Source organism: Parasteatoda tepidariorum, chromosome 4 (genome assembly GCF_982258835.1).
Source record: "Parasteatoda tepidariorum strain Cologne lab strain chromosome 4, Ptep-v5.0, whole genome shotgun sequence".
NCBI lineage: Eukaryota > Metazoa > Arthropoda > Arachnida > Araneae > Theridiidae > Parasteatoda > Parasteatoda tepidariorum.
The window spans coordinates 20038947-20183125 of NC_141758.1; the positions used below are offsets into that span (position 1 = coordinate 20038947).

Here is a 144179-nt window from a genome sequence, read left to right on the forward strand (position 1 = left end):
AATGTACCTGGAAAACAAATAACTATTTTAGCATATGAAAAAAAAATATGCTGGACAATAATATTAGAATGTTTCAACCAACAGTAGATTTCTAAAACGAAGCAATACTGACTAGATAAAATACAGAGTTAAATAAAATGTAAAAAAAAAAAAATATTAAAACTGTTTATTATTTTCATGGAATTTCTACTAAATATATATCGATTGAGTACATCCAAATATTTACCCATGCAGCAGAGATAAGTATTAATTACGTGAAAATAACGTTAAAATGCCACAAGGTTTAGAAAAAAAAAACGTTTATTCAAAACGTTTTATTTCCGTTTCGAGTGGTAGTCACGAATTAGGTAAAAAAGCGTTTATATTTGGGGTGTTTTTAACGTAAAAATGACCATAATTTGCCCGATTTTTGACTAAGGTGAATTTCGTAACCAATTTTTCACGTATTTTTCACGTTATTTTTACCAAAATATTATCGTTTATTTTCGGTTATAAACTTCGTTATAACCGAACGAAGGTAAAAAGACGGGTAAAAAGAACGTTCGGTTATTCGTTCTTTTTACCCGGAATATTCACGTATTTTTAACGCTTATTTTTACTATAGGGAATTTCGTAGCAGACTTTTAACGTATTTTTCACGTTATTTTTACCAAAATATTATCGTTTATATATATTCGTTCTTTTTACCCGGAATATTCACGTATTTTTAACGCTTATTTTTACTATAGGGAATTTCGTAGCAGACTTTTAACGTATTTTTCACGTTATTTTTACCAAAATATTATCGTTTATATATATTCGTTCTTTTTACCCGGAATATTCACGTATTTTTAACGCTTATTTTTACTATAGGGAATTTCGTAGCAGACTTTTAACGTAAATTTTACTTTATATGAACCAAAATATTAACGTTAATTTTCGGTTTTATATATTCGTTTTTTTTTACCCTGAATATTTACGTATTTTTTACGCTTATTTTTACAATAAGGAATTTCGTATCAGACTTTTAATGTAAATTTTTCTTTATTTGAACCAAAATATTAACGTTAATTTTCGGTCGTATATATTTAGTTTCTTTTACCCTGAATATTCACTTATTTTTATTATAAGGAACTTCGTAATCGATTCTTAAGGTAAATTACAATTTACGTTACAATTTTCCGTTATATAATTATTTAACTACAATCTTTCGCTATATAAATTTAGTTTTCCTTACAATGAATATTTAAGCATTTTTCATGTATTTTATTATAAGGAATATTGTAACCGATTCTTAACGTAAATTTAGAGTCATTTCACCCAAATTTATAAAGTTTCTTTTGTATAACCATTTCATTACTGTATGTATTCTTCTATTATAAATCACATTATATATACAGGGTGTCCCAAAAGGTCGTTTACAAACTTAACATGCTGGTCTGTCATATCATGATGAACAAGATTTATATAGGAACTTGTGTCCGAAAAGTAAAACTGCGACCGCTAGAGGGCGATAATTGCATGAAAACGGGAGAGTGGGAAAAACAATCATTTCAGGCGGGGACGTTGAAGCTGAAGGATGAATGAGTTTAGTAACGCAGAAATGGCCGGCATGCATTACGTATACGGCGCCGCTGATGGAAATGGACGAGCCGCGGCACGGACGTACCTTGAGCGCTTCCCAAACAGACGTCAGCCAAGTCATGTTTTGTTTGGACGATTGCACCGTAGATTATGTGAATCAGGTGCTTTCGTAGCACGTAGCCACATCGGTCGAGAACGTGCTACACGCACACCTGTCGTAGTGGAAACCGTTATACAGGAGTATGCCATCAACCAGCAAAGAAGTCTCCGAGAAGACGAACGTGTCTTGGGTGTAGCTCGTTCTACCATAATGCGCATACTGCACGATGACATGCAACGCCCTTACCACTTTCAAAAAGTACAGGCATTGTGCGCTGACGATTACCCCAAACGTATTGCATTCTCACGCTGGTATTTGTAACAGCGGGTCGCACAGCCAGATTTTTCCATCGTGGATTTTGTTTTCTGATGAATCCTGCTTTACACGGGATGGTGACGTGAACCTGCACAACATGCACGTATGGGCGCATGAAAACCCAAGATGTACACGTGCCCATGCACATCAACAACGTTTCAGCGTAAACGCTTGGGCTGGTATTATCGGTGACATGTTGATTGGCCCTTACCTTCTACCTGAACGCCTCGACGGAAATACCTATCGCATTTTTTTAGAAAGAGTTTTGCCGGATCTGATGGGTGACGTTCCAGCCGCTACACGCCGAAACATCTGGTTTCAGCATGATGGAGAGCCTGCCCACTTTAGCTACGCTGTTCGAGAATACCTCGATAGGATTTATCCTAATCACTGGATCGGTAGAGGCGGACCAGTCCCATGGCCGCCGCGATCCCCCGACCTGACTCCCCTGGATTTCTACCTGTGGGGACACATGAAGTCCATAGTGTACGAGACACCTGTAACATCGGACATGGATCTTATCACCAGGATCGCGGAAGCGGCAGCACGTGTCCGTGACACTCCTGGCCAATTTGAACGGGTTCGTGAATCCATGCGCCGACGCTGTGAAACGTGCATTGTGGCGAATGGAAGGAATTTTGAGCATTTGCTGTGATGTAATGATGTTTTATAATAAAAATTATATTAACACCGCTATCGATATCATTTTTTTCTCCTCATCCAAACCTGTACTTATCGCCCTCTAGCGGTCTCAGTTTTAATTTTCGGACACAAGTTCCTATGTAAATCTTGTTCATCATGATATGACAGACCAGCATGTTAAATTTGTAAACGACCTTTTGGGACACCCTGTATTTAACTTACTGCCGCTAACACAAACCATACTTAATGCTTTCAGTTTCTACATTTTGATCAATTTTATATCTAAGATACATCAGAGAATTAAAGTCATTTTCTCACTCTGTCATTGCATAGCTAGCAAAAGTTGATTTCTTTACAAGATTCTTTATTTTCATTGCATAAATTCTAATTTTTGGGAGTGGAATAATTTAGAATTCTTCTTTCACAATTAAAAATATTCAACTAATAGAATGTATTCTCTTCGATAAAGTTCTTAATGGAATTAGGACTAGATTCTGTAGAAAAGAATATACCACCATTCACCCATGTTCAGTTTTCAGATACTATAATAATTTTTTCATTGAAGTCATTAGTCAGTGTAAGATTTACTTAATACTAATGTTCTAAAATATAAACTAATAATTAGACATACCATTAGAATTAGATTAACTTAATTTCAAAACAAAGTTTTAGAATTAGTAAAAGAAGTGAACACTCAATTATTTTTTATACAGAAATTTATTTTTGTACAGATAAATACAGATATTATAAATAAATAAAAAAAATAAAATTTGTTTCTTTATATATAAAGATTAATTCTTTTGCCAGCATTTTGCAGCCTTAAGCCACATTTTAATGGCCTCCTCCACCCTGCTGACAGTGTTGCCATTCTCATTTGAATTATGATGCAGAGCAGCACCTGGAAGAAAAATTTATAATTGTAGAACATGAAAAGAATTTATAATTGTAGAACATGAAAAGCAAAAATTTTGAAAATATAATAAAATTAACCATTACATTTAATATGAATTTGATTGGAATGATACACTATAATTAATAATATAAGAGATTTTTGTTAATAATTTTTCCTTAAATTAGGCCATTAAAATTTGACTAATGTGTATCGACTACCACTTCACAATCACAACATTATAATAGGTCATTTGGTAAGAATACCAACTCTTTGTCTGGAGCCTACATTCCTCTCCTATACACAGACATAGGGGAATATCTACTTTTTATAACATTTTTTAAATTATTCACAATATATTTTAAAACTTAAATAATGCTTAAGCACTATTTTTAATGCAGTTTCAAAACCAATATAATTTTGCAGCAATAAAATTTTAATTAGTTTTTGCTATACACCACCTGTAGAATATTTTGACTAACAATAGTTTCATAAATTTACATAATATATTTTTAAAAAAAACTGCATTCTCAATTTCTGATCCAGAATTGAATGAAGTCTCTACCAATAGATTTATCACAGCTAGGGACATTGATTGGGTTGCGTTATTATTATTAAAGGATTCTCACTTGTCTTGAAAATGGGTAAGTGAAATCTTAATATTGCTTCAGCAATAGCAAAATTATAGAATGTTTTAGCATTCTTTGCCGTAATTAATATACAGTTTGTGGTCTTAAAATTTTTTGTAGTTAGAGAACAACACATTTAAGGTTTTATACTTTTATCATTAAAACTGCTATATACACATGCACACACTCATATATATACCCCATAACATTTGAGAATATTTCTTGAGGATAAATATTATTTTTAAGTAGCAGGGAACTGGAACAAGACGGTTTAAAACAATTAGAATTCATACAAAAAATATTAGAATTGAAGAGATAAACATAAGTCTCCATTAATTGAGGTGGTTTATCAAAATCTGTTTGTCTATCTAGATGAAATGAATTATCAAAGATCCAACTTTTACAGACTAAATTAAAAACAAAACTCTATCCTCCCTAAGACCACTGTTAAAGCTATAATATTGAGTTAACAAACAATATAAGTGCAACTTACTAACTACAACATCCTTAATCGTGAGGGTGGAAAAGGCCATCTTGCTTCCACGCCCAGCCCAATTGAAAGATGGGGCAACATCTTTTGAGAAAATTTGCCCCATTATGTTTCTCGTGGCTTTCTCAATATTCTTCCCTCCTACAAGGGCCAAATAACTTATCTGAAAAAAAATTGAACAAAAAAATTATTACAAAATAGTATTGCAATATTTAAATAAACTATAGTTAGTCTATAGAAAGAATTTCTCTCGCCACTAAGTCTAAGGCCAACTGCTGATATGGAAGAAATAGTTAAATCTCATAACAGTCACTGCTACAGACGGAGAGTGAGGTGAGCTCTTTCTATAGATAAGACTATAAAATATACAAAGCAAAATTTAGGCAGTAGTAAGGCACACAAAATGTTTGCTGTTAAAAATTAGATTAGCTTTTGGAAATTTCAAAATTTCAATTCGGAAGAAAATCAAAAGGATATAAAATTATCCCAGAAAGGGTTGCCACAAAATAGTTGCTTTTAGTAGCCCAGAGCATGAAAATAATTGACGAAAACTATGAAAATAGTTGCCTAAATAAGAACAAATATAAGATTAAAATTTTATTAAATGACTTAATCATCATATACCATGATCCATTTAGTCAAGTTGGTGGAAAATATGATAATTTTTATGTAAAAGTTAGTGTTCTAGCACTAAATTTTTATATTAAAAAAAATTTGTATATTTTCAGAAAATTAAATACTTCTAATTACTAGAATTCATTCAAAAAACACTTTTTCATTAAAAAAAAACACAGTTATTTTAAGAACTTTTCCCTTTTATGAATAATTGATTTAGCAAATATATATAGGGGAGAGGGGGGCACATGTGAACAGGGGGCACATGTGAACATGGTATGTTTTACCAATATGATTTGAAATAAAAAATCTCGAAAAATTTTCAATTGATGGCAGTACTAGTCCTACCTCTCTGAAAAACTTTCAGAACAATGAGACATTTTGTTGGTCTATTCTGACAATTTCTTTGTATCAGCTGGTGTTGCATATATTATAATCACCCGCTTCTTCAAGTGAAAGCATAATATAAATCAACTAATAAACTAAAATTAACTATTGCAGATTATTATATGAACATTCAGGTAAGTTTATGACAATTAATATTTTTTTTTACTCAATTGAAAGTTCTTTATTTTTCAAGTTAGGCTTAAGAAGGATGATGGGGGCACTTGTGAACAAAACATCTGGGGCAGATGTGAACAGTTCACAAGTGCCCCTACATAGTATTAAGATTATTATCCTTATGATATTATCAGTTTAAAAAATATGTATGCATTTAAAATTATCATTATTTAATTTTCCATAATTAATTTATTAATTTTTCCTTTAAAAAAATTTTGTTTTTATTAAATGGTTGATCGCGCATCACGCATATTAACTGATACACCTGAGAAAATAGAATTGCTAAAGCTACAAATGAAAAGATAGAAAAAATGAAAAAAAAAGCATGAAAGAGTATTAGAGAAGAAAGAAAAAGGCCCATTACAACACCCGTGGTACATGAAGTTGCGAAAAACCCAATTATGGAAAAATTATTGTACAGCTGAAAAATTATTTTCTTATTGACAGTACTGTTGTACAATTTAAACTCACATAGTAAGCTACAACCCCCTCAGTATAATGCGTATCTATATCTGTTATATTAAAGATTTTTTTCTTTGAAATATGATGATTGCTTTGTGTTTTTAATCTTGTTCATATGTGCCCCAGGCCTGTTCACATGTGCCCCCAATAGGGGCACATGTGAACAATTGAAGTCATTTTTCTAAAATATTATAAAGTAAAGAAATATTTTATTGAAAAATCTCAAAAAATTCCACATGACAAAGAAAAGACTATTTAAACATATGGACTTTTTTACTATGAAAAATTGATGATATTTTTCGAAAAGTGAAGAAATAAAAAAATTTGTTCACATGTGCCCCCCTCTCCCCTACTATATATACAGTGAAAAGTGATTACTGAAATTCAAAATTCATGCATCGTAATATCGAATTAAAAATTTGGTTTTTTAAAATCATGCAACATTTCGAAGCGAAAACCGTTGAAAAGGCGATCGAGAAACGAAATAGACTTACGATAGAATCTGTTCAAATTGAACGCAATAAAAAATGATGACTTAAATTTGCAATCGAAATTTTTTTAATTATTTATTAATTTTTTTAAAGTTTATTATTTTTATTTTAGTTTTTTTTTAAGATAAGAAATTCAGTAAGTTCAGAGGATTTCGCGGGTCGCAAGTTTTCAACCCAATTTATGCAAAAATCATTGCTAGGAGTACAGAAAAGTCTACTTTTCTTGAGAGTAGTTGCTTTTTTAAGCCTTTTCGGGCAAAATAAGTTGCCACAGTCGCCCTTTTATGTTTCAATAATAGTTCAGTTGTTCCCTTTTTCCTTAATCTGAAAAGAAAAAATCTGCAAAAGTCATCAATTGAAGCACTTGCTACCATGATGTTAATTTTCAGCTTTAATAAAACCAACTAATATTTAAAAAACAACAACATGGATTTCAATTCGCAGATTAAGTCAGCAGAAAATAACGACAAATATCTATAATAATTACAAGTGAAAGTGTAAGGTAAATTAATTACTTACAAGTGAATGCTTATTTGCTTTATCCAAAAGCCACTGCTCAAGCTGCTGTACCTCAACCTCAGCTTTTAATGGTAGCTGAGGTGCTCCCTCCGGCAGTGGCTCCCTTGAAGGAGCACCGGTGGATCTTTTGAGATCCACCAACATCTCTTCCATGTTGTGTTGCATGACAAGTATCTTGCTCAACATGGAGAAGTGCTCCTTCTTATAAGCTGAAATAAAATAATTTGTTATAATTAAAATTCGTGATTATGACAAATCTCATCTCTATATACATCGTAATTCTACAGTCCCTGGCCTAATTATTAGACACACTACGAAATTCTATGTAAAATCTCAATTATCAGGTGATACTGTACAGCCTTATTGTTTTTACGCAGCTTCAACCAGTTTAATATTGTTTATGTTTGTGTATCAATTAGTTAACATTACAGTGCAACACAATCAAAATAAATACAAATAGGAAGCACACAAAAAAAATCTCCTGAATAAAAACTCATTACATATATGTTTAAATATAAAAGTATTGCTTATAAGCTCCTGCAAAACTAGCAATTATTAAAACCCTAAAGTGTGTCTAATAATTTGGTCCAAGTATTATAATATACTAATGCAATACATGATAATAAATATTCTATATTTATATAATATATGGTATAATTTATTCAAACTTTGAATCAACATTATATATCGTCTAATGTAACTTAATACATGAACATAAACAAGAGCAAATCGGTTTTAGTCACGTAGAAACAATAAAGCTGTATAACATCTAGGTTTTTCTGAGAGGTACCTATTTTGTGAAAAATTAAAAATTATATTAAAAAATTAACACAATATGAAGACTACAAAAAAAGGCCGTCCTAAAATGGGAAAAACAGGAGATGAACAAAGTTTGGCGCAATTCTCCTGGAAAAAACATGCTAAAAGCATGATCAGCAGCCCTTCTGCAAAAATTGCTTCCGAAATCCTTAGGCCCCCAAGATTGAAGATTCAAACAATTGTAGGCTTCATCACTGGGCACTACCATTTCAGGAAACATCTACATAGAATGGGACTTTTCGAACAAGAACCAATATGTTGGAAATGCCGTGAAGCGGTAGAACCAACACTCACATCCTATACAAGTGTGATGCCCTCGCCCTTACGCGACTCACTACCTTAGGCAATCCATATCCTAAAGAGCTTCACCTTAATTCCATTAAGGGACTGTAAGACTATATAAACAAAGTAGGGGAAAGACAATGGAACTAGGAAAAATTGGGCTTGGAGCATGGTACAAAATGCAACATATGCAGAGGTGCTATATATCTGACAAGCTCAAGCAAGAAGAAGCAGTTTAGCGGAAGGTTGCATTAAAAAAATATTAAACATATTGAACAAGAAAAAATAAAGAAAATATTTCAAAATAACTCTAAGCAACTTTGACTTGCTTACCTTCAAATTCATGTTTAGTGACCCATGCATCGAATGGGGCGGCACTGGTCTCCGGAATAAGGTTGACAACACTGGCACCAGGGAAGGAAGTGGTGGCAGGGGGTGATGAAATCACCACCTGCTGGTCATCTTCAAAGAGCCTACTAGGAGGCCGAGGAGACACACACCTGTGTGCAGGCACCTTGCGCCTCCTCTCTCCGATCGGCTGCTCATCATCAGATGACTCAGCAGCGGCCGCTATACATTTTCGTTTAATCCCCCTGCCACCTTCATCACTCGGTATGGCATCAGAGGTATCCACTAGTTTCACCAACATCCTCCGTGCTTCGGAGAAGGTCACTGCAAAAGAAAAAACATTCCTTTAATTACAGAAACATCTTGAAATTAATAAATACCATAGCTTTCAGACTTATTCTCGGAAAGTCAAGATAGTCACGTTTGATATTTGTGTTAAATATTATTATTCTTATTCTAATTAAGATAATACAGAAGATCCTTATGAGCAAACCATGTAATGCAAGCATTTTATGAAATGTTTTATCTAGATCATATCTTTAAACTTACTAAACATGGCAATATTACTCCGGAACAGAATACCAATAGTCATTTATGAATTCAATATTCATAGAAAAAAAGAATTTTTTTAGATAACTAAAACTGATACGAAACAAAATTAACAATTTTGGATTGGATAGCTTTTCAATTTGTAACCAGCAAACAATTTACATGACTTATTACAGATAGTTTTTGCTTTGTAACAAAAATCATTCAATTTGTAACAAAAATCATTCAAAATCAAATTTCATAACTGGAATTTTCCTAGTTCGCAACCACAAAGTTCAATAAGTTTCATAGAATTGAAATATGGATAAGATATTAAAAATTTGTCATGTTTATAATTAAAAATACAAGGTTCAAACTGAACTTGAAAGAGATGGCTTTAGTGTTTTTTTCTTCTCCCATTATCAAAACAATACCTCATTTTATATGGATGTTTGACTGAATGCAAACAACAAGCGTTCAAAAACTTCTTGTGTATCGCTCCGATTTTGTTAATCTCATGAAGCGATGTGTAAACAGGCTTAATATTATAGTATGTCTTACTCTGATTTGCTTTTAAATTTCCCCAAAATTTTAACATTCATAAAAGCACTTTTAATTCATGAATTCTTTTAGAAAGTTAATATCACAACATAAATAAATTATAAGGTTTTTCTATGTTTAGAGTGTTATTCTTCATTTGATTGCATTTAAAAAAATAGTACATCAAAAAATATCATATCGTAGAATAGCACATTTTGTTATTTTTTGGATAGCATACTTACTGAGATTTCCAGATTCATTTGCTTGTTTCATAGAAATTGAAAGAATGTGTTATATTTGCGAACACTACCAGTATAACGATAGTCTGTGGCATGCTTTTTCAAGTTGAGGGGCAAAAATCTTTCGGAATTCGTAACCTAAAAAACTTATGGCAAATTTTAACTCCTAATGCTGTGTTTAACTTTACACGGTCAATCCTCTATATTCACAAAATTCTGAGATTTTAATTAATTTAACTTATGGAGTGTTGGATCATGTTAAATTCTTTGTAATGATGGTACCTTGCAAGCATTGCTTATTAAAAAATGTTCTTAAAATTAGCTTGATTTCATAAAACAAATTTAAATCAGAATATGAAACTATCGATTATTTTTAAGCATCAGACAACATTCAACTCCCTGAACTTCAGAAAGGAATTAAGGGGTTCTTAAAAAGGCAGAAAACAAATGTTTATCGTAAGTGAAAATTTGAAAAATATGAGAATTTCACTCAAAAAATAAAATATATAGCTTAGAAAAAGTATTACTCACTGGCTTGATACAGTATTCGATTTACTTTATGCATGGCCCAATCTTGCCCTGGAGGGCTGTTCCTCCTCTGGTGCGTAGAGGTGCCTTTCTTTGGCCAATAGGTGGTGCTGCCATCACCTATTAGCCAATTCACTCCCACAATGTCCATTGTGGAATCATCAAATTCGACTACTGCGTATTGCATCATCTAGGCACACATAAAACAAAGTTTGTAATTATCTATACAGTGTTTTCTTTTTCAGAAAGCACCAAATAACTTTCTTGGAGCTTAATTCTAATAAAAACTAGAATTAATTAATATATAAGTTATGCCAAAGTCTAACAGTTAAGCCCTGTTTGTTTTGTTGAAAGTTTTAGATATAAAGAATGTGCTACAAGTAAGATATTGGATAGCAATTTTATCTGTGAATCTTATAAAGCATAAAATAAATCAGAAGTACAGTCAGACCTCTATTTAACGAACTTCCCTATTACGAATTTCTCTATTTTGCGAATTTTTTCGAGAAACCAAGAATATTTTGGAAATTTCTTTGTAAAATAACTTTCAAATAGCGAAGTGAATTTTCTATTGAACGAATTTCTCTTTGAGATCCCCTTTCCCTATTTCCGTAAAATTTCAGAGCATTTTAAACTTGTCAACGCATTTTATGGGGGAAATGCCCTTGAATTGATTTTTGAAGCCACTTAACTTTTAGAGAAAGCAGTTAGATCCCTTTCCCTTTTTGTTTGCATTTCAAGCGAAAAACTCAAGACAAATTTAACGGATTTTATCAGAAGCAATTAAATTTAAGAACGCATGTGGTAATGTATGTTTAATATTACTTTTATAATAAATGCAGATATAATTTTATGCATAAATTTAGCTTCTTTTAGTTTAAAATGTATGTAGCATGATAGTGTAACACTATATAATGTTGTGCATTAATTGCTATTTTAATTATGTCTAGTGTTTATGAATTTAAAACCTGTTTTATGTGAAGAACTTATTATCAGGATTTAGCGACTTCGTTAAATGAAGGTCCGACTGTAGTTTCTCAGAAAAGGGAAGGAACTCCGGGAAGGAACTAAGCTTAAATTATTTCCACACCATTATGGGTTAAATTAGAAGCAGCAAATATAACATGAACTGTAAAATACTTAATGAACTGATAAAAATTATTCTTAAGAACTTAGAAATTCTACCATACTGTGATTACAAGCTACATTTGTATTACACTTAAGATATTTAAACAATTTCTTTTTATTTATAATTTAGAATAAGTTTTCACTAAAATATTATATAAAAGATTAATCTAAGATATTATATAAAGATTGTTATGATTTCACTTACCTGAAAATCTACTTTTTAGTTTAATCAGAAGTGCAACTTAACATAGGAGTTACGATGAATTTAAGGAATTTCAAAATAGATATGTATTTAACAGAATTACTCATGCAATGATTGAAGCCGATTAATACAATAATTATCATGACATTAATATGGTTTATACAAGAGAGCAGTTTCTTTTAACAGAAACAGATAATGAAATTTCACTACAAAATATCACTAATTAAATATATACTTTTATTGGATGTTAGTATGCATCTTAAATTTTTATTGAAGAAAAGCTACAAAGGTAAATTTAAGGAAAAAATTAAACAATGGGTAAGTTACAATTATAATGAAATATGCTATTTGTGACCAAAACATGCAATCTAAAATTTTAAAAAAAAAAAAACATCTTATCCCTTTAAACACATTTTACTTAACTAATTTGAAAAAAAAAAAAAGGAGACATTCGTTGGCATTATTTAACCATCCAGAGCGCGGGACGTGAACCCTTCTCCTTATGGCGCTCCATGCTTTTTTTAAAAAGTGGGTTGCGTCCACTCGGCACGCTTTTTAAAGTGGGTCGCATCCACTCAGCACGCTTTTTTAAAGTGGGTCGCATCCAGAGCTGATCTAGTTCCCACACAAGCAACATCTCCATTCGGAGCTCCAAAAAATCGCTAATAAAAGCGTTAAATTTCTATTTGTTCTACCCAATTTAATAAAAACAGCATGTAACACCCCAAGGCATACCTGGTGAGTCTTTTCCGGCCTCTGGGAGGCCCCTTTTTCCGTTTTCAAGTTCTAGATTTCCGATGTTCTATTGATTTAGGCTTAGAGTGACAGATCGCTATTTTAACATGTCATCCACTGCAAGTGGTAATCATTGCTATCTTTGGCTTAAACTTTCATTAATTTATCGACTTTTTTTCAAATTTAAAGCCTTCCATTTCAATCCTCCATGTGATTCTCTATTCAAATATATCAACTTTTTATTTTCCGGTGATCTGGTACTCTAATTATCAGTATCTTTAAATTTTTTGACGCTCCTAGGTATAGGCTATCGCTATGTTAAAATTAGTATTTTGTAAACTCTGACTTCGGACACTCAAATTCTTATCTTAACATTTTTATATGTTGTTTCCCCAAATGTTTTCAATTGTCCGCCACCCTGTTTTTAATTTTTCACCCATCCTTTGACTTTATATTAAATTTCAAAGAGACATCACTTTCCCATGTTAATGGAGTTCTATTCTCCATAACAAAATATAAACAATCTCTATGATCGCAAACACAGTTAAGTGCTTTAAATCACGCCATATCCATAATTCTTTAATCAATTAAATTTATAATCGACATTATTCATTTTCATAGCTTTTCCTATTCCATGCTGTTTTTAAGTTAATACCCGAGTCATTGTTTACAAACCTTTATTATATTGATTCTATCATACATTTGCTGTCTTATTTTCATTTTTATTTCTTTTTACATAGATTAGGGCCCTTTTATTTATCTCTAAGTGTTTTTTTAATTATGTATCATTATATTACAGTCAATATTGTCTCCGAGTGCTTTATTTTGATTTTTCTTTGCATTTTTACAATGTTTTTTCTCAAATAACAAAGCTCAAGTTAGATTTACATACTCATATATAGCTTAAGGCCATCTAGCAATATTTTGCATCAGCCTACCAGAAGATGTTTGGATACTAACAGCCAATGGAATACCCAGGTAAACTCATCAACAGCAGTACTTATTAATACTTCGGTTTGTTTACTCTCACCATTTTTAAGCACTTAGAAATTGCTTGTTAACATAGCGATGGCCTATCCTCTCTTTATTAGTACATTTATTGATAAAACTTTTCCCGGCCTAGTACCAGTTGTATCTACTGTTGCATCTTATTTATTTAGCACTAAATTTGATAAATAGTTAACTGTCTTAAATTATCATATATGTTTCTAGTTAAATTTTCATTAGGCAACTTTTAGTACTTGTATGCCATCGCCAGTGTATCCATTAATGACTGATCATTCTGCTTCAACCAATTAAGTTGCCTCACTCTGCCTAGCTCCGCCATCATTGTTTCCTGCATTCTATTAGGTTTTCAGCACATCTAATACGCATTCATCCTCCCACACCTCTTTTCTCTGTTGGTGATATACCTTATCAATGGAGCATCGGTTCTCAATTAACTTCTACTCTGGGTTTTCTCAAGGGCCAGGCTTTGACTCACCATTGCCACTCTTTTCAATTTGTATTTTTACATTAACTAACGTTTTTAAAGCCCTCTGTTTACCCTTTCTGCTTACATATTGACTACCTTCTTTCATGGCTAATTCACGAGTTACAGACAATTTTCAAAATCCTGCAAGATCAACAAGATCCCAACGTAGAGTTACACAAAGCTTTAAAAGAGTTGACTATAATATCTCACTCACAGAAACTCCTTCCAGATCAAAAAATTCTCATCGAAAAGATAATAAAACCATACAATGTCCTGATACTAATACATCACCTTCAGTAATCGTTGATCTCACTTCTGTCTATGAACATACTTCTCCGGTAACCAACGATTGCATCATCAGTGATACTCCAACTTCTACCAACAAAAATACCTCCATCATGTCACAGACTAAAACGGATATAGAACGCCTTCTACAAATAATAGAGAAAAACATCAACTACAGCAATCATAAGGAAATATTCCTTCCGCAAGAACCACGATCTGCTTGTATCAACGTAATTCAACAAATAAGGAAGATGACTTCGGAACAAAAAACTCATGACTTGATAAACTCTAGAAACTTCCAAACATCTTTGGACAAGAAAACTGACTACATACGAATAAAACTTGATGACTTTTCATTAAATGTTCACTCCTCAAACCCACTAAATCAGATTGAAGAGAATCTAAAGACCATCAACGCAAGACTCGAAAAATTAGAAAATACCACCTCTTTCAATGTTGATGTTTCACGAGTAATAATACCACCAAAACCAATAATAGTAAAACCACAGGAAGACTGTTCCACAACTGATATTGTGGAAAGGCTGATTCAGGAAGAACCTAAACTGTCCGTGAAAAAAGTCCATAGAAACAGCAAGATGCTAGAACTAAAGTTTCATAACAATCAACATAAGGAAACGGTCCTCTCAACCTTACAAAAGACAGGCATCCAATATCACGACAAAGACGTAAAGTTGTTCTCCCTAATTCTTCTTAACACACCTGTCACATTCACAGAAACTGAGATTATTGACTTGATAAAAATCAATGGCGATTTCGACCCTGCCTATGATATCATCAAACTGACCAAAGAAATCCCACATAAAAGAGATAATTCTAAGAGATACATCATCATAAGAGTCAACAGAAAACTCTCCATCAAGCTTTTGAATCTTAATTACTTCTACGCTGGTCTACAACGTTGCACAATTAAAAAAAGACTGGTTTTATTAAGGTGCAGAAAATGCCAGACAATAGGTCATCACCAAAACACACGTATTGAGTCTTACTGTTATTGTGAGAAGTGCGGATACAAAGGTCATAGTATCGAAAATTGCACAGAATTCTGCATAAACTGTACTCATCCAACCAAGACTCCAATTTAAATCTGGACTGTAATCACAGAGCCTCCTCACCTTCCTGCCCTACTTACTTGCACGAACTAAAAGAGCTACGTCAATCCAATCAAGTCTATACACATCCCTACTAAAAAGACATATATATTTTTGTTTATTAAGATTTCTCTATATCTACTAATACTTTCATCTCTATTAGTTTTTTTTAACGCTATATTTTTTTTTCACTTTCTTTCTTATTAATTTATTTTATTCATTTCTTTTTAATAATTTCCCGTTTCACATGTATATTTTTTTTGGTCTTATTTTTTCTTAAATTCCACACTTTCAGTAAAAAAAATTTTTTTTTAAATATGATGTCATATAGGCTGGAGTGGAGCGGGATTAGTGGCCAAGCCTTGGGCTATATGGTAAAGGGTTTTTCATAACCTAGGTTTCGTAACCTGGAGGAAAGAAAAAAAGAAAAAAAAACTGGGTCGCATCCACTACATAAAGATCAGAATAGCAATTACATTTAAATTTACAAATATCAGGTATTCACACTATAAGGTACAGACAAATTTACAAATATCATGCACTACAATAAAATCAAGAGTAAAATTTATATTTAAATTTACAGATATAAAGTACTAACAAATATCAGGCACGCTTTTTATAATGGGTCGCATCCACTACATAATGATCAGAGTAGTAATTATATTTAAATTTACAAATATCAGGTATTCATTTTAATAATTTCAAGAAAATCTTTTTATTAGATCAATTAAATTTTATCAAATATTTTTACTAGTATAAGAAATACACTTTAAAAATTAAATATGAATTAAAGGATAAATAACATAATATTCTGATGCTGATTGTAAGGCAACAGCTTTACACTTAATATCAGAAAGTTTCCACTGAAATAGAAAAATAGAAAGGGAATCTACCTTGAATATATGGAACTTAGAGGAGTTGCAAGGCTCCGTAAAAAAATCTCCTCGATTTAGAAATTTAGAGCCAATAATGTAAATAATGTTATCAATTTCTACAATATTATTAATAAGAACAACAGTTAAATCTTTAAGTACTACACAATTGTTACAATAGTTAGTTGTTACAATGTTCAGTTTATTCGAATTCAAGAGAGACGTAAAAGATTTATCTTTCTTGGGCTCTCACAGGTTCACCCTTTTTGTTTGAAGCATTTTTACCATTAAATTTACGTTTATAATCCCCAAAAATTTACGTAAATATAACTATGCAACAAAACGTCAATTTTTCGTTAATAAAACGTTTTTAAAAAACGGTCAAAAAATGGGTAAAATGTACACGTTAAAATAACGTATTTTTAGTACGTATTTTTAACGAAATATTTAAAGGGAAAATTGATAACGTTAAAATAACGTCATTTTAACGTATACGTTTTAACGAATGAAGAAATGGTGAAAATCACCACGTGAAATTAACGTAATTTTAACGTATACGTTTTAACGAATGAAGAAATGGTGAAAATCATCACGTGAAATTAACGTAATTTTAACGTATACGTTTTAACGAATGAAGAAATGGTGAAAATTATCACGTGAAATTAACGCAATTTTAACGTATACGTTTTAACGAATGAAGAAATGGTGAAAATCATCACGTGAAATTAACGTAATTTTAACGTAAGCCCAAAACCTTATAACGGATAAACGGATTTTTAACGTTTATTTGCCCTTTCATGCTGCATGGGTAGATATAAGAAAATCTATTTTACAAATTTTAGTCACGTATTACACGACAAAATTACATACATATCCAGCACAAATCTGAATTAGAATAGTATTTCATATTTTTTTTTTTTTATCCTAGCTAAATCTTACATTGAAGCCAGCAGTAAGTTATAAACAAAACATAAAATTATTTTTTGTGTGGCTCAGAGAACTCCTCCAGGCTTTTAGTCTGGTGTTGTCGGCTGCCATAGTAACAAGTAAGAGCACATTTCTAATGGGGGAACAATGGAGAAATAAAGGTGTCAATTGGTTTACCCCCGCTGATCTAAAATCAAGACAAAACTATTCACAAAACACCCCTATTTGAAATGACTTTTTCTCATAACCACAGTACTTGCCACGACATGCGCCTGTTGTCAGGTGAAGTTCTCCTAAAAGTTGCCCTATACTTTCTGTTTATTTACTTATCATCAGAATTTTATTTTCCTCTCTCCTTTTTTTCTTGCTCCTTAGCTGCAATTTTCATTCCTGTTCCGAATATTTTGCAAGAACTTTGTAGTTCAGAAACACAATTCCATTTGTTACAGTTACATAATTTTTAATTACTCATTTATTAAAACAGTAAAAATACTATGCCTTTTAACACAAACAGTATCTTTAATATACAAAAGGAGTAATTTTAACAAATTCAGTAATTTATGAAACTACATATTATTTAGTTTAAGTGAAGAATTACATTTTACAATTGCCTCTGTTAAAGCTTTTTTAAACAAAAAATGGTTAATTTGAAAGTTCTTTAATTTCTGGAAAATCACTGCTAAAACTTAACACTTTACTCCAAAATACATTAGAAAGCTGTTTGGAGATTTAGAAATTCATATCCACAATAGAATTCTTGGTAATGGTGGGGCATTAACTTCCAAGGAGGAAAAATAGGTTCTGTGTTCCTTGATCCTAGTGTGTTACTATCAGGTTGCTTGGGGGCAGTAAATACCTTATTTGTTTAAATCACTTTAAAAGGACTGGATAAGAAAAAAAAAACTTTACACACAAAACACAGTTTTTGGAGAAATATTTTAATAAATATTTCTTCGAAAAATGTGATAAAATGAAAGGAACACAATGGTGTTAGTTAATTGTAACAACATGACAGAATGTTTGGAGTAATGCAGTATAGCAATTTTGGACTATAGAAACAATACGGAGGAACAGCTTTAAACTTAAAATTGTTTAACAAAATAATAATTTTATTCTTGGAACTAATTCGAAATTATCGTTCTTAATGCTGCATATATTTATATGAGCAAAACAAAATTACCAACTTTCCACACCCTTGCAAAAAAATAAAATAAAATTTTTTTTGGAACAAGTATAGAGCAGATATATCAAAAAAAGTTTCAACTTATTTAAAGATGTGAAAACAAATATATATTTTTTTGTCAAACTGTAATTCATATAGTTTGTAGTAGTGATAATTTCCATTGCATGAACTACTTAACTTACAAGATATATAAGTTTTCTGCAATATTAGACATTTAACGTAAATTTTACTTAATAGTTTTTGTTAAAATAAAAAGATTGAACATAAGTATGCTAAATGTATACAGTAAAATGCAAGAAAATATAATAAATTAATGAAAACTAGTCAGCCTAACTCTTTTAGAAAAAAGTAAGCATTTTTTGCAACCTTGACATACACAATGAATCGTGTTTTAAAACATTTTAATCATTAATACTTTAACACCAAATAATAAACACAAAAACATTCCCTTGGTAAAAATAAGATATTTAGATAAAAGATGTTTTCAAACAGTATGAAATCAAAATTTTTTTCATTTAATGTAAGCATTATAATATAGTGCAGAAGTTATTGAAAAAAAAAACTTAATAAAAATAAAAGTGATAATATCATAGACAGATATATCATATAAATAGAAAATATCATAGGTATAGTTATAGATATAAAATCATTGATTAAAATTAACAATATTGAAAGTTCAATTTCTCATATGTGGAATTGTAGAAAACTGCAGATGTACGCAAATAAATAAATAAATTTAAACATATATACAATTTGCTTTTTTTTAAAATAAAAACAAGGATAATTTGAAATCTTGTGGCAGAATGTTTTTGAGCTATCTGCGACTAAACTCTAGCACTAATATCTAATACTAATTGCAAAATACATTTAAAACAAACAAAGACACATGTTGCTAATTTAAAATGGCTAATACGCTGCGTTAACAAAAAAAAATAATATTGATTTTCTTAATTTAACATGAAATATTTTTTTTTTAATATTATGGGTGATATTCTCCTATTTTGTTGGTGGGAAAACACACACTTTATTTGCTTCTTCGCATTTTGTAAATAATCATCACAATAAAAAAATATTAAATATCATGAAATCCATAGTAGTAATTGCCCCCCTCCCCCCCCCAAAAAAAATATATGATGTAATTACGTAAATTGGACTGCTCAAAAGCGTGTTACACTTTGAAATTAGGTTGTAATAAATAATATTGAATAAAAAATATTAGATTTAAAAACTAAGGAGAAATCAACATCTATAACTTCCAAAAATTAGATAGAATTTCAAAAAAATAAATAGATAGCCTTAAAAAATAGATACTCAAATGCACGATTCGAGTTTTCCATATTGTTTAAATATATCAAGATGGTTAAGAACCAAATGAAAATCAATATCAATAACTGCCGAAAATATCATCGAAACGTTACGTCGATTTATGATACTATCGGTGAAAATTGAGCGTGCCAAAAACTGATTATCTAAATGCATGATTCAAATATTGCATGTTCAAATATTTCTGTAAAAAAGAAATGTAATATTTTCTTCTTTTCACGAGAAAAATCCATAGCTGCCAACATCTAGTTATAAAAATGCAGATGATAGACAAGAAAAATGCAGAAGGTTCGCAACTGCATACTAATAAATTTATTTTTAAAATAATACTCTCCTTTTTTTTAAAACAAGAAAAGGTAAAAAAAAAATTTAAAAATTTTGACCAGCTACTTGAGGGTACTATATTCATTTATTAATTCTTGATTAAAGGGAAATATATAAAATTTTAAGACTTATATTAAAATTAGTTTAATTACATTATAATAGTATGCACTATATATAAACTCAATGGAAATTATGGAGAAAGAATTACATCAAAAAAAATTTTTTTTTGCAAAGATCCTTTAGTAGCACCTTTTGCTTTTACTAAAAATTCCTTCAAAACAATGTATTTCTTCTTTAGACTTAATTATTAAAAGTTTTTCGAGCAGACTGCTCATCAGACATTGATGAGCAGATATGAGTCCTAGTTTTTTTACCACAGAAAACACCCTTTCGCATTCAGCATTGCTGTGGGGTATAGTCAATACAGTCTGACTTAAAGAAAATACTAGCTATCGGGCGACCGGGTAAAATGCAGAAGATCTTATCTTCGGAGCGTAAAAGCAGTAGCTAAAATAAGTAAATATGCGGATAGCTTCTGCAAAATGCAGAAGGGTTGGCAGCTATGAAAATCTCTCTGCAATAACTATGTAAAATTCTGCAACAATGTCGCCTTGTCGCTGCGATTCTGCCACGGAGATTTGAAATACTGAGCAATTTTTATAAATCTTAATTCCCCGAGAATTTCCAATTGATGTTGTTTATTCCTTTTATAATTCATTTGAATGTTTGCCAAATGTTTGGTTTGAGTAGCCTCAGCCTTTAAGTGACTCATCATGTATGATCGCTGAAGAATTCATAAAAGCAAAATAGAAGTTTCAGAATATGCTTAAACTTATCGAGGACTATGAATAAAAAGACTAATTTAATGCAGATAAAACACATATTTTTTAAGTGCTAGTGAAATAAAACATTGGAACAGCAAATATAGTGGAGGTTAAAACAGTAACAGTTTACCATTCTACTTGATACTAACGGGGAATCTTACACCAGAAACTTTTATTATAAATTAGTTGAATAGTGCAAATGCTGATGATTGTGCATCAAATCATTATTTACATATATTTACAATATATGATAATTCATTTTAAGAGACAAGTTTTTGAGTACTTTTATTTGTTGTTATTGAAGCATGGGCAGCCTATGTAAACAATTTTTCATTACTATTTTTAATATCAGTAAAAGTTATTTGAAATAATTTTTTACAGTTGATTTGTTCATGTTAATAATTTCAAGAAATTTTTTTTACCCATTTTTAAGTACAAGAAAAAGGAAACAATTCAAATACAGTTATTTCTTTAGACATACTTAATTCAGGAACCTTCAAATGAGACTTGATGGAGCTTCATACTCAAAGCCAGATCCTTTCCAAAGATCTTCCTCAGAAGTACATCAATAGATTATGAAAAAGAAAATTCATTCAGTTAATACGTTTAAAAACATAGAAATTATTCAAACATATTTTGTTTCGTTTATACGGGCACATTTATTATTCAGAACTAGAGAGGTAATAAGTAATGGTTTGGCAGAATGTTAGCTAAAAAAATGGTGAAATGCAGAATATATTTTTATAGCAATATTTTTTTTAAAAAAAATTCATTAATAAATATTTTTTACGAATAAATAAGTTTATTTATAATTGGAAATTACTCCATGCTTATCTATATTAGTAGAATGGGCTAAAGGGAAAACAAAAAATTAAACAAGAAATACTTATAAAAAAACTAAAGTTATAAAGTAAAATAGAAAGAAAAAAAAATATCATAATTGTTACAACAAAGCTTCTATGCTAAGAATAATATTTTCTGCAAAGCAGTATCCATAAAGCAACATTACCTAAAATATAATCTATTAGAAATATGTTATTAAAATGCTGTGTTACTAACAAAAACAAAAGATTATATCCAAATGTAAAACAGAAAAATCTATTTTAATTCTCAAAATAAAATTTTAAAGCTTTGCATCTCAGCTTTCCAATTATCATATTTTCCAGATAAGAATAAAGTCAATAGAAACGTTCTTAATTACTGTGTCATACACTTAATAAAAACAAAGTTTTTTAGAAATGTAAAAAGCTAGGTAAAAACCAAGACAAAAATTGTTTAAAAGAAAAATCTAGCAATAAAAATTTCAATTGAACTTTTTCACCTACAAGGAGTCTGTCTACGTTTTTCTGAGAGGTACCTATTTTGTGAAAATTTAGATATAATTTATGAAAAATTAAAAACTATATTAAAAAATCAACACAAAAATATGGATTTATCGTTTCTTAAGGAATACAAAAATAAAATTATAAGAAAAAGTACTTTGTGAAACTACTGTTTTTCCTAAAGTTGATTTTGTGAAGGTACCGCTAAACGGTAGTAAATTCGGCCTAGACAGACCCCTGCCTAGGCATGTTTTTAGAATACAGAACTATAAAAGAATTGAAAAAGTTTTAAACAGCAATGTAAATTTAAATAAAAGCTTGAATAAGAATAATTCTAAAGATAATTTAATATTGAAAATTAGTGCAATTATTTTCCTTATCGTGTTAGCTGATAAATTTCAAAAACTGTTTAAAAAATAAGAAGAAAAATTTCCAGTAAATGTTCAACTTGGTGTTTTTTTTTTTTTTTTAAAGATATCATGTTGCAAAATAAATAGTCAAATGACTATTTTGTCCATGTGAGATTTTCTCTTGCAATAGCTTGTTAAGACGACACTTCCACGACATTTTGGCTGAAGAACCATCTGTTATAGACTCTTGTAAAATTTACACCAATCAAGCGTGTTTAACCCTCGGTTCTTTAAAAAGGTAAAGTTAAAAGAAACTGCCATGAATCACAACTGCTACTACTCAACTGTTTTAAAAATGCAACAACTAATAGTTTTTATACTTTATAAGACAATAGTAGGTAAGTAGATAAGACAGCTCAAATTAATAACAATATGATAGGACTGTTTCACACATAAAACTTGTCTCGTCTTATTTGCTAATAAAAATGCCATCTCGCACTGAGTAGGCAAAACAGAAAGAAAAATGCCCGTATCATGATCTGCCGGTGAATAATCACTATATCTTCTAAGCAACTTACATGCATCAACCAGGAGGAACTAAAAAAAATTAACTGACGGAGATCAACTTGAAGAGTATAACTCGTAGCTACATTTCGCACACCTTTACATATTCTTTTAAAAAGTTAGCAGTCGGCATAACTGCTCACAATACAGAAGTAACCCTAATAGGGAATTAAAAGTTTAATGAGTATTTCTATGTTGTTACCTATGGCTAAATATTCATAAACTTCCAGCGATCCACGAAAAATTAAATATCTCAGAATGGGAGTAACTCAAAGAATATAAGTTGTAGCAACCCTCAGGAAAACTTCTACTACATACTTCTTTTTAAATTTTTGCAAAGTACAAAATCTTTTTTTTTTCTTTTTGCTTCAACATTATAGTTGGCACAAACTAGTTCAAATAGGGAAACATCCCCTTTTATTTGATTCATTAAATCAGGGGATAAATGAACAACGGCAGAATAATCAGCACGTGTTGGCAACTTCTGGCATCGGAGAAACTGAAAGAAAGAAAAAAAATAACAAAAAAGGACCAACTCGAAAGATATAACTTGTAACCATCTGGCAAACATTTATGCTTTTTTTTTTTTTTTAAATTTAAAGTTTACATCTATTTGGTAGCTTGGCTATTGTAGTTAGTGCGACAGATTAAGATACAGAAATATCCCCTAAAATTAGTGAAACAGAAAAATTTACATTATAAATCTAGCTAAAATTCTTTTCTACTCCGGAAAATTTGTTTATCATCACCTGTGGCAGAATAATCAACAAGTCTTGGTAACTTCCAGGGGCTATCATTAGGGTTGCAAGTTTGTCGCGGCGCGAATTTTCGCGACCGTTTCCGCGAAATTTCAAGTTTTTTTTCAAAAATTCGCGAATTTTTTAAAATTGTGTGATTTGAACGAAAGTTATTCAATTCGAGCGATTTAAATGAAAATTATTCACAATTTGAAGTTATTATTTAATACCATTTCATCTTTCGTCACTGACAATGCGTCTTACATGAACAAAGCATGGGAAAAAAGTTTGAAAGCAGTTTTCTTGAATGCTGTTCATGTGACTTGCAATGCACATCTTTTAAATCTCGTAGGAGAAATATGGCAAAATCAATTTGAAAAAGTGAATTCTTTTATTGTGCATTTAAAGCGTGCATTCACAGCATGTCCTTCACGCAAGGGTCGATTTCGAGCCTTTTTAGTTGAAAAGGGTAAAAACGCCGCTCTACCACCGGTTCCTGTACAAACCAGAGGGAATAGCTGGTTTAAGGCAGCTTTGTTTCACGTAAATTACTTAGCTGAATATGCAGAGTTCTTCGATAAAGAGCAACAAAATAGCAGTAGTTCTTTGATCAGCACGATTTCCGAAGAATGTTGTAGCGCAGAATTGAGTGAAGATTCAAGAGAGATTGAAAAATATACATCTTTAATTTTGAATCTATTAAATTTATATGAAAAACAAAGAATAAGTTTGCATGTTATTTTTAATGAAATGTCTGATCTTGCTGAAGATTTAAAAAGCAAATCTATAACCTGTCAGCACTTGAAATCTAAAAAAAGCTTTAAAATTATGCCAGGAAAAAATTCAGGCATACTTTTTTGAAGGCAATATTACAACACACAGATTTCGTCAACCAGCATCAAGCTCTTTTAAAGCATGCAGAGCTTTTGATCCTAGTCAATTCAAATACTTAGATGTTTTCCAGGAAGATGATAGTTCTTTTATTTTTAACTCTATCCCCATGCTTGAGGATGAAGAAGAGTTGAAGAACGAATTTAATGCTTACAAAGCGACAGTTAGTGAACTAACTACACGTTCAAAGTAGACAATTAATTCAGTTTTGGAAATCGAAGATGGAACGCTATCCAAAACTGTCTAAAGTGGCAATTCGATGTTTGTCAGTACCAACTACTAGCGTGGATGCCGAACGATCTTTTTCAAAATACAAAAATGTATTGAGTGATGAAAGGAGAAGCATTAGCGAGAATAACCTAACCATGTATAATATTTTGTATCAAAATTCTGTACATTTAAGTAACGGCATTAATATTGCTTAAAAATAAAATTTTGTAACTTTTTTATGTTTTTTATTATTTTTAAATTGATTTTCGGTGTAAATATCAGTGCATATGTTATCCGCGAAAATTTCGCGAATTTTTAAAACTTTTGCGCGAATCACCCGCGAATTTATGTCTTTTTTTCCCGCGACAAACTTGCAACCCTAGCTATCATCACACTGAAAACAAAACATGGGTAGAAACTCAAAGGGTATATCTTGTAGCCACTATCCCCTGGCAAACCTCTACAGGTTTTCTTTTTTAAATGTATGCAAGTTTGAAATCCACAATAGTAGGTGCAACAAATTACAGATGGAAAATATCCCCTCTACTCATATTTTGGTGTGTGAAGTCAACCATGATTAATAACATTTAAGTATTATCTTCAGAATAATGCTTATAATTGTTACTTTTTGTTAATTGTTATTTATTATAGCAACAAAATTTGCCAGGTGAATAAAATAATGCAGCATTAATTTAATAATTTTAATAATTAAAGCTTTAAAACGGAAATTTTCTTTACATAAGATCGCAACTAGTTTCACTTATTTCAGATTAATATTCCTTCATTAAGCTTAGGTGCCATCCGAATACTTTTAAAATATTCATGATTTTATTAAAAATATCTCAACTGCATAACAATCGTATATAAGGGTCTGTATTTCATCTCTTTACATTTTATGCTCAGTAAATGAGAATCAACAAATTCTCTTGCTCTTTTCCAAAATCGTTACGTTTTGTCATAGTTTGTTAAACTTCGCAAATGATAGGCTTAGATATTTGTGTTTAGTTCAAGCAGAATTAACTACGATAATTATTTACTTTCTTTGATAGTGAAGCATTATAATGAATTAACATTCTAAATAGTAATAATTAAAGTAAGGAATAAAAGAACTTACCATTGAATTCGGCGTATGTAAATACACTATATCACATGTGCAACAAATGTAAATAAGCGTCGTCTAGTGTAGGAGTAGCAGTCCTTGTGTAGAAATTGTGCCCACGGAAAAGGAGTGAAAAGTTGAAACTCAGTATCATTTAATGCATTTGTAAAACAAAAACTCAAATAACTGGAAGCAATGTGGAACATAACTTTTGAACCTATATTGTGAATCAATTTTTTTTCTCATCTATTTTTGATTTTTCATCTTATTTTTCTTATTATTATTCTAATTAAACCTGGAAAAAACTGCTACATTGTAGAATAACTATCATATAATATTTTTAATAAAGTTAAATAAAACTGTCCAGCATTTTTAAAAAATTATTACTATTTTACATTTTTAAAAAATTATTACTATTTGTTATGTAGTGTTATTTTCATTCCAGAGATATAATAGTATTTTATTTTAACTAGTATAATATTATTTGAATAGCTTGTACATAAAAAAAAACCGATTTTAATGCTTTTTATAATTTTTATGAATTCATAAAAATTGCTGTTTTATGCTCTGGAAATGTAAAATTTTTATAACAATAATTTATTATTAAAAGAAAAACATGAATAAATATTATAAATTAAGATAACTGCTCCGGAAGACATACAAGATTATTTAAAATACGTAGATATTGTAGAATACATTCTACGTTAGGTCTTCCATCAAATCAAAAAGATTTAATCTAACTACATCCACCAATATAAAAGTTTTATCGAATAACATAATATGGTTTCAACCTGGTTAATTTTAATTATTATATCGTGATTACACGTTATTTCTCAAATTTCGTGCTTATTTTTTGTTTTTCTCGTCTGCGTGGGTAAAGATTTTACATACATTAATTGGCATGCATAAATGCATGGTCTCATGATTTAGGTATCATTTTTAGTTGTTGGTGATGACCGTGTTAAAAATAATAGTTTGAAAAAACTCCTAAAATATTTATTACATAAAAAAATACACATTTAAATAAAAAGCACATTTTAAATCACGATTTCAATTGAATAAAAGAAAAAAAAGAGGTAACCCTTATGAAAAAATCGAGGTATAAATGAGGTATAAACGAGGTATATTTTAAAGGTATAAAGGAGGTTGTTGTTTAAATACGTCGTAAAGGTTGAAAAGGGTGCAAATGAATACCTCAAAATCAACCTCAAATATACCTTAAATATACCTCAAGAGGTATATATGTTTCAGCCTGAAGTATATTTTTTTACACTTGTGGAAGTATTTTTTCAACAACCTAAGGTGTGTCATTTTACACTTCAAGTTATTATAAATCAACCTCAGGTGTATTTTGTTCGACTTCAGGTAATTATTTTTCAACCTCAGGTATTTAATTTTATGCTTGTAGAGGTAGATATTTTTCAACCTATGGTGTGTCATTTTACACTTCAGCTTATTATAAATCTACCTCAGGTGTATTTTGTTAGACATCAGGTAATTGTTTTTCAACCTCAGGTATATAATTTTATGCTTGTAGGGGTATATATTTATCAACCTGTGGTGTGTCGTTTTACACTTCTGATTGTTATAAATCAACCTCAAATGTATTTTGTTCTACCTCATGTAATTATTCTTCAACCTCAGGTATATAATTTTATGCTTGTAGAGGTATTTTTCAACCTAAGGTGGGCCATTTTACACTTCTGGTTGTTATAAATCAACCTGAAGTGTATTTTCAACGGTTCATTGGAAAGGTTATTTTTAATTAGCGCCATGTGTTCCATGTTCTACCTAAGTTATTATTTCGTAACCTCAAGTATATATTTTTGTATTTTTAGAAGTATTAATTTATCAACCAAAGACGTTTTTTTTTAGCAGTTACGAAAGTGAGGTGTTATACGGACCACCTAGTTTATTAATTTTTAGACTCACTATACAAAAAATATATAATATATATATAAAGATATTATATATATTATATGAAGAATAATGTACATTACATTTTTTTCACTAGTAGAGATCATTTATCAACCTGAAATTTTTAATATTAAACCTTCGGCAGTAATTGCTTCTTTTGTTAAGCTATAAAAGAAAGTTTCAAATGCATAATTCTTCTATAATTTTAATAGATTGATTTAAATCATCTTAAAATAACACTTATCCAAACTCTACAGTTAGTAAAAATTATTTATGGGAGCTCATACTCGTATTTTTAGAAGATAATTGTCTAAGGTGCTTGAATTTTTAAAGCTATAAAACTACAAATTTAAATAATTAGTCGGCTGAAATTCAAAGGACTTTTATTTAAAACTAAAATTTCACTTTTTTCACAAACCAACAAAATTATTTTAATACTGTTTCCGTCTACATGTTGAAACTTGTAATTATTGGAACCTAAAAGGAAAAAATATATAAATTAGTAAGAAAGTCATATTTACAATAATAGTGGCAGGTCTTAAAATATTAGAAAGTATTTTTTTTATCATTTAAATTAACTGGATAAAATTAATTTTCCTTTTCAGATAAATATCTTCTGTCATTTCTATTCAATCTTCGTAGCTGAAAAGTATGACAAGTATCACAGCCACAAAATAAAATACACTGAAGACAGTATTACCATTAACAACATTTACAGAAATTCAAATATACAGGGTGTTTATAAAGTCTCGGACCCATTTTGATGTTTAATAACTCATAAAATAATAAAGATAGATTAAAACTAATAACATAAATGGTTAGATAGACTCAAAAACTTTCATGAACCTTGTCAATGAACTTGCACGTGTGCCCCCTTCGTCGCACGGAGAATATCAAGTCGATAGTCAATTTCACGCCAGGTAGCGGCAAGCATGTCGGCATCCACTGAGGCTATTGCGGTTGTAATTTTGGTTTTTAGGCCATCAATGTTCGACACGATCCTCCTGTAAACATTGTCCTTTATAAATCCCCAAAGAAAAAAGTCCAGCGGCGTTATATCAGGTGATCTGGGTGGCCAAGGAATTGGACCTCCTCGCCCAATCCATCTTCCTGTAAAATGGTCATTCAAAAAACTACGAACGATGATACCCCAATGAGGTGGTGCACCATCTTGTTGCAAAAAGACATGTGGCTGAAACTCTTCTAGTTGTGGAAATACGAAGTTTTCCAACATGTCTAATTATACGACTGATGAGATTGTCTTTTCTGTAAAAAAGAAAACTACCTCTCGTGAAATTGACTATCGACTTGATATTCTCCGTGCGACGAAGGGGGCACACGTGGAAGTTCATTGACAAGGGTCATGAAACTTTTTGAGTCTATCTAACCATTAATGTTATTAATTTTAATCTATCTTTATTATTTTATGAGTTATTAAACATCAAAATGGGTCCGGGACTTTATAAACACTCTGTATAATTCCAATCTTATTATGCAATTTTAACACTTTTTATTTTTCTATACATCTGTAACATTATGGTTTTTGTAAGTTTAATAATTAGATTTCCTTCCCTTTCTTTTTTAAAAATCTTTAAACTCAATAAACCTAGTCTATATTTTTCAACTTTTTGTCAGACTTCATGAAACTAGCAGCTTCTTTTTAAATTTTTGACGCTGATTCTGAAAAGGACTTATGTTATTGTCAATCACATCAGAGTTTCTTAAAAAATAGTTATTTTAATAATTTTTAATCAATGTAATCAAGAATCTACAATCGTTTAATAAATTAAAATTTTAAAGTTATGTACCAATTTCTATTCTTTTTTTACACTCAATCGAATAGAACAAATTACAAGCTGATAAGGAGCATTTATTTTAAAGTTGTGAGTAATTTTATGTGAGGAAAATGTCTAAGAGAGAATGATTTGAAATAATACTTTTAAAATAAGTTGAGTATAATATCTCCTATATAACTTATAATACCGAGCAGAATGAAACTAATAGCTAGTTGTTACAAATACTTGTTTAAATATAAATAAATACACATCCCATAGGATGAACTCTAAATAATGCATATTACTTTCAACAATAAATGTTTTTATTTGCAATTTATTTTATTCAATTCAGGATTAAAATTGCATACCATACTGACTTATTTCTAAAATATTTAAGATTTCCGAAATTCGCACATTTTTGAAGTAGTGAACCATACACAGCTGCATGAAAAAGCTCATAACCTTGAAACAAATTGTCATATAAACTTGAAATCGGATTTAATTTCATTCTGCCCAATATTCTAATAAGTAATAACAATCTGCTTAGTAAATAATTAACGTGGGTAAAATGCGAGAAAATAACATGTAGTGAAAATAGCAGTTTTGTGATCAAACATGAAGAAGTGAGCTAGTACAGTTACTAGTTTTCAATTATCAAATATCTAGCAAACTATTGTTATCAACAATTACATAAATTCTATAGTTTATTAGGAGAGATTACTTTTTCTTTTAGGTATAAATTCAGAACTATATCCTAGGGGAAGGCTGAGCAGTAGCTTGCTTGTCTCTTCTTCTGCGCCGCCGCGCATGTGCTATTTACAGCCTAGGCCATCTCAGTAATATCAGGGAACTGTGGATAAGCTCTGTAAATATATATATATATATATATATATATATATATATATATATATATATATATATATATATATATATATATATATATATATATATATATATATATATATATATATATATATATATATATATATATATATATATATATATATATATATATATATATATATATATATATATATATATATATATATATATATATATATATAAACAATAATATAAACTTTGCAACAAATATCCAAACGATAAGCATATAGCTATAGTAGAATTTCAAAGCAAAATTGCTATTTTAAAAATCTTTCAATTTTCAATGATTTATTTATAAGAAAAATTGTGAACATTTTTCTCAATTAATCAGCGTGCATACTGCTACGTTAAAACATATACATTTAAGCACAATAAAAAGAATAGTTCTATTTGACTGAACTACAAACAATAAAATATACTGTGCATAACCTGCTGTAACGATTCACCAGTAATGTTACCCAAAACAGTGACGAGAAATATTTCGGTTATTCTCTCTTATTGCTAAGCCTACAACGATAGCCTCTAAGAATATCCTCCAACTTAAATTATTTAAGATCAGGACGCGTCGTTAAAACAAAAATAATAAAATTTGAGTTTCAAAATTGAAGCATATTTGATTAAAAGTAATAAAACTAAATTAATAAATGTCAAGCACACTTACCGAATTTCGAATAGACTTTCGATTGTCAACACACACGCCATTTGCCGGCTCGCATGGAACTCTGGGAAGTGAGTTAGTTTTTATGAAGTGTACTTTAAGCAACCTTAAAACAAGCTTAGGTATAAATAAAATGACTTCAACACCTCAATAAATACCTTACTCTCTTTAGTTGAAATAAGGTATATTTTTTTATACCTCATAAATACCTCAATATCGTTAGTAGAAAAAAGGTATATTTTTTATACCTCGTAATTACCTCACTCTCGTTAGTTGAAATAAGGTTGATTTTTTTATACCTCATAAATACTTCTTTTGTTACAAGTGTAAGAGAAACAACCTGGTATGTCTTAAAAATCAACTTATCAGTCTGGATGATTTGAAGTGAATTTAAAACAACCTCAAAATAAGCTTAGGTATAAATAAAATGACTTCATATACCTCAATAAATACCTTTTTATCGTTAGTTGAAATAAGGTAAAAATTTTTATACCTCAAAAATACCTCTTTTGTTACAAGTGTAAGAAAATAAACCTGGTATACCTTAAAAATCTCCTTATCAGTCTGGTTGATTTGAAGTGAATTTTAAACAACCTCAAAACAAGCTGAAGTATATATAAATCAACCTCGTACACCTTAATTACAACCTTTACGAGGTATAATTTTAATTGCTGTTTTCTCTGCAACCTTAAATATACTTCAAATATACCTCAAAGCAACTTTAATACCTCAAAAATACCTCAAATCAACCTTAAATATACCTTAAATTTTCATAAGGGAATATAATGGATTTGAAAACTTTATTATAACAAAAAGGGTAAAAAAGGGCGTCGAGTTGTTAACATTCCCCGTGGATCAAGTTATTTTCATGTAATATATTAAAAGTTTTATATTTAATTTTAGCTGGAAGGATCCATTTTCGTTGAACGTTCCGTTTCCCCTCTTCAGTGTTTCAGATAAAAAAAAAAAGTAAATTTTTATGAATCTGTTTTTTCGCTTGCTGATATTTGCCTTCCTTTTAAAAGCAATGTATGTATATATTAAAAAGATTTTGTTGAAATTGTATTCCCAGATAACACAGTGTAAACAGATAATTTGTCAACGAACTAATGAAGGTAGGAGTTTTAGTTGCGTCGCACTAGAGCTGTACATTAGGCTTATCATCCATTTAGACTTAAATCTGAAGGGGTAGGAAATTTTCTCCAGATCCCTGAACATTTGGCACAGCAATGCGACCGACCACAGGCCTCTCGATTCCACAGATTTTAATAGCACATATATCGCATGTACTCGGTGGTGTCGAGGATCGAGCACCGCCCCCGTCAAGGACTAGAATGGCCCTTAAAACCCCTATTAAGTCGGAACTAAGTTTAAATGAAAAAATCTTGGTCAAAGAACATAGAAAAAAATTTGTCGCACTAATGCTAAAATGCAAAAAGACAAATATTTAAATCCCTTTTTTTTTTTTTTTTTTTTTTTTTAAAAAAAAAAGGTGGGTTTGTTTTTTTAGGGTCTATGTATTAGCATTGCAAAATTTAGGTCTCAACTACAATTTTTGAGGAACTTTCTCTTTCCCTAACTTAATTTTTTTCCTTTTTTCTTTATATGATCTAAATAATTAAAAACAATTTATTTAACTGCATTAACTATTTGAAACCCTCCAAGCATTGTGTCCCTAGGTAAATTCCCTGTTATGTAACATTATTGCCCGATATGGAAAAAAAAAAAAAAAAAGAACAGGCTATTCAATGCAAGAAAGCCTAAAACTGACAGTTTGGAAAAAGAAACCGAACTAACGCTCAAACTATTTTTAAAAGTACTTTAATTTCACATACACAAAAACTCACTCATAAATAATATTTTGCGAAGAAATAAAGAATTATTACTTGCTCCGATAAAAAAAATTATTTTTCTGACATTACAACAAAACTTACAATTATTATTTATATTTTATGCTACTTTATATTATTTTTTATATTTTATAAATTTATATTATTTTTTACTATATATGATTTTCATAAATAATTTATTCATTGCAATTGAGATTTTATATTTAAATAATTTCTAGATTATAAAATTCAAGATTCAAAGCAAAATTCAATAAATTTGTAAAAAAGTTGTTGCGTATAAAAACGTTTTTTAATAACAACAAATATTTTAAAACTTCCTACACTAAATTTTATTACGAAAACTAATTATGAGAATACCTTTTTATCTGTCTTTTGATACGTATGTTTTTTTTCTCTTTCAGTAATGAATATATATACTACTTTAAGGAAACAAGATTGATACATTTTTCAAAATACTTTAATTTTATTATTTTTATTTATGAAGTTTTTGTAAGAAAAAAACATTAAATCATTATTTTAAAATAAAGTAAATGCTTCTTTCATAGCAATAAGAACATGGAATTTAAAAGTAGACAAATTTTTTTGTAATTTTTTTTATTATTTTTTAAAACTCATATGGAGAGCGATAATTTCAACATAAAAAAATGAGTTAATTTTTACATAATTAAAAAAATATATAGTTTTTTAATTTATGATCTTTGAATAAAAAAATTGCACGATCCGGAACTCAACATTCCACCGAAGTTCCGAGTAGGACCGAACCTAGGACAACGTACCTTTGAGGCGAACGCTCTAACCACTACACCACGCCTCTTGTACCTGACAAAGAAGATTTAAATTTAAATCATGTGTTTTTACGTTATTATGTTCGTTACATGACAAGTTGTAACAAATTTTTACTTTATTCAGTATTTTGGAAATTCTTTAATTTCACATCTTAGTTTAGTTTCATAAGAATTAAAACTCATAGTTTCCTTGTCAGTTATTGACAATGAGCAAACTCAATATTATCAACAAACAAATCTCCAGTTTAAATAAACAAAAATAATTATAAGTATTTAAAAATAGAATACAAATTGTAATAAAAATCTACACTGTTCAGTTTATTCAAATTTAAGAGAGACGTAAAATAATATCCTTCTTGGGCACTCACATCCTTTTTTAGAAACATTTTTACCATTGAATTTACGTTTATAAACCCAAAAAATTAACGTAAACATAACTAAACAAAGCGTCAAACAAGCAACAAAGCGTCACTTTTTCGTTAATAAAACGTTTTTAAAAATCGGTAAAAAAATGGGTAAAATGTACACGTTAATATAACGTATTTTTAGTACTCATTTTTAACGAAATATTTAAAGGGAAAATTGATAGAGTTAAAATACCGTCATTTTAACGCATACGTTTTAACGAATGAAGAAACGGTGAAAATTATCACGTGAAATTGACGTAATTTTAACGTTAAGTCCAAAACCTTATACCGAACGAACGTATTTTTAACGTTTATTTGCCCCTTCATGCTGCATGGGGTATTCTTCTAAAAAAATTACATCTTTATTCACAAACACATTCAAAATAAAACATATTCTCACCTAATACGTAATTTTAATTAAGTGAAAGCTAATGTGACGCTTATCGTCACTTAATTCAGAATCACAATAAAACATTTAAAATAGATTTATCGTAAATTGCAAAATAATTGATTATATTTAAAATACTGTGGAAACTTCCATTAGTACATAGAACTTAAGCAAATACAAATAAACACTCTTGATTAAAGTTAAGAAATACGTGTCGGAAAGGGTTAATCAGAAGTCTATAGTCCAAGTTTGATCTCTTATGTGACCTTTCCAGAATTTAGCAATAGTTTTATCGAGCAAAAAGTTTAGTATAAAAGATCAAAAAAAAGACAACAAAAAGAGCAGTAGTAGAAAGAGTAGAACCGAGTCATTAGAGGTTCACCAATTTCCACTATGAACATCAGTATGGGTAAGTTCTCTCCATGCCAATTAGTTTATTTGTTACTAATCAAAGCCTTTTAATTAGTTTAATTGGTTATTTAAATTTGTATTTGATTAAAACATTGTTAATCTAAGTATTTTAAATAGTTGAGGTATGTATATTAATTCGACAATATATGCATAAAATAAACGATCACTGGTTAAAAAATAATAGTAGTAGTTTGTGTCTTTAAACCACCGTAACACTAATATAAAGTAATTTTCAACTTTTTTATTTCAGAATAAACACTATTTTTTATTTATTTTTCTTTTTTTTTGGAATTAAAGGATTATTTTTATTATTATCATTATGTAATCGTGTTATCGTAAATCCTATTTATAATTTCATTTTAACCCTTCATAGTCCCGCAGTGGAGTGATCATTAAGACACGGTTCCCAGCAGATCACCGAAGTCAAGCATCACTGGCTACGGTCATTGTGCCGGTGGATGAGCACTTGGATCAGTCTGCATAGGGACCGAGGGTGTGCGGTATGGGTCCTCGTTAAACTGTTCTACCGTAAAGTGCTCGACTTCGCGTGCAGGTCGCTGGGCTACCGAAGCAGGGGTGCCATCCCCTCTGCAGGGGATCAAAATTGAGAGTTCCCAGACCGTCGCCAATACCCCATTGTGCAGCTCTAGTTCGACGTAAATAAACTACAACTACAACTAACCCTTCATAGCAATGTCTAAGTTACAAATTTGACGAATTGATTTGCCTACCATTTAACCATATCCTCAAACTACTACGGAATTTTCGCAAAATCACAAAATTTTTTTCACAAATGTTTTAGATAGCGAATTTCATTATTAATTTTGAATAATAACTACACAATCCGTGTAGTTGATTTAGTTTTTACTCCCACAACTTAGACCGAGATTCGATTCTCCATGCTTAAAGCTGGTTGTCTGGTCAAACCTCGTTTTCTCCGATCGAAATTCTCTATAGCAGTGTTTCTTAACCTTTTTGATACAATGGACCCCTTTTAAAGTTTTTTAAGAAGTCACGGACGACATTCGATAACGATGTTTTGTTTTTAGTATCACAACTGTGGAAAGTCCGGTTTCGTTAAGATACACTGTAGCTAATGGAATTATAGCAGAAATAGCTCGCTTTACAAGCAATGGGTAGGCTTCTTTCACAGAAGACCAGAACTCTCCGAGTGTTTTTGAATCGAAATCCATTTTTAGCAAGGACTTTGTTCTAAGATCAATAAGCTCTTTTTTGCAAGGTTCATATCATCGATACAGTCAATATTACAAAGAAAAGGATGACGAATCCACAACTCATCTTTTATCTTTATCTCATCTAAATTAAAATATTTTTTCAATGAAACTTGAAGTACTTCCATGTGTTCACAGATTTCATTTTTTAAGTTATTCAGTAACAAATTATCTTGCCAAGATGCATTTTCAGAAAGCACTTTGTCCAACATTTAAAAGTTTGAATATATCTCATTTTGAATTCTATTTTTTTTCAAAGTGGCATCTTCAATTAGAATGCTTGTAATTTCTCAGTTGCATCCATAATAGTGATATCGGGTCCTTGAATTAAAAGACTTATATTGTTTACGTGGTTAAAATATTTAAATATTCGAAGAATGAGTTATCTTTTTCTTCTAGAACAAGTGATAATTCGATCTTCAACATGATGAATTGTTTCAAAACCTGCCCTCGTGACAGCCAGCGCAATTACCTGTGGTACAGAAGTACCTCATGTTCTGCGTCCATTTCTTGACACAGCGTTTTAAAGAGACGATGATTAAGAGTTCTACGTTTAATAAAATTTAAAGTTTTAATAACTTTTGATAATGCTTCTTTTAAGCTGGTTGGAAGAGTTTTTTTAACCAGCGCATGTTTATGTAAGAAACAATGAGTAACTAGAACATTAGGAGACTTTTTTTTACCAACAGGGCAAAACCAGACTTATTGCCAAGCATCACAGGTGCTCCATCTGTACGAACTGAATGAAGTTTTTCTTTCCAGCCGAAGTCTTGTTTGGTAAAGAAAACATTTAACATTGCTAAAACATCAACTGCCTTTGTAGTTTACAAAAGAGACTCACAAAATAAAAATTCTTCTTTGATAGTTTTAAGAGACACGTAACGAACAAAAAAAAGAAGTTGACTATAATGCGAGATATCTGTAGTTTCATCCAGTTGCATACTAAAGGGAAATGGCGATACTTTCAATTCATCGATGATCTTTTTCAAGATATTGCAAGAAATTTCAACTATTCTTGAATGTGTCACACCATTTGAAAATGGAATTGCCTCAAGTTTTTTTTCTCTGTTCCAATCTAGTTACTACAATCTAGTTACATCTAGTTACTTCCAATCTAGTTACATCGTTAATTACATCGTTAATGACGTTAATTAAGAGCACATGGCTTAATAAACGTCTCTCCAATAGTATGTGGTTTCTTGCTTTTAGCAATATGATATGCAACTTTGAGAGATGCCTCAACCAGAGGTTTTTGTGGATTACCAAATCCAAGTTTGTGTAATGTTCCAGATTTCAAAAACTGGGCTTTCTTCTTAGTAAAAAATTCTAGATCTAGTAACCTGAACAAGGTGTCAAGTGTAGTCCGCAAAAAAAAAAACGAATCACCCTGAATAACTTTCGTTCTAATGATCGGATTTTCACGAACTAAGTGTCAATCTTAATGGTTCCTGGGGGTGACCTCAAATATGCTAATTAATTAGTGCTAACTAGTAATTAAGTTACGAAGTCGGACACAAAAACGTACTTTCTCTGAATTAACATACATTTTTTTTACATATTTGGATTCTTAACCTTCAAAATACAGGGGGTAGCCGCAATCTGGGAAATATGGTCACCATAGTTTGGTCAGGAGAGCGATCCAAAGTTCGTACCCCTTAATGTTAATTTCCCTTTTTACGTTTTTAGTCATATTTTTAAAACTAATAAAGCAATTTAAAGAAAATTGCACCCACTCATAAAACTCATTTACCCAAAGATAATTTCATGAAAAAAATAATTTTTAATAATTATTAATTATTTTTTATTATTTAATTAAATTGAGGATTAAAATTAATTATTTTAAGAAAAATAATTTGGCGACAATAAAGAAATTATTAAATAGGGCGATTAATATTAAAATGTGATAAACTTGCGAGGAACTTGACTTCGCACGCGTAGTGTAAAATTTCATTCATATTTTTTTCGCTAATAATCGTTTGCTAATCTTTTTATTTTTATTTCTTTCAAACTATAAAATACAATGTTTCCTTTTTAGTCGCTTAATAATTTATTTGCTATTTACTAAAGAAATTTGAATAAAACATTTTGAAAAAAAAAAAAACACTTTATTCAAGGAATGTCTAGTTTTATAAAATAGGATATGATATGATCTTCTGATATAATATGATTATACACCAGGTTGTGCTTATTTAATGTGACTATTTTTTATTTTGTTTTTCAATAACTGATACAATTTCAATAATCTACATACGTATGCATAGATTTGGAATAATATATTTATCAATTTCTTGAATATATATTTTATAAATAATAATAAAAATACGTAGTCAACATTTTTTAGCATCTCTCACAACATCGCAAATTTCTCAACTTATAGGGTAAATTAACGAATGAAGAAACACTTAAGCTTAGCTTGCCTTTAAGAAAAAATCATAAAAATTTCAAAATTTGTAATTTTAGCTAAATGATGGTGTCGACATATTTGTTATTAATTACAATTTATGTAAAAAAAAATTTAAATAACTTACATAATATTGTTTTAAGCTTTTGGTGGTTCAAATAATAAGTAGCAAGATAACCAAGTGAAGGAACAGTTCTTACCAGTGAATAAACAATTAATTTAGAGAATGTTTGATGCTCGTTAGGAATCCATAGGCCACACAAATGTGTAAAAGCAAGATTTTTTTTGGAATTACAACATATTTTCACACTTAACGTGGAAAATGTTTGTTTTTTTCAGTCATGGAATGGAAAGTAAAATATGTTTGAATACATAATTTAAAAAAAAATGTTTTTCATTTTTTTTTCTCACAGTTTAATAGTTAGTTCTAAATCATGAATATTTATCATTGCGTAATCCGATGATGTTTTTATTATTACAGTCAAACCCCGCTATAGTGAACCTTTAAGGGAACGAAATTTTGGTTCACTATAACCGAGAGTTCACTATATTCGTTATGAGGGCAATTTAACTAATGGTTCCCAAATTCCTCCCTTTTATTACACGTCATTCAAATAAATGACTGAAAAATATAATGTAGTAGCAAAAAATTTGTTACTTTTTATTACTCTTCGTCCTGCGTACAAAAAAAATGTAATCTTTAGCTGTTGAACAGTCTTCAACATCAGATATGGAAACATTTCCCGACTCTCTGATAATTTTTCCTGAATTTCTGTTAGTCCACTTTTTAAACTTGTCTAACCTGCCATTCGAGCACATAAAAGTAATCTCGTAAAATCGCTTAGCAAATTCATCGACATTTGTCCAGATACTGGAAGATACGGCTTCTTTGAATGCTGAACCACTTCAGCAATGCTTCTTCAATATCCTTGTGGTCTGCTTTTCTCAACTTTTTTCTGCCATTTAAATTTTTTTCATGAGCAGAAATTGTTAATTGCCTATTTTTCCATATGTTACAAACTGTAGATTTGGATAGTTTATATTCCCTGCAAATATCAGCTTGATTACATCCATTTTAAATTATTCTAATTATGCCCATTTTATCATCAATGTAGAACATTTTGCTGCTCGCACAGTTAAATTTGAGACACTTGTTGGCAGGCTTTTTTTAACTGCACAGAGAGCAAAAAGTAGTTGAAATAAGGACCTTATCAACACATATTAGTGTCCAACTCTTTGACCAATAATGAATTCTGGTCAAATTCAGTCATAGTAGCAGTATTTGGTGGTAAATGTAGCTTATCGTAATTGAAGAATACGCTGTGCGACATTGTATGGTGAATTTGCGAACGTAAGTTTCAGAATGCATCGAAACACGAAGATGCAATTTGCTAATCATCTTTATCCAAAGAAAACCATGTAACCTAAATATCTAGCAGAATGACGCGATTTTATAAACAACAAATCACACAATATGCAACATATTATTTCAATATCTTATTCTTAAACATAACATATTTCAATGTCTTTAAAATGCCCCTACACATTCAGCAATTCCTTGAGTTATAGAAAAAAAAAATATCGTAAATTACAGAAAACCTTGTGAATGTGCATTAGAATTACTATACAGTCTACATTTATTTTTTCAAGCACTTTTTTTTTCTTCAAAATTTTTTGCCTCGAAGACTCGATTAACCCTTTCGCTCCGACTGTCACAAATACGTGACAGCATAAAACAGTAACAACCAGGGTAAAAAGATAAAACTGGTAATCAAAGTAATTCTTTAGCAGTTTATTTGTGGGCGGGGTTATAATTGTTTGATTTACTTAATTCACCATTACTTAGTTCAAAATAAAATTATTTAGTTATACTTTGAACTAACATTGATTATATACATGATTAAACTAACAATAATTAAATTCAAGGCAAAGTAAGTCTGTGAAATTAGCAACGCCTGCATTTAAGCTACCGTTATTTATTTATTTACATTCTGATTCTGATTTTGTACGAATGCTTTCATGAATCACCCGTCCCCTAGGGGTTAAAGCTGTAAAAATGATTATCCCTAAAATTTTGTATATAGCTGTAATAAGTTATGTTAATTTGATTTTAGTATGAAATCGTCGAATAAATTTAGCAAAAACAGCAAAATCTAAACAATATCAGATAAAAAGTTCATGTATTTAAATTCTAAAGACTTAGAAAATCATAAATAATTTATAAATCGATTCAAATTTTCTTTTCAAAGGACATTAAAAAATATTTTTTTTTACTTTTTAGACAGAAATCAGCTTAAAAATTATCTATTGCCCAGAAACTTCGAGATATTTTCTATTAAGAATGAATTAAACCTCTCTGAGCAATCAGACAACATTATTTCAATTTTTTACAATCATAGCATGGTTGCCTAGCAACCTAGTAAAATTAAGCGTTCCTCTTTCGAATTAGTCATTGGGTTATCTTAAAATATTCATTTGCGCAGGCGACTTTTTTTGGCGGTTTTCTGGACTATCGCCAAATATATAAACCTTTATTGCGACCCATTTTACGATCCAATTTTTTCAAAATTTTGTCTACCACCCCTAATTCAAGTGTCTAGATTCCAAATATGTAAAAAAAAATATATGTTTATTCAGAGAAAGTACTTTTTTGTGTCTGATTTAGTATATTAATTAATAGTTAGCACTAATTAATTAGCATATTTGAGGTCACCCCCAGGAACCATTAAGATTGACACTTAGTTCGTGAAAATCCGATCATTAGAACGAAAGTTATTCAGGGTGATTCGTTTTTTTTTTTGCGGACTGTACGTAGCTTGATAGGGGATAATAAAAATAGTACAGCGAACGTCATCAGGGGGTTGCCCCTGATGGTGCAAAACAGAAAGCCGGTTAGTGGAGGATGTTAAAAATATGACAGGGATATTAGAGGGCTGTATGCAGTCCGTACTGAATTTGGGGTATCTCGATCACCTAGTTTCAAATATGTATGTATTTTCACCTTTTAGAAAGAAAAAAAAAATCAATGTTATTTAAATATTATTTATCCAAACGTTTTAAAAATTAGGAGCAGTCGGTGGACCCCCAAAATATGACCCATGGACCCCTAAGGGGTCCTTGAACCACATGTTAAGAAACCCTGCTCTATAGTGTAATTGGTTGGTGGTTATAGAACCGTAAAAGTTCGAGTGTTTGGAGAACGTAGTAGGTAGACGGAGATATTTATTGGCTTATGGAACTGGTATCCTCAATTCCATAAGTACAGCTTATAAACCTCTGCCAAGTAGAAAAGCAGCACGAAGATACAACGGAAATAAAAAATACCGCATAAATTACGCCAATTGGAAAGTATAGTGATAGAGTAGGCAAATCCGTACGTAATCTTCGTCGTTTCAGAAACTATTTTCCACAAATCACATCCTAACGAGAATAACATTACAACTTAGAAATTAGCCGTCCGGTTTTAGTTTTTGGTGGTTTCAGTTTTTTCTACTACTACTTCGGCTGAGATTCGATTCTCCAAGTAATGCTGAAGGATTGGTATCTGAACGGATTACACTTTATCCAATCGAGTCGTTTGGAATTCAGGAGGCTTTAAGGCCGTAAAAGTTCAAGCATGGTTGAGCGAGCAGAGTGGTGTGGGAAGATTGCTACCACTAACTTATTTTATTTATTTACTGCCACACATGCAAACAGGCTTGTGTGTGCTTTATTACATAAGTACGGCTTACAAGCTTTTACCAGTAGAAAGACCAGAGCCATTCAGAGAAGGATAGCATGAAGATAATTCCAGGGATATGATGGGATTCGAACCCACTACCTCTTCGCCATACCACTAACTGACATCCGATCTTAATTGTAGTAGGTTTGTGTTGCCTCGTCGAAATATCATTAAGGATTTATTCCAAATCGGTGATAATAGCTAAGTATACTCCCACAGATCTTAAAGACACGGTTCCAAGTAGACCACCGAAGTTCACGGAGGGCCTTAGCTCTCCGTGAATTGTCAAGCCTCAGAATTTAGTGATGTATTGGTCTGGCCCATTTTACAATATTGGAAATTTTTTGTTTTATATTAAGACTTTGTATTATAATATTTTGTAAGTATCTAGTTTCCCTTAAATGAAATAGTAAGAACTATGATTTTCAATGATGTTCATATTCATGCATTTGTTGGGCTGAATTTTTAGCATACAAGCAGATTCGAAATTGTTTTCACGTCGGAGCAATTTTAAAAAAAATTCTCGGCGTGCAAACTATTATCGATAATATTTTGAGTAGACTGATTTGTAGTTCGTAAAAAGCAGTATCCTGTAATATTTAATTAGACTGAAAGAGTTTGAATTATTCCAAACTAGTTCTGACAGTATCTATTTAAAAAAAAACTTGATTGATTTCTCCCATATGTGGCTCATGTAAAGGTTACACACAAGCTTTGCAGTGTTTCATAAAGTGTAATTTATTGCCTGTAGTTACTTGTAATCATTACAGGATACACTATGATAAATAATTATTATCAGTAATTATACACATTTTTGAATAAAACTGATCCTAATAAACTGATCCCTTTATAAATAATAATTAATAAAACTGATCCCTTTATAACTTCAAAGTGATTTAAGTAATCCTGAACTTATAAAATTGATTACTTGTATATAAATAAATTATACCAGTGCCTAATTTTTTGCTGATATTTTAATATTGATAAGTTTTGCAATATTTAGTGCATGACAAGTAATCAGTTTCTTGTGATAAGGAATGCATTTAAACAATCATGGATTACAGGCTTAACCTAGATTAGAAATAATCATTATTTGATGATTATGTATAATTTTGAATAAAACTTATCTACATGTTATTATGCAATCATGAATACGTATAATTGGTAGCTTGCAAATGAATTTTACCCTACTCTATTGTATGGCTAATGTTAAGATACTGTAGAGTTTGTAAAATTTGTTGCATATCCAATATTTAGATACAGCAGAGTTTGGAAAAACAGTACACACTGTAATTAATCATGTACTACAATACTAACTACAATTAAATTATCTACCACTACAGGTTAAATAGGATAAAAATTAAACATTATCAACGATTACACACATAACTAATGATAAAATTTAGCTCAGTTGCATCTGAAGATATAATTATTGTAACATTATTAGCAATTAAATTTTCACTCAAATCTGCTCTGTAACTGAGGTTTTGATATTTTGAAATTTGGCAAAGTGTTACGCATTACAAGCAATCAGTTACTTGTAATCACTTGTCATTTCCGAGAATTTCAGTTACTTGTAATCGGAACAACAATTAAACAGTGAAAAATAAACATCAACAAATACATATAATTTTGATTTAAATTGTATGTTATGATGATTACGAGTAGACGTAATTTTGAATACAGATAATTGATTTCCTTTAATCCAATTTTCCCCAACTCTAAGTTTTAGGCTTTAGACAAAGAAATAAAAAAATGCAAGTTTGAATATTTAATTATAAAAAAAAGATACAATTCATATACAATTCATATTCAAAGCGTAAAACATATTATAAGAATGCTAGAAAGCAATATTTAGCTTTCAATAAAATAAAAAAAACTGGAGAAAAAAAATTAAAATAGCATAGTTTAAAATAAATTTAGATAATCAGATATATTGGATTTATCATTCGTCCTACAATTATACAACATTATCGCTTTTACTTGTGAATAAAAAATTTGTTTTTCATACTGCTCTATTTCTTTTTTCGGGGCTTTGATTTTCGACAAAAATGTCTCGTGACGCTTATCAATTCAGGCAAGTGTTTACACATATCAAAATCAGAGATCAGAGTAAAATAAGTAAGGACTGTTTGTATTATGTCTGCAGCTACGAGCAACACAGTGTCAGTTTCATATACTTCTAAAAACAACAATGATACTCCTATCAACATAGCACAATATCCCAAACAATGTCCAGGAGTATAGCCTTCGGGAAAATATGCAGGTACCGCGTCAAGAGCTCTGAATGCAAACTCTGTCTCCAGTTCCAGGATCGTGTCGTCCAGTTCTTCATAACAATTATAAATAACATTGCCATTTTGACCCAAAATAAGATAAACAGCTTCGCCGATGCACTTATCAAAATCAGAATCACTTGTCACTTTCTTGTAATGGTTCACCGTTTTATTATTATAGAGACATTCGAACTCCACAATATGTTATACTAATTCGTGAGCAAATAAACCAATTTTAAATGTTTCTCTCGACATATCTATTGAGTTTTTATAGTGGGTTTTAGCAGAAAAACTAATACAACACTTACTTCACTTTTTTCTTATGTGAAACAAAATAAGTGACTAAGAATTTTACTTATAGAGTGTAGGTTATAGAATAATGTGACAAGCTCTTTGCATGAGCTTGTAACTCTGTGTTTCTCTGAACGAGGTTTTAGGTTGAGGCTATTCAGTGGCACCATCTAGAGCCAAGAATACTAAATTTGCCGCACATATTCAGACAGCCCGTTTTACAGAGAGGACGCATTCACACACCATCTGCAGATTGTAATTTTGACCTGAACCAAAGAATTGTCAATCTCCAATCCAGTGCCCCCAGATATTGATTTGTCATGGGAACTTGAAGGACTTTGTTACCCAGACAGATTAACGTCCACCAGTTCCTATTTTGTACTCGAGGAGTCTCCGGCAGTTGGAAACTCATGACCTCTCAGACATGTGTCCAACGCTTTGGGAGCCACGTTATCCCTGTCTCTTACACTGTTGTTTTATATAGTTTTTATTGCTGCACATACAATTGCAGGCTTGTGTACTAAATTACATTAGTATGACTTCTAAGATTTTGTCAAATCGATGAACAAAATTTAGGGAAAGACAGCACGGAGATACATGCTGCCTTACGGTGAGATTCGAATCCGCTACCTCTATGCAACAGAGAGAACTTGATGGGAGATACCACACGGAAACAGTGGTTAACAAAATTTAGAGAAAGACAGCACGCAGATACATGCAGCTTTACGGTGGATTCGAACCCGCTACCTCTACGCAACAGAGAGCGCTTGATGAGAGTTACCACACGGAAACAGTTTTTAAAAAAATTAAGAGAAAAACAACAACAAGATACAGACAGCTTTATGGCGGGGTTCAAACCCGCTACCTCTACGCAACATAGAGTGCTTGATGGTAGATACCACACGGAAATGGAAGTGGTATCTTGTATATTACTGATGCAACCTGCTGTCCATTTCTGTTTTACGCAATGTAGCGATTCTTTGCGATCATACAGAGTGATCAGTTACTCCGAGGCAGAAAAATATTCTTTTCCCTCTTGCATAGGTTGGATTTTTACAACAACTGGGGATATATCTTTAATTTTTTTTTCAATTTTTAATAATGTATTTCGATGGGAGTTTTCAGATTAGAAGATTATCAACGAATGATAATCATTTAATGCCTGGCATTTATTTAAGAGTAGTAACTAGATCATGACGTGTTTGTTAAACAGAGAGCAGCTAGTAACTGCTTTTCGAGGTAGATCTTTAAAAAACCTTACTGATGAAACCTTATTTAAAAATCAAATAAACACAGTTTTTTTCTCTGAAACATTACATTGTGCAGCTCTGGTGTGACATAAATAAAAATACCTACCACTAACACATTAAACTTTTAGCTCAGAGCTGTGCACTAAAATACCTTGTTTTTCAAAACAGACTACAACTGGTAGTGACTCTTTACAATAAATTAAGTTGGAGGTCCCAGATTGAGCAGCTTACGTGATGCGTAACTTTCAAATGAACTTTGACTTTATCTCAAAGTAAATTTTACGTACACTTTAGACGTTTACGTAAGCTACAGATGTAAACTTTAGATGTAAATTTAGAGAATCCTTAACACCTCATTTCATATTTAAATCATGCATAGTATACAAAATAGAATTGCTTCAAAATAAAGCTGTTTAATTGATTACCGGTGCGCTCTAGTCTAGTCATAGTGAATGCAATAATGATGGTACAACGTGCTTAATGTGTTAGCTAAAAGTGAGTTAACAATCAAATGAAATCTATAATTTATGGCTTACAATATTCAATTTTACATGGTCTTATAATATGCTTTAAAGAAGAAAAAAAACTAAGAATTTTTGTTCTCATGAAAAACAAGAGGCCAACTGTGAGTGTTAGTTCGCTGAATACTCCGGAATCTTTAAGTGGAGAGATATTATCTTTTTTCTAAAATTTACGAAGCATTGAGATTTGAAATCCATCGCAATTTAGAATATGCATCGTTTACCAACCTTTCTTTAATTTCTAAGTCCGCAGTGCACTTATCGTAAAACACGGTACCCAGTAGAGCACCAAAAAAATCTCATACAAATAAATTTTTTTTTAATACTGGGATCTAAAATTAGCATACAGGTTAAAATAATCAAAGTTTTGAGAATGATAATTAAGGCCTATCAGAAATAAAGTCCGTTTGAAAATTTCATTTTGTTAAATATCACCTTCCAGCTTCATTATCCTGTTAACTAATTTACCATTTATTTAAACTATTGTTAAATTTTCAGACTTCGATTATAATTCGCTTGGTGCTTGATATCAATTTAATGTCTAAATTATACACTGAAAAAAGTATTTAAGAAACTTGTTGGTTAGATGTTGTTTCGAATGCCACTTGCCAATACCAGCAAGTCTACTAGGTGAAAAGAAGTTAATTTAAGCAAAGTGTGCATTTCTTGATTTTCGGTAGTGCCAACAGTGGCCAAGAAATAAGAGTTTAGTCACACATGGCCAGCGTCATAGCCAGTTTATAGGGCGGACACATTCCATCCATTTATTTATTCACAGATTGTAATTTTGGACCTGACTCAGAGAACGATCAATCTTCAATTCACTACCCCCAGCAGTATGATTTATTAAGGAGGATTTGTGACCCAGCAGATTTAACTTGCACCAATCACCTTCTACTACTCGAGGAGTCTTGGGCCGGTGGGGATAGAACACATGATGTCTTGGACATGTGGCCCAATACCCTACCAACCAGACTATCCCGGCCTTCATTATCTTGTTAACTTAAAATTCACTGTTTAAAATTTTGGCTAAGCTCCGTCTGAGATTATAATTCGCTGGCGCTCGATACCAATGTAATATCTAAACTATGCGTTGAATAAAGTAAATAAGAAATGTTTGGGTACATATAAGTCACACTTGCGACTCCCAAGAGACGAAAAATGTTATTTTCGCGTTTTTTGTGCAGAGCAGTGACACTTTAGCAATGCACGAAAATATGCAAACTCAAAAGTGATATTTTTATGCAACTTATTTGTAATTTTATATTCTTCCAAGATTGCTTTATTTATTTCAATTATTGCTTTATTTATTTAAAAAAATATTCAAACCATTGCGGAATAAGTAGCGATTTAAAAAGCTCTAATAGATCCTTACATTAATTGACTGAAATTCACGACTTGTATAAATAAATAAAGTTTTAAACAACGATACGTCACAAAATAATTAAACAAAATGTAAGTATTTAATTCTTAAAAAAGCATTATTTACAGTAAAATAATACAATCAATGCAAATAAGTTAACATTTCTTAACTCATAGTGTCCAATTCGTATGAATTTAATCATACACCAAAATGAAAACAGATTATTTCACAATACAATCCCCATTTCATAGTCTTAAGTAGTTTTGATCCGCGATCGACTGAGCGTAGAGACACGGTTTCCAGTTGAGCACCGAAGTTAAGCATTACTGGTAGCGGATATTGTAAGCGGGTGGGTGACCATTTTGAACTGCCTGCATAGGAACCAAAATTGCAAGGTATCGGTCTCGTAAGACTGTTCTACTGCAAAGTGTTCAACTTCGCGAGCAGGTGTCATCGGGCTACCGTCCCGCAGTGGACTGATCGTTAAAACACGGTTCCCATCAGATCACCAAAGTCAAGCATCACTGGCTGCGGTCAGTGTGCGGGTGAGTGACCACTTGGATTAGTCTGCGTAGGGACCGATGGTGTGCGGTATTGATCCTCGTTAAACTGTGCTACCGTAAAGTGCTCGACATCGCGTGCAGGTCGTCGGGCTACCAAAGCAGGGGTGCCATACCCTCTGCAGAGTATCAAAATTGTGATGGCATGTCCTCGGATCATCCTCAGGGATGTTTCCCAGACCGTCGCCAATAACCCACTGTGTAGCTCAAGTGTGACGTAAATAAAGTATCTACCTACCTACTGATCAATTATAATCTGATTTTGAATCTGATATTGGGAAATTTATATGGATTTTAATCTCACAATTTTTAAGTTTACCAAAAAGTCATATAATTTTGAGCTTACACGGAGTGATTGAGTTGAAGGAAGGTCGTGCCCTATGCTATATGCTTATAGGGGGCTTTTATGACCGAGCAGCGTCACCGTTCCGCTAGACTCACCATAGCACAGAGGTAGCAGATTCGAATCTCCGTATAGATTATCATTGGATGAATCTAAAAGATTTTTTTAAACTTTTGTCATGTAGTCTTTAACTTGTTCGATTTTACGACTCATAGTTCTTGAGTCATAACTATGCATTCCTAGGGCAGTGCAAAAAAAAAAATCGCTTTTTGTTCATTTTTGTGTTCTTAAGTTTATTCATAACTTTCATTTTCACGAATTTTCTTTTCTTTCATACAATAATCTCTAAATTTAGTTCACTTACAATGTTCGTCTTTGTATGAAGCAGGGATTGAGCAATGGTTATTAAAAAAATGTAAAGGGAGAAATCAACTTTCTTTTTATCTTGATTATTTTATCTTGATTATTTTTTCGTAAATGTGAGAAAACTATAATTCAGAAAAGCGCTGGTGAAGTTTCACGATCAAATTCAATAAAAGTGCCGACCAGTCTGTGTAGGGGGCAGGGAACTGTCGTTGCATCAGAAAGGTTCTGGGTTCGAATCCCGGGCAAGGCATGGATGTTTCTTTCCCTCTATCTGTGTTCTATGTCCTTTCTCCTTTGTGTGAATGTGTGAATGTGACCCTCCCTATAAACGGGTTGTGGTAGTGTGACGTGGGCGACGCTGTTCCACCGCCTGTGGCTTCGCCACAGGTGCCCACTGGGTAACGAAAAGAGAATTAGCAGTTCTGGCACTTTCTGTGGCCAATGGATAATAGCTCCAAGTGCCCGCCATTAAAAAAAAAAAATTCAATAAAAGTTTTTTTTTTTTAATTCCATTCAATAATACAATTTAACATTTATAATCTCCTTTAAATTTTAATATTACAATTCAATTCTTAAAACAATTTGTAATATCGAAAAACACTTTTTCCATTGAGCCCTTCTTTGTAAGACAGAAAAGATAGTATAAGAATCTGTAAGGCATGCATTTCACATCTTTTTAAACTTAAACAATTCTAAATTGGTCATAATACGAAATTCCCCTATTCGACTTAATAATGATATACGAGTAAATCTGATATAAAACTTTCTCAAAATTTATTTATATCAAATTTCTTACCTGAATGATTTTTCATTGACAAAACTCTGACATACAAGAGTAAATCCAATTATATATTTGCTTGGATATTTAATTTGTAATGTTGTCTATTTAAGTCACACTAGAGACACACAAGTGGCTATTGGCGATGGTCTGGAAAACATCTCCAAGGATGATTCGAAGATATGCCATCACAATTTTGATCCTCTGCGGAAGGTTTTGCTCCCCCGCTTTGGTAACCTAATTATCTGCGACAGAAGTTGAGCACTTTACGGTAGAACAGCTTGACGAGGACCGATACCGCGCACCCTCGGTCCAAATGCAAGCAAATAAAAGTAGCCATCCACCCACACACTGACCGCAGCCTATGATGCTCGACTTCGATGACCTATTGGGAACAGTGTCACATACATTTTAGATAAAATTCGTCTTTAAGAATCAGTTTAATCTTTGTTATGTGTCGCACCCTTTTCCATAGCAATTATAGCTTCCGGCCTGAATCCCAGTTATAGCTGTTTTCAAAAGTTACTGGTTTAGCTCCAGCCATTGGTCAATGATCATATCTTCCACAAACCTTCATATTGATGAAAATGCTAGATTTTTTTTTTTACACAACAATCTTTTTCAGAATTTCATTTTTTAATGAGTCATTTATTTAGATTTTAATTTTTCTGAATTTACTTTTTTGTAGGCTAATTTTTATTTCGTATTTTACCAAAAGCTTTGAACTAACGAACCATTTTTTATTTTATTGTTCTTGTTTACGACAATCAATATTCAACTAAATTTTCAATTCAGATTTATCGAGAAATTATTTGAAAGCAATCACGATACTTTAACACTAAGTGGACTAAATTAAAAACAGTTAACAGTAAACCTAAAAAGCTGCATGCTGATAGATTTCGCTCATGATATGCATTTACGAAATTGATAGATTTCGTAATTGCATATCAACATGCTTGATAAAGATCTTTAAGCAATTTGTAAAACATATAAGTTACCTTTCAAAAAAGCTTTTTCGCGTTCACATTTTTAATTGGATTTACAGAAATTGGGTTTTCAGAATATAAAATATACAGTTTGCATGGATATTAAAACTTTTATTTATGCCTGTAATTATTATGCCATTAAATTTGTACAGTTCAGCTTTAACAACAATTACAAAACATAATATATGTCGATATTAAAATGTTAATTTCTACCTAATAACTTTTCTGCATCGACTTTGCATCACATTAGGTTTTTATAAACACACTTAAGAATAAATAAACAAACAAATATAACTATAAAAATAATAAACATGATTAAAAAATTGGCACACCACCAATTCACTTGTTAATCGAAGATCAACAAATCTAAAAAAAATTAAATATAGCATAGAGTATAATAAACGTTGATAGAACTTCGTATAAAAGCACTTAAATATTTATAAGCAAGGTAAAATCGAAGATTACATTTATTAAAAAATAAGAAAATTATTTGTTACATTGTTTCTATTATAAACAATTTAAAACGAGCAATTATTTAAAATTTGTTGGTTAAATTGAGACCGGTATATTAATTTAATGGGTTTAAACTTACATAAAGTAAGCCTTTAGTAAGAAAATAAAAGGTATAAATCTCTAATTAAACCAACTTTGGTCAAAAAGCACTTTTTAAAAGATTTGTCAATAACATGAATGGTAAAAGTTAAAAGATTTATTAAACAATGTTTAGCATTTATTTTAAGTTTAAAAAGTTATGCATAAAAACGTTAAAATTTCATATAAATAGATAATTTCTAAAATAAATTGCTTTTTATGAGATTTGCTTATGAAAATGATAAATTATCTGAGAATATATAATCTACCAACTTATACATACAAACTTTTTTTGGTATAAGATATTTATACCAACTTTATCAATGAAAGCTTATGATTTGACTATATCAATGATAGATTTTTTAGGAACACACTATCACTGATTATTTAAATAAGACTAGATTATATCAATGATAGATTAGAAGAATGATAGATTTTGGCTAAATTGTATCAATGATAGATTATATAAGACAAGATTATATCAATGATAGATTATAAAAGACTAGATTATATCAATGATAGATTATAAAAGACTAGATTTTATCAATGATAGATTATATAAGACTAGATTTTATCAATGATAGATTAAGCCATATTCTAGTACATCAAAGTGGGTTTTCTGTACCTGAATACACAGACTTAGATGATTCAACTGGCAAAACAAATCTAATTTTGCGATCTTGAATTTCATTTCTCAGTTCTTGAGCTGCCAAGTGAAGATTAAACCAATCGTTACCCGGATAAAACCAGAGCTGATAAATATAGTAATTCAGAATATAGGTCAGTACTTGAGCCGAAGCATCTGCAATTTTTTTAATTCCATTTGCAAAATAAAAAGTTGAAAGACCTGCAAGCTGAGCTGCATAAATTAAAAAGTTACGGTGGCTGTAACCATTGCAAAAGAAAAATGTTGCTGTAATACAAACTTCTTTCCTGAAAGTATCAACTTTGCGCACATCTTTTTCAACCAGCTGTTTGTATAATTCAGCTATATTTCCAATGTAGCTGTCAATAATTGCAATCGTGGTTTCTCCAATCACCCTTGAGAATCTCGGTGTAACACTTCCAATAGGAAAATTCCTGGCACCTTCCTGACATGACCCAGCTTGTTCAAAACATATTCAATGAGCTGCTCACTAAATAGCATTGCGTTGAATGGATTATCCATGCCTGGATACGAGGGATGGTTTCACCGTGAGCAGCACGATTTTCATTAGCACCCAAAAATTTTTCTTTGGGTTGCACGGAATTTTTCTCAGATGGATTCTTTGTTAATTTTCCGTTAATTAAATCAGACTTTTCATTGGATTGCTCATATTTTTCCCAAACCTGATTAACTACTTCATTGGTGTTTCTAGACTTTCCTTTGGGCGGCACTGACTTATCCACAGTTCGTTTCGATCCAAAATGTATTTTTGACTTTTCTTTGGAAATTAATATTTTTCCAATTGCCAGTTCATGTTCTTTAGGTCGCACAGATTTTTCCTTGGCCAAATCAGATTGTTCTTTATTTCTTTCTGCAGCCAATGAAACAATAATAGAAGATGATGAAGAGCAAGAAATTTTTTCTTTTGTTTTCAATATTTCACTAGCATTGCAGTCCTTTATGCAGTTTTGTTCATTTTTATCAGTAGCTTCCTTGACTTTCATGGTAACTCCTTTCGTCTTAACATTTTTAATCACAGCACATAGAGGTTTTTTAAAAATAACAACAACTATAGTTTGTCCAACATTTTCTCAGAACTGACACAATTTTCAAGTAATAGCTGGTATAACACGAAATTTTTTTTAAAAATATTAAAACTTTAAATATTAAACTTTTAAAATTTTTAATTTAAGGTATTTTTAAATTTTTAATAAACGCACGGAATTTTAAATGCACGAAATTTTAAATTTTTTGATATAATTAAAGAATCAAAACTTTGATTTATTTTTTCAAGAAAATAAAAAGTTGCTATCTTTATTTGATTGTTGGTGTAATGAGTTATTAGCATATAATGCTGCTCACCATCAGTAAGAACGTATTTCTTTGGATAAAGAAATCGTTCTCCTGCATGATCAAGCATAGCTAAACCTATCGTAAGATTTTCAAAATAAACTGTTTCATTGTAATTAAAATCATAGATGCTGTGCTTTATTCGATGAGTTATGGCCGAAAAACGCGTTTTATACTTAGGCCAGCATCTTAAATATGTAGAAGAAGCATAAAGGTTATCAAGATCATTATTACTGCTAAGAAATTGATTGGCGAGTACATTTGATAACTCTGTCCTTTTTAAAATATCCATTATAACTTCGTCATTGTTACCCACTTGTTTCAGGTTTTTTTCAAGAATGGATATTTTAATGACAGAGTATCCGATGTACTCGAAATAATGTCTTGATAACAATTTTGTCTTAAAATTAGCTTCAAGTTTAAATTTCTTTAAAGTTAAATCACAACAATTTAATACTGCACCAACAATCAATTTCGGATTATTGCAACTTATGTTATCAAAATCTTTAATAAGGTGTTTTCTCGTTTTAGTGAAAGTAGCATACTTCGCACAATTTGTGCGAACTATTTTACTTAATATCATATTTAAAAAAATTAAAAAAATTTTGAAAAATAAATTTTAAAAAATAAAATTTCAACTTACACCAACCAGCACATGAAAATTGTATTGAGCATTGTAAAGTGCTACGAGCTCTCTGATTCCGCTTAGCTCTGTATTTCAATAGGTAAGGTTTAAGATTGGGGCTGAGTAGATAGCTCAAGGTTGGAGCGAACTGCTAGAATCGGTTAGTAGCTTGGAAGAACTTTAAGAGGGATTGAATTTTGGTCCGGGGGTTGAGAGACTAGTTAACCAGATCAGTGAAAGCTGGGCTCTGCAGGGATAAGATTTTATAGAGGTCTTTACGAGCATTTTGATAAAAGGAGCACTCCAGGAGATAGTGTTCGTTCGTGTCTATATGTCCACTGTTGGGGCACTTAGGACTTTCTACTAACTTACACTTATGTAGAATCGCGTTAGTTGGAAGCGTTTTCGTCCTGAGTCTGACTATTAACACATCTAATTTTCGGGACTAGATAAGTACGCGGTAATCTTGAGGTTCGTCAAGGTGTGGAAAGAAATGGAATTATTTGCACTCTTTCCATTCTCTGTGTTCTTTATTGAGCTCTTCTATCCAAAACACTTGACTAAGATCTTGGGGTGATGAAAGGTGCGAAATAAAATCTTGATTTCGTGCCTGTTTAGCGAGTTGGTCAGCTTGTTCGTTTTCTATAATACCAGTATGGGATGGGACCCAGATAAATGAGAGTGAATTCACGATTTGGTTAGATTTGGCTATTTGGTCTAGGAGAAGTAATGAGATTCTTGGAGATTTTCTAGTGTCTTTGGAGAGGGACTGAAGTATTGAGTGGCTGTCCGTTAGCAAGGTATAATGTTCGTAGCTGGTAACACAATGTTGAAGGGCGAGGAAGATCGCAAATCCTTCAACGGTAAAGACTGATGTTTGTGACGGAATTCGGCCTGAGACCGTATAACCTTTAGAGGAATATATACCCACGCTGATTCTGTAAGATTAACAATAACAATGCTCCTCCCATCCTCCCAGGATGTCTCCCATCCCGGATGTCTCCCATCCCTGACATGTAAATCATGAATAGGAATGGGGAAAGCACAGAACCTTGCGGAGCGTCTCTATTCATAGGAAAGTTGACTGAAAGCGCTTTCCTCCATCGCACAGCTATTTTTCTTTGGTTGACAAAGTTGTGGATGAATTTGGCTGCGCGACCGGTAATTACGGACTTTAAGAGTTTGAGGATTAAAGATTCCTGGTTTATACTGTCATACGCAGCGTGAATGTCAAGGGAGCAGCATATTACATACTTTTTTCGAATCGAGCTTGGAGAACTTCGTGGTGAAGAATGGTGAGGATCGAGGAATCCACAGTGATAGGGATGGAAAATTCCAGTTTTGAGTGAAAATCGACGAGTCTCTTTAAGATCATGCGTTCGAGGTTGCTCAAGGTTGATGAAAACGATATGGGTCTGTATGACGATACTAGGTCAGGTGGTTTCCCTTTCTTATGGATAGGGATGATATGGGCTAACTTCCAGGATTCTGGGATCTGTCCTGAGACCCAGATATAGTTTAACTCGTCGAGTAGCTTCTGAATAGCTGCTTTCGAAAGGGAGCGAAGAATTTTTAAAGGAATGCCATCTGGTCCGGGGGACTTGCATTTTGAAGCTGTGAAGGCATCGTTAAGTTCTTGTAAGGAGAATGGTTTGTTGTATTCTTGGTCATCTCCGCTGAAACCCAGGGGGGGTGGGGGGTGGTTGTTTGGTGGTTTGGAATAGAAAGCTGCAAATGCATTTGCTTGAGGCAAGGGGTTGTGAAGTTCAATGTTGTTAATCATGATTAGGTTCGACGATATATTTTGGTTTTCTGGGCGGTTAATAATTGATCGGAGTATTTTTCCAATGGATTTAGTTTGGCCTGCGTTGACGCAAACGTCATTCCAATATTGTCTTCGGGCTGAGTGTATTGTTTTTCGTAGCTCAGCTGCTGTTTTTTTGTATGTACTCCACTTATCTGGATTGAGGGATCTACGCGCGATTCTTAGATATTTACGTTTCTTGCCTAATAAATAGGAGCACTGACTGTTCCAGAAGGGTGGGAAGAGTGAATTGATCGCTGGTCTGAAAGAGGTATGTTTCTTTATTTTTTGCTGGAAAATAGTTTGAAACTTTTGAGTTGAGAGGGTATTTTCGGCTAGAATAGTTTCTTCAAGGTCACGGGTTAGGTTCTTCCAGTGCACCCGAGTTTGTATGTTCGAAGCGGGGTTGCTGTTTGGGGTATTAAGGGACATGCTCACAGGGGCATAATCGCTATCAAATGTGTCTGGGGTAAATCATTTTGGGATAAAAGTCAGCTTATGTGATTGTGAGGTCTAGAAGGGAGGGTTGGCACCCTGGTTTGAAGCATGTGGGGACCTTCGTGTTTAGTAGAGAGAATTGTGCATCTAGGATCCACTCGAGGAGCCTATCCGCGTCTCTAGATGTTGTCTGAGATCCTAACGCACCATGGTGTGCGTTAAAATAAAAGGGTTTGTTAACGTTCGTCTTAGGGATTGCAGCCAGTCTGTTGAAAATTGACCTTTAGGGGAACAAATATTTACTAGTAAAAATGAGAAATCTGTCGTTGTGATCTGCTCCGCTAAGATTTCATTATTTGTAGATTTGGCGTTGGAATGATTTTCGATGAAATGTTGCGGTCAACCGCGATGACGAGTCCACCTCCTCGACCTCTCGTTTGGTCCTGACGGAAAATTGTTTCGGACGGAACATAAAGTGAGTCTGCTGATATTAGAAACGTTTCCTGAAGAGCGATTATATGTGATTGAGAAAAAGGTTTTATTTTAAGCCAGTGAAGTTTGTTTTTAATACTTCGGCAATTCCAGGAAGTGATGTTAATTGGCATTTTGTAGACTGTACAAAAGGTATCTAGAAAGTTGTATTGTCAATTTTAGTTAGAAAGTAGATATTAGCTTGTGGTTTTATTAGTCGACGATTTTGTTTGAACTTGGGAGACTTTTTGATTTAGACCTTTATTTTGTGATCTTGAGGTTATGCCTCTAACTGGTGTGCCTAGGCCCTGCACTTGAGTTTCTGAAGAATCTGGTCGAGATTCTGTTTCGATGTAGGTGGGTATGTTCACTGTGGCTGACTCAGTGTCGGCCACGAAGGAGAATTCGGTTTTAGGACCGTGATCTAGAACTTCTGTGTCGATTGTCAGACAAAATTTCTTACGTGAAAGATTTTGGTGAGATTGTTCGATGTCTTGTGGAGAAGTCAGAATTTCTAAGACTTTAAATATTTTGTTGAAGAGGGCGTGCTGGCGTTGCGCTAATGCCAAGAGTTTTGAGTCAAACACTGTAGCTACTTCTGCTACAGCTGTTTTAATTATTTCTTTGATATCCGCAATTTGTTCTGAACGGTTGGACTTCACAATTGATGCAGAAGTTGGCGTATGTTTTTGTAATTTATATTGTCTGCGAGCTTCTGGGGCCCTATTACGGAATCTGATTCCGATCGAAATGAAGCTCTCGTGACGTCATAAATCCGTGAAAGTCAGTTAGGCCGTATTACGAGCTCTTGATTCCGCTCGGAACTAAATTCCGATGTGAAATAATTACGAATCCGATTCCGGCAGGTTTAGAGCAAGCGAAATCTAAATTCTGACAGGAGTTTGTTTATTTTAGTGATCAAAATGGCGCTGCTTTCTGTCATTACTACCGATTAAAGCCAATCTGAAAAACATTTTTGCATTTTTTCTTAGCGTGTAACACAAAATTTGATAATTTTAATTTTATTTTATTTAAAATAAGATATTTTTATAGCTTTCATAAATATAATTGTATTTTGATACTTAAATTGCGGCTTATTTTTTTACGGATTGAGTTAAAGAGAAGAGCTTTTCGTTATATTCAGAAGGATGACAACTTATCTATTTCATAATTTTATAACCGCCGTCGAACAGCCGACCTAATTTTGTGTTTACGACTACTGATGTTCAACTCTGTAGTCTTTTAATTTTAAATCCAACCCAGAAGACAAGGAGACTCCTGTATCAAGTATTGAGTGAAATTTTCCTCCGTGGAGGACTTTCTGATGGAACTAACCCTCATTTCCGCTACATGGAGCGGAAAACCACGAAAACCTCCCACGGTTAGCCTGACCTCAAGGATACTCCAGATCTGAGCCACTTTTCATTACGAATCCTGAACATTAAGCTGGAACTCTTTAAGAATATTTTCTCTGAATATTTTCGTGGTTTCCCCTTTCGTGTAACGTAAAATATGATTGTTTTCTTTAAAAAATAAAAAATAAATAAAAATTAAAAAAAAAAGTTTAAAGGTAGCAATGTTTAAATATTTACATAAATTATGAGTTATTTTATCTTTCTTCTTTACTAAAACAAAGCAAAGTGAAGAACATTTGATTGAGGACAATTCATTAGCAGGGTAGATAGTCTTTAGTGGACGTTAAGAAATGATTTGGCAGATTTCATCATAATAAATGATACAAATAATTATTTTCATGAAAAAGATTTTTATTTTTAATTCTCATAGGAAAATTTAGCAAATTTACAGTTGCATTATAATAGAACCAGACGCTTCAAACTAGTAATTATGGTTAAGAATAAGCAAATATCCTTCCTTCGGTTTTAATTAACCTAAGGTTTTAAGTAATCCCAAATTGCTTGCAATGAAAATAATTATAGACAACCTTGATTTTCCTTCTGGAATTTTATTGCAATTGCATTCAGTGGTGGATATTGCTGACGAATATTGATTTTTGTATGGGAAGCCATTTTTTAAAGTAAAACATATGAATTTCTAAGCTTTCAGTTCGAAGTTAATGCGATTTTAGCTCACATAGAAGAAGAGAAAGCAAAAATATCGTTGCCAGATTAATAAATTAGAATTATAGTAATTTTCTAATTGGTCAAAGTTAGTCCCGCCTACAAACTCCAATTTCACCGGAATCGTGCCGAATGGCAATTTCGATCCCGGATTCCGATATGCTCATGTTGCGGCACAGTGGGTTTTACGAAATTAGCAATCCGATGAAAGCTAGTTTCCGATCGGAATCGTTTCCGAGCGGAATAAATTTCGATGAGTTGGTAATAGGGCCCCTAGAATCGTTAAGTGAGATTCGTTTCTGAAGCGCAAAAATCGAGCTTCCTCTAGTCGTGCTTGGCTATCAGGGTAGTCAGAAGCGTGATTCCCTGTACAATTGCTACAGATCGTTGTGGTGCTGTTGCATGCAGATTTGTGATGACTTCCACTGCACTGGCTACAAATTTGAGTAGGAGCGGGGCAATTCTTTTCCAGGTGTGTGAATTTGTAACAATAATGGCACTGTCTAGGGCGGTCATAAAATGGTATGGGTCGGACGCTATCGTAGAAGAGTCTAAGTTTCTTCGTCGTGCGTGTTCCGTAACAGGTTACTAAGCAGGTTTCAGATGGGACGGTATCACCCCTTTTTTGGAATCGTCGAATACCATTTACTTGGACGTTGCTGTGCTCTAATTCAGATTTTAAATCCCTTATGAAAATTTAAGGTATATTTAAGGTTGATTTGAGGTATTTTTGAGGTATTAAGGTTGTTTTGAGGTATATTTAAGGTATATTTAAGGTTGCAGAGAAAACAGCAATAAAAATTATACCTCGTAAAGGTTGTAATTAAGGTGTACGAGGTTGATTTATATATACTTCAGCTTGTTTTGAGGTTGTTTAAAATTCACTTCAAATCAACCAGACTGATAAGGAGATTTTTAAGGTATACCAGGTTTATTTTCTTACACTTGTAACAAAAGAGGTATTTTTGAGGTATGAAAATTTTTACTTTATTTCAACTAACGATAAAAAGGTATTTATTGAGGTATATGAAGTCATTTTATTTATACCTAAGCTTATTTTGAGGTTGTTTTAAATTCACTTCAAATCATCCAGACTGATAAGATGATTTTTAAGGTATACGAGGTTGTTTCTCTTACACTTGTAACAAAAGAGGTATTTATGAGGTATAAAAAAATCAACCTTATTTCAACTAACGAGAGTGAGGTAATTACGAGGTATAAAAAATATACCTTTTCTCTACTAACGATATTGAGGTATTTATGAGGTATAAAAAAATATACCTTATTTCAACTAAAGAGAGTGAGGTATTTATTGAGGTGTTGAAGTCATTTTATTTATACCTAAGCTTGTTTTAAGGTTGCTTAAAGTACATTTCATATTAACTAACTCACTTCCCAGAGTTCCATGTGAGCCGGCAAATGGCGTGTGTGTTGACAATCGAAAGTCTATTCGAAATTCGGTAAGTGTGCTTGACATTTATTAATTTAGTTTTATCACTTTTAATCAAATATGCTTCAATTTTGAAATTTAAATTTTATTATTTTTGTTTTAACGACGCGTCCTGATCTTAAATAATTTAAGTTGGAGGATATTCTTAGAAGCTATCGCTGTAGGCTTAACAATAAGAGAGAATAACCGAAATATTTCTCGTCACTGTTTTGGGTAACATTACTGGTGAATCGTTACAGCAGGTTATGCACAGTATATTTTATTGTTTGTAGTTCAGTCAAATAGAACTATTCTTTTTATTTTGCTTACATGTATATGTTTTAACGTAGCAATATGCACGCTGATTAATTGAGAAAAATGTTCACAATTTCTCTTATAAATAAATCTTTGAAAATTGAAAGATTTTTAAAATAGCAATTTTGCTTTGAAATTCTACTATAGTTGTATGCTTATCGTTTGGATATTTGTTGCAAAGTTTATATTATTGTTTATATATATATATATATATATATATATATATATATATATATATATATATATATATATATATATATATATATATATATATATATATATATATATATATATATATATATATATATATATAATAAATAAATAAATACAAGAAAACTATGTGCTATATATTTTCTATGTGCTAATCCATATTGTGCAAATCCGCGGCTAAAATTATTTGCAAAGCAGGCAATTTATGTTTCTCTTTTCTATTTTATATTTTTTCTTAAATAAACATCTATCTTCTAAAACTATTTATGATCAATTTTTAAAATTATCCAGTATAATATTACCTTGCGCACATCCATTTCGGGCCCATCCTTGGTAACTAACAAATCAAAACCCAGAATAACAAATCACTTCAGCAGTGCAGTAAGAACGACACTTTAAAACCCTCTTGTTACACTCAACTTGCGCTTTTGTTTTCATATTTTGTAATCTGGCAATCTCTCTGCGAAAACATTTTTAAATCATTCTTGAAAAATAACAGTCCATGTAAGTTGTTATGATTTTGCTACTCGCTTTATAGTCCCCCCTTTTTAATGTTTTTTCTTTTTATTTTATGATCTGTTTTTACATGTTATTTTTACTTTTTATGATCTTTTTTTATGTAGTTATTTTATAAAAAAAAAATTTTTGAGTGCTCCTCACACTATTGTATTAATAAATTTTGCTTTGGCTTTATTGATACAATATCAGAAAGCACTCTGTTTTGCGGAATTAATCGTGTGGGCTGAAGAAAAGATTATATCTTTTTTTTCCGTTTTTTTTTATTATCAATTCATTTTTTTTTTTTTTTAAATAAAATGTTGTTTGTTATTTTTTTACTTATTATTTCTCACCCCCTTTTTTTCATATGTCTATTATTTTTCTTTGTTTTATTCTTCATTTTGAACCTTATATATATATATATATATATATATATATATATATATATATATATATATATATATATATATATATATATATATATATATATATATATATATATATATATATATTTACAGAGCTTATCCACAGTTCCCTGATATTACTGAGATGGCCTAGGCTGTAAATAGCACATGCGTGGCGGCGCAGAAGAAGAGACAGGCAAGCTACTGCTCTGCCTTCCCCTAGGATATAGTTCTGAATTTATACCTAAAAGAAAAAGTAATCTCTCCTAATAAACTACAGAATTTATGTAATTGTTGATAACAATAGTTTGCTAGATATTTGATAATTGAAAACTAGTAACTGTACTAACTCACTTCTTCATGTTTGATCACCAAACTGCTATTTTCACTACATGTTATTTTCTCGCATTTTACCCACGTTAATTATTTACTAAGCAGATTGTTATTACTTATTAGAATATTGGGCAGAATGAAATTAAATCTGATTTCAAGTTTATATGACAATTTGTTTCAAGGTTATGAGCTTTTTCATGCAACTGTTTATGGTTCACTACTTCAAAAATGTGCGAATTTCGGAAATCTTAAATATTTTAGAAATAAGTCAGCATAGTATGCAATTTTAATCCTGAATTGAATAAAATCAATTGCAAATAAAAACATTTATTGTTGAAAGTAATATGCATTATTTAGAGTTTCATCCAATGGGATGTGTATTTATATTTAAACAAGTGTTCGTAACAACTAACTATTAGTTTTATTCTGCTCGGTATTATAAGTTATATAGGAGATATTATACTCAACTTATTTTAAAAGTATTATTTCAAATCATTCTCTCTTAGACATTTTCCTCACATAAAATTACTCACAACTTTAAAATAAATGCTCCTTATCAGCTTGTAATTTGTTCTATTCGATTGAGTGTGAAAAAAGAATACTTTAAAATTTTACATAACTTTAAAATTTTAATTTATTAAACGATTGTAGACTCTTGATTACATTGATTAAAAATTATTAAAATAACTATTTTTTAAGAAACTCTGATGTGATTGACAATAACATAAGTCCTTTTCAGTATCAGCGTCAAAAATTTAAAAAAAAAGCTGCTAGTTTCATGAAGTCTGACAAAAAGTTGAAAAATATAGACTAGGTTTATTGAGTTTAAAGATTTTTAAAAAAGAAAGGGAAGGAAATCTAATTATTAAACTTACAAGTACCATAATGTTACAGATGTATAGAAAAATAAAAAGTGTTAAAATTGCATAATAAGATTGGAATTATACAGGGTGTTTATAAAGTCCCGGACCCATTTTGATGTTTAATAACTCATAAAATAATAAAGATAGATTAAAATTAATAACATTAATGGTTAGATAGACTCAAAAAGTTTCATGACCCTTGTCAATGAGCTTCCACGTGTGCCCCCTTCGTCGCACGGAGAATATCAAGTCGATAGTCAATTTCACGAGAGGTAGCTTTCTTTTTTACAGAAAAGACAATCTCATCAATCGTATACTTAGACATGTTGGAAAACTTCGTATTTCCACAACTAGAAGAGCTTCAGCCACATGTCTTTTTGCAACAAGATGGTGCACCACCTCATTGGGGTATCATCGTTCGTAGTTCTTTGAATGACCATTTTACAGGAAGATGGATTGGGCGAGGAGGTCCAATTCCTTGGCCACCCAGATCACCTGATATAACGCCGCTGGACATTTTTCTTTGGAGATTTATAAAGGACAATGTTTACAGGAGGATCGTGTCGAACATTGATGGCCTAAAAGCCAAAATTACAACCGCAATAGCCTCTGTGGATGCCGACATGCTTGCCGCTACCTGGCTTGAAATTGACTATCGACTTGATATTCTCCGTGCGACGAAGGGGGCACACGTGGAAGTTCATTGACAAGGTTCATGAAAGTGTTTGAGTCTATCTAACCATTTATGTTATTAATTTTAATCTATCATTATTATTTTATGAGTTATTAAACATCAAAATGGGTCCGAGACTTTATAAACACCCTGTATATTTGAATTTCTGTAAATGTTGTTAATGGTAATACTGTCTTCAGTGTATTTTATTTTGTGGCTGTGATACATGTCATGCTTTTTAGCTACGAGGATTGAATAGAAATGGCAGAAGATATTTATCTGAAAAGGAAAATTAATTTCATCCAGTTAATTTAAATGATAAAAAAAAATACTTTCTAATATTTTAAGACCTGCCACTATTATTGTAAATATGACTTTCTTACTAATTTATATTTTTTTTTCCTTTTAGGTTTCAATAATTACAAGTTTCAACATGTAGACGGAAACAGTATTTAAAATAATTTTGTTGGTTTGCAAAAAAAGTGAAATTTCAGTTTTAAATAAAAGTACTTTGAATTTCAGCTGACTAATTATTTAAATTTGTAGTTTTATAGCTTTAAAAATTCAAGCACCTTAGACAACTATCTTCTAAAAATACGAGTATGAGTTCCCATAAATAATTTTTACTAACTGTAGAATTTGGATAAGTGTTATTTTAAGATGATTTAAATCAATCTATTAAAATTATAGAAGAATTATGCATTTGAAACTTTCTTTTATAGCTTAACAAAAGAAGCAATTACTGCCGAAGGTTTAATATTAAAAATTTCAGGTTGATAAATGATCTCTACTAGTGAAAAAAAATGTAATGTACATTATTCTTCATATACTATATATAATATCTTTATATATATATTATATTTTTTATATAGTGAGTCTAAAAATTAATAAACTAGGTGGTCCGTATAACACCTCACCTTCGTAAGTGCTAAAAAAAAACGTCTTTGGTTGATAAATTAATACTTCTAAAAATACAAAAATATATACTTGAGGTTACGAAATAATAACTTAAGGTAGAACATGGAACACATTGCGCTAATTAAAAATAACCTTTCCAATTGTTGAAAATACACTTCAGGTTGATTTATAACAACCAGAAGTGCAAAATGGCCCACCTTAGGTTGAGAAATATATACCTCTACAAGCATAAAATTATATACCAGAGGTAGAAGAATAATTACCTGAGGTAGAACAAAATACATTTGAGGTTGATTTATAACAACCAGAAGTGTAAAACGACACACCACAGGTTGATAAATATATACCTCTACAAGCATAAAATTAGATACCTGAGGTTGAAAAATAATTACCTGAAGTCGAACAAAATACACCTTAGGTTGATTTATAATAACCTGAAGTGTAAAATGACACACCTTAGGTTGTTGAATAAATACTTCCACAAGTGTAAAAAAATATACTTCAGGCTGAAACATATATACCTCTGGAGGTATATTTAAGGTATAATTGAGGCTGATTTTGAGGTATTCATTTGCACCCTTTTCAACCTTTACGAGGTATTTAAACAACAGCCTCCTTTATACCTTTAAAATATACCTCGTTTATACCTCATTTATACCTCGATTTTTTCATAAGGGATCACACAGATTTAAGCAGAAGGAAGTAAGATGTAACGTTTTCTTGTGTCACTTCTGGTTTGGTAGGTATATCAAATAGAGAGTTCAGGTTGCTAAGTTCCAATGCTGTAGCTAAATCAGAGGTTTGAATGAGTAGTTTGCCTTGTCTTGTATGTGTACATAGACTATTTTTCTTGGGTCGCTAACCGCGTTAGTTAGAGTTGCTTTTAGTTGCAACGGTTTTTTGGGAAATGAGTTAACTCCAGTTGGCGAGAAAAATAATGCGTATGAATTTAGACCATTGTCCGTTGCGTATGTCAGTTTGTCTTGGATCGTGTCGTCATATTCTAAGAGGATGTTAGTATTCGTTTTCACAAGACGACTGCTATATTCTGCAGCAGTTTCATTCATTAATTTATTCTGATCCATAATTTACATTTCCAAATTGTACAGAAAATTGTAACTTACTGTTTTCCTGAGACGAAACAGAAGCGTCTGTCGGTAAAGGGGCCAGTTCCTTTCCCGACGAGCGAAAACTCCCAACTCGGGAGAAAACAAAATTTACGAAGTTCTTATCAGTAACCGAGGTGAAGAATCCGTTACTAGAAATATAAAGAAACTACTTTATCACAATTTGTTAATGTCGATTCACATTGTTACAACATCAAAAGATTTTTTCACTAACACACAACCTACTTCGTCAACCTCACATCACAGATCTGAAAATTGTATTTTTTTCTTTTGAGTAGTAATGATGATGATGATGATTATCGACGATCTGCTTTTTGCGATTTGCAGCTTATAGCTCGCTTATGTCCAAGATAGCGAAAGTAAGTGAATGGTGATTATACAGTCAGTCGAAAAAATAGCTAGGCACCGTGACCCTTGCAAAATAAAATTGAAAACGCAAAACGACACAAGGAAATACAGAATGTCTCCAGTCTCGATTCTCACTGCTCTGTCGAAAAGCAATTGTTTTTGAAATGTTCTCACTGCTCTGTCGTGACGCAGTATTTGTGTTGAGCTGAATTGTGTGTGACGCGACCCAACAGTGGCCAGTGACAAAAAAACCCAGAGAGCCTCCGCAGAAGCCATTTCAAATGAAAATTGATTTCAATGTGCTCAAGACGTCTACGCCACAATACCCAATGTTGGCCTCGTGTATATTTAAAAAAAATTGCTTTTGACATAAAGTTAGATGGTTCCCTTATGAAAAAATCGAGGTATAAATGAGGTATAAACGAGGTATATTTTAAAGGTATAAAGGAGGTTGTTGTTTAAATACGTCGTAAAGGTTGAAAAGGGTGCAAATGAATACCTCAAAATCAACCTCAAATATACCTTAAAAATACCTCCAGAGGTATATTTGTTTCAGCCTGAAGTATATTTTTTTACACTTGTGGAAGTATTTATTCAACAACCTAAGGTGTGTCATTTTGCACTTCAGGTTATTATAAATCAACCTCAGGAGTATTTTGTTCGACATCAGGTAATTGTTTTTCAACCTCAGGTATATAATTTTATGCTTGTAGAGGTATATATTTATCAACCTGTGGTGTGTCGTTTTACACTTCTGGTTGTTATAAATCAACCTCAAATGTATTTTGTTCTACCTCAGGTAATTATTCTTCAACCTCAGGTATATAATTTTATGCTTGTAGAGGTATATAATTTTCAATCTAAGGTGGGCCATTTTACACTTCTGGTTGTTATAAATCAACCTGAAGTGTATTTTCAACAATTGGAAAGGTTATTTTTAATTAGCTCCATGTGTTCCATGTTCTACCTTAAGTTATTATTTCGTAACCTCAAGTATATATTTTTGTATTTCTAGAAGTATTAATTTATCAACCAAAGATGTTTTTTTAGCACTTACGAAGGTGAGGTGTTATACGGACCACCTAGTTTATTAATTTTTAGACTCCCTTTATAAAAAATATAATATATATATAAAGATATTATATATATTATATGAAGAATAATGTACATTACATTTTTTTCACTAGTAGAGATCATTTATCAACCTGAAATTTTTAATATTAAACCTTCGGCAGTAATTGCCTCTTTTGTTAAGCTATAAAAGAAAGTTTCAAATGCATAATTCTTCTATAATTTCAATAGATTAATTTAAATCATCTTAAAATAACACTTATCCAAATTCTACAGTTAGTAAAAATTATTTATGGGAACTCATACTCGTATTTTTAGAAGATAGTTGTCTAAGGTGCTTGAATTTTTAAAGCTATAAAACTACAAATTTAAATAATTAGTCAGCTGAAATTCAAAGTACTTTTATTTAAAACTAAAATTTCACTTTTTTTACAAACCAACAAAACTATTTTAAATACTGTTTCCGTCTACATGTTGAAACTTGTAATTATTGGAACCTAAAAGGAAAAAATATATAAATTAGTAAAATATTAGAAATTTAGGTCTTAAAATATTAGAAAGTATTTTTTTTATCATTTAAATTAACTGGATGAAATTAATTTTCCTTTTCAGATAAATATCTTCTGCCATTTCTATTCAATCCTCGTAGCTAAAAAGCATGTCATGAACACAGCCACAAAATAAAATACACTGAAGACAGTATTACCATTAACAACATTTACAGAAATTCAAATATACAGGGTGTTTATAAAGTCTCGGACCCATTTTGATGTTTAATAACTCAAAAAATAATAAAGATAGATTAAAATTAATAACATAAATGGTTAGATAGACTCAAAAACTTTCATGGACCTAGTCAATGAACTTCCACGTGTGCCCCCTTCGTCGCACGGAGAATATCAAGTCGATAGTCAATTTCACGCCAGGGAGCGGCAAGCATGTCACAGAGGCTATTGCGGTTGTAATTCTGACTTTTAGGCCATCAATGTTCGACACGATCCTCCTGTAAACATTGTCCTTTATAAATCCCCAAAGAAAAAAGACCAGCGACGTTATATCAGGTGATCTGGGTGGCCAAGGAATTGGACCTCCTCGCCCAATCCATCTTCCTGTAAAATGGTCATTCAAAGAACTACGAACGATGATACCCCAATGAGGTGGTGCACCATCTTGTTGCAAAAAGACATGTGGCTGAAGCTCTTCTAGTTGTGGAAATACGAAGTTTTCCAACATGTCTAAGTATACGACTGATGAGATTGTCTTTTCTGTAAAAAAGAAAGCTACCTCTCTTGAAATTGACTATCGACTTGATATTCTCCGTGCGACGAAGAAGGTACACGTGGAAGTTCATTGACAAGGGTCATGAAACTTTTTGAGTCTATCTAACCATTAATGTTATTAATTTTAATCTATCTTTATTATTTTATGAGTTATTAAACATCAAAATGGGTCCGAGACTTTATAAACACCCTGTATAATTCCAATCTTATTATGCAATTTTAACACTTTTTATTTTTCTATACATCTGTAACATTATGGTACTTGTAAGTTTAATAATTAGATTTCCTTCCCTTTCTTTTTTAAAAATCTTTAAACTCAATAAACCTAGTCTATATTTTTCAACTTTTTGTCAGACTTCATGAAACTAGCAGCTTTTTTTTAAATTTTTGACGCTGATTCTGAAAAGGACTTATGTTATTGTCAATCACATCAGAGTTTCTTAAAAAATAGTTATTTTAATAATTTTTAATCAATGTAATCAAGAATCTACAATCGTTTAATAAATTAAAATTTTAAAGTTATGTACCAATTTTTATTCTTTTTTTACACTCAATCGAATAGAACAAATTACAAGCTGATAAGGAGCATTTATTTTAAAGTTGTGAGTAATTTTATGTGAGGAAAATGTCTAAGAGAGAATGATTTGAAATAATACTTTTAAAATAAGTTGAGTATAATATCTCCTATATAACTTATAATACCGAGCAGAATAAAACTAATAGTTAGTTGTTACGAACACTTGTTTAAATATAAATACACATCCCATAGGATGAAACTCAAAATAATGCATATTACTTTCAACAATTAATGTTTTTATTTGCAATTGATTTTATTCAATTCAGGATTAAAATTGCATACTATACTGACTTATTTCTAAAATATTTAAGATTTCCGAAAGTCGCAAATTTTTGAAGTAGTGAACCATAAACAGCTGCATGAAAAAGCTCATAACCTTGAAACAAATTGTCATATAAACTTGAAATCGGATTTAATTTCATTCTGCCCAATATTCTAATAAGTAATAACAATCTGCTTAGTAAATAATTAACGTGGGTAAAATGCGAGAAAATAACATGTAGTGAAAATAGCAGTTTTGTGATCAAACATGAAGAAGTGAGCTAGTACAGTTACTAGTTTTCAATTATCAAATATCTAGCAAACTATTGTTATCAACAATTACATAAATTCTGTAGTTTATTAGGAGAGATTACTTTTTCTTTTAGGTATAAATTCAGAACTATATCCTAGGGGAAGGCTGAGCAGTAGCTTGCTTGTCTCTTCTTCTGCGCCGCCACGCATGTGCTATTTACAGCCTAGGCCATCTCAGTAATATCAGGGAACTGTGGATAAGCTCTGTAAATATAAATAAATATATATATATATATATATATATATATATATATATATATATATATATATATATATATATATATATATATATATATATATATATATATATATATATATATATATAAACAATAATATAAACTTTGCAACAAATATCCAAACAATAAGCATACAGCTATAGTAGAATTTCAAAGCAAAATTGCTATTTTAAAAATATTTCAATTTTCAATGATTTATTTATAAGAGAAATTGTGAACATTTTTCTCAATTAGTCAGCGTGCATACTGCTACGTTAAAACATATACATTTAAGCAAAATAAAAAGAATAGTTCTATTTGATTGAACTACAAACAATAAAATATACTGTGCATAACCTGCTGTAACGATTCACCAGTAATGTTACCCAAAACAGTGACGAGAAATATTTCGGTTATTCTCTCTTATTGCTAAGCCTACAACGATAGCCGCTAAGAATATCCTCCAACTTAAATTATTTAAGATCAGGACGCGTCGTTAAAACAAAAATAATAAAATTTAAGTTTCAAAATTGAAGCATATTTGATTAAAAGTGATAAAACTAAATTAATAAATGTCAAGCACACTTACCGAATTTCGAATAGACTTTCGATTGTCAACACACACGCCATTTGCCGGCTCGCATGGAACTCTGGGAAGCGAGTTAGTTAATATGAAGTGTACTTTAAGCAACCTTAAAACAAGCTTAGGTATAAATAAAATGACTTCAACACCTCAATAAATACCTCACTCTCCTTAGTTGAAATAAGGTATATTTTTTTACCTCCTAAATACCTCAATATCGTTAGTAGAAAAAAGGTATATTTTTTATACCTCGTAATTACCTCACTCTCGTTAGTTGAAATAAGGTTGATTTTTTTCTACCTCATAAATACCTCTTTTGTTACAAGTGTAAGAGAAACAACCTCGTATACCTTAAAAATCATTTTATCAGTCTGGATGATTTGAAGTGAATTTAAAACAACCTCAAAATAAGCTTAGCTATAAATAAAATGACTTCATATACCTCAATAAATACCTTTTTATCGTTAGTTGAAATAAGGTAAAAAATTTTATACCTCAAAAGTACCTCTTTTGTTACAAGTGTAAGAAAATAAACCTGGTATACCTTAAAAATCTCCTTATCAGTCTGGTTGATTTGAAGTGAATTTTAAACAACCTCAAAACAAGCTGAAATATATATAAATCAACCTCGTACACCTTAATTACAACCTTTACGAGGTATAATTTTTATTGCTGTTTTCTCTGCAACCTTAAATATACCTCAAATATACCTCAAAACAACCTTAATACCTCAAAAATACCTGAAATCAACCTTAAATATACCTTAAATTTTCATAAGGGTTTGTCGGCAAAGGGGGCAAGTCTTTTGTAGACTGGTGTGCATCCAATCGACCAGACATTACTCGTGAAACACATGCTGGCAAAGAGTGCGATGAGGAATCTCCACCATCTCTTCCAAGCAAATCGGGCAGGTCTGGGGTAGGGTATAATACCACTCTTCAAAGGGTAACGAAAACAGACAATTGCGAATTTCGCTGGCTAGGCGGATCCGCAAAGCATCCGTCATGTTATACCCTTCACAAAACCAGTGGTCGATAATGAATCCGATCCTTCGGATACCAAAGGAATTGAAAGTCAGGAAAGCTGGGCTTCCATAATTCCTCTTCCACTGGTGACGCAACTCTCGATCAATAAATCGCTTCAACACACCCCTCACCCGGCTCACATCAGAGTAACCTTCCGGGTCGAGAAATTGAAACACTGGATGCGCCTTGTCCCCTAATTCCACGACCTCTGGCTCCTCTATCAACAGTACCTCCCGAGAAAGAGTAAGGATTGGATACTCCTGATCTGGGATCACAGGAACAAGATTGCTGACAATAAAATAATTTGCCATTTGGAATCGACTCTATGTCAAAATATAACGGCTCCTCGGAGTGCAAAGCCTTTTTATAGACACACAGAGGGCGCTCCAGTCGTCATGACACCATGAAATGTTTTAGAAAACGCCACGTGGCCTGAAAAGAATCACCTGATGCATTTCCAGGATGTCATGTGACAGGACTTTAGAATTTCATCACCAGATGCATTTCCAAGAACTCGTGCGAAAGCATCCGCCAGATGCATTTCTAGGATGTCATGCGACAAGCCACATCACCAGATGCATTTCCAGGATGTGGTGTCACAGGCTATTTGATAATCGTCACCGGATGCGCTTCCAGGATGTGGTGTATCAAAATACATCCGCCAGCTACACTTTTGGAATATCACGTCACAAGACATTTGTTTGAAACAACATCATCACCGGATCCAGAGGATGTGACCCTATCACCCAGGATATCAGATTGCTCTCGAAACATTCCGAGGATGGGGTTCCACTGAAATGGTTCAAGGGTCCCCACTCTGAGTGAAGAGTAGCGTAATCATTTGAAGGTGTGGACAGTATCCCTGAACCTGGCTTGGACATTGTGGGAGCGACTCTGTGGCATTGCGTCACGTGGCTCTGGGATCTGGGGGTTGTGAAATGAATTGATTTCCCAATGACATTGGGTTGGCCCAAGGACATTTGGATGATGTGTTGAGAGTGTGTGTCTTGACTCGAGGCTCGGCTCAAACGCTCAGCTGCAAAAAATTGATTGACAGGAAGTGGGTGTGGCCAAACGACAACGCTTGCGCAAGACAACACCACCAAAAAGTTGCGTCTCGAAAAATTCAAATTTCGTCTCGACAAAAATTTGACTCGAGACCCAAATTTCCAGACGAGTGGGAAAAAAAATCATAACGCCAATGATGCCGCCAAGGAATTAAACGCTAAGCAAACACACACGAAGACCATCAAACAGTTGCGTCTCGAAAATTTCAAATTAAGTCTCGACACAAATCTATGGACGAGTGAAGAAAAAAAAAGTATTTGACCTTGGTGTTAAAAGTGGCTCGAATAGTCTTACCCGATTTTAGACCGAATCTAGACCTTTTCAAAAATGTCATTGTTTACAAAAACGTCATTGTTTTTACAAAAAAAAATTTTTTTTTAATGCTCTATATAAGTGAGCGTCAAGTGTTGTTGGACTCTGTTTGAAGTTGTTTTTCAAGCCACGAGAATGAATTTGACAGCTTTGAAAAAGAGATTCAGTTCTTCTTACAAGTACTGGAAAAATAGAGATATCGTATGTCCACTTTGCTCTGATAAAGTAACGTTGGAAGAGTACATAAACACTCATTCAATCTCCGAACATGGTCTCAATGAAAAAACCGATTGCATTTTTTGCGGAGAACACACATTTTGCTCGAGTCTCGAAGCAAACAACAGCCACATTGAAAAATGCCTTACCCTTCTCAAAAAAAAAAAAAAAAAAGAATCGAAAAAACAAAAAAGTGTGCCTTATCCAAACTGACGACACTCCCATGGCTGAAACCAATGGTGCTTCTGAAATCTATGCTCCCTAAAGCCCCACCGCTCCCAGATAATGTGACTGTATTCCATTTGATCGCTCATTACTTTATCGTTGACTCAATCAGCGAGACATGGAGGATGATTCGCAACTGGCTGGATTTTATGAAAACTACCCGGGCGACTTTCAAGAGTTGACAGACACGGGATCGTTTGCCGAGTTTGATGAAGAGAGCAATTTCGATCGTGAGCCCTTGACCTTGTTTCGAGTGTTTTTTTCCGACGCTTGGACGCTCTATCATGTTTTTATTCGATCGTATGCCTTTTCTAGTTTCAAGACTCACATGTCTACTGTCGTGGAGGCCGGTGCACTTGTCGTGTCGTCCTTTTGGTGTTTGTTCGACGGTTGCTCGACCGTCCACTCCCAGGCCATGGCGTGCCATAAACTCCATCGCCACATGATTGTGGCAGTGCGAGATCGAGCCGCCTACTTCAATTCTTGGAAACGCATCCACGTGACTTTTGAATCCGAGCGCTATTGCAAAGGTCAGAAAGAGATAATTTTGCCCATGCATTTGGCCAATACCATCCACCCGTATCTTGCGAAAAATCTCAATGTTCCGGATCCCAGCAGCCGGGCGTGTGTGGGGGGGCGAAAAGGACACTTTTACATCAATCGCCCGTTGCACAAGCATGCCGTCGCTTCCATGGTCCTGCTGTGGCCGACGGGCTCCATGGAATACATCCAGCAAAAGCTTCGCAATCAAGTCGTCATCGATTGGAAAACGGAAACCTACTGGTTGTCCCCGCGAGAAAAAATATCGGGTTCGCGCCTTGCCGGAGCTTCGAGATTGTCCCGCTTCATTGCGATGGGATTACGTACCGCATTCCGCTGGAACACAAACTAAACTGGACAGAGAATGATATCATGCACGCCCGACCCACGCAGGCAAGCTTCGGGAGTCACGTCGCGGCGATGACTCATCAGATTGGATTGTGCAATTCTTGGCGTCAACGCTTGAAGGACGTCTACTACACGAACAATAAACACCAAGTCTTTCAAATGCATATTTTTGAGCACGCGCTCCAGAAACAAGGAGCAGAGATGGATAAGCTCTATGTAATAATCGACGCACTGAAGCGTAAAATTGCAGAGTTGGACTTGATTCCCTGTCGGGCAGAGTCTGGCGCCATTCTTTACAAGCTTTTATGAAAATTATTGTACTATGTTGGAAAAAAGCATTAAAAATAAAACAAAATTCATATTTATTCATAAATTATTACCCTAAAAAACTATTAACATTATGTAGTAGCAATAATGCTTGAACTTTGTTGCCTTGAAATAGATGCGCTTGAATGATAGCAATTTCTTTTTAAATCCTTTAAGGATTTTTAAATATTATTTAAATGAAAAATATTATAAGGATTTTTTTATTGAACAGGGTTGCCACAGAAAAAAAATTAGCAAAACAGTTGCTTTTAGTTGCCTAAAGCATGAAAATAGTTGCCTAAATGAGAACAAAATATTTTCAATAATATGACTAAACTTTTACTAAATGACTTAATTCTTTTATACCATGATCCCTTTAGTCAAATTGTGTGGCGAATATATTTTTTTATAATAACCGTTGAAAATGCGATCAAAAAACAAAATAGACTTACAATTGAATCTGTGCAAATTGAGCGCATTAAAAAGTGATCACTCTAATTTGCAGTTCAAAATTTTCAATAGTTTATTTTATTTTTATGAAAAAAATAATAATTTTATTGTGTTTAGAAGCTCCCTGGGCCGCAGGTTGTCAACCCAATTTGTGCTAAAAAACTTCGCTAGGAGTACAGAAAAATCTCCTAATAGTCTCTTTTTCCAGAAAATAGTTGCTTTTCAGGCAAAAAAGTTGCCATAGTTGCCTCAGGTCGAAAATAGTCACCCTAGAAGCCTGTGGCAATCCTGGTTGAAGAATTCAATTACAATGCCAACTCTTTCCAACATTACGCATAGTTTTTGGTCCCTTCTATCTCTTAGCTTCTGACTGTCTTAATTGTGTGTATCTTGATCCTTGATTGAGGGGCAGGGAAGGGAAGTAAGAGAGTCTGTTTTAGAAAACAAGAATAAAATATTTTATTCGAACTTTTTTAAAAGTATAATTCTTAAAATTCAAACAATATTCATAGATAACTAATAATAAAAAAAATTTGCTTAAAATCTGATATAAATGAATTTACATGATTTCTCTCAACAGAACTGAAAACGTTGGTTTAGTCAGGCACATCAAGGTAAACCAGTTGTCCATGATGCATTGTGACGAGAAGGAACTTGAGAAAGAAAAAAAAGGATGATGCTACAACAATTAATTAATTCCTAATATGCAAAAAATTATACAATGTTTGATCATTAATCTCATTAAATAAAATTTATGACACTTATATCGCACTCCTACTTTTAACAATTTACTCAGAATTTTAAATTGTCACATAGAAGCCATAAAGAGTAAAATTCTCAATCACTTTTTTTAACAAAAGACACAAAAAGAATTGTAACCAAATGAAGAGATGCCAACTTTCAGAAAATTTATATCCTTACAGTCTTTTGGTATTAAATGTAAATATATGTGTATATCTTGACAAAAAACTGACATGTGACAACATTTAACAAACTTTAAAATGCACTTGAAAGACTGTGGGAATCGCGAGTCAGTTGATGAAAAGATCGAATTGGGACTTTTCTGAAAGTCCAACTTACACATTATTAAAATTTTCGCAATTCTAGGAACATATTAATTAAATAAAAGTTTTAAAATTTTAATTAACCTTGTGGATAACCAATATTGTGGATAGTCATAGGAGTATGTTAGTTTCTATCTTGATTTTCAAAGCAATTTTTTTTTTTAAATGTGGAACTCAAAACTGCAATAAATAAGTATCGTAAAAATTTAAAAAACAAAACCATTTTTGATAGAACAATAGCAATAAAAGTGTTATGGAATGGAAAAAAATAGTTCATATATTCCCATAACACAACATCTAAGTAGAAAAAGAGAGTAAAAGAAAGTGGTTCAAAGCATGAAACCGGTGTTTTCCCCAAAATTTGAGTTCAGCGAACACGAATAACTTACAGAACTTATTTAACGAACTGGAGTCATGAAAGTTTACTTGACTTAGATATCACAGCTCTGGTGATAATCCACATGCAATTGTTTACCTTGTTTCATCTAGTAGGCCAAGAAAGCTTAAAAATCCAGAAAACCGGTAAAGGGAAGCTTAATCTGGCTAATGGAAATAAGTTTCTGGAATTTCCGCTAGATAACACTAAAACACAGAGAAAAACTTTTTTGTTTAGACGGAAATCATTGTGTTTTCATTAAAATCACTTTCCTGAATAATTTGAAAATATAGTTTAAACATATTGTTCCATCATTTCCTTAATTTCCAATCACAATCAAACATTGCCTTGAAATGATGCTATTTTTACTAATTTTCCTCATAAGAAATACCACAATATAGATTTTATTTTAAGAGTCTTTGTCAGCTTTTTGTTTCCTTAGGTTTATTAGTCTAAATTTGGACAAATTATGAAAAAATTTCCTGAGGTTGACATCCCTTTTTTGATAATTCTATTATGGCAGACTACAGATAATTCACTCTATATTATTATTTCTAAATTTAAAACAATTGTATCCAAATGGATTCTTACATTTATGACAAATAATCAATACAAATACATAAAATCAAGTTCAACTTCAATGAGGGATTAAATTGTTTGGGATGTGGTTTAGCAACTAAATATTTTTAAAATGTATAGAATAATGTCATAATTAATTTGCAAATAATATTTCATCTTAAAATTTTTTTATGATTATGAAATCATAAGCAAAAAAAAATTTATTAATAACCAGCCTCTTTTCTTTTTAAAAATAAAAAACATGCAAATGATGGACAGGTATGACAAAAAAAATTATATGTTTATAGCTATTGCAAAATAGTTTATTATTTAGATAGGATGTATTTGCTGTAAAATCTTCTCAATTCAAGTGGAAAATTTGTATGAAAATCTACAACAAATTTAAAATTATACCAGCCAATAATTATTATTTGAGTAATTTCTTATCTGGATACTAAAACAATAATCTTAAAGACTCTTTTACTTTTTTTAAAAAAAATAATTATAGCGAATGACACACATATTTTCTATCACTTTTTTGATTAAATTATTATCAGATAGTATTTGCAATAGCAATAAAATTATAAATTGATTAAATTATTTTCAAATGGTATTTTGCAGTAGCAGTTTATGACAGAATATGTTATTAATAACATGCATGAACACTATTGAATCTAAAGCAGAGAGAGTTTAGCTTAAATTTTGACTGAAAATGAAATGTTATTTTAGGAAACAAATGGATAACTTTAAACAGAAAACTCCTTATAGAAATCTGATTTTTTTTCCAGTTAAATAATGAATAAATTAAGACAAGAAGTTAATATTAGGAAATTAATCTGTATGAACAAAGTCAAATTTGTCATAAACTTTATCTGTTAAAATAATTTTTTTGGACTTTTTCACTAAACATTAGCAGAGGGGAAAATAATAAATTAATATTTTTAGAAAACTGGTAACTTATTTTTGGTACATCTGCAGGTGAAATTTAATAGATTCAGGAGATTAAATGTTAATAGTGTCATTAAAACACCAGTTAATAACAACAATAAATTTTATTCATAATATGCTGGAGAACAATATAACATTCTAAGTAAAGTTTAGGAGATAACCTTTGTTAAAAAATTTTTATTATTTCTAATGTTAAAAATGATTTTTTTTATTGTATTATATATGTCTTTAAAAAACATCCATTAACAACAATAAACTTTACTCATAACATTAAGAAATAACATACTAACATTAAAAATAAGAAAGGTTAGCAATTTATATTAAACAATAAATTTATATTACTAGTTATAGTGTCTAAAATACAGCTAATGAAAAAAATAAGTTTCATTTATTTAACACACCAGACTAGTACAAAATGCAACTTATTAGTTGCAAATTAAAGTCTGTTACTTATGTTACACATTAATTTTAAGCAGAATTTATACTATTAATTTTTAAAAAACAAACCACTGATTTGATGATGCAGGGGAAAAACAGGGGGAAAATTCTATTAAAAAAAAGAAAAGAAAAACTTGAATATTTTAAGCATTAATTTCTTCATGAACTAAATAATATCAATGCTTTTAAAAAACGGGCCTACCACATCACAACATACTAAAATAGCTGCATAGGAAAAGCAAACAAAACTGTAGGAGTAAGATATAAGCACCGAAAGTTGTTCTGTACACAAAAAACAGCGAGTTTAATCCATGACTAAACATAAATACAACTTGGTAACAATAGCTTTCTGACATGAAAGTTACACAACACACATTATTTTGGGCCAAAAGTGTATTGTACAGTGGTGCGATTGCGACAACATCAGGAGATATGTTTTTTTGGTATTGGAAGTGGGTTGAAGTTTTGGTGGGTTTTTTGTTAAAACATTCATTTTTACAGAAGATTTTCTGCAAAACACATTGTTACATACAAGTATTACATAACAATCAACAATCACAGCAAGACGGGTAATTGTAACATCACTGTTCACAGGGAAAGACCAGTGGCTATTGCTCAAAATACATGTCTTTAAGAAAGAACTTCGGATTATTCCAAGATTGATTTCTTCGAAAAATAACTTCTTTGATTGAATAAAAACAAAATGGCCTGAGCTGCGCAAGATGATCCCAATAGCGGTGAAGATAGAAGTGTATGGTACAGGCGATTGATTGTTGATCAATTTAGATCATAAGCTTCATAAATCAAATCAGTTTGCTGATTCATCATGCAAAAATGATTAAGGATGACAATTACTGAGGTACACGAAGAAAAAAAATCCTTAATAAATTTTGAACCATTTGAGAGATTTAATTAAAATTGAGAGATTAATTAGTGATTGAATGCAGGTTATTTTAGCCAGGCACAGTATTGTTGTTCATTTTTTGGTTAAAATATTGTTCTGGTCATAGAGTTCATAAAGGTCACTGGAATATCAATTGATTGACCACCATTTTCCACAGATCTTAACTTTATTCGATCAAAGGTCAAAATTTTCACTCAGGAAGTTATCAAAAGCATCAATATACTAACATTTTATCAACAAGCCTAGTTTCATAACACTTTAGTTTTTGAAAAGTTTATTTTTTATTTCATATCTATCAATAACTGTCATCCTATACGTAGTAAGAATAGATAATTTTAAATGCAAATATAACCATGAAGATTTAATTTGGAATTTCAAAATTTAATGTGCACCTAGAAGTCATTTTGAAGTAAAAATCAAAATATTAGATTTAATGTTTAGTTTCAACTGTTAAATTTCAATTGTGTATGATAGCAAGAGTTTTAAGTGAATATTTAATATTAAAGAAAAAAAAATTAATTAATAAGTTTTGATGATAAACAGTTGCGATTTCTATAAAAAAAAGTTACATTAAATTTAAAATAAGTTAATAAAAATATATTAATAGATGAATTCTTTGTAAAATTTTATATAACTTCAGTAAATTTCATTATAAATTTGAATTCTTATAAATAAATTTTGTTTCACTTTTCCCTTCTTTTCTTTTGTTATTCAATGTAGAAGCTATGGTCAGCAGGGCAATTTTCATAAAAATTTGCACAAGTAGCTCAAAGTGGATAAAAATTATTTAAACAATAGATCTAGCAACAAAAAAAAAATATCAACTCTCATAAAAAGCATTATGTGACTAGATATCTGTTTAGAGAGAAAGCATTTCATTACATATTTATATGATTAATTGATATTTTACATATTTTTTGATACATATTAACTGATCCAAATTAAGAACACGAATTGGTGTCTTTTTTTCAAAAAATCAAATGCCTTTTTTTGTGTGCATAAGATAACTTTAATTTTAAAATATAATTTGAAGAAGATTTTTAATAAAGCATCAGATTTAGAAAGACTCAACTTTTTAAAGTCAAACTAAATAATAATAATCCGATTTGATGATAATAGAGATGCACTGAGTACTAATTTGCGATTAAGTCGTGTACATGCTGAGCATAAGGTCTGTATGTTTAGTCATAAGACTATCTGCCTTAGTTTACCCTGAATAATATCATTAATTGAAATTAAATTTTCTAAAATTAAATATATAGTCAAGTAATAAAAAGTAATAAAGTTTTATAAGCATTTTAAAGCGAAATTACTTAAATATCACACAGATATTTATTGCAAAGCAATTCATTTCACAAAAATTTATTTAAAATATAATTTGAAGTTCATTCCAGATTATGAAATTTTATTTGATTGAGCATTTACTATGCCAACTATAGGTTACTATGGTATAAGAATATCTAATTTTAATGGGAATTTAAGAGATTTTTATAATTAATGAAATATGAAAATCATATTACATTAACACGTGCAAATTTATAATTGACATTAAATGAATTTATACCTAAAGCATTTTAATAATGTTTACTATGAATATTTAACTCATTTTAGATAGTTCTCACATTCTTTAATTAAGGGTTGAGAGCTTTGAATATGAAAACATTAGAATTTTTAAAAAGTAAAAGCTTGAAACTTATTTCCATAGATAAGGCTTTATAATATAACGTAAAATTTACTTAAACACTCAATCAAGCAATGTTTGATGTATATAATATATATTACAATTTTAATTTTTCAAAGTTAGGAAATTTTCTTAAACATATGAAAAACCAGTAATTTTTTTATTAACCGTTAAATCATTTTATTTAACCGTTAAAACCTGAAAATATTTAGTTGTATATTCAAAAATTCAGTAACGTCAGCAAATATGCAATATTTAGTACAGTACTGGTATTAGGATTGATAAATGACTGAATATTGGTTACTCAACACATCTCTGAACAAATATAAATATACCACAATGAAGCTAAAAAAATAAGATCCTGCAGTAAATCGCATGTTCAAGACACTTTAATCTAAACCTGTACATGAAAAACCGATAGCTTCTTGATTAATGGCAATACGCAAATGATTGAGCTCTGTTATTTGATTGATGTTGATTGGACACAGGTAAATATCAATTGGTGAGAGTGGGTAATAAATAAGAAAAAAAATGAGGGCACAGGGTTATTTTCTTTACACAAACATCAGTGCAAGTTCAAGAGAGATAGGGCCAGGAAACGAGTACGTTAATCATAAATCAGGAAATCGAGTAGGATCCTCAGTATAATCAGAGGGAATTTCAAAGTAGTGGTCAGGTATCTCAACATTAAACTGGAAATCCTGGAATGTGATACAAGCTGTCAAAGTGGGAACAATGGGAATATTAGGAAGAGAAAATAACTCATTTTTGTTGGTATACAGTCAAAAAAACCAATGCTTTATATAATTAAAAAAATTATAGATAATTAAGAAATCACTCCTTAAAAAATTTACAATTTTACACACAAATAAAAGGTAAATACAATTAAAAAGAAATTCAATTTTTTCTGTTGAATTTTTAATTCACTTCACAATATAAGAATAGGAAAAACAAGTTTCAAGAAGTTCAGTTTATCAGGAAAAAAACTGACTGTATTCAGTATCATTTAAAATGATACTATCCATAATTAATTGCAGCCTACAACATAACAGTTAAGATTAACCTCAATCAAGTAATTTGCCCGATAGTTTTGCTTTTTTCAGTACGTAATTTAATTTTATTTACATTATTGATGACTTAACATCATTCATCAATAGAATTTTTTTTCCAAAATACTAATTTAGTGATATACTCCCTACATGGCACAAAAGTTGATTTTACTAGTATCTATTTGACAGGATAACTAAGATAAAGAATGTGCAATAAACTCTCAGCTAAACTCAATTTTTCACTAAATTAACTCCGCTGAAAGCTGGCAAAGGTTTGGATAACGTTATAATTAAAATTAAAAAAGCCAGAATTGACTTTAATTTTTTATTAACGGCCAATGTTAACTAATTAGAGCATTCCATTTCTCATGCATCTCTTCTGAACAATTTAATAAAAATTTTCGGAACAGGGTCTAAAACTGGATGGTTTCAAATGGTTTAGGGGTTAGAAGAGAGAGACAAAAACTATTAATTTTATTATTTTAGATAATGAATTTATTCTACTCAGATATTTCTAAAGTAAGAAGAGATACACATGATTCCAGGTCTATACAATTATAATAGCACAACAACACATTAATGATGACTTTAAACAGCTCATGAAAACTTTGAGAAGTAAGATTTTATTATTTTGATGAAACAACTTAAACATTTTTGATATTGTAACTTAAAAAACAATTTTGCTTTTAACACAATTAAAAAAAAAAATTTTGAAAGAAAAACATAAGAAAATAAAGACATAACACTTTTTGCAGAACTTTTCCATAGAACAGATGGCAGAAAATAAGATGGACAAAAGCAAAGCTACAGTTGGCTAGACAAAAAAAAGGTTGTTTTTTTCATTTTAGGAAAATGAATTACGTCTATTATGAGTCACAAAAGCTAAAATTAAAAAATATTATTATGACATAGATTCAACTGGCAAGCACTCTTAAAAATGAGTAAAATGCAAAGCTAAAACATTAATTTATATTAGCACTGGCATTTAAGTGTGTGTGGTTTCTAAATTACAAAAATAACATAATTATGAGCTGAATTTCCATATTTTTAAGAAAAATTGTACAATAACTATTAAATAAATAGCTTTTTAATTGAATTATAACACATCACACCCACATTTTGTAAGAACAATAAAGACATCAATGTTAAGATTTGTAATTCACACATGAACTGGGAGAAGCAAATGAGTGTAGATAATTTTTGTGCAGCTGATTAAGTCTTAACTCTGTTTTAATCTTGTATATAGAATTTTTCTGAAAGAATAAACACATATCCATGTTCAAAATAGTTCAAGAGAGTAAAATAAATAAATACCTATTTTTACAGGGAAACCAACGGGCAGTTTCATTCGAACAAAGTCCCTCAATTTTTTGAAATGCTTGAAAGGAGCAACAACCTCTAACACATTTAAAAGCCTAAAAGATGAAAAGAAAAATCAAATTTAATTAAAAATAATATATATATATGTATGTACAATACAATCAATAGATGAAAAAGAATAAAAATAAGAGAGATTAATGAAGAAAATTAAGGAAAAAAAAGTTTTATTTGCTGCACATAAGTTGTAAGTATATACATCCCACTATCCTCTATTTACGCTTTCAGCATCAGATTTTTCAATCTCGCAAACTTTATTATGGATATAGTCAGGGGTCTGTTTAGAAGAAATTTGGGTCCGCTAACGGACCCTTCACAAAATATTTTAACTTGAAAACAGACCCTTCACAAAATGATTTTTCTTTTAATCGGACCCTTCACAAATTTGTTTATCTTCATTATTATTTTGTTAATCGAATAAACACTTTCCAGGGCAGAAAACAACAAAGATGGATGTAAACGAACTAAATTTTGTCTTCGGCAGACAATTCTTCCGTTATTCGCCCGAAATGAATATTCTGCGTTCAGCAGTATAGGCTAAACACCAAATATTTATATGTTGCATCTCTAGTTTAGAAGCAGAAATTGTTGTTTATTTTTTGAAATTTAATTTTTTTAATTATAATTTTACAGTGTTGAGCATAATCTTGTATATCTTTAGAATTTAAAAACTTCTTGAAAAAGTTTTTTTTGTTGCAATAACGGACCCTATTTGCACAAATTCAAAAAAACGGACCCTGGTTGAAAGAATGTGAATAATTTTTTCACAATTTCACAAAAAACGGACCCTTCACAAAATGTCTGGACAGACCCCTGATAGTTTAAATCATTTTTGCAAGATGCTGGTAAATGGAAGAACATTTGATTTCACTACTTGCTTTATATATAATATTTGGTGTTTTATTTTGTATTTTTCTTTGATTTTTATTTTCTATTTTTTGCTTAATATGTTTTATTTCGGTTTAAATATTTTTGGTGCTCCTCATACAAGTGTAATAATATGTTTTGCTTTATTAATATAATATTAGAAAGCATTCTTTTTGTGGATATAATCCTGTGAGCTGACAATGAGATTATATCTGTGGTTTATTTTGTTATCTGGCTTTTTAATTTTCTTTATTTTTAACATTATATATATATTGGTTTGAACATGAAATTGATTGATCAGCATATTAAAAAAAAGCACATTAACAAATTAGAGGAAAACAGAGTCATCAGAAGGTGTTCCTGAAATTAAAATAGTAATAACGCATTAAATATACAGGGAATCACTTTGAAAAACCATAGGGTAGCAGCATAAACATGATCAAAAAAACAAAGAATGTTCTTCATTAATTAAGAAATTTCCAGAAAAGTAAATTCCATTTTTCACAAAATTGGGCCTTAAAAATAAAATCTGGATCGTGGATCGAACCCAAGTTATTACAGTATTGTTTAATAATTTCCATGTGCAACAGCAATATCAATGCTTCTGCAAGTTATAACTAGTTTAATTAAATTCATTTATCGAACTTTAGTGAGAATTAAGGAAATTTAAAAAACATTAATGAATTGTAAGAGATTATAAAACACTTTTTATCCCAACAAATTTCTTAATCAAAAATAAGAATAGACAATCTGAAGTTCATCTACCCCTTCTATCTGTTGTGGAGCTTATCAAACAATAATCCCTTTCCAGCTGAAGTCACAAAACTCTGACACGCTGTGGTTCTGTGAAATTAGGTTCCATGACATTTGCGAAACTTTTGCACACAAAATGTGTACTGTGGAAAAGGTTTTCGCAAAGATGGCATGCTTGGCCCTCGCTTAAAGAATCTCTCTGACTTTTTTAGATTTTGGCTCAAAAATGTTATATTTCCTTTTTTTTGGGACACTTTCGAAATTCCCTAATTTTTCCAGGTAGTGTAACAACCCTGTGGTGGTCATACAATAAATAAGTGTATAAATAATTTATAGAATTTTGAAGATGAATTTATATCCTCCACATGCACACATTTTTATCCTAAACTAAACTATATAAAAAAAACTTATTTTAAGGCTGTTACAAGCATAATAATTTAAAATTTTATGAGGAAAAATAATGTGTTTACATTTGAAAATACTTTCAGTGAATATAAGTGTAAGTATTTTTAATTAAATTTTATCCAAGATAGTTTAAAAAATTATTTTTATGACTGAAGTTAGAAGATATTTAAAAGGATTCAATTTTATATCTTATTTTATTCATTTTTTTTTCAAATTCCTTTTCATACTTCAAAAAGAGTTGAGGAAAAATATTTTAATAAATTGAAAAATAGTTTTTATATTATCACTAAAAAGAAAAAAATTCAAAAATGAGTACATATTATTAATCATAAAAAAATCAAGAACACTTATGATTCCACAGACAGGGGAAAATCTTCAGACTGAAAAATGAAACACTAGTTTAGACAGTAGCATAAAAATGAACACTATTATAATCTATATCATAATATTTATTAAAGATTATATTTTATGAACCTACAACATAAATATAAACAAAACTAAACTTGGAAATTACAATAACAGCAAGAAACATTATATTTGCTAAAAATTATAAAACTAAAAAGAAAGAAAAGACTATTTTAGCATTTTTAAAAATATTTCTAGAGTTAATTCAAGGTTACGTAAAATCTGAAAGAGATTGAAATTTTTTCAAATATTGTTTATTATCCATTCTTACGATAAGAAGGGAAGAAAGTAATAAGAATTTTTTTTAAAATTTATTATCTCAAATGAGAAACAGTGTGCCAACTTCATATTTTGTTATAGATTTTATTTAGCTTCAGAACAGAAATTTTTAATAAGTAAGCACGTCAAACAAATCTACTCTTTCTGCACCTAAAATTGCAAGCTGCGATCATTTCTCACTTGTATTCACAAAAAAACAATATTGTATTCACACAAAAAAATAAAATGCATACATATATCTTCAATTAAAAGTATCTTAGTTAATTAAATAGATTAATAAAAACTAGTTTTCCACCAAGTAGAAATTAATATTTATAGAACTTTATAGCTTACAAAATGAGATACAGTGCAGAACCTCTTATCCGGAAATCAGAAAACTGGAATGAAATTTAGAACCGGAAATAAATTTTCTTCCATTAAATAATTTTTTTTTTTCTTGCAAGATTTTGAGCCCATTTTATTATTTAGAGCGTACGGCGTATCAAGTTGACGAAAGACCTGATTTAGAGGACGTTTCAAAAGCCGTTTGTAGACGAATCTCACATAAGCACAAATAGCTTATATATGCTATTAATGTTAATAATAACATTAATGACATATATAAGCCTGTATATAATCTTTATTTCATAATTTCTTTCCTTATTTAAACTTAAGTGTATTATTATTTATCATTTTTTGTTATTTCTAAAACTATTTCAAAATAATTTTTTAGTTTCGTTTTATAAACATTAAAAAAATGGCATTTTGTAGCGATTCAGAAAACCGGAAAAATCAGTTATCAGGAATCGTGATGGTCCCGATCGTTCCGGCTAATCGGTTCTCTACTGTATCTGTATTTAATTATACAATATAATAAATTTAATATAAATATTTAACATTAAAAAGTGCTTAAAATTCCAATATAAAACAAATTGCACATGTATCTATAGTCCTTGTAAGTATAATAGGTGCCTCAAGGTTATGTAACTTTCCCACACTTTAGAAATTTCTCTTTTTCATTATCATGACAGCCTCGAATCTTACGTATTAAGAAACAAGAAGCTGACATTCTGACTGCATTTAAAAGCTCATACGTGTATATTACTCATACATTACAACAATACTTTCTAATATTAAATAATAGCCTTAGAATAAGTTTTGGGTCAAAAATTAATTTAATTTATTTGATTCAGGCAACAAACTTTTTTAGTGGTAGTAGACTTAAATAAAATGAAAACCTTTCTGCGAACATAAAATATCAATTAAAAAACTTTCTGCATGCATTGATTAATCTTGTAACTAATTTCAACCCTTTGTCACCACCACCTTTTGGCGAAATTCATTTGAAAATTAAAAATTTTTTCAAAAAATCTTTAGGAAAAGCATAAAAACAAACTTTTTCTCTCTCAGAAATACGAAAACACAAAAATTTGTTAAAGAGGAGGATTTTTTAATAATAGTAAAAAAAAATTTCTGCGAATGATGTTCGCACATTCTTTTATGTTATATGAGTCTGGTTCTAGATATTGCACAGGGTGCGTAGCATAATCTTTCAATAAAAAATAAGTGTATTTCAAGTACTTTTTAAGCACCCTAAAAATGTTTTTAAGCACTATATACATTAACAAAATGCAAAATAATTTTCAAAGACTTTACATGATCATGATAAAATAACTAGTTTCTTGATTACATGACCCATTATAAAACGATAAAGAGACTTTTTAGTTCGATATCAGGGGAAGAAAAATGTCTTGCGAATTTCAGCAGAGTTGCACATGAGAGTGCAATAATCTCACCAAAACCAGCTTAATAGACGGAAAGTCTGTCGCAAGTATTTCCTCAAACATGTAAAATGATTGGCGTTTTCACATGCTATAAACTGACAATACACGAAATGGATTGGGATTGAATGAATTGTGAAAACGTAGAATAGACATAATACATGGCAAAAATTGACATAGTAAAGAAAAAATCTCACTTTCGAAAAGGAAAAATTATGAACTTTTTAAAAACACCAAATGAAAAAAGCACCTTTAAGGGCTCTTAAAAAGCGAAAATGAGCATCTTTAAGTACTTTTTAAAAACGACATGCACTCTAATCGCAGATAACCAACTGTAATTGCCGACTGACATCAGATCTATTTAAGATAGAAAAGTTTAAATAACAAACAATTTAGCACTAGTTAGTGAAAATGAATAAACTTATACTCTAGTACAAAACGGTGCATAACAAACGAAAACAAGATAACAAACTACAATTATCAGAGGAGCTACAATGAGCTGTAGATATTCCTAAACTGCAACATAAATAAAAAAGAGTGATGCTACTGCCTGTCACATTGTTGCTAAGCCAACAAAGGTTAAAAATTTGTCCTTGAGACACCAATTTTATATACAAGGAGTATAGTTTTGTAAGTTTACTAAGTACATTTTCATCAATTCATTGTAATAATTTAAAATATTGCATTTTCACTTTCTAAAAAATTATCAAGTAAAAACATATCATTTACCATTGCAACAGTTGCCTTGAAATTATTCCTGCTTTCTTTATACACTAAAGGCCTTCCAATATGAACATATTTATCATTGTAGTTTATGTATTCTTCCCAAGCAAGTGACTTCCTGCGCTGAATCTGCCACAAAAGAAATTTTAAACCATTAGAATACATTTTAAAAATAACTTTTGAAAATAATTGATTACTTCGGTTTTACTATTAAAGTACAAAAATTAAAAAAAATTGATTGGTGTATAATATATTGCACCTTTCCAGAATATTTATTTTCGAAATTACTATAACATAAATTATAATAATTAACAAAAAATCATATGTGCAGTGCAAAACAGTAGAAAAAAATTAAAAACAAAAAAACCCACCCTGAATAATTTATGATCCAATGATCGTATCTTCATGCTCTAGGATTCAATCTTAATGGCATGAGAGGGTGATCTCAAATATGCTAATTAATTAGTGCAGACTATATTTTAAATTAACAAATCAGACTGAATAAACATACCTTTCTTTAACGGACTCGGATTTCCGACTCTCAAAATATAGAGGTAGCTGCAATCTGGGAAATACTGTCGGGATATTTCGGACAGGAGTGCTCTCCAAAGTTTGGATCCCTTGATGCTAATTTTGCTTATTTCGCTATATCTTGAAATTTTTTTAAAAAGCGAATCGAAAAATTTTCGCAGTCAATTATAAAATTCGTTTATCCAAAGGTAATTCCATTAAAAAAAATAACTTTTAGTAAATATTTATTACTTTTTATTAAATAAAGGTATATAAATAACAGTTTACGAGAAATCAAATTTTTAAAAAAGTTGTATGTTCAAAACTCATAACTTGAAAATAATATGAAGATCTGCTGATTAAATTATTCAGAGTGGCTCATTTTTTTTGGCACACTGTACATATATTCATGTCTCATAAAAGTATTTTTGATAGCAGATAACATTAAAAGAAGTTAATACAGTGACACAAAAAAAATCTTAGAAATATTACTTTTAAATATTAAAGAATTGAACAAAAAAAAAAAAATCAAGTGAAAGCTTTTAAGATTAAATTCATTAAAAAAAAAACTAATTTACGAAATTTATCTGGTGCTTTTACAAGCAATCACAATTTAGTTAATACTTTGCCCAGAAATAATTAAGCAATCACTAAAAGTAACAAAAAAAAAACTTTAAATACATATAACAAAAGTTTCTAAAATTTAACATTGAATTTTTCAACAAACGTAGAAAAGTTTTAGTTCCTTTTTACAAAACAAAAGGCACATTTGACCATTCCTGTACTCATAATAAATAAACATGCTAATAATTTTCCGAAGTAATTTTAGACACCAGTATCAAAATCCATGGGATCCAAGTTTGTTGTTTAAATTAGTCAGATAAAATGAGGTTCTTAAGGCAAAAAGAGGTCAGGTTCTTAAAAGATGTTCAATAAGTAATTAAGAGAAGATTTTGAAGAGGTAAGGTTGATCGTAATATATAGAATAAATATAATAAGAATAAAATATTCTTAAAAATTAAATGAGGAATTTAAAAGTTAAAGTGAACATTATGAACTTCATCTAACAGAATTCATAAAAATAAACTTATTCCACAAAAGAATGCTAAATTTAGGAAAGAAAATTAGTAGATTTAATTGCATAACAGCAAACAATAAATCTACACATACTTTATTCTCTTCATAATCAATGCATTACATTTAATCTATTTTAAAAAGATGCTGCTTAAACATCACAGGAGAAATTTTATATAATACTTACAGCAATTTTAAAATCATTAAAAATAATAAAAATAAAAGAAAATTCATCTGGAAATAATGTCTAATAGTCTATCAAATTACAAGACTTTACAATTAAATTTAAACTAGTGCGTTCAAAATTTTATTACAAAACAATATTAATTTAATTGTATTTGAAAAATTAGATCAAGTAAGAAGAATAAAATAAAACTAAAGAATAATTTTTTAGAGAAATCTGAAATTACCTCAGTATTATCTAAATTTATATTGCCACTCCTTGTGATTCCTTCAAGTAGGGCCTTATTTTTATGTTAATCTTCATCAGTTAAATGTTCTCGCCTATAATAAATATAGTACATAAGCATTCATTCAAAATTCTTAAATTATTTTTCAAAGAAATAAAATCTTAACCTCTTTCTAGATTCCAGATAAACACCATTTATAGTATAAATATCAGCAAGAAACGGACCAATCATTTCCTGAAAAATAAACAATGAAATTACAAGGAATTCAATTTTTTTTTTTTTAAAAAATGACAAACTTCTGAAACATTTTAATGTTTGGAAAGAAATAATGCAGTTTTTATATTAGTAGACCAAAGTTATTTTAAAACAAGCTAATTTCTGAGTTGCATTATACAAAAGACATAATAGTTATTACAATGTAGGCTTTCAGTTACAAAAATAAGATAAACCAAAAAAAAAAAAATCCCTATATTTCTTTATTGAATCATTAAGTGAGGGATGATCATTGGTAATAATGATAAGCATACTCTAATTTTTCTTAATTCAAAAACAGTTTTTATCAAGATTTCTTAAACACCTCCAATGTTCGTAATTATATAACTTTCCCTTCATTTCTTTTAAGAAGATTAATATACATCTGCAACTTTGTTTTTTGTTTACATGGGGGAAAATGAAAATTCAAATAATTCAGACAAGAAAAAGCAAATTTTTTGATGGCAGTCACTACATTCCTCTCTCCAAACTCTTACACCACAATCAATGAGAGAGCTTTCAGCCATGAAAGATCTAACATGCATCTTGCTCCATACACACACTGGTTGTATGAAGCAAGATGTATATTAGATCAGGCAAGATTAAACTCATGAACACAGTTCTTAACTAGTGGAGTGACCTTTACTGAATGCACTACTATGTCCATTGACAACATTGTTTTTTGATGTAAAATGGTCAGGATATTGTTAATACTTCAAATAATGTTAACTGTTGGCACTGTTTTTCATTTTACGCTTCTTTATTTGCTGCAGTGCTAATAAGTAAAATTAATCCAATGAAATTTATAAGAATATATATCTTTGTCTCACACAGACATTAAAAAACATCAGAGCTGCTTCCTGAATTATCAGAATAGTAAATATTACCATTCAGCCATTGCACACAATATACACTGAATTCAGAGAAAATCTTTGTTTGAATTTACATTGGAAAAAAAGAACATAAAAAGGTCACTTACGGTTTTGTCTTCTCTAAAAAGCCAACCACACTGAGCTCGAGTAAAAGTGATGGATTTGGTGGATATTTGTGCAGCCACAATATCATTACTCATTAAAACATCGACCTCTTCTTCAAACTCAGCTTCAGTTTCCTGAGGAAAAGATATTAATCAGTATAATAAATTTTAAAAAAATGAGTAGCATAAACCATAAAAAAGGCATAGAGTTAAAGAATTTAACCCTAGGTAATGAGAAGAATGATCTGGTATAACTTTTTTTTAATGCATAGAATCATTACTGTCCTAAAAAAGTCTTAACTCAAGAAACTCATGAGGCCCCTTCTTGTTTCCTAAAAATTTAAAGATCACCAAATAGGAACAACTAATAAATATAATAACATACAGAAAAATTATATGTAGCCATAAATTAAAATACAAGTCATTATCAGGACTAGATTACACAGTTCTTTCTTTTAAACCATGCAAAATATAAATTAAATTTTTATAACACTAGGTAGAAGTAAATATGTTTATGCTTGTTTTATAAAAATGGTTTCATTTATTTAAAGATTTATTTATCTCTTTTCTTAGCTTTAAAAGCACATTTGATTCGGAAAAAATCTTGTCTTCACTACATAATCACACTTTTAGTGCTTCTTACTACTAAACATACAAAAACAGTTTATCCAAAGCAACAAAAAAGAAAATCCAATGATATTTGATACTAACAGCAATTACCTCATATCGAATTTCTTGATAAACTTTCAATTTGTTGTCCAAAACAACTAATGACTTAGAGGGTTTGTTATCACCTGAAAATAAAAAACTAATGTCTCCACGCTCCCACTTCATATCATTGAAGTCTATAAGAGTCGTGTCAAGCCTGAAAAAAAAATCTTATAATAGAGTCACAGTTTGATTCCAACATAATAATTAGTTGCAAATTGTTTTATTTAATGACTTCTTTTTGTTTAAAACCAAAATCTTTTACATTGATGCAATGATCAGCAAAATTATAAATAAATAATTTAAAAAGAAAAACATTTATACAACGTTTAACTAATCACAGTAACAATAATAAGTTTAAAAGACATGTAGTAATAAAAAAAGTTATTTTAAAGGATGTTTTGTATTTTTGTTTCTTGTTAGTGTTTTCAAGAAAAGTACACCTCATTTAGTAAAGAAAATGCATTCACATTTATTTAAAGAAAATGTAAAATAAATGTGATTAGTAATACGACAAAAAATAAATAAATAATTAAAACAAAGAAATTACTGTTGCATTGTTTGAACAAATTTTTTTTTATCTCAGAAAATGCTTGATGACTGAGAAACAAAAGAATAGGAAAAGCAAACCAATCACGGTTTATAATTTTTTAATATCAAATGTCACCTCAGTTGAGATGGCGATTTTTTTTTAAATTAATAATTAGTACAACTTATATCACCATAGTAAAAAATTTAATGAATAGGTTGGAAAAAATATCCAAACATCTATTTCTGCTTTAATTTTTATTTCTTGGTGCATGACATTGTATAAAAGTTCCATAGCAAAAATGTGAAAATTCGAAGTGTAAGTTTGAGAATTTTTTATCGACAATTCAAATACTTTAAACTGATTAATCTGAGACTAAAACCATGGCAATTTCATAAATTAAATTAAACCAACCTAATCATAAATTTAACCAACAACTTTTATAGAGCAGTTAGAAAAAAAAACTAATTTTTATTATGCTTAAAATTTTTTATTATTTAAATTTGGCTAAGAATAAACTTTAAAATTTTTACCTGATGTTTGATCCTTTTTTATGGATCCGACAAATATCAGATGGTAAAATTTTTGACACCAATGGCACTGGAAAAAAAATGCAAATTTGTTAATTTAATAAAAAATTCAATTTGTAAATTTATGAGAAATTAGGAATAAAACAACTAACCCCAGCTTTTGAAATCCCATTTTAGTTCCATGTAAAAATTTCCCATCTGTTCTAAAGCAGAAATAAGGTCAGGCCTTCGAGTTTCAATTGCCTCTCTGGACTGTTGTTTCATTTTACGAAGAAGAGATGATACTATAAAGAATATATTAGAATCAACAATAGACAAAAAGACATTGTAATGATATGGTAGTAGTTTAGAAGAAATGTGCAGAGTTGGAGAATTGTCTTTGTTCACTTACTATTGGCTAATTTTATTCTCAAATAACTTCTACTGAAACTATCCAGGTTAAATCCCGGCACTATTAACATGCTTGACAGCATGTTTAAGTAAATTAAAGCAGTTGACAAAATAGTTAAATAAAAAATCACCAGGATTGTTAAACTCAATACAAATTGTAATGCAAAATAAAACATTTAACTGAAATTCATATATTTTATACAACCAACATTATAATTAAAATATGTTTAGTTTCATGAGCCATAAGTGATTCATAATGATTTGAAACTGATCTTTACAATGTTAAAAAATAATAAAACTGAGAGATATTTAACAGTATATATTATAAACAATAAGCAAAAAATTGATAACTCTACCTATTTTGATAAAAAAAAAATTTATATAAAAAATCAGTGGCATCTGATAAATGTTTTAATGGCTTGGAGGACATTTAAAATGGAATCAGATAAGTAGGAAAACTAAGATCATACTTTATATATAAATTTGATCTATCCTAACTAAAGAAGAGGAAATATTGACAAATTTTGAACAGAAAATAATTTGAAGTATTCTAAAATGAATACAAAATAACATTACTTGGCATAGAAGAACCAATTCTTGACTGTATAACAGTTGTAAAATTTATTAAAAAACAAAGATTAAAGTGGGTTGGACACCTCATAAAAATGGAAGAAAACAAAAATGCAATAAATTTGTTTTTATGGCTAAACCACAGTATAGCCTAGAAGACCAAAAATATGCTGATTGTCATGAAAAAGATCTTAAAATACATCAGCAGACTTAGATGAAATAAAAAAAAAATTCTGTTGACACAAAACCTCAATAAAACTTACTGCAAGCAATTTATTGATTCTTATAACTAATTCCAACCTAATCATTACTACCTAATTTTGATAAAATTTGTTTAAAAATCATTGACTTTAATAAAAAGTGTTTTAATTTTTTTATGATTTAAATTGGATTGTTGAGCAAAAGAATAATCAATAAGTACAATTAGAAATATTTTTTTTAAAGGAATAAAGAAAAATTATAAAAACATACTGGTTTGACGATCACCAAAACTTATTGCTTCAGCTAAAGGACTCCAGCCCAGGTTATTTTTAACTTTTACTGGGGCATTATGCGACAGCAATAATTGAACAATATCTGAAATAGATTATAAGATAGATAATGTATGGATAAATTTTTCTTTTAAACTATTTAAGAAGTATGTATTAGTTACACTCATTTAAAAATTTTTTTAAAAAAATAAATTATTTGATTGCAAAAACAATAAAACTTTTTAAAATGCAAAATAAATTCAATTATTGAAATTGATACCTTTGTATCCTTTTAGAACAGCCAGATGAAGAGGTGTGTTTCCTATAAAATAAATTCAGTTAGAAAACATTACAAAATGCTAAAATAAAAACTGGGTTAATTTTCGCAAATAAAGTTTCTTTTTAATTGGGGATAAGATTTTAAAAAAATATAGAACTGTAAAAAGACAATAGAATAATTATAAAGGCAGGCAGAGTTTTGAAATTATTATTCAAATACTTATGAGTATTTTAAAAAGCTTATTATTGTTAAAATCATTTTGAAAAAATAAGTAAAATATCTTTTTTCAAAATTTAATTTTAAAAATATCGTTTTATAATACAATACCTTTCATTTATGCGAATCAATTGAATTTAATACTGATAAAAATTATAAATTATTTATCAGTCAGTTATAAGATTAGGAATAATAAATAGAACATAAAAAATTTGAGACTTAAAAGGATAAAATTTTTTATTTGCACTTACTGAAAGGTTGCTTTCAATGACAAGAATTAAAAGTCTTAAACACAACAAATGCTGATAATACACACATGACTGGAGTAATATTATCAAAACAAATTGATTTTTTATAGCTGAATCCTTTAGTTAAATATACTTTTGCAACACATTTAATTAGCAAGCTTTCCCTCTTTGCTATAGTTAACAATTTTTTATTTTTGTGAGATTTTATTTAAATTCCTACATCAATATTGAAACTCAAATTTAGAGCTAATTTTTAAATACATGCTTGAAATTAAAAAAATTTTCCTCTATGGAGACTTAGAGCTATAAATTAAATTTATTTTAAGAAAATCTGTAAAATAAAAACAATATTTATTTTAACAAAATAATATAAATATTTAGGAGATATTTCAATTCAAATAGAAAAAAGTTCTATTAGCTATAGTAGAATGATTTCAACCAACATAGAGAGAAGATTTATTAGCCATAATAGAGTTATTTTGACCAAATAAAGAATAAATGCAGCAAATCTCTGCAACATTCAAGTTGTAAACATTTCTTTCACATTTGGAATAATCTAATTAATAGTTACCATATTCTTAAAAAAATTAATATATTTTTTTAATACCATAAATAATTTTGTTTGAAAATATATTTCATCAATATACAAAAAAGCATAGTAATTATCTTCCAAAACTTTGAAACATTCTTACTAGATCTGGTTCCTCTTTTCTCCATCAGTTAAATTGGTGTATATAACACCAATTAGATGCTAAACTTGTGAAACTAAATATCATATGAGTTTTAACTTAAATGAAAAAGTTACAATAAAAATATAATTTGTCCAGAGTTATAAATAAAGTTTAATTCTAAATCAATTGAGTACATAAGAGAAAGGAAAGAGTATAATTTTTAAACACTTCACGTAACACTTTAAAATATGAAACAGATTTTATTAGTTTTATTTCAAAGAACTTGTTTATTCATCTTTATAACTGGATTTCTTAAATTATTTTTAAACATCTCTGCAAAGAACTAAATTTTAATTAAATATGTGAGAAAATTACTTATAATTTTATATTTGGTTAAATAGATGAAGATAATCTCCATGCTTGATTACTCTCAATAATTTACCATAAAAATTATTTGGAGTCATAGTCATGCAAGGCTGTTTTTCTATAGAATTCGAAAATCAGGTACATTCAATTAAATATTTTGTTTTAACTTTTAACAAAAAGTCCAGCAAATGTAGAAAATTCTATCAAAATATTAGTTGAGTGAGGAGTATTACAATTTTGTATCAGTATAGCATATTTATACTTTTTATTACTCAATTGTCGCTTTTTCTTTTCAAAATATTAAATTAAAGATATTGAAAAAGAAATATTTCGAAAAAGGTATGGTAAGATTTAATATAAAACAACACTATCAAAATAACTTTAGATTAAAAATTATTGATTTATTTTCAATTATGTGAATTATATGGAATAACTATAAGAATTTTAAATAAAAAAAATAATAATTAAATTATTTCTTTTCGTATTTACATGGCATAATTGTCACAGGGCCAGTAAAATAAGTGCCTTCATAAGGTATGCAGACACATTTTCTAAACTATTAAGGATATGAACTTTGAAATGATTGGAACAAATAACAATATTCTTTTAAAGAAACCTAATTGAAATCAATAAGAAAATCTTTATTTTCACAGGACAATATTTAGCCTTCCTTTAAATTTTAAGCGATGCGACACATCAATACGCATAGGAAAGAAAATGTTGCCTCACGAATTAACAATTCGAATTAATTCTATTTAATGAATTAAAGCCTCGCCATTTAACATAATCGATTTATCATTCAGATATATATAAATCACAAATATCTAAAAATATATATATATAACATACAGCCAACTTAAAATAATTTGCATTTTATTCCATTAAAAATATAATACCATGTATATCTTTTTGGGCAACGTCGTGAGTCCTAAGACTAGAAGCTACTCTTTTAAGGTCGTTTTTAAAAACCCCTTCGTGCAACTCATATCTTACACAATTGTCAGACATATTATAAAATCTTGAAAAATTCAAAGCAGTGAGAAACTTTTAGTAACAAATATACAATAACAAGGTGGAACGACAGCACAGCCACATATCACGAGTGTATAAAAATACCGGTTGATTATAAATTGTTTACAAACGGTACGTATTTGTTATGTAGGTAGATAAATATAACTCATTAATTGTAGAATAAAAAATCTGTTATATTCTTTCATGCTTTGGGATCTCGATGTAATAGGTATTAGAGACCCATATGATAATTCTAAACAGAGATTAATGTTTTCAGAAGCTATTGAGCAGTATAAAGATAACTTAACTATTCTTCCGAATGGAAGATATGAACTTTTACTTCCATTTAAAAGTGAAACTACTTTGCTTGATAACAAACAGTTAACTTTAAAGCGTCACTTGAATATGTTGTGGCATCAGCCAGATTAACTGTAACTGTGTACTAACTGTTTTAGTTTCAGTTTACATTTATGTTAAGTTTCAGTTTGTGTATCTCGTTAAGTTGTTATTAAATGTGTTTGCGAGATGCTAGATCCTGCTCGATGTTTATATGGACTGAGTTATTTAATATGGACTGAAATAATACATAACAACACATGGTGGCAGCGGTAAAAGAAAACAAATTAACGCAGTAAGTTTGACTCTCCTTCGATATTCCAAAATTGCATCATGACATCAGCTGCATATCACATAACGCCGCCAGAATCATTTCCTTTTTCGATTCCCTCGGAATGGCCTAAATGGAAACAAAGATTTTTACGTTTCCGAACTGCTTCTGGACTAATAACAAAAACAGATGAGGAGCAAGTGGATGCTCTCATATACGTCATGGGTGATAAAGCCGAGGACATATTTCTTTCGCTCAGTATATCGGAAGAGGATAAAAAGAAATTCCAGGAGGTTTTGAATAGTTTCGACACTCACTTTGTTGTTAAACGAAACATTATATTCGAACGAGCTCAGTTCAATCGGCGAATTCAAAAAGAAGGTGAGTCTGTCAACGATTTTATTACTGCTTTATATGCTCTTGCTGACAAGTGTGAATATGGTAATTTACATGACGAATTGCTTCGTGACCGTATAGTTGTTGGTATTAAAGATCAAACTTTAAGCGAAAAATTACAACTTGATTCTGAACTTACCCTGCAAACTGCAATTGTCAAAGTACGTCCTTCGGAATCAGTTAAGAAACAACAATCACTACTAGTTGAAAATTCTACAGTTAATGCTATTAGTCAAAAGAAGAAATTTAATAAAACAACTAATGCAGACAAAAGTAATTTTCGTGATTCGAAATATAAATATCAAGATTCGAAAACTAATTATCAGTGAAAAAATTGCAAATGGTGCGGTAAACAGCCACATGAAAAAAGAAACTGCCCAGCAAAGGACTCAAATTGCAGAAAATGCAAGAAAAGAGGACATTGGGATAATGTTTGTTTATCTACTATTAAAAGAGTCAATGAACTTTGTGATGCTGGTTTTGTAGGACTAGTGGGAAGTACACAAAACACAGATGAGTGGGTTGTTCCTGTTAAAATACTAGGAAAATGCATCCAATTTAAAATTGATAGTGGTGCAGACTATTCTGTTATTCCAAGCAGTATTGCCTCCACAGTACTCAAACATGCAGAACTAAAAAGTGCAGATAAAGTGATTTTTGGCCCCGATAAAACACCCTTGAAGCTAATGGGAAAACTGCTTGAAAATGTTGAATATAATGGAAAAAATTGCTTAGAAGAAATTTATGTTATAGAAGGACTCCAAATATGTTTATTAGGAAAACCTGCCATAAAATGTTTTGGACTTGGTCCCAATATCCAATCTCAATCTGTGCTCAACATTACAAGTTTTAATCCTTTTCATGAATTTCCTTCGTTATTTCAAGGACTTGGCTTACTGAAAGGAAGTTACCATGTTGAACTTAATAGTGATGTTAAACCATATGCTCTAACTTCTCCACGTCGAATTCCAATACCACTTCTGGAGAAAACTAAACTAGAAATACAGAGAATGCAAGAATTAAATGTTATTCAGAAGGTAAAAAAACCTACTGATTGGTGTTCTCCTGCAGTGGTAGTACGAAAAAAAGATGGAAGTGTGCGAATATGTGTCGACTTGACGTCACTCAATAGAAGCATCAAAAGAGAATGGCACCCATTGCCAACAACAGAATACAATTTATCACTTTTGGCTGGGGCGAAAATCTTTTCGAAATTAGATGCAAACTCTGGGTTTTGGCAAATTCCTCTCGATGAAGAATCTTCATATCTCACAACATTCATCACACCCTTTGGCAGATTTCGTTTCTTACGTCTACCATTCGGAATATCATCTGCTCCAGAACATTTTCAACGTAGAATGTCACAAGCTTTAGAAGGTCTTCCTGGTATTATATGTCACATGGATGATATACTCATCTGGGGTTCAAATCAAAAAGAGCATGATGAACGTCTAACATCTACTTTAATCCGTCTGAAAGAAACGGGAATCACTCTTAATAAACAAAAATGCTGTTTCTCTGTTAAATCTATAAAATATCTTGGTCATGTCATTGATGACTCAGGAATACACCCAGATCAGGACAAAGTAAAAGCCATACAAAATTTCAGAAGCCCAACAAACAAAACTGAACTGAAACAGCTACTTGGAATGGCAAATTATTTAGCAAGATTTATTCCACGATTTTCAGATATTATGGCACCTTTGATTTCTATGTTATCCACAAAGAATAAATTTGTTTGGAACTCTCCTCAGGAAACCGCACTAAAAAAGTTAAAAGACATGTTGTTATCTGAACCTATACTTACCATCTATGACCCAAACAAACAATCAATTGTTACAGCCGATGCTTCTTCTTATGGATTAGGAGCCACACTGTGTCAGAAGCATGATTCTACAATCAAGGTGGTAGCTTATGCATCCAGAACTCTAACTCCTACTGAACAACGTTATGCTCAGATAGAAAAAGAAGCCCTTGCATGCGAAAAATTTTCCAATTATCTAATGGGTACCAAGTTTCTTTTGGAGACAGATCATAAACCTCTTGTCCCAATACTTACTAGAAAATCTTTGGATGATTTAACACCTCGCCTACAACGTCTCAAAATGAGGCTCATGAGATATTCTTTTGATGTTTTCCACACTCCTGGGAAAAATCTTTGCGTAGCAGATGCACTATCTAGAGCACCACATCAACAAGAAACTCCAAATCTGGTATTGGAAGAGGAAGTTGAAGCTTTTATCAATCAAGTTTTAGAATCTGTTCCGATGTCTTCAGAGAGACGCTCTTTAGCAAATGGTTATTTGAATGATTATATCAATGTTTTTAAAAACTGGCAGGAGATAAATATTATAGAAAAGGTTCCTGAAAGTGAAATTAATGAACCTTGCCATTATTTGCCCCATCGTCCTGTCATCAAACAATCTAGCGAGACATTTAAATTGCGTCCAGTATTTGATGCCTCAGCCAAACAGTGCAATCAACCATCTTTAAATGACTGTTTGGTCAAAGGCCCAAATTTGATCGAATTGATTCCTGATATTATTGACAGGTTTAGATTATTTCCAATAGGTCTTTCTTCTGATATAGAAAAAGCCTTTTTGCAGCTAAGCATATCCCCTCAGCACCGAGATTTTTTACGATTTTTCTTTCCATCTGAGACAGGTGATCCCATTGCTTATAGACACTGTAGAGTTGTGTTTGGTGTGACCACGAGTCCCTTTTTACTAATGGCTTCTTTAAGTTATCTCCTGGAGAACGCTTCCGATGAATTTTCCGATGTTGTTCCCAAGCTCCGACATGCTTTTTGTGAGAATATCACTCAACTCTACTGAAACTTTCAGACACTGAATCTGGCAACACCATCGCCGACACTCATCTGATCAGTCTGTTTACAAACACCGCGTCGTTCAGACGCTCATGTCATTCATTCATAATTTCCATTTTATTCTTATCTACATCAAATAAATATTTTCAGTTGATACCTGTTTCCTACGTATCATTGCTCAAATTAAGCTCTCGCTAACAGGTTACGGGCCCAGAAATGGAAATACTAATCAACTAAAATGAACATTTAAGAACGAATTCGGAAATCGGAAGTGTTGGAAATAACAGAACAGGTCAGTTTCTTTTTCATCACTTGTTCGCTGAAAACACTTCTGACATCGAAAAATGGCTGAAGCAGAAGCAATTAAAGAATTGCAGCAACAAATTGAAGATTTACAGACTCAATTAAACGTTCGAAGAACACCCGTTTCTACGTCAAGTGGGGGACTTCCAGAATCGAAACATCTTGATGGCTCGAACTATTCCGATTGGAAATTTCTAATGAAAAATTTCTTAGTTGATGCTGGACTCTGGGGATGCATTGAACCGATAAGAAATGAAGAAATTGATCCAGAATTAGATAGAAGAGTACTGGCAAAAATAAATTTATCGATTAAACCGATAGCGTCAGCCGAAACCAAGAAAGCGAAAACAGCTAAGGAAGCCTGGACGTCATTGCAGAATACCTATGAAGACAAAGGGGTAATTAGAAGAATTGGACTGTATTCATCACTATTTCGAACAAAATATGAAGATTGCTCATCGATGTCAACGTATATTGACAACATAACGAACATCTCGGAACAACTCGAAAGTATCGGAAAGCCACTAGATAGTGAAACTGTTGGGGGAATAATACTTGGAGGACTACCAGAAAAATTCAGACCACTCATTCTAGGAATACAAGGCTCAAACCAAGCCATTACAGTTGATTTTGTCAAAAATTTGCTATTACAAGAAAATGTGAAAGATTTGTGTTCTACATCGACAAATCATTCTGAAAGTGCATTTTATGGAAAATCCCGGAAATTTGCTCATAAATCGAAGAATAAAGACACTAAAAAACCAAGATGCTACAATTGCAATGAATATGGACATTATAGTCATTCCTGTCCAAAACCAAAGAAACAGAACACACGAAAGAAGGTTGAAAACAGAGAAAATACAGCTGGCTTTTTCACATCTGTAGAATCCAACTCTAAAGATAACCTACCTACAGACTGGTATCTGGATTCTGGTTGTAATGCTCATATGACACCGAGAGGGGACTGGATACAAAATTTAAAACCTGGTGGAAACAGGAAAATTGATATAGCCAATGGCAACGTGGTTCCAGCAATAGGTATTGGAACAGTGGATATTGCATTAAAAAACAGCACTATCACAGCTAGTGATGTTATACATGCTCCGGAACTCACCACTAACCTGCTCTCCATTTCTCAAATCGCCAAAAAGGGTAAGTCAATAATTTTTGACTCTGAAGGATGTAAGATATTGGATTCTAAAATTATAATTGAAAATAAAAATGCAGTTGCTACTGCATCAGAAATAATGGACTATATGTGTTAGACACTGCTAACTTTTCTGCATCAACTGCCATACTAAACTCTCAAAACATCTGGCACCGTAGACTTGCTCACTTAAATAGAAGAGATATGAACATTTTAATAAATAAAATGTCCACTGGAATTAACTGCAACACTAATAAATCTGACACCTGTATTACATGCATCGAAGGAAAACTTTCAAGAACCCCTTTTCCTAAAGAATCTAAAACCAAAACTAACTGCATTCTAGAACTTGTGCATTCAGATCTGTGTGGCCCAATGCAAACATTGTCTATTGGAGGAGCTCGTTATTTTCTAACATTCACCGATGATTTTTCAAGAAAATCTTTTGTTTATTTCCTCAAAAGTAAAGATCAAGTAAAAGAAACTTTTGAGAACTTTAAAGCTCTTGTTGAGAATCAAACCAACGGGAAAATAAAAACCTTAAGATCTGACAATGGAGGTGAATATGTCAACACTGATCTTAAGAACTGCCTAAAGCTTTGTGGCATCAGACATCAAACAACTGTACCAAGATCCCCAGAACAAAATGGGACATCAGAACGCTTGAACAGAACTTTAGTTGAGAAAGCTCGTACTATGCTAATTGATTCAGGACTCTCAACTGAACTATGGGCTGAAGCTGTCTACGCAGCCAACTACTTAAAGAATAGATCACCCACAAAAGCATTGAAAAACATGACACCTGAAGAAGCCTGGTCAGGAAAGAAACCAAACCTCTCCCACCTAAAAGTCTTTGGATGCAAAGTCATGGTACATATCCCTGATGTGAACAGAAAAAAGTTTGATCCAAAAGCCAAAGAAGGCATCTTTGTTGGATACAGTGAAGAAACAAAAGGATACCGTATTTTTAATCCTTCTACAAAGAAAGTTTTCATTAGTCGAGATGTCATATTCCTTGAAAATGACTTTTTAAATAAAGCAGATGACTCAACGTCAACAGAATCCCAAACTGCAGACATGACTGAAATCGAAAACATTTCCAATCCAACCACAACAGAGGAACCAGACACCACAGACAAGTCTTCAGACTGTGAAGATGAAGATCCTTACAATCAAGACACAAATAGATACCCGAAGAGAGCTACTGCACCTAACAGAAAAATCTTTAACGATGACTTCATTGTGTATCAAGCAAATCTTTGTAGAGCTCAGGATCCAGAAACTTACGAAGATGCTATGCAATCTGACGAAGCTCAGAAATGGAAAGCTGCCCTGGAAGAAGAGATCGAAGCTCACAAACTAAATGGTACATGGGAACTTTGTGATTTACCACCTGGTAGAAAAGCCATTAAGAGTAGATGGACATTCAAAACAAAATTTAAACCAAATGGCGAAACAGAAAGACATAAGGTACGCCTAGTAGCTAAAGGATGCTCTCAAAAATATGGAATAGACTATGAGGAAACCTTCTCACCTACAGTCAGAAACAGTTCTATCCGTTTTCTCATTGCTCAAGCAGCCAACTTGGATCTGGATTTAGATCAAATGGATGTTGTAGCAGCATTCCTACACCCAAAACTGGAAGAAGAAATTTACATGGAACTCCCTGAATATTTTCCTCATATTGCAAACTGAACAAATCCATATACGGACTAAAACAAGCAAATAGAACATGGTACATGGAACTAGCTGAAACCTTCAAAGACATAGGACTTTCCAGATCGAAAACTAATCCTTGCATCTTTGTTTCAAACAAGAAAGGAAAAATTTTAATAGTTGCCGTCTATGTAGACGACTTGCTGATTCTGTCGAATGACCGTAAGCAAAAAGAGAACCTCAAGACGAAGCTAAAACAACACTTCAAAATGAAAGATCTAGGAGAAGCCCACCACATTCTTGGAATGACCATCACAAGAGACCGTACAGAAGGAATCATCAGTTTAGACCAAAGCACCTATATCAGAAACATGCTCAAAAGATTTAACTTGCAAGATTGCAAAGAAACAGCAACACCTTTCCCAACTGATCAAGTACTATCCAAAGAAATGTCTCCGAAGGACGAAAAAGAAAGGCAAGAGATAGGACAGATACCATATAGAGAAGCAGTCGGAAGTCTAATATATGCCGCTCAAGGAACACGTCCAGACATTGCATTTGCAGTGGGGGTAGTTAGTAGATATGCCAACAACCCAGGAAAACCTCATTGGATGGCTGTCAAAAGAATTTTCAGATACCTAAAAGGTACATTATCCAAAAGGCTAACTTTCCGGAAAAATGGACAACTACAAGGTTACACTGACTCAGACTGGGCCAACGACAAAGACGACAGAAAATCAACAACAGGTTTTGTCTTCTGCGAATCAAATTGTGCCATAATTTGGAACTCCAAAAAGCAACAAACAGTCGCCTTATCAACAGCAGAAGCTGAATACATGGCAATTTCTGCAGCATCACAAGAATTACTATGGATTAAACAACTCAAAGAGGAACTGTTCAACCAAAAGATGGATGCAATAAAATTATACTGTGACAATCAAAGTGCTATAAAGATCAGTACCAACCCCATGCTATCATCTAGAGTGAAGCACATAGACATTCGTCACCATTTCATAAGAGAAAAAGTCGAACTTGGACTGATCCAGTTGTGCTACATTGATTCGAAATCCAATGCTGCTGATGTACTCACCAAACCGGTGACTAGTGAACAACTTAAGAAGTTCAGTATGGTATTGGGACTTTCGTGAAGTGGGGGTGTGAGAATATCACTCAACTCTACTGAAACTTTCAGACACTGAATCTGGCAACACCATCGCCGAGACTCATCTGATCAGTCTGTTTACAAACACCGCGGGGCCTCCCTGGCCGGGCGGTATCGCCGGTTCAAACGCTCTGTTAAGCGTGGAGGTAGCGGGTTCGAATCCCGCCGTAACCCTGGATGTATTCTTTGTGATGTCTTTCTCTGAATTGTTCTATCTGTACTTTCTACTTGACAATGACTTATAAGCCTATATTGAGCACACAAGTCAGCAAATGTATGTAATTTCAATAAAATCATACAAACACCGCGTCGTTCAGACGCTCATGTCATTCATTCATAATTTCCATTTTATTCTTATCTACATCAAATAAATATTTTCAGTTGATACCTGTTTCCTACGTATCATTGCTCAAATTAAGCTCTCGCTAACACTTTTTACGTCGACAATTGCGTCACGGGAGTTAACACTGTCACAGAATTAGAAAACTTTATTATTAAGACTCAAAAATTAATGAAAACAGATTGTTTTAATTTGCGAGGTTGGGAAGGTAATATAGCAAATCCTCTTTTATCCAAGTCTTCTGGTGATACTTCCTTACTGGGTATTAAGTGGAATTTGGATCGAGATACTTTACGATGCAACTTTACTAATGATTTAGATCGTAACGAAACATTTACAAAAAGAACTGTATTATCGTATGTGCAGCGGTTTTTCGATCCTATAGGTACATTGTGTCCGAGTACATTGCAGCCTAAATTATTATTGCAGAAGATGTGGAAGGATAAGCTTAGTTGGGATTCCTTAATACCGCCAGAAATGAATAAAGAATTTTCTACGTGGATAGGTGAAATATCCTTTTTTGAGCACATCGAAATACCTCGTTATGTCGAAATTAATGATTCTTCGGAATTACATGTATTTGTGGATGCGTGCAAAACTTCATACGGTGCATGTGTATTTATGAAAAGGTCGTCCCAGAAAAATGTATTCAGATAATGGCACTAACTTCAAGGGGGCATACAATGATTTGAATGAAATTGATTGGGATAAAGTTTTGAGAGAGGCAGAGTTACACCATATAAATTGGAAATTTAACCCTCCGTCAGCAGCCTGGTGGGGAGGTTTTTGGGAACGCCTGATTCGGACACTTAAAGATCTTTTGAAACGCACGCTAGGAAGAACTGTTTTGACCTATGAAGAGTTGCAAACGGCATTATGCGACATCGAGTCAATTATGAACTCTAGACCGCTCACCTATCTGTCCGAAGACTCAACCGATTTAAAACCTCTTACACCAGCTATGTTTCTTTTAGATAACTCAGAAACTAAAGTAATTGATATCGATATGGTCGATGCTCAGCATTGTCGCAAGCGAATTCGATATAGAGTTCAGCTTATAGAATCCTTAAGAAAACGTTTCCGAAAGGAGTACTTGGGACAGTTAATTTTGAAACAAAATTTAAAGGGCAAAAATATTGATATTTCGGTTGGTGAGGTCGTTCTCATTGGCGATGACTTTAAGAAGCGTTTGAATTGGCCATTAGCCAGGGTGATAGAGCTTATCCCTGGTAAAGATGGGAAAGTTCGAACTGTAAGACTGAAAGCTCAAAATGGAGAAATGTTGAGGCCCATTCAAAGAATTTATTCTTTAGAACTCCCTTCTGCTAACAAATTAAATTTCCTTTTACAGAAAAGGGCCAAAATACCCATTTCTTTAGTAGTTAATCAGAATATGAAAGACCAAAATGCTGATAAGATGTTGCCTTCTGTTCCTGCTGATGTAAAACCTGAACAGTCTTCTGCCCAAGTTACCCGCTTTGGACGTTCGATTAAAGTGCCCAAAAGATTTTTAACCTCGTTTTGAGTTGGTCACAGCCTTCTCAAAACGGAGGGGGGAGGATGTTGCGATACAGCTAGCGCCATCTGAGGAAAATATTTTCAACTACCATTATTATTATTCTATAACTTTTCTGGAAACCGCCAACGGCGGATGTAAAATTATTTACTCTTTGTTATTAAAAGTTTTGTTTTGTTATTAAGCCATTGTGTGCTTGTCTCATTTGTTATTTTACAATGAGTGTATAATATGCCATTTTTCCCAGTTTCGAATATAATTAAATCGGGTAGATTTTATCGGATAACCCCATCTTTTATATTTAAAAATAGTATTGTTAAAAAATTCGTAAATTAAAATCCATATTAATAAAAATGTAAAAAAAAAAAATATTCAAGACAATTTTAGCATATATTTTGAAAAGAGGGGAGGAGAGGGGGAAGGAGGGGAGGGCCCAAAATCGGCTATACCTAGGGCCTACGAAAGGTATAATCCGGCTCTGTGCCTAGGGCCTACGAAAGGTATAATCCGGCTCTGGATAGTAGTAATTGAAGACCAGACGACCATTTACAATCAACAAAATTCATTTTCTGTTTCATATTTCACTTCACTTCGATATCAAGCTAAAAGAAATTAATAAAAGCATTAAATATATGAAAATTAAATAGATTGGTAATGGATTAAGGTAACCCCTTTTTTATGCGGAATTTATGAAAATGATTTAATACAAAAAAATCTATTTTCACAATTTTTGTTATTTTAAATTAATAGCCTTTAATGGCAATACATTTGAATAATTAAATCAATCCATCAATGATGAAAAATAATCCGATCTTTGCTTACAATCAATTGGGTGGCGAGCACTCTAATGTAAGTCTATGGGATTTTGATGTCATTTTGTAATAAATTAGCAAATTTTATATTTTCCTTAAATTATTGAAGTATTAACGGTCGATTTTCGTGTAGAATAGAGTTCTAATAAACTTTATAGTAAGTTTTGGCTAAGTTATGACAGTCTTTATACGAAAAAAATTCACATTTTTATGGGTGGTGAGTAAGTTCTGTTTCATTTTGCAGATGTTGTTTATTATGATTCATACTATATATTATTGTTTATGTTTTTTGTTTAGATCATAGTAAATTAGATTAACTGTGATGTCTGCTTCATAAATAAGTCAGAATAATTGTCAATCTTTTTTTAAATATGATGAATTAGCTTTGTTTTATGATTATTATCTTCTGGGTGGCAGAATCGAAACTTTAATATCTTGCTGACATTTTTAGGAATACACGTTATTATTTTATTCTTATATCTACTAAAAGTAGAATTAATTTATTTTTATGTATGTCCCAATAATAATAATACAGTTTAGTAAGGTTTTGATAATTGTGTAAAAAAAATCGTACGTTCTGGAGGTGAGTGCTTTCGCCTTAAAAATAGTGTTTCTTTTGAATCAAATTAGAAATAGTTGTTGTTTTTTACGTACGATTTTAATTAAGTATAATGCCTGTATTATAGATAGGTTCAAATAATGATAAAGAGAATGCTTCAATGTGTTTAAATTGCTTTGTTTTTGTTAAATTGCTTCTGGGTGGCAGAGCTTTGAATGAATGGATTTTTCTGATATTTTTGCTATTACACATTATTATTTAATTCTTTTGTTTATTAACAGTAGAATTTATTTATTTTTTGAAATGTCTTAAATTATCTATTAAAGTAATTTAGTTAGGTCTTGATAATTGTTTAAAAAAGTCTTTTGTTCTGCGGGTGAGAGTGTGCTCTCTCCTTACAGATGTTTGTTTTGATTCATATAAGAAACAGTTCTGGTTTTTTGCATTAGATATTAATTAAGCATAATGCCTGTATAATAAATAAGGCAAAATAGGGATAAAAAAAATTTGCTACAGTGTTTAAATTGCTTTGTTTTTGTAAATAAACTTATTATTATTAAACACATTATTATTTAATTATTTTGTCTATTAAGAGTAGAATTAATTTATTCTATGTATCAAATGTTTTAGTTAGATTTTGATGATATTTATAAAAAAAAATTCTTATTTTTAAGTTAGTAGGCTCTCCCCTTAAAGATAATGTTTGTTATGATTCATATAAGAAATAGTTGATCATTTTTTACTTCAGACATTATTTAGTAGTTTACGTATAATGCCTGTTTCATAATTCTCCCTCATACTTGTTTCCTTTCAATTTAGGATGCAACTTAGTATGGAGAAAGCAATTCAAAAGAAATTGTGAAGAAGCAGATGGAATTATTTAAAGCAAGACATGATGAAATGAAAAATATTATTCTATTGGATCTTCAAAGGATGCAGAATGGCTCAGTGGGGCTTTAGTGAGGAAACTTGTTTCTTATTTAATATCAAGTATCTTTCCGCCTATTGCCCCTTCTAAGCCGCATCAAATCCTTAAGGACACTCATGAAGACTTCTTTCAAAATTAAGTCTGACTTTAAGGTACTCCACAACACGGTTATAGCATAGTATGAAGGTGCGTATGTTTGTTTTCCTTAAATTTTCTTAAAATTTACTAGTCATTATGCATGTTTGTCCTAAACTGTCTATTAAACAACATTGAATTTAGTGTAGGATTTGTATGCTTTCCAGCCAGTATAATGCATCAATTGTAAATAAAGGGGGGGGAAACAAAAATGTAAAGAAATTTATTTAATAATTAAAGGTTTATTGTAAAATAATTTCTATTCTTGCTTTCAGAATTTAAGCTATATAATATTTTATAACCCAATTATGTTGAAATAATAATTTTTCTTTGAAAATTATTATTTAAATAATTAGTTGAATATCCATGAAGTACATAAAGAAGAGGTTTGAGAAAAATATATAATAAATATCCTGCGTAAATGCTTTATTTTTTTCTTCTTGTTTTTAAATAATATGTTATGGTTATTTTTTTCTTTTTTTAATTCATTGCCACTTATCTTATTTCAATGAATATAATTTCAGGTAAAAACTTATCTCAGCTTTGACATAAGCATGTGAAAATCTAATATTTCTTGCAGTTTTTCTTATAGTTTGTATTGGGTGATAAATATTTCTTTAAAAACTATAATTTATGAATCCGCTTCTCTATCTCAGGACCATGAGGCTTAGCGGTGAGTTCATTAACCAACATTATATTCAAATGTTTTACATATACGAGTGACTGTTTAAAAACTACATGTAAGAGGCACGCCTCGTGCATGTGCAAATCACATGCTAAATGCATATCTGTTATTTGCTCTTCTAAGGATATAGTGTCTGTTTTACTTACAAATTTCAGCTCCCCATTTGTAGAGCACCCTGTTGATATCAGTGAAATAATGTAAAACTTATTGTATTATATATTCTACATAGTAATTGACTCTTCTTTACCTGAATTTTTTTCCTATATAGCTAACTCTATCAGAGATGACTTATATATTATTTTGTTAGAATTGAACCTGTATCAATCATGATGATTTCTAATGCAATTGACCTGGGCATTAATTAAAATAAATAAAAGTACATCTATTATCACTAAATGTCAAGTTTACTACTATGTTTTGCAAATTTATTCAATTTGTTTTATTCTTGCTACTTTATACATCAACGAGATTGTTAAACGAAAAGGTTCACACATTAAAGTGTTAGCATAGGTTATAACACAACTTAGGTAGCATGCAAAATCATACAGGGGTAAAAGCATTATAAAATACCATTTTGATAAAATATTTATAAAGCAACACTGTCTCCCTTTTTAAATATCAAAATTTTTGTATTTTTTAATTAGAAAACATCAAAATTATTGTATTAGAATATGTCACGATAAAGCTATCTATATTTAATAATAATTACTCCAATCAAATAATAGCTTCTCTCACTTTCTTTCTTTAAAAAAAAAGTTTCATTGAAATAGATAAATAATGAAAATATAAACAAATTTAATCAAATTGCCGCTTAAAGACTTTCTAAGAATGGAAAATTTAAAAAAAGAAATTTCTATGTACACAGCTTAATAGTCATCATAGTGAATATTAATCGGCGGTGTCTTGTTCAAACACCTTTGAGTTGCTCATTGCTGTCAGGCTAACAATCGACTTCCATTTTAATTTTGCCATTACATAAAGCAAAATATATTTAGTTTCATTCATATGTCTAATAAGTATGTTAATTCCAAGTGTATTTTTTTTAGTTTCAAGTGTTTTAAATTAAAAACAGTTGAAAGTTTTAGTTATTTGTTTATAGTTTATTTTGAGAGTTTTAGTTATATTCTACTTAAATTAGGGGTGCACAACCTTTTTCAGTGAAGGGCCACATGCACAGCAGATTGACCAATGAAGGGCCGCATGCCAAAGTGTTTAGACTGACATATTGAAAGCAATTGTTGGTGGTGATTGTTATATAAACATCATTGTTTATATAACACTAAATTCTTTTTGTCGGTTAACCTTGTAATCTCTTTACAGAAAATACAATACTTTAAAATGTTTAAAATTAGAAAATGCAAAACTGATTACTTAAGAAGGAAAACAGAATTCGAAAATCAGAATCAATTTATCGGAAAAAATTTAGATAAATTGAAATAATTAAAATACTGTGGAAAAATTGAAATTTTTTTTATCACATTACAAAATACAAAAGTCCATTTAAACATAAATTTTAACGTTAAATTTTTTTTCATAGAATTAAATTTCAAATAAATAAATATTCTAGTCATTAATATAATTTCAAGTTAAATACTTTGATTTAAAGAAAGTTTATAGGGTTAAAAATGATTAAAACTAAAACTAAACCCCTTAAGTGGAAAATAAGATTTAGCATTTATTAGGGAATGTACTTTATCTTTCAGACATTTTTATTTTAAATTAATAATAAGAGGCTAAGAGAGGGAAGAAAAAGAAAGAAGAAAACACATTAAATTTTAAGGAACTATATTCCTTAATAATAAAAAACTATTAAGATACTTGTTTACAACTTTTTATGACGAATATATTTTTAACATGACACTTACTATTTACAATTAATACACAATCAATTAACAATCAATAAAATTTGCATTACCTTTCGAAACTTATCTTGATTAAATTTTTTATACAGTTAAAATTTAATGATATACAAATCATTTCCCAGCATATAATCATAAATGATATAAAATGCTCCAAGAAGATAGAAAATGGTTTAAAAAATTTCTTAATGGTTACACTGTAATTTGCAAAATTTTTGAATATTATGATAATTTTATATACTTGATCATGTAATATTTTTTGAGCCATTTAATGAAAATGTAATGATTGTATTCAAAGACTACTCTGTAATTTTGAACAGGCCAAATTCATTCTGGAAAACAGTCTTTCGACAAAAGCTGTTGTTGTGGGTAGTATTAAACTTAGAGCAAATAACATAATCAGTTTTGGAATTTGTCCTAGATGGTGTTCTTCCTTTCTGGGTTTTTAAATCGCGGAAATACAAATAGCGATGTGTTATTTTTTAATTGCTTGAATACGAATTGCTATGTGTTATTTTATTAATTGCTTGAATACGAATTGCCATGTGTGATTTTTAAATTGCGTAAATAATAAACTCGATGCTTGTTTTTCAAATCGGGTGAATACGAATCGTGTGGATTTTAAATTGCGAAAGGACTACTCACAACACTTGATTTTTAAAATGCATGAATATGAATCGCGATATATGGTTTTTAAAACGCGTGCGAGAAAAGTAGCAACGGATGATATTTTAAACGCCAGAACACGAATCGAGATATGTGATTTTGAATCCCGTAATTACGAAAAGCGATGGATTATTTTTAAATCTCGTTAATGTTAATACGAAATGCGATGCGCAATTTTCAGATAGCGTAAATACAAATTACGATGTATGACTTTTAAATTACATGTGACAACAAAAAGAATAGGTTAGATGTGTGTTGTTAAACTTGCACGTGTTCACGGGACTAAAGAATTATGCCGTTTTTTGAATTTTTTTTTTCTGCAAAACGGACCGCGTTTAATATAAACACATCTCAGTTTTTTTTTCCTGGGAAGGTGTTGATTTGGCTAATAAATGTAATGAAGCATTAAAGATTAATAAATAAAGTGGTTTAAAAAATAAACATTAGAATACTTTCTGTTAGTGATTAACGTTTCACATTTCATGATTTAGTCCGAAAAACCTCTTAAATTCGTGTTAAAATCGGTACAACGCAAATGATAAAATCGGCACAAACAGAGCACGTAAAAAATAATTATTTTAATGCGAGATTCAAAACTCGCTTGCTGTCAAAGTATTAAAAATATCATAATCTTTTTAAATCATGGGGAAAACGTAATAACTACTAAAACAATAACCAAAATACTTTAATATTTTAGATGAAATTGGAGTAAATAAAGTCCATCAAAATTTTATGTAATTTAAATGCGAGATTTGAAATTAAAATGTCGCAATAGCGTATAAAAAATATCGGTACTTTCAAAACCTTGTAGAAATGTGTAGCAATAATTTCTAAAATAACGATTGAAAAATAATTTGATTTGCGATAAAATCGTTACAAATAAGCCATGTCAAAAAATGTTTATCTAAATGAGCGATTCTTTACTCGCGATTCGTAATAATATCGTGCTAAAATATCGAAGTTTTAAAAACCGGGCGGAAATGTGCAGCAATAACTGTTGAAGAAAGGATCTAAAGTCATTTAGATTTTCCATGAAGTTTGCACAAATAAAGCGTTTCATAACTTTCAAAAATCGCTATTTCAGAAACTACTTGAAAATGGGTAGCAATAACTACCAAAAAGTCATTGGAATCGGCACATACGAAAAGCGTCAAAAGTGGTAATTAAAATTCGTAAATCGTAATAATGATGTGTTAAAAATATTGGGATTTTTAAAACTATGCTGAAATCCGTAGCGTTAACCATCGAAAAACTACATTGATTGAGATTGGGTGCGTCAAAAATTTAAAAGTGTAAATTTAAATTACCGAATTTTTTTATTATCGAGACATCGATTCACATCGAGGGTTGGCGGGCCACTTTTGGCCCGCGGGCCGCAGGTTGAGCACCCCTAACTTAAATAATTCAAATGCTGTTTAGTTTTACTTACAAAGAAATATCCTTCATGTTTCAAGAAAGGTTTAATCAAAATTGTTTATGTTGCTTAATGAGAGGTAAAAAGGAAAAAAAATTTTAAATAACTTGTAATGCAAATGATTTATCACAAAAAAAAAAATCACAAAATAAACGATTTGTCCCTTTGCTTTTTAGTGCCACTTGGAAACAATAATCTCACAAAGAGTATTTCAATGGAAAATGTGATGATCATCCATGTCAAACTGACCATAGCGTAAGAACACATGCCAGTAGTAATAGATTTTTTAGCCATAGAAATATGTTACAAGTGTGCACGGCGAGGAGGCAGATCACTCCCCAGTATTATATTTAAGATAAAATTTGCTAAATAAATATATGTGATTCAATAACTTTTAGTATTAAATGTGTGACAGAACATTATATATACTTTCTATAATTTATATATTTGATTCACATTTTAATGTGAATAAAAACTTATTCTCATACAATTAACCATTGTTTAACTAAGAAAAGCTTTAAACACTAATGTAAATACTCTTAAATAGGATCAGAACATGATTTTTTATTCATTTAAAATGTTATTTTGTGAGACACTCATGTACAAAAAACATTTTTTGTATTTACTCTGCTTTAATGAATTAAAAAACACAAAAAAAATACAAGATCTTTAATAATAATATTAATTTTAGTATGTACAGTATTTTGATACATGTGTAGTAAGTATATTAGAGTAGCAAACACAACATAAATAACATGTAAGAAGTAAACAACATGCAACAACATGGTGATCCTAGTGGAATCCACAATTTACTAAATAAAAATGGAATAAATGAATCATAAATCTATCCCAATTCAATGTTCAGAAGTACCATTCAAAATAAAAATAGCATTAAGAAAAATAACATGAATTAATAAGATTGATTGACTATGATATACTCAAAACTGTGTTTAATATATATCAGTTTTCAAATAAATAAAAACATACACACATAAATAAAACACTAAATCCTAAATAATAATATTCATTTTAATGCAGGTATTCTATACATTTATTTCTAATCAAGTTGTGACATAACATTACAAATCACACGAAATACGTAAACAAAAGTGACCAAATATATATCCTCAAATTGCAGCATTTAAAAGGAAATTTTCAATTAAAACTGCATCACTATTTAAAGTTCAGTACACTATCTTTCGAAAAATATATGTAATATTCTAAATAAATTCAGAATATTAGTTAAAAACACTTTATTTTTAAACTTCGCTATGTTAAGTCTATGACAACCTCGCCACCCAGGCACCCGCAATTGATTGTTTGTTTACAATCAATGCCCGTGCCCCATTGTTGATATCGCGCTTTGTAAACATCGCGAATGAATTTTCAATTTATTTAAAATTAACTATTTTGAATTAGTTAAAAACACTAAATTTATGAAAATATGAGAATGAATAGTTTAATTTTTCACAATTTAAAAGCAGTATTTCCCATTAATAGTAATTTTTCCAAATTAATAACTGTAAATAAAATTCTTCACATCCATTATGAACCAATCTTGTGCGAAAGATTATGCTCCCTTTCTTTTCACTCATCTAGCAAGCTTGATAAATTTGCACCACCTAAACCTCGTCCAACAGAGTACAAAAAACCTGTAGATTGGCTACCATTTCCTTGGCATCGGCGGGAAAGGTATAATTTGTATAAAGAAGGTGGTAAGTACACTAAATCATTAACTAACAGTTTTTGCATTAAATCGCTGAATTTCATGTAAAATCTTATCACTGGTTATATCACTAAATTATCACTGGTTATTATAAAAATGTTAACTATTTAGCCCCTACCCACATTACAGAATTTTTCTTTATTTATATGTACCTAATAAATTTCCTGAGAAACTAAATATCTTAATTATAAGCATTTATTCCAATATACTTTTGCTTTGTCTTAGTTTGGTACCTTTTCCAGAAAACAATGTAACATAGAAAACCAAGATTTGCAGTGCTGAAGTATTCAGAATTTTAGTCAACCTGGAAATGCCAGATTCCCCTCTAATCTGAATTTGGGAAGATGTGGAGCCTCTAATATTTGATTTTTGAAAGTCAAACTTTTTTTGTTTGACCTATAACTTTTAAATTAGTGTTTTAATTCTTGTCTTCCATTTCTGTAGTCTAATTATATTTTAAGCCTTATCTTCAATTTATTAACAGAATTTTAAATTTTAGGTGACAAAATTAAAGAAATTTCTCCTGATCCAAATGCTCCAAAACCAGATTTTGAATTCTCAGAAGAGTTAAAAACGTAAGTTTTTTTTTTTCATTTGTTATATGCAGGATGCTGCAAAAAAAAAAAAAAAAGAATAGGATAAAGTTATTGTGCATCATAAAATAGAAGTTAACTAATTTCTTTTTAAGTTGCGCTTTTATTTCTTGCTTATTTTAATTAGAAAACCTTTTAAAATATATCTCTTACTTTATGCCTTGTTTTTTTTTTTGGCTTTTCTACAATTTCAAGTGAAATATCTGCTATTTTAGAGCTCTTTAAGCAAAAAAAAAATAAAGACATTGTCTAATTATTCATTTGCCCTGTGCACAAAAGATTGGATACTATAAAGCAACCACTGCTACGGAAACAGGAAAAATCAAAAGTAGAAAGCTTGTGACCCATTGCTGAGAATTTCAATACATATTAGCTCCTCTGCAGCGCTGCAAAAGACAATACTTTGAAACCAATTAAATTTGTTTCTTAATAAAAATCCACTCTGATTATTATTTGTTATATTTTGTAAATTTATTTTATTTTAGTAAAGTTATTTTAAAAATTATTTTCCTGGATTCTTTTTTATTGCATCCTGTACAATGCTATGGCAGGTCAGAATGGCCCAGTGGTTCAAGCACAGAGCTGTCGTTCGTAAGATTTGTAAATTGATTCCTTGTGTAGGCTAGAAGCCTATCCGACCAGATTGATATGTACCAACTTGTCTAGAAAGTAAGGTGGTTAGTGGGTAATACCGACTACATTGCGACCATACTGTAGATAACAAAATTGCAAAGTCTTAACCTTCTCTACCCTTGACTCACTAAAGGCTGTTGCAAGAATGTTGTTGTGGCTTTATCTTCTAATGGTCTGACGAAGTCAGACAAGGTCCATTAGACCGTTAACTCTCAGAAAATCTAGAACCAGAAGGGGAGAAGTGTGTAAGTCTTCCCCGGAAAGACCCAAGCAGTCCAGATTGTGTTCAGCAGAGGCCTGCTGAGCTTGGCATTTAGAGCAAACTGCAAAGATCTTCCTACCCTCAAAGAACGAGGAGACTCTTTGTGTGTCAACTTGCCAATCTTAAAAATGCCATCGTGAGACTCCATTAAAGTTGAAAACAAGCGTAGAGCCTGTCTCTTTGCCTGCATATCAGCAGTGACAGGGGATTCTTTCACTCTTTGGAAATTTCAGATTTAATGTTCTGGGTAGGTAAATGTCGAAGAGGAAGGTGTATAATGACTGCAAACCTCCTTGGCTAAACAAGAAGGCTTTAATAATGCAGTAGTATGAACATTAATTGGAATGAGTACAAAAATTTTGCATCTATGGTTTGATTAGTATATTCTCCATTATCTAGTGGAAAACATGCTCTTTTTTAGTTTCGATGAATTTTGAATTCATTTTGGCATTTACATATAAATGTTTAATTTCATTACCATGAAACTAAGACTCTATGACTTTAACTAAATTATTTTTTTCTTGGTTGAGATATCCACCTTATTCAACTGTCTCCTCACAATGCTCTACAAATTTTCTGTTAATCTTAAAACTGTTATTTTCACATCATGAATTTTCTTTAGCCATCTATTGAACCAACCATCTATTTACTATGGCATGGAACAATCTTGTTTTTGGCATAGGTGCCAATTATTGATTTTAATTGTGTCAATAGTCTGATATCAGTATAATGTTTGTTTTGATATGTAGTATTAATTTTATGAACAGATAAAGCTTAAAGAAAAAAATTTCTCTTTAATAATGTAAATATCTTTTTAAGGTGATTTAAAAAAGCATTATGAAAAAAAAATTGTCCTTTTTATTTCAGAGCAAATGAAACTGTGAGGCGAGCATTTTCCATTGCCACAGCATCAAAGGTAATCTATGATAAACTTTTATATTTTATATGCAGCTTCTCTCTTTTCTTTAAGATGTAGTTTACATTGAATATATTTGCATTTTCTGTTTATCTTCTATTTAAAAAAAAAACTGGAAGAAAAGTATTACTTATGTTTAAGACAAAATATCAAATCGATTAATTGCAAATAAAACAGCAATCAACATTGTTAGGCAATCATGCAATGAAATAGATTTGGTGATTTTTTTTTTTTTTGAAAGAAAGTTTAAATTTCATCTTTAAAAAATTTAAACTGATTTTCAAATTTAGCTTCATAAGAAAATGTCTTTGTTCTAATGTTTAAGTTTTTACCAAAAAAGTAATAATAACGTGAGAAATAATTAAAGATGTGTGTGGAGAATTTTTTTTTCTTTTATGTGTGTTTACCTCAACAAAAAGTATACTAGGACTGGGTTAAAAAGTAGGACTATGAAAAAACTTTTGATATGAAAAAACTTTTGACCTACAACAACTTGGCTTGTGACTAGGGGGTGAGGGTATGCTTACAGATTTCACCTTAATCAGTTGATTAAATACAGGGTGGTTAAAATTAAACACACAGTACTCAGAGGCTCATAGCTCCGGTTCTATTGGATGAATTCAAATGAAATTTAAAATATAGGTTATGTAGAACATGCGCTCAAGGTTTTTGCAATAAAAAAAGTTGAAATGTTTGCCGAAAATGTCGTCGAACTTTGAAACTTTTGTCGAAAATTTCAACTTTTTTTTATTGCAAGAACCTCGAGCGCATGTTCTACATAACGTATTTTTTAAATTTCATTCCAATCCGTCCAGTAGAACCGGAGCTATGAGCCTCTGAGTACTGTGCGTTTAATTTTAACCACCCTGTATTTTTCGCTGATAAATAAATAAAAAAATTTCATCCTATATTTTAAAATGTTGAGATCTATGTTTTCTTCTGATACATTTGTTTTGTATTCTGGTTCATTTTATTTTTTATTGAAAAAATTTATACTAATTATGGTTTAAATTAATTCCTCGATAAAAGTTTAAACCTGAAAAAACTTTTATGCTTTAAAAGATAATGCAGGTTTTTTTCACAAAATCTGAATAGTTTTAAAAAAAAAAACAAATAAGAAAGAAACAATTATGGAATTAATGCTGCTGAACCAGAAGTAAATAAAAGTTCATCATGGAATTCCTCTCTCTATTTTATATTTTAATTGCTACTGTTTTCTAATAGCTTTCTTTTATTAATATTACATTTCTATTGTCTTTTAAATACATTTTTGGTTGTAAGCCTCAATTTTATTTCATGCAGAATAAATGCATGCATAATCCCTGTTATTTTAATGTTCATTAATTTTGGTTATCTTATCTTAAAATCATTTTAATATTTGATGAGATAGAAGAAAAAATTATTAACTATGAGAAAAATTTATAAAATAATTAAACTATAGCTGGCTTTCTATGAACTGTGGTTGACTTATCTATTATGTTTTGGATCATAACCAAAAGCCCCAACAAAAGAAGGTGAAAGTTGCAGGAATGTATTGAACAACATTTCTTTTCACTAACATTTCCACTGTATTTGAAATTCGTTCTACGATCTTCAGTTAATTTAAATTTCCGTTAATTTTTATTGTTTTATATAGATTTATATATTTAAATACAGCATTGAAATTTACATTAATTCTATTTCTTTTATGTAATGTCACATTGTATATTAATTTTACGTTTTCTATAGTCTTTTCAATATTTATTTTAAGATTTGCATAAATTGAATTTTGCGAAATATTTGCTTATCTAAAACCAACATTTCTCTATCATATCAGTTACTTGAGAGTCTACTGTATAAATAAGAAATTTCATACTTATTAAAAAAGTAACATTCTGTGTTTGAAATAAATTGTCTTTAAATGTTGAAACTATTTGCATTACTTATTTTTTAAAATAGAGGGGGAGAGAAAAGAAAGAGTGAAAAGAGATTTATTGAAGAGAATCCAGGGCCATCCGTTTGATTTTGATTCACTTGAAGTTAAAAGTATATTGATGTTTCTGTTTCTTTTTATAGTGCCTTACATTTAAATGCTGTAAAATATAAAATTTTTAATTCTGAATTTATAAATTTAAAATTTCAGTTGCCTTAAAGACTATTAAAATCAGATCTCTTTATGAACATCATGCAGAATTTTATAGAAAGGTAATTTTTCTGCATTTTTTAAATCTATATTTTTAAATCTGTATGTTTTTAAATATTTTACAAGCACTTGTTAAGCATGCTTTTGGTTTTTTAGCCACTTTATTTTAAAAACCATTTTTTAAAAGAAATTTTCAACAAACGAGAAAAAAAACCAACAAGAATAACTCCTGTTTTGGGTTGTTTTATATGCAATTCCTAGTAACAAGATGTCACATCATTTACATATTCGCATTTGTGTGGTTGCGCCAACACATTTTTTTAAAAAACAATTTTAAATTTGTTTCTTCTCAGCAAATAACAAAATATTAAACAAAATATATGTTAATTAATAGAATAATATTTGTTATAATAAGTTAATAAATTAAAGTAATAAATAAATAAAATGTTGAAAGTTAAATATTATTTTGCGCATCTTGCAACTCAATGTAACTAATTTTACAAGTTTCCCCCTTCTTTGAATTTTACATTAAGAAAAGTCTCTAAAAAGTTTCTAATTGTAAATTTTTTTTTTTTTTTTTTGCCTTTAAAAGTCTTTATTTTGCCATTCAAAAGACTTAAATTACTTTAATAAAAAAAATTTAAATGTTTTTCATAAGTTTTTCCTACTTTATTGCTTAAGTAATGAAGAAACATTTCAATTTTACATTGTAAAACAAAAATTGCAAAATTTCAGTTGATTATCTGAACTGTATCTGTAATTATGTATTTAACTGTATCTGTATTATTTTATTTCTTTACTTTAATTTTTATATAATGACATGATTTGAATGACTTTAAAATATTGAAAAGTCTTTAAAAATTCCTTAAATTTATTACCCTGTTTTATTAACTTAAAATGAAGAACAATAAAGATTTTCTTGAAAGGTGGGGGGTAATGATTCGTGGTTAGTGAAACAGTTTAAACAATTTTAAAATCTTAAACTGTAAAACAAACTACAAATAAGTTTAAAGAAATAATAAACTAAACTCCTAAAACTCCAGATTTTTAATTTTAAAAATATTATTATTTAAAATTTTAAATTTTATATATTACATAAATGTTTTGATGTACAAATTGTTATTTTACTTCATATATGTAATTTATTTTACACATGATAGCAAATATTGTATTACACTAATACATCATTTGATCATCAATACATCTTACAATTTTTTTTTTTTTACATAAAAATAGTCTTTTCATTAGACTATTTTTACATTAAAATAGTCTACATCATTTGATCATCAATACATCTTACAATTTTTTTTTTTTTTTACATGAAAATAGTCTTTTCTGTTAAGGTCACAGACAAGTCTGAATTCATCAGATATTGCTTGTCTCAATGTCTGCCACCAGGATTATTATAAGAATTGATTGAAATTAGCTATTGTTGCACTTATTTGCAGGGATGGTAAAAATCTTGCTCTAAAAGTTGTAACTAGTACATAATTTTTGAATAGGTTTTAATATTGCCCAGAGCTCGAACATGAATTTAAAAAAGTACAAATTAAGAAAAGGGTGAACAGGATTGCGTCAAGACTATTGATACCTTTCAAATGCATAATCAAAGGAAACAGGAGAATGGAAGTTGTATAGGCAGTCTATAAATACAATGAAACATGCTGATGTTTACCAACCTTAGAAAGTTTACTTTTTGATAATAGTGTTGGAAAGATGGATGCACTCATGTAAATGCTTTTTAAAATTATTAGACTCTTGCCTTCACAACTCATTAATGAATGCAAGTTCAGCAACAATGACTTGTTTAAATTATTGACAGACTACCAGTCTCTTCAAACTTCTTCACCCAAGACAATGTGGTATTTAGAAATATAACATTATTATATTACATGTTGCACTTAAGTTACCAATTTAGCTTCATAATAACTATGTACTTAAGTTACACAATTTTCTGTGTTTCATTGCATCTGACCATATAATGTGCAAATCCTTTTTCCGTTTTCCTTCACGCCAACCATTATATGTCACACCTGCTCTATATATAAGTTTGAAATGTCCCAGGGGGTTCATGTCTCTGTTTATTTAACATAAAAATTCACCTTTCTAATAAAATTTGTTAGAAAGAACTTTGCTAAGTGTTATTGTTTACCCTGATTTTAACACTATCTCAGATTCATAATGCATACTGGAAAATTTCCCTACAAATTGCAGTATCGCTAATAGAGGGAAAATGAATTAGTGTTACAGTTAACTTACAGTGTGATACCAAATCTTGATTCTTGAGTTTTAGTTCTGCTATTTCTGAACTAAAGGCTCTTTTACTTAAAAAAGAATGCAAGTTTTTCCTGCGTGAATTTATTTATATTTTAATAAATAGTGCATAATCAAATTTTTTTACAATTTTAGCTGTTGCACGTTGAACAATTGCCAAAATTTGGCTGAAGGTTAATTAATAATGGTTACCCAGTTTTTAAATAAAACTTGTGCACTGTAGCTTTTACCATTGATAATTTCAGGTAACTGTGGTTTATTAATGAGTCCTCTGATTTAACTAACTGATTTCTACTGTTGTTACATTCTCATTGTAAACTAGTTCAACTCTATTTTCTTTTCTTCTCTATTATGTTTATTAGCAAATAAATCTGAAATTTTTCTAGGAAACTCGAATCAGTAGAAAAATACTGCTAATTTTGATCCAAAGGCGAAATGGGCAACTGAACAGACTGCGTAAAATTGACGAAGCAAGATTCAATTGGCTTCTGAAGGAATTGGATCTCTCTTTCACGCCTCCGAAGTTGGGTTTGAAAGTAGATAGGTACTGTAAAAAGTGGGATTTGCGTAGGCTAACTAAAGAATACTGTCAGAAGACAATAGCAAGTAAAATGGAAGCATACCACGAAGAGTTAAAGAAAGAACAAGAAGCATTTCTTGAAGAGAAGAGACAAATTTTGGCCTGGATTGAAGCCGAAGAAAAAGCCTTGAAATCGGACAATGTATAGTGATTGCATAAGTACAGCATTTCATTATTTAGTACATTAATAAACAATTTATGACGCTCATGTCAAATTTTACTCGTAGAATCAAGAGTAACATTTATTTGTGTTATTTTTACGCTAACAATGTTTTGATATTATTACAAGATGTGTGACCTTTTTGTTATATTGATACGGACAACACATTAAAAAGGATTATATGTCATTTAAGTGCATTATTTTCATACTTTAAAAAAAAATTCATTTTAACTAACATATTTTTTGCTATCATTTGACAAAAAAACAAAAAATGCAACTTTTTAATATTGTTTTTTTATGACATTTTATAATCATTCTGCCAATCACATAGTCAAATTAGGGGTTGAAAAGGCATTCAAAAGGACTAGTCTTCAAAAAAATTATGACTAAGTAAGAAGTCATTTTTGGAGATCTCTGTTAGCTTCATATGAAAATCCCTGGAGAAATATAAATGCACAGTACGAGGTATTGTTTCAGATGTAGTTTTTTCCTCGCTAGATAGAATGAAACAAGCTACTGGACGATAAAACTGAAAGTTTATAAGTTATAAAGGTTTTATGTACAAAAATTACAAATTTTTACTTTTACTTGTTAAAGTGTCTGACATTCCTATCTAATTGCAATGTAGGTTAATAGGATATTTCGTATGTGGAATAAAATTAAATTAACCAAAATACAATAATTGTTGAACTAATTGTTATAAGTATAACGAAAATAAAGATATGAAATAGCATTTATTGATTAGAAAATTAATTCCCATTTGAAATAAAGCATCAATCTTATAAGTTTTTGAAACAGCAATTATATATATTTTTTAAAATTAAACCCAAATGGAATAAATCATTTTTAGATGATAACTTCCATATTGTAAACCTGTCAGAACATGCAAATTAAGTTGAATTAGTAACTTAGTTTACATCTTAGAATGTAAGAAGAACATTTTTTTTTTCAGAAAAAATATTTGATAAAAATAATTAAAGGTAAATTTTTATTGTGCAAACAAAAATCCTAATTGCAATTTCATAAAATCAAGTATACCTACAAAATAACTTAAAAAGCATTTTTTGTTTGGAAAACTCAGTTTAGAAATACAGCATGAACATAATAAATTTTAAAAAAAAACAAGTGTTTTAATTTTCATTTTGATTCGCAAAACTTATTTTTGAAGAAAACATATCCTAATATAGAACTTTCTGGTTTTTCTTGCAGGCAAGTACAAGGTCATGTTTCAAATATTTCACATTTATTTACTTTTTCACCAGCTTGAACGAAAGCACAAATGTGAATTTTAATATCTAATAATATATTTAATATAGAATTTTAATATTGTACCTTAATATGAATTATTCATAAGCTAAATAAAGGACTGCCACATTAAGTTTTTTACGAAACATGTGGAGTTGCTACAGTTTGAAAGTTTGATTGAGATTGGTTCGATGGAGAAAAAAAAAGATATTTAAATTTAATTGACAAGCGCTAACGAGAACTTGTTTTGGGGTTTTGCCTACTAATAATAAAAATTACGCATGGTTAACGCTCTTTGAAAAAGAGGATTAAAATCTAATTTTGAAATGAGCGTACGAGAGTAAACTGATATTTTTATTTTATATACTGAAGTATCATATGTATTGGTATAGGGTAAATCTTCTATATTCCACCTGTTTTCCGATGAAAAAACGAAATTATTCTATTTCCAAACGAGGCATCGGGCACAAGCGCGTATTGTTGAAGTTATTTACAGAAAAGTTTGAGAATGCATATAGAATGCCCCCTCGTGAAAGTCGTTATTTCAATTTAAGTTCAATACCCCATTATAAATATTTTTGTAAACCATTTGCTGGCTTATGCTGCTTGAGTGTTTTCCCAGGTTTGCCTTAAATTTTGTTTTATGCTGCATTTTAAATTGAATATTATTGGATTATTCTTTTGTCATACTGTTTTACTTGACTAAAACTATAACTGTCAAACTATATTCGCTTTAACTCCACACTTTAAAAAGTGAAGAATATTATTTTACAAGCAGGAGTATTCAAGGAATACATTAAAAATACACAAAAACGATCAATTGTTTTTTGGGGGGTAGAAAAAACATGCCACTTTGCTTATCCGTGTGTACAATTTTATAAATCCAGTAAGTAATACCTAACATAAGTGTGAACAATAGAATCTTTACAATAAACACACCATCAAAAATCATGAAAACTGATATATGAATTAATTAAATAACAATTCTTTTCCCTTATTAAGACAAGCACCTTTGCAGATGTGCAAAACTGTTTCCATCAATGTTCAATTATAGAGGACAGTAGAAAAAATTTAATTTCAATTTTTCAGTGACCTTTAAAAAATCGCGAAATTTTGATTAATTTAAAACGGCAAAAAGGAATAGATAGGAATTTTGAAATCTGCATCAATTTTAATTCAATTTTTTTACAAAAGTTAAAAACCTAGATAGTTAAAGCTAAATTGCAGAGTCATTGAGATTTGATTTAAACTACGAATTACAAAAAAGCGTGTTTTTTTTACTTTTAATTATGAATTTAGTTTGACTTTTAGTTATAAAAATTCATTTTCTGGTTTAAAAAAAAATATATATATTTTGATTCAATCGAAATTTATTAAACTAAAATTTTCATTTTCGGGATAATCTAAATGAGATTTGACAGTTTAGACAGTTTAGAATCATTAAACGGATTTGCTGTGGTATTTTTTCCATTTATAGCTCGCTTTGATATTGTTTTAATAATTATACATCAAGTGCTAGGAGGCAGTTTACATTTTAAAGCAAGCTATAAATGCAATGGTTTAAAAAAAAAAAAAAAAAAAAAATTTCTTTCTGGGAACAAGCAGATTTGAACATTTTCCAGAGATGCCAACTGCTCCAGATAGGCCAAAATAGTTTTTAAAAAAAAACGGTAAATAACTACAAAGTAACTTTTGCAAATATTTGAATAATTTTTCTTGCTTTTTAAAAGGTATAGCATGAGATGATATTAAAATGTGATGAATTATATAATCAAGCCTACTTATTATTTAGAAATAGTGGTGGATAAAAATCTACTAAATTGAGTATATGAAACCAAGAATCACAATTGATAAACTACCACTTGAAAATATATATTTGCTGTCCGGAGCAAGGTGGCATCTCTGCATTTTCAAACGCATTAACACCAATTCGATGGCAGGTATAACAGTTGTATTCTAAGTCTTTTTTTTTTTGTTAGGAAAGTATTTATTTCTCGTAATACCAAGTATGTTTTGTAATCAATATAATACGTTTCTAAACGTAACGTAAAATGGCTTTTATACACCAAATACTTTTATGACAAAAAAAAAAAAAACTGGAACAACTGCCATCCCTGAAAGGTTAAGCTTTAGCACAAATATATGACCAGATTTTGGAAAATTTATATTTTCGAAAATATTGAACTTATTACAATAAATGATTCATGAATTTGACGAAAAATTCAGGGTGCGTAGCTTTTTTAAAAAGTGCTTAAAGGTGCTTATTTTTGATTTTCTATTTTTAAAAGCCCTTAAAGGTGCTTTTTTCATTGGATGTTTTTCAAAAGTGCTTAATTTTCCCTTTTTCAAAATGATATTTTTCCTTTACTGTTTTGATTTTCGTTTTGAATTATGCAAAAAGACTTAGTTCAAATTGTTCTACTCAACGTTTTCACAATTCATTCAACCCCAATCTATTTCGGCGTATTGTCAGTCCGTAGAGTATGAAAACGCCATTCGTTTAACATGATTCAAAATTTCAAGATTTTTTGACAATTGTCAGAAACAATGACAAAATTTTTTTCTTCCCCTTTTCTACATAACGGTTAAAACAATATGAAACCGTCAATTGTCAAAAACTTTCTAACCCTGCCTAATAATGATATTTTTTGACATTGTTTTTGACAATTGTCAAAAACAATGACAAAATTTTTTTCTTCCCCTTTTCTACATGACAGTTAAAACAATATGAAACCGTCAATTGTCAAAAACTTTCTAACCCTGCCTAGTAATGATATTTTTTGACATTGTTTTTGGCAATTGTCAAAAGCAATGACAAAATTTTTTTCTTCCCCTTTTCTACATGACGGTTAAAACAATATGAAACCGTCAATTGTCAAAAACTTTCTAACCCTGCCTAATAATGATATTTTTGAAAAGTGCTTAAAAATATTTCTTGAGTGCTTAAAAGGTGCTTATTTTTTGTTGAATAATTTGGCTACGCACTCTGAAATTTATCAAGTTTTTTCAGTTATAAATATTCGATGCAAGACCATAGTGTTGCAAGAAAAACATTAAATTTGTAATAAAATTCGTTCGGCAATTTTTTATTTAAATACTCTCAATGTATTTTCAGCATCGGCGGTCAACAGTCTTTAACACATCAAATATCCATTTATCTTATGCAGTAAAAGATTGTTATGCTGAAAACATTAGTGAGAATCAAGGCATACAGTTGCATTAATTTAATCATTGGCAGCAGGCATTTCCCATGATATTAAATATGATTAGGAAACAAATCACTTCATTATCACTTCATATCCACATACTTGACTTGCAATTATGAGGACCGGACTGTTTTTTGTCGGTTTATTGGCCGTTGCATTGGCTGAAGTTATTCAGCTAAGTCCACAGGAAGAAGAAGGTAATGTTCTAATTCATTAGCATTCATTCATATTTTATAACAGTAAATTTATTAAAATGTTTAGAATGGAGAGTTGCACAGTACTAAAATTTAGGATAAAATTCCAGCGAAAAGTACCGGTGCTCTGGCTGGGTGCCGGTACTTTTTATCCTAAAATCATGAAATGCTTCCCTAAAGAAATAAGTTGTCAACTGATGATAGAAACTATTTTGAAATGAAAAAGAAACTAATTTATTTTATAAATTACGATAATTTAAAATTTGTTTAAAATATCTCTCTCACATTTTCAGAATTATTTAAAGCTTTTTAATTCATTTACTATAAACGTTTTTTATTCTAATAAGCTTTCAATATTTATTTTATCTTTAATCACTAAAAATACTAATGAATATCGAAAAAACAAAATCGTATTTTTTTATAATCACTACAATTAACCGATTTATATAAATCTATGTAGAAGTTTAGTTGTATGATTGAAAATAATCTGTAGGTTTCTTTTTCAGTATTAATTAAAATGTACAGTACTCAAATTAAAACCCTGAATACTTTTGATCTATGATTCGTCACCTTCTAAGACTCAATCTTAAAGATTTGAGGAGGTGACCTCATATATGCTTATTAATTAGTGCAGACATAAAATCGTACTTTTTTCGACTAAACATGCCACTATTTCGACGGATTTGAATTTCTGAAACCCAAAATATAGGGGTAAGCTGAAATATGATCCCCATAGTTTAATCTGGAGTTTATACCCTTTAATGTTAATTTCAATTTTTGCATATTTCGCTATATCTCAGGAAATTTATATGCAAATTGAAAAATTTTTGCTCACAATTATAAAGTTTGTTTATACAAAGATAATTCCATGCAAAAACTAATTTTTACTCAATATATATTATTATTTTATTTAATAGTAATCGAAAAGATTCTGAATTATAAGGTACAAAATTTTTCACATTTTAAAAGAATGTAATTTTACATGGCGAAATACAAAATTTGAACAAAAAAGGTTGGATAAAAAAACGTATTTTTAAAATTTGTTTTCTCAGAAACTTTTTGACACATTTTGTATTTTGCAATGCAAAATTGCATCCTATAAAATGATGCAAAAACGTTCTAACTTATAATTCAACGATTTTTCGACTATTAACTGAAGTAATAAATATTTACTAAAATAAGTTTTTAGCATGCAATTATCTTTGAATAAATGTATTTTATAATTTTGTGTAATTTTTTTAAAATTCGTTTCAGAAAGTTTTTGAAATATGGCGAAATACCCAAAAAGTAAAATTAACATTAAGGGGTCTAAACTTTTATCATGATATTGTGAACAGCCGTCCTGATTTTTGGGTTTACGACTACTAATGTTCAACTCCTTAGCCTTGTAATTTTGAACCTTATTCAGAAGACAAGGAGAATCCTGGATCAAGTATTGGGAGAAATTTGCCTTCGGGGAGGACTTTTTGATGGAACTAACCAGCATTTGCGTTACACGGAGAGGAAGACCACGAGAACCTCCCGCGGTTAGCCTGACGGCAAGGAGACTCTAACCCATGATCCGTCTGCCAATGAGGATATTTCACGTCAGCACTGTGGTCGGTGCAAGCCGGATGTGGAATTCGTATCCCAGTCATTGCCGGGATTTGAACCCGGCTCACATCATTGGAAGGAAAACCCTCTATCACCTGAGCTATCGCGGCTCGGTCTAAACTTTTAACGACTCCTCTAATCAAACTCTGGGGACCATATTTTCCAGACTGCGGCTACCTTCTATATTTTCGAGAGCGAAAATCCTAATCCATCGAAAAAAGATATGTTGATTCAGAGAAAGTAGGTCTCTGTGTCTGATTTTTTCAGTTACCTTTTTTTCTCATTGGTAACTTTTCCTCATAGATTATTTTTACCAGACTTTTTGTACAAATGAATTTTTTTTTATTGTCTGTCTTATTACTAACACCTTATACAATACAATACTATAATGGAGAGACTCCTGATGGGGCACTTACCATAGGGGCTGATAGAGCCATACAGTCCACTATAAGTAGGCTCATAAGTGGACACATCAGGTGTCTCTCTTTTGAGATTGGGCGAAAGACCTATTCAACGTACACGAGGTGTAACTCTGCACAGGCTTCTTCCGATCACATTTTACACTGTCTTGGTCTTGAAAAGAAAGACCTCTGGTCCCTTACTTGTATTTGATTTCCTGAAGACTTTCAAGCTCATTGACTTGGTCTGGCCTGCGGCTGACCAAGAGGAATAAGTCAACAATACAATACAATGCCCCTTACACATTTTAATATATTGTAGTGAATAATTTCAATATGAATAATTTCATTGAATAATTTCAATGACATCAAATATCCGGAGTACCATTTTAAAGTTAACGATGGGGCTTAATATTAAATCTCAATATAACCTCAGACATCGTACGTACAAAACAAATTAAAATTCCAAAAGAAGACACTCCAAATATTCAGTAGAAGCAATGCTCTTCCTCCCAATAATTCATCACAACCTAAATATATATCACAACATAACTACGATTTCATGCATTCTTTTGTGATTATGAAAAAACTCTGGATGAAAACTCTGGATGAAAACCTCTGCAAGCGATGAGACTAGTGTATATCTATCCTGCTCAAGACGAAAAAGATTTCTGAGCAGCATGATGTACTTCTCCAATGGATTCCATTACGAGATAGTAGATAGATTGTCCAAAGAGGGCAGTGAGGAAGATATATCCACCGGGTCATCACTAATTTAGCAAGAACTTTACTTCAATGAAAAATATGGACAAAAATTAATCTGGTCAAATCCACCTACCCACCAATGGTACACCGCAACATCTCCTGGCACCTTTCTGGGAATAAATTACGATCGAAGCTCCCAGACTGTCTTTACCAGATTCTCAACTGGTCACCTAAAATGTCTAACATTCGAACGTGGTACATTTACCCGACTTGTAAAAAATGCTGTGTCCATCCAGTCTCACCGAAACATATTATGTTTGACTATCCAGGGCGGATTTAACTTCCAAACCCCTTCTTGTCATTGACTTTCTGGCTGTCAACAACTTTTTGGAGTTGATCTGACTTATGTCAGATCTATGAGGATAAGCAACAACAACATTCTTTTGATGCCAAAAGTGTCTAAGTGCTTTTCGTAATATTGAAATTTGATATTTTATTGATGATTAACATATCAGATTATGCCATCAAAGTAAACGATTAGTTTGTTTTTTGTTAAATTAAGAGCGTCTTTATAGAATTGAGACGCTCGGTCAGATTAAATTTTCGTGATGAATAAACATGTGCTTTAACGGTTACAATGAAATTCTGTCTTGATCTTGTTTTAATGTCTTAGGTGAAAGAATAAAGTAAAACCGATAACTGCATTCGTGAATATTATATTTCAGTGGCTAGATCAGCTCTGCAAAATCCTGATTTGTTCGAAGGTGACATAGCTGGTATTGATGGACCCTTCGTAAGTATTATTGTAGAAAAATGAAACTTTTTAACAGCGAGAAAATAACTCCATTTATTTAATAATTAATTGTATGTCACCATCCTTCGCTTAATAACACAATACATTGTTGGATGGTGTTATACATTTGATTTCAATTTGGCTCATAATGAAAGTACTGTAACGTATTTCTCAACAAACATACAGACAGACGTGATTATAAAGAAAAACAACTTATTAAAACGTAACAAAAATAAAAAAACACACAAATTTTCATTCATGACTCTATGGAAGAGAGGAGAGGATCTCATACGACTTACTCGCTAAAAAATCACTGACTGACTGACTTATTACACATGCGCAGTTCGTTTCTGTTCAGTTGTGGTTACGGAGATATCACAGTATACACCACTTATAAACTGATAATTTGAATCGTGGCGAGAAGTGTCATTTATTTCTTCTGTTATGTAAGATTGCCAATTTCTTTCCAGAAAAGATATTGAATAAAATATTAAAGTTTTTAATTAAATAAAATACTAAGATAATATTTTAATTTTATTAGTCATTAATTATATATCAGCAAATGATAAATAAATTAATCGATATAACATAACATTAAAGAATTAAGAATTTTTTTGAGTAATCGATACATATCATTTCGGTTCTCTGCGTTTCCAATATGTCTAAAATGAGATTATTCATACGTGAATAATCGTTTTCAAGGTAGTATAAAGAAAAACAGCAATTTTTGCAGCTAAATTTAATAGTTTTACAGAATATCTTGTTTTGGTCAAGGAATGGTTTTTTTCCCTTATAGCGAATAAAACAATTGATATAATCTAACATTTAAAAATATAGGCTTATCTCGCAAAACAATGAGAAGAAAAAAAACTTAACACCATAACTTCAGATCTAGTGACTGAATTTTCATGTACTAAGATGCACTCTCAATGGTTCGAGAATCTAAACTTAAATATACTGATTGATTCGTTCTGGCGATATTTTTAATCATAAAATCAGACAAAAAAATGCTCTTTTCCCTGATAAACATACATTTTTTTCTGACAGATTTGGATTCTTGTGTTTCAAAATTTAATTGGCGTCTTCAATTTGGAAAATACAGCCCTGATAGTTTAATTTAGAAAGCTGTATAAAAATAGCTTATGCCAGTTTCACTTCTCCCTTAATGTTAGTTTCACTTTTAGCGTATTTCGTTTTAACTCCGGTATTAACCATTGAAAGAAAACTCACATGCAAGATGCAAGTATAAGATGCGTTCACCGCAATATAATTTCGTGTAAGTGTAAAGCATAATTTTTTAATATTATTTATCAATTTTTATAAATAATTCGGTAGTAATAAAAAAAGTTCCTCAATTATCGCTTTATGTAAAAATGTCTGTTTGTCCTTTAACCCTTTCGCGCCGACTGTTACAAATACGTGCCAGCATAAAACCGTATCAACCAGGGTAAGGAGATGAAACTTGTAATCAAAGTAATTCGTTAGCAGTTTATTTGTGGGCGGAATTATAATTGTTTGATTTATTTAATTCACCATTACTTTGTTCAAAATAAAACTATTTAGTTATACTTTGAATTAACATTGATTATATATATGATTAAACTAACAATAATTAAAGTAAAAGCAAAGTAAGTCGGTCAAATTAGCAAAGACTACATTTAAGTTACCGTTTTTTATTTAATTACAACTTGATTCTGATTTTGCACGAATGCTTTTTCTGAATCAACCGTCCCCAAGGGGTTAAAGGTTCTTAAAACATCTGACTGAGAGCAATGAAATTTGGCTTACAGATAGCTCAAAGCACGGAGAAGGTCACTGCAGACATTGAAGTATTCTACTCGAACTGTTCAATTGGGCTAAGGGAAAAGCGAAATTTAGTTTTCTGATTTGTTTAGAATTCGCTATTGATAAAAATTAAACAGAAGACTCTTCCGCTTTTATTTTATTTTAAAGATAACAGAGTTGCTTTCTAACTCATTTAAAAAATAATTTATTGCGCGTTGAAAATATTTATTTATTGTGCGTAAAAAATAATATTAAATTAATTTTTATCGTTATGTCAAATTAACTCAAAGAGCAAAGTAACTAAAAGATCAAAAAGGGTAACGTCACTTACTTAGTACTAGTTCAGAATTAATCTTATATGTTTATTTTGTTTTAGGTACTCTTTAAAAACACGACTCTACAAAACTAAGTAAATTAAAATCAACTTTTTTTTAAATAACCGTTATTAAACAGCTGACTCAATATTGAGTTTATGATTGCTAATGTTCCATTTCGTAGTCGATATAACAAGGAAATTCCTAGATCCAGAATTGGGAGAAATTTGTCTTCGGAAAGGACTTTTTAATGAAACTAATCCGCATTTGCGTTACATGGAGGGGGAAAACACGGAAACCTCACACGGTTAGTCTGCTTGAAAGGGGATTTTAACTCATGATCCGTCTACCACTGAGGATATTTTTACGTTAGTACTGTGGTCGATGCGAGATAGGTACGGAATCCGTATCAAAGAGCCATCGCTTGGATTCGAATCCGGGGCACCTCATTGGGAGGCGAGCACTCTACCAATATCTGTCTATCTATCGATAACTTCAGAACATCAGGACAAGAACATCAGGTGGCTGGCAGGTATCCCTTAGTATACCTGCCAACTCTTCCGGAAGATTTTATTTTCATATTTAAAGTGGTAGTAAATATATACTATTTTTTCTTTTATAAACTTAATTTTGAAATGATGATTTCATCACTAGTCTTGCAAAAATTAAGCACATATATTAATATGCGTTACTATCATGGTTGTCAACTCCCTTTGGGATATTTCATGATGAATGGGATAAGGGCCATTTAGGCATCAGATGCCCAGTTCTAAAACAACGAACGAACGAACATGTTTGTCAACTCAAATTTTCTCAAATACAATGTATTTGCTTGCTTAAAATTGAAGTTTTAATTCCATTTTAATACCACTGGGAAAAATGATAATGGAAGGGATTAAAAGTTGGCAGGTGTGCCTTAGCCACCTTACTTGAAATTAAAAAAAAAAAAAAGCAATTTATGTACTGATAGGCCAAAGTAATGGAGAAATAAAGCTAATTCTTTTAGGAGAAAAGCAAAAAATCGTTACACGTGCTATTATTGACAAAAATGGTGGATTAATTTTGGTAATATGTAATAATTGAAGTGAAAAAAGTTATGTACTTAAAAGCAAAGGTAATAAAGAAAGTTACTAATTTATCAGAAGAAGTGTGGAAAATAGCCATGCCTAATAAAATAATGATGCCTAATTAATTTTGGTAATAGGTACCACTTGAAACAAAAGAAAAAAGAAATAGAACGAATATAGAAATTGTACGATTACGATTAACCCTTTCGGGCCGACTGTCACAAATACGTGCCAGCATGAAACCGTATCAATCAGGGTAAAAAGATAAAACTGGTAATCAAAGTATTTCTTTAGCAGTTTATTTGTGGGCGGAGTTATAATTGTTTGATTTTTTTAATTCACCATTACTTTGTTCAAAATAAAACTATTTAGTTATACTTTGAATTAACATTGATTATTTATATGATTAAACTAACGATAATTAAAGTAAAATCAAAGTAAGTCTGTCAAATTAGCAACGACAACATTTAAGTTACCGTTTTTTATTTAATTACAACTTGATTCTGATTTTGTACGAATGCTTTTCTGAATCACCCGTCCCCAAGGGGTTAAAAGAAAAGTAAAAAATCCCCATGTATCGTTCCTTAACTTATACAATGCTTTATTAACCCTTTCGCGCCGACTGTCACAAATACGTGACAGCAAAAAACCGTATCAATCAGGGTAAGAAAATAAAACTGGTAATCAAAGTAATTCTTTAGCAGTTTATTTGTGGGAGGGGTTATAATTTTTTGATTTATTTAATTCACCATTACTTTGTTCAAAATAAAACTATTTAGTTATACTTTGAATTAACATTGATTATATATATGATTAAACTAACAATAATTAAAATAAAAGCAAAGTAAGTCTGTCAAATTAGTAACGATTACATTTAAGTTACCGTTTTTTATTTAATTGCAACTTGATTCTGATTTTGTACGAATGCTTTTCTGAATCACCCGTCCCCAAGGGGTTAATTTAAGTAATAAGTACAAACTTAAATGAAAGAAAAAGTTAAGTTGAAAGTAAAATTAGTGGAGAAAGGGTACTAATTCGTTCAAGAGAAAAGTGAAAAATTGCAAAATTTTTATTTACTCCAAATATGCCCAATTAATATTTGTAATTTTATTCAAGTTAAAAAAACAAACAGGCTAAGTACTTTATGTGAAAAATTAATGCAGGAAAGGTGCTAATTAGTTTTCAAATACTCTCATAATATTATTATGGTAATTTATAATATAATTGACGCCAATGATGTTTAATTATTTATGGTAATAGACATTACCATAGATGCCAACTGCTCCGGACAAGCCAAAATAATTAATAAAACGGTAGATAACTACAAAGTAAATTTTGCAAATATTTGACTATTTTTGGTTGCTTTTTAATAGGTATAGCATGAAATAAGTATAGTTAGTGTTAGCGCACAGCGTATGTTTTTCATATTAAATTCAACTCACCAGAGCATCGACATTTCAGCTAATGCTGCTGCTCCGGTTGGGCATTTTTTAAACTTTTTCAACTGTTGAATTGTAACATAGAACAATGTAAGAATTAAATAATGAAAAAAAAATTTTTTTCAATAAGTCTGGTAATTTTCTAAAATATATTTTTGGAGATTTTGGAAACATATTACCATACCATGTATCATTTGGACATAGCTGAAATCTCAATGAGGCATTATCTGATTCGTCGGATATTTGGGGCATATAATAGGGGAATGTTTGAAGTGGGAGTGAAATTTGGGGGGTAAGGAGTAGCTAATCACCAAATGTGAAGGGGAGAGTCATGCATGGGAAACCAGTTGGTTGAACATATGATGAAATCGATAGGAAATTGAATATAATTGAGACCTGAATCAACGTAAGGCAGTGAGTAAAAAGTAGGCGTTGTTACTTACTTTTGCTATTCTACTCTTCTCCTACTCTTTACTCTTATGGTTACTAATTATGACATCATGCACAGTTCATTACATTATATTACAAGATACATGTCAGGAGGAAAAAATATTTATTAAAATAATTATTTACTCAGGCTGTTAGTTTTATTAAATACATACTGACAGCCTTTCATTCAATTATACAACTGCGGAAACAAATATTTGGTGCACCGGAGTACCTGGCCAAAAAGGCCACCTCCGTAAATTATATGATTACAAACTGAATCAAAGGCCATTGATATTAAAATTATTTGGGTTAGTAAACTTAATGTTAGGTAGTTAAATAATATTGTGATAAAAAAAGATAGAACAGGGATAACACAGACAGGTAATAACATAAATAAACAAATATAGTCATTAGTTCTTTAAAAAAAAGTTTTGTAATTTATTATTACTTATTATTTTTTTTTATTTATAATTATTGAAAAAAAGCAGTTAGTGATTACATAAGAAGTATTAGTAATTGAATCAGAATGAGCCGCAGTAATTCCGCGAAGGATTGGACCAAGCCAAGAAGGTGGAAAAGGGCAATGATGATAGAGATGAGAAGCCAGTCAGGGGGGATAGAAAAATCAGAAATACGACTCAAACGATGTCTTGAAGATTTTTATAGTAATGCAAAATGGTCTCCTGCACTTAGGGTCATCTGTGTCGTAGTTAGAAGAAGACCAAATAAGGGGATTGGAGTGTCCAGTGCTCTTAAGAAAATACTAAAGAATTCTATTTTTGTATAAGTCAAAAAGGCTACGCGTGCAGGTATCATTACGGATATTTTTTTTCCTGAAATACCAGGGTGAATTTGTGATATTGCGGAGGGTTTTGTTATAAGTACACTGTAAGAGTTTAAGATTTGTCTTTGCAGCTCCTCCCCCGAAGGCGGATGCTGCATATGTTAATAGGGGGGTGAGAAGCATTTTAAAAATTGGAATCCTGTTATTAGAGCTGAGGGGAGAGTTCTTTTTTAGAATAGGATAAGGTGCACATTTTGCTGCTATGAATTTACTCTTAATGTTATTAGAATGATATTTGAATATCATGGTTTTATCCATAATGACATCTAAGTACGTGGCCTTCGTTTCCCATTTGAAAGAGAAGTTGTTATCAATGATAACATCCTTCATGTAGGTCCTTTTTCTGGAGAATAGCACCACCTGAGTTTTGTCGATATTGATGGCAAGTTTCTAATTTTGGATGTAGTCAATGATGGTGAGGAAATGGTAAATAGCATTCCTGTTGATATCGCTGATATACTTCCTTTGTGTGGCAATGGCTGTATCGTCAGCGTACAGTGCAGTCAGAATACCAGGATCTCTAGGGATATCATTTATAAAAATTAAAAATAGGAGGGGTCCTAGTTTGCTGCCCTGGGGAACACCGCTATTAATGGGTCTTAAGGTTGAGAAAAAGGTGTTACAGTTGACCATGAACTTTCTGTGGGATTTGTAGGATCGTATAATTAGAATAAGTGGTCTAAGGAAATTGTATTTAATTAATTTATAGATAAGTGCATCGATCCATACCTTGTCGAAGGCTTTGGCCAAATCGAGAAAGACGGCACCTGTGTGTTTGTTGTGTAGCCATCCTTCGTGTACTTAATCAATGAACCTTATGAGTTGATGTTGTGTGGAATGTTTAGGGCGAAAGTCAAATTGCTCATCGATAATAATGTGGTTATCATCGCAAAAGTCTCTCATTCTGCACAAGAAGATGTACTCAGCAATTTTGCTCAGTGAGGAGAGTAAACTGATAAGTCGATAGCTGTCTGGTTTTGTTGGGTCTTTTCCTGGCTTTAGGATAGGTTTAATGACTACTATCTTCCAATCAGTGGGGAAGTATGATAAGCATAGAGCTGAGTCGATAATGCATGTTAAGTAGGGAATGCAGTTAAGAGGGAGTGCTTTGATAAGTCTATTATTAATGTTATCTTTACCGGGTCCCTTATTATTCTTAAGTTTCGTAATGGAGTTAACTACATCACTAAGAGGGACCGGGGTGTGGGTGTCAGGGTCAGAGCTTCAAGAAAGAAAATTATTAATACCTCCTCTAACCTCTAAGTTAGTAGTATCATTTCCAGCAAGGTCACTGGTAAACTGCAATTCAAGACTGTCAGCAATGATGTTGGCTTTCAAATTGTAATCGAAGATGACAGAACTATTAGGTTTCCGAGGTGGGATGCTTGAAGATTTTACCTTAAATTTGTTGACTGCTTTCCAAATTGAGTTATCTTGGACAGATAGGTCTGTGATATTTTTGTTGTAGGATGATTGCTTGTGTGCTCGAAAATCTCTCCTAATTTTAGCGTTGATCTGATTCATTCGAGCTTTGTCATTTGGGTCACGGTACTGTTGCATACCCTCCAACTTATGAGGATTTTGAAAATAATTCTTTCTAGTGGTAGCGAAACAAAGTAGAAATTTTTAAAGCAAATGGATCTCTCATAAAACTTTTATCAGAACTTAAGAATCTAGCCATATGACCTGCACTTTTATAAGTAATAGTGGACAAGTTACGCTAAAATTAATTTTTTTTAAATATTAAGACATTAATTTTGCTACCGTCTGAAAAGAAGAATTTTAAAACTACGGAAATTCCGTAGCAGTTGGAGGGTATGCTGTTGCCACAACCTCCTGATATTGTATCTATCTCTGATAAGATTTCTGATATGAGGGGGTGCATTGCAGTAATTGTTAGCCGTTACAAAAAAGGAAATCTCTTCTTTAGCCTTGTTAATAGAGTTAGTGAAGCTGTTACCAAATTGATCTAATTGGGTTGGGGTGTCGACTGGAGAGCAAACTAGAGGGGAGTTAACTAAAATGGAATTAAATTTATTCCAATTGATTTTATTTATTTTATTATTAAGATTATTGGGGACATTAATATTGATGCTAAACTTAACAGGGAAATGATCAGAACAGAGTTCATTTAAGGAACTAGTATTGATGAAGTAATTTAAATTTCTATAAAGGGCGAAATCGATCGTATTAGCTTATAAATTCGTGATCCTGGTATTGGTGTGGGGGGGGGTAGTGTACATTTAATTTAGCTAAGTTGATGTGTAGTTCTAAGAAATTAATAGCATTAAAAAATAGATAGCAAAGAATTGTAGCATTAAGAAATTGGTAGCACATTAAATAAAATAAAAATGTAAGAATAATTATGCCCACCTTAGAGTAGCCACGAAATAAATACAGTATAGTTGCTTTCATATGATGCAATGCGCATTGCACTTTTCATATGGTTTCTGTGGAAAAAGTACTTAAAATGAAAAATTCTAAAGTAAGAGTAAAATAAATTTAAACCATTTAAGTACAAAAAATGCAGTTTTTTTTTTCGAATCTAAACCACTTGTTAAGTGGAGCTCCATATCATATTCAATTCCAAATCAGAACTTTTTTTAAAATTCATTCGAATACTAAGTTTCTCCATTTTCGCAATACGTAGGGTGGGTAAGGAAGTCGGCTATACTATATCTCAATTTAAGAAGCGACATTTTAGCGTCATATGTTTTTAAATATTCAGTCAAAAAATTATACTAAAAATCATTTTGATATACATCTGTATTTTTCCAAACGAAACTAGCGCTAAATTTAAAAAACCTCACAAACGAAATGTGTAATATCGAGTACTTGTAAAATTGCAACAAAACATTTGTTCCCGAGTGTAATTATGTAGAAAGAAGCATGAGTAACCAGTAGAAAACAATCGTACCAGTAAATGAAAAAAAAAACATTTCATAATTTTCTAAATTAAGTTCATAGCACAGATCCTTTGTTGTTTTAACTAAAAAGTAAAAAATAACTAATAACTTTTGTTTCATCAAAAAGCAAGGTCTCTGAAAATATTTCAGTAATCTCAAAAGAAGAAGAATTTATTTTATATTATTTTCAAATAGAATTTCAGAAAATTAATCCCTCTAAACATTAATTTTCTTATGACGTAAACAATATGCGTGAAAATTACACAGTCCTATTGTCTTTTTAAAATAGAATTGCCGCCAATCTGCAACAATCACTTTTGCTTAGGTGAAGTGCTTTAATTGTCCCTGTTTGTAAAAAATTTAGAAACTTTTACATTTATATTTCGTTAAAATGAGGGGGGGAATTAGTTTACACACCGTTTACCCGAATTAAGTAAGTTAAAAAATTTGCATAAATGCTATACATTTGTTGCAGAGTGTACACAATTAACCAATAACACAATTTAACCAGTAATTAAAATAAAAACATATTTGAATATTTTTCTATTTCCAATTATCGTTACTTACCTACTTAATAAATCTAGAATTCCAAACAATAATATATTATAAAGCTCGGACACCGTACTATTGATATCTGAGTACGTGAGAAATTAGAGTGATCATAGCATATTGTGCACAATGAATAGCCAGAGTAAATGTGAGTATAATAATGGATTTATATAACGGACGATGAAGATGTCATAATCAATAACGAAATGAGCGAAAAGTAGGCGTTAGTATTTACATAAGCAATTCTGCACAAGCAAGAAAATTTGAAATGTTGCTAGAAAGCATAATTGAATTCCTTCGTAGATAAATTCGGTAATTTTATTTAGATGTTAATTTTGGTTACATAATTTCTTAAAATTAAAATCTTTGTCATTTCCAGTACTTTTATAAAACATTTTTGTGTTGACTGTGGTTGGGATTGTACAGTAAAACAGTGGTTTCCTAACATCGTTTTCAAGGGAGGAGATAAATTCCTTTGTTTATACCAGTTTCCAGCAAAAACTCCGCCACCTTCTTTAACCCTTTCGCGCCGACTGTCACAAATACGTGACAGCATAAAACCGTATCAATCAGGGTAAAAATATAAAACTGGTAATCAAAGTAATTCTTTAGCACAGTTTATTTGTGGGCGGAGTTATAATTGTTTGATTTATTTAATTCACCAATACTTTGTTCGAAATAAAAATATTTAGTTATACTTTGAATTAACATTGATTATATATATGATTAAACTAACAATAATTAAAGTAAAAGCAAAGTAAGTCTGTCAAATAAGAAAAGACTACATTTAAGTTACCGTTTTTTATTTAATTACAACTTGATTCTGATTTTGTACGAATGCTTTTCTGAATCACCCGTCCCCAAGGGGTTAACAAAATGTAGTTTCTGTCATACATTTCTGAATTTTCTATTAAAGAGTTAAATTCAGTGCGAAATACTCAAGCTGGAAGTTTTAGAGGTTATAAAAAATAGATATTCACGTCACAGATTTGTTTAAAGAGAAATTAGTAAGTAGTATTTTGGCTAAAAACTTTTTAATTTCCCTCTTTAGGTGCTTATTTTATTTTATTCGTTCTTTTGCTAGCCCGTTATTTATTTAAATATTTTTAGACTTTATAACGTGACAAGCTTTCCTCAACATCTTTATTGTTTTCATGGTGGAAATCTTGTAGTATAATTATTTGGACTGCATACCTCGAAATGTGTCTCATTTATAAGATCGGCCAAGTTAAATAAAAAAAATTAAAGCTTATTTGTAATGCTTTTCTTCCACATCCGCTTTCAAAATAATAGTCGGGAACATGTGATAATTTTCAGAAAAGTTGCCGGCCAGCAATGAGTTAAAAATAAGAAGGTACGGGGTAAAAATTACATTAATAATATACTTATCAAAGCCCTCACACTTAACTAGATCAAATATTTAACATGCATTGTTGACTCAGCTCTACGCTTATCATACTTCCCCTCTGATTGGAAGATAGCAGTCATTAAACCTATCCTAAAGCCATGAAAGGAACCTACAAAACCAGACAGATATCGACCCATTAGTTTACTCTCCTCACTGAGCAAAATTCGTGAAGGCATCATCTTGTGCAGAATGAGAGACTTCTGCGATGATAACCAAATTATTATCGACTTCAAAATCAAACTTTACAAAATCAAGCTATCGACTACAAAATAAAATCAATTACTTTCAAAATTGGAAACTTGCCCTCGACCAAACTCAGGCGGTGCTATTCACCAGAAAAAGGACCTACAAAAAAATTGTTATCATTGATAACATTGATGGTATTTCAGGAACAAAAATATCCGTAATGACACCCGTAAGTAGTATGCCACGTTGTATAGCGAACGGAAGTGACGTCATCATGGAAAGTAAAGTGTTGCTTATTTCTGTCCGACCGGAAGTTGCTTACTTCTGCCCCACTGGAAAATGCTTATTTCTGCCTGCCTATAGTGTTAGTATCGGCTTCTGTTTTAAATTTAGTTTCGTTTTTTAAATATTATTTTCATTAATTACTTTTTTGAGGGTGGCAACACTTATTATTTTATTACACTTATTATTTTTATTATTACAAAGTTTATAAGAATGGCAATGCTTATAAACTTTGTTATTTGGTTGAGAAATTGCATATTATGAGGTAATGACGTTATGTTTTATTCCATAATAGTAAAATGATATCATGATTTGATTGTAGTGGCGCCATCTATGTGGGAATGTTAGAAATAAAGTAACTATAAATCTATTTTAATATTTAAATCTGTTTTGTTATTATTCATTAAGTATAATTACGGCTGAGGATCGAACTCCCTCCAATAAAAAAGCCTTCGTGGGTCAGTAGTTGGATATCATAACCACTGACCTTCGAATGCTTGCTAAGATATGTGTAAATAACTCTAACTTTTGTTTTCTGAACACGTGTTTAAATGAAAAGGATTTGATATC

The 144179-nt window shown here is 30.8% G+C and overlaps 4 protein-coding genes and 2 long non-coding RNA genes across 6 annotated transcripts; 3 read left to right on the forward strand and 3 right to left on the reverse strand.

Moving 5' to 3' along the window:
* Positions 1–3411: 3411 nt before the first annotated feature.
* On the reverse strand, positions 3412–12139 carry LOC147810775 (uncharacterized). Its single transcript, XM_087160420.1, has 5 exons — positions 10564–12139; positions 8711–9049; positions 7277–7485; positions 4632–4791; positions 3412–3518 (listed from the first exon to the last, which is right to left on the reverse strand). Exons 1-5 carry the CDS (start codon positions 10748–10750, stop codon positions 3412–3414), a joined length of 1002 nt encoding a protein of 333 aa, XP_087016546.1. The 5' UTR covers positions 10751–12139.
* Positions 12140–28458: 16319 nt separating this feature from the next.
* Positions 28459–31419, reverse strand: LOC147810776 (uncharacterized). Its single transcript, XR_015432855.1, has 3 exons — positions 31355–31419; positions 30533–30674; positions 28459–28513 (listed from the first exon to the last, which is right to left on the reverse strand). It is a non-coding gene; the product is annotated as an uncharacterized LOC147810776 (long non-coding RNA).
* Positions 31420–34861: 3442 nt separating this feature from the next.
* Positions 34862–75954, forward strand: LOC147810777 (uncharacterized). The gene is made up of 2 exons (XR_015432958.1): positions 34862–35190; positions 75771–75954. It is a non-coding gene; the product is annotated as an uncharacterized LOC147810777 (long non-coding RNA).
* A 5576-nt stretch (positions 75955–81530) lies between these two features.
* Positions 81531–98132, reverse strand: LOC147810778 (ankyrin repeat domain-containing protein 13C-A-like). The gene is given in 13 exon segments (XM_087160727.1): positions 81531–81904; positions 83523–83623; positions 85962–85990; positions 88784–88906; positions 90772–90865; positions 90938–91005; positions 92003–92134; positions 92720–92864; positions 93770–93836; positions 93919–94050; positions 95198–95302; positions 95477–95518; positions 97874–98132. Coding segments are annotated over 13 exon segments (1284 nt in total). The 5' UTR covers positions 97986–98132; the 3' UTR covers positions 81531–81770.
* Positions 98133–107069: 8937 nt separating this feature from the next.
* On the forward strand, positions 107070–107951 carry LOC147810779 (uncharacterized). Its single transcript, XM_087162081.1, has one exon. It carries the CDS (start codon positions 107070–107072, stop codon positions 107949–107951), a length of 882 nt encoding a protein of 293 aa, XP_087018207.1.
* An 8395-nt stretch (positions 107952–116346) lies between these two features.
* Positions 116347–124451, forward strand: LOC147810780 (small ribosomal subunit protein uS15m-like). The gene is made up of 6 exons (XM_087160728.1): positions 116347–116715; positions 117226–117301; positions 119082–119130; positions 121071–121155; positions 121253–121314; positions 123913–124451. Exons 1-6 carry the CDS (start codon positions 116445–116447, stop codon positions 124252–124254), a joined length of 885 nt encoding a protein of 294 aa, XP_087016854.1. The 5' UTR covers positions 116347–116444; the 3' UTR covers positions 124255–124451.
* The last annotated feature ends 19728 nt before the right edge of the window (positions 124452–144179 follow it).

Coding starts and splice junctions, on each gene's coding strand:
- LOC147810779 (XM_087162081.1), top strand. CDS start 107,070: ATGTATTCAGATAATGGCACTAACTTCAAGGGGGCATACAATGATTTG.
- LOC147810775 (XM_087160420.1), bottom strand. CDS start 10,750: ATGATGCAATACGCAGTAGTCGAATTTGATGATTCCACAATGGACATT. Junction 7,486..8,710: donor CACTAAACATGAATTTGAAG/GTAAGCAAGTCA, acceptor ATTTTATTTCAG/CTTATAAGAAGGAGCACTTC. Junction 3,519..4,631: donor GATTAAGGATGTTGTAGTTA/GTAAGTTGCACT, acceptor TTTTTCTTCCAG/GTGCTGCTCTGCATCATAAT.
- LOC147810780 (XM_087160728.1), top strand. CDS start 116,445: ATGAGAATGAATAGTTTAATTTTTCACAATTTAAAAGCAGTATTTCCC. Junction 119,131..121,070: donor CCATTGCCACAGCATCAAAG/GTAATCTATGAT, acceptor TTTAAAATAGAG/GGGGAGAGAAAAGAAAGAGT. Junction 121,156..121,252: donor TGATTCACTTGAAGTTAAAA/GTATATTGATGT, acceptor TTAAAATTTCAG/TTGCCTTAAAGACTATTAAA.